Here is a 137,788-nt window from a genome sequence, read left to right as displayed (position 1 = left end):
ATTTTAGAAATATTTTGGTACTCTTCTCCAGATTTGTTCCTCACCACAAACCTGTCTCGAAGCTCGACAGACAATTTCTTCGACCTCGTTGCTTGGTTTTTGCTCTGACATGCACTGTCAACTGTGGGACCTTATATTGACAGGTGTGATCCTTTTCCAGTCATGTCCAATCATTTGAAATTACCACGTGGACTCCAGTCAATTTGTAGAAACATCTCAAGGATTATCAATGGAAACAGGATGCACTTGAGCTCACTTTCGAGTCTCAGGGCAAAGGGTCTGAATACTTACCAAATAAGGTATTAATTTGTTTAAATGTGCTAAAATTTCTAAAAACCTGTTTTCGGTTTATCATTATGAGGTATTGTGTTTATATTGACGAGGGAAAAATGAATTTGATCCATTTTCAAATAAGGCTGTAACATAAAAAAATGTGGGAAAAGTCAAGGGGTCTTGAATAATGCCCTGTATATGATTCAAACTACAGATGTAAGGATCTGAAGTGGTAAACACAATGGCATAATGGAAAATGCATGTCCAATGGTTATCTCTGTATTAGTATTATCCACATTTAAATCACCTGGGTAGAGCAGAGAGGACAGAGCATGTGGCTTTGTAACACATCTTGGTAGAGCAGTGGTTATCTCTATTAGTATTATCTCTATATTAGTATTACCAACATTAAAACACCTAGGTAGAGCAGAGAGGACAGAGCATGTGGCTTTGTAACACACAGGTGTTTCATCTCCACTCTGGGATGATTTTAACAGTGCAACGCCACACAGGCCTCATGCCTCTCAGGTAGGAGGGTACCAGAAGTAAAATAATAATAAACACAAAACTAATGAAGGAGCACACAGTCACCAACAATATATCCCTGTTGTCAATACTTTCAACTGGCTCAGCTCGCTGTTACAGTACAGCACCACCAAATTCCATTTATTAAGTAACCATCTGTCTTATGGAACCATAATGTAACAAATCACACTATTTTGAGAGTCTCGGATTTATGTTTACTCTGTTACATCTAGGCTATGAGACGAGGCTGCTCCTTGACCTACATTACAAACACGCAGATCAAGAAGTGTGTTTTCCCCTCAGCATCTGCATGTGATATAGTCTCACCCACCTCATATCATGAACCTGAATGGTTAACCTTGGCTATGAGTGATGGAAAAAATCTGACTATGGCATTGCTCTGGATAACATGAACACATCCTAACCAGCTCTGCTAAGGCGAGTAAAATGGTCAGAGTTCTCTCATTTGTACTGGAAGTAGCTAGCAAGCTAGCCAATGTTAACCAGTTATCTTGGATGCTTGACTGCTGTTGTGAGGTCAGAAGGCTTGAATCAACCCTCCTCCTCCGCCAGAGCGTCCAGTGTGGCTCTGAACGCTCCGAGAGCGATACGAACTGACAGTCTGACAACGCTCTGAATTTACGAACGACCAAGCGCACTCTGGCACTCCAGATTGAATTTAAGATCACATCCATAATTTAAAAATAAAGTATTTTGTATTTGGTGAGTCCGCCAAATTAGACACAGTAGGGATGCGTGAACTGAACAATTTCTGCTGATCATTCAAAATGTAACGAGAACTTTTGGGTGTCAGGGAAAATGTATGGAGTTGAAAGTACATTATTTTCTTCAGGAATGTAGTGGTGTAGAAGTGGAAGTTGTCAAAAAATATCAAAAGTAAAGTACAGCTACCCCCAAAAACTACTGATGGAGCACTTAATTATATGTACTTAAGTACTTTACACCACTAATTGCAGAGAATACTGACTGAAGATGTTCTTCCCTACGAGGCCCATGAGACTGTAGGGATGTGATTTGAATAGGACTGTGACTGAACGAGTGGGATGTTGTTATTTATCTATTTTTGTATTTTGTTTTGAGGTCGTTGTTCCCCCTCCCCTTTTCCGTAAAGGAAATGTATTTTCTTCTACAGTTTTTACTAACCTTACAGTAGGTGGCGGCAGACGCCTTATATTTGTGTATATGTCAGTATACCAGAGAACAAGATGACGCTGATGCGCCGTCGTAGTTGGGAACAGGAAGTTCCGGGTCGAAACGACAGAACTGTGCTGTTGTGTCGATAGTGGTTGTGTCCATTTCAAATGTATCATTGTAGGTATGTAATAGCATGTTTAAACTTGCTAATGTCGAGAGAATATATAATACGATAGGTATCAAATCAGTCAAGGTATTATCACGTTTGGTAATGGTTTTAATTGTATGTGTTATTTTGGAGTCAATCCGAATGAGTGTTTAACGTGTTTAAAACATATTTTACAAGTCACATAACTAGACTTTGGGTTTATCTGAGTGTATGTAAATCATTTCGTCAAAGTAATTTCATAAAGATTCCACTTATTTGAGGTCGTTTTTACATGTTCTTGGTTTTGTGTAAAATGTTGTTTATGAGCTGTTAAATAGCCTCGTCCGAACCATCCTGTTCTCACGAGTTTACATGCACTGTTTCGTTAATGAAAGCTCGCGAGACCATGATGGTTCGGACGAAGCAAGTTAAATGGCGGGAACGGTTTGGGTCGTTTTTCAAGGAGTTTATTTATGCGATCAATGTGGGGGACAGTTCTGATGATATGGAGCGGGAGGATGAGGGCCTAGTATGTGAGTGGTCTGTAGTGGAAAGACATAGGAAGAACAGAGATCATGATACTGGAAGCAGAGGCGCACGGTAGGGAGCTAGAGTAATAATGTGTTAGAGTGGAAAGTTGGGATGGTGTTTGAGGAGACCACAGGGCCTCATTCACACCCTGATTAACCAAGGCCATAAAAAGAGGTGAAGTTAAACTGGGATGCAGCTGTGTAAATGAGAACTTGTTCTGAACTAGTCTACCTGGTTAAATAAAGGTGAAATAAAACATTGAAAGTGGTAGATTGTTATTATCTTGTGCTGGTCAGGTTCAGCAAGGGAAGATTCTTCAATTGGAAAATCATAATGGGACAAAGCTCAGAAGCCATGACCCTGGAGCTGATGCTACACTGAAGGGAGTAATAATCTCTGAGGTCCCAATATCTATGTCCATGGATGATATTGTTAAAGAACATGTGAAGGGAAACAGAGTGGTTGAAGCCTAAAGGTTGATCAGTAGGAAAGAGGGTTAAAGAAGTGAAAGCTTATCAGTGCTGTTGAGGTGTTAGAAGGTTTTGTCTGGAAAAGTACAGAATAGGATTCCTTAGCTTCAATGTCAGTGATTTTGACCCAACCTCATCAATCAACCAATCAAATGTATTTATAAAGCCCTTCTTACATCAGCTTATGTCACAAATTGCTGTACAGAAACGCAGCCTAAAACCCCAAACAGCAAGCAATGCAGGTGTAGAAGCACAGTGGCTAGGAAAAACTCCCTAGAAAGGCCAGAACCAAGGAAGAAACCTTGAGAGGAACCAGGCTATGAGGGATGGCCAGTCCAGAGAGATGCTCAGAGATATAGAATCCGTCATGATGTATCATATGCAGAGGCTGTAAGGCAGACTGGTGGAACTACAATGCAGACAGAGCTTCCATGGCTGGTCCCGTAATAAGAGGACCTACTGTCAGACTGATGAAGCTTCCATGGCTGGTCCCGTAATAAGTTGACCTACTGTCAGACTGATGGAGCTTCCATCATGTCAGAACTGGTCTTTCTACTAGTCCTGACATGGTTTCGAGGCCTGTTCAGAAATCTTGTGCCCATAAATATGCTGTGACAAAGGATTCTTTAATTGTGAATAAAATGTACTTCATAGCGTTCATTGGTGAGGTTATCAACAACTTGGATTGTGTAAAGCAGAAATACCAGGTTTAAAGTTATCTTGTAAACTGCAGCAGAGTTGTTGGGGGTAACAGATGTTACTGTCGGTATGGTTTTTGATAAGCTGGATAACCTGGGGGTGGATTGTCTCAGCATGATATAAACCCCAATGTTTCCAAACACAGAAAGGGATCTATTGATATAGTTTATTGGGTGGTGTGGGAGGGTTTTTGGGGAAGGGGAGGGTGTGGTAGAAGTTAATAGGGATTTCTTGGTTTATTTTCTTAGTACAGAATTAGACAGACATGGACCTTAAACATTTGTTTGTGGACCTCCATGATACCATAGGAGGTCCTTATCAACGGACTTCAGTGCAGGTAGTGCCTCATCAGAGAGAGAACATTTCAGTTGCTCTACATTTTTGAAGCTGAATGTAATGATTATCAGTTCTTTACATGTGTACTAATATTCAGACACATTCAGTTGTTTCTATATTTATCTATAATTCAGGGTTTTCACACGGGACTTCAAGTAAATAAAAGTATGACCCCTGATAATTCTTAATATGGTGTGAATGGGAAATACATTTGGTTTTTGTGAGTGAAATAATACAGGGAAGACGAGGTTATTCAGGAAAATAGTACATAGTGCTGCCTGAAACATACTGTGATCTTGTACTAAATGGTTTTTGAGTCATTTATGCATTTATGTGAATTTAGGAAATCTACGATAGATTAAGTGCACTTATGTTGTGCAATTTAAAATGTGTACTTTGTGTCTAATGTGAATGAATGTTTTGTCAAGGATTAGCTACCGGATCTACTGAAATTAGATAATTGAACAAGAAAAACGAGAAAATATTTTTACAGAATAAAGTGCCAGAACTAAAAAATAACTTTTGTGTCCGTTTGTCTTTATTACTACAGGCCGACTCAGATTAAGTCTGAGGCCGTTAACGTCAACAGTGAGGACAAACCCGGCCTGCCACTCTCCTTCCACACTGAGTCCAAACCTACAGTCACTGGGTCCTGATTGTGACAGTGGAGCCCAGTTTGCTCTGCAGGATCCAGAGATGGCATCAGTGAAGCTGGAAGACTGCAGTCAAACACTGGAGCTGAATGTCAACCTTAAAGATGAAGAAGATGAGAAGATTAGGACAACTGTTAGTCATGGTAAGAGCTGGTTCTATCTATAAGTTAACTTCATAAATTAGACCTCCATAAGTTATGACCAGTCTATTGCTAGGTTGAATTCTGTAATTCTGACATCACACATCCCTGAACAACTCAAGACTTCACAGCGAAGTAAGAACTATTTAAACTTGTAACGTCTGCCTTTGCCCACACATTGTCTCAAGAACGTTGAAAATGTTTAATACCCTCAATCACCAAGTTAGGCATACCTCATTTCAAAATAGACCATGGCATCATCACTGTCAATATTGAATTATAATTCTTCACGTTTAACCAGTGAAAAGACCAAGCTGCGTCTGCATGCCAATCGTTTGATCTCAATCAATTTCATGGGAATATGCATTTAAATCTTCTTGGATTACTGTTTGGTGAGCAAATTAGAGCAGATGGTGTTAAATTATTTTCTACTTTCTGTATTTTGTTTTAATCAAAGCACATTCTGCCTAATGGCGCGTGCTGTTGAGTTTGGGACGATTCAGCAAACCATCCTAAAATCTCGTAAGAAAACAGGTGTTGTTTTTGTTGTAAAAGTAATGTTATGCTATAATATTTGGTGATGTGGACTGCTAATTAATCATTAGGTGATCGTCCAAGACATTGATCTAACTTTATTAAAAAACACCATTGTGGCGGCTCATCGCTCTTGCAGCACTACACACCTGCAGTCTGCTGCACCGAACTAGCGATTGATGCTCACCTAGCCTACTCTTTTGCCTCGTGCAACATTTGGTGATGCAGAAACGAGAGAACATGTTGTTTTTATGACAATCTGGTAATATTTGGCCAAGGAAACATTTCTGGTTGGTCTCAAGGAATGTCACACAGTGAGACTTTTAAAAAACGGGATTGAGAGAAGTAGGAGCTAATGCTCATGGAGAGCCTGACTATTATTATTAACTTTTATTTAACTAGGCAACGATTGGAGAAGTGTTGAACATAACCAGTAGACTACCACATCCTGATGATTTATATCTGATACATATATATTTAATATTTTTATATATCAAGTTGTCGAAACATCTCGATGATCAATGGAAACAGGATGCACCTGATCTCAATTCAAAAGTTTGGGGTCACTTAATCTACCCATGGTGTCCGATTTAAAAAGTGATTTACAGCGAAAACACAACATATGATTATGTTAGGTCATAGCCAAGTCAAAAAAACACAACCATTTTCCCGTTACAGTCTGTAGAAACAAGTCAAATGATGAATGCAATCAATCTTTAGGATGTTTTTAACATAAATCATCAATAAGTTTCCCACCTGGAGAATTTCATTGTCTGAAGAAAAGCATTGTAACGAGAGCTAACTCTGTCGGGAGCAAGTGTCATGAGACCGAGGCTCTCTGCCAGACCACTTTCTCAAAGAGCTCTCATGAGCCCCTACTTTATAGTAGAATCCTCAAACCAGTTTCTAAAGACGGTGACATCTAGTGGAAGCCCTAGGAAGTGCAACCTCATCCATATCTCACTGTGAATTCAATAGGCACTGTTTTGAAAATCTATTTCTCACTTCCTGTTTGGATTTCTTCTCTGGATTTTACCTGCCATATGAGTTATGTTATACTCACAGACATCATTCAAACAGTTTTAGAAACTTCAGAGTGTTTTCTATCCAATACTAATAATAATATGCATATATTAGCATCTGGGGTGTTGAGTTTGGGACAGTTTTCAACTGTGCTAACATAATTGCAAAAGTGTTTTCTAATGATAAACTTGGATTAGCTAACACAACATGCCATTGGATCACAGGAATAATGGTTGCTGATAATGGGCCTCTGTACACCTATGTAGATATTACATAAAATATCTGCCGTTTCCAGCTACAATAGTCATTTACAACAATAACAATGTCTACACTGTATTTCTGATCAATTTGATGTTATTTTAATAGACAAACAATGTGCTTTTCTTTAAAAACAAGGACATTTCTTTCAAAACAAGGACATTTTTAAGTGACCCCAAACATTTGAACAGTAGTGTATATTTCATATGTTTCATAAATAAAGTTGTAAAAACATCTCAAGGATGATCAATGGAAACGGGAAGCATCTGAACTCAATTTTGAGTCTGTCTTGTTCTTCTGTTTTTTTAAATAAATTTGCAAAATCTCTAAACCTGTTTTAGCTTTGTCATTATGAGGGTGTGTAGATTGCTGAGGATATTTTTTAAATTTAATTATAGAATTAGGCTGTAACATAACAAAATGTGGAAAAAGTCAAGGGGTCTGAATGCTTTCCGAGGGCACTGTCAGACCCCTTCCCATTTTTCCCATTTTGGTACTTTACAGCCTTCTTCTAAAATTGATGACACGTTTTTCCTCGTCAAACCACACACAATACCCCATAATGACATCACAATACCCCATAATGACATCACAATACCCCATAATGACATCACAATACCCCATAATGACATCACAATACCCCATAATGACATCACAATACCCCATAATGACATCACAATACCCCATAATGACATCACAATACCCCATAATGACATCACAATACCCCATAATAACAAAGCCAAAACAGGTTTTTAGAAATTCTTGCAAATGTAAAAAAAAAGAAATGTTTAGCAAATTCTACTATCACCCTTGTGATTTTGAGTGGAGGATGGTTTCGCTCATCATTTTCACCACTTTTGCCTCTTAGTTTTTGACTCCTACCCAGTTTTAGAATAGTTTGATTCCCCTTCCCATACAGCCTACTGAAATGAATACATACACTACCGTTGAAAAGTTTAGGGTCACTTAGAAATGTCCTTGTTTTTGAAAGAAAAGTATGTTTTTTTGGTCCATTAAAATAACATCAAATTGACCATTAATACAGTGGAGACGTTGTTAATGTTGTAAATGACTTGTAGCTGGAAACGGATGATTTTTTAAAAACTGGAATATGTACATAGGTGTACAGAGGCCCATTATCAGCAACCATCACTCCTGTGATCCAATGGCATGTTGTGTTAGCTAATACATGTTTATCATTTTAAAGGGCCAATTGATCATTACAAAACCTTTTGCAATTATGTTATAAAACGGTCCTTTTTTAGACGAGTTGAGTATCTGGGTCATTTGTCGGTTCGATTACAGGCTCAAAATGGCCAGAAACAAAGACCTTTCTTCTGAAAGTCGTCAGTCTATTCTTGTTCTGAGAAATGAAGGCTATCTGGCGCTAACCAGAATAGAAAGAGGGGTGGGAGGCCCCGGTGCACAACTGGGCAAGAGGACAAGTATTTTAGAGTGTCGAGTTTGAGAAACAGACGTCTCACAAGTCCTCAACTGGCAGCTTCATTAAATAGTACCCACAAAACACCAGTCTCAATGTCAACAGTGAAGAGGCGACTCCGGGATGCTTGCCTTCTGGACACTATTCTGTTTAGAGACTGTTTGCGCTGTTCTGTGAAGAGAGTAGTACACAGCATTGTACGAGATCTTCAGCCGTTTCCAGCTACAATAGTCATTTACAATATTAACAATGTCTACACTGTATTTCTGATCACTTTGATTGGACAAAAAATGTGCTATTCTTTCAAAAACATGGACATTTGTAACTTTAGAATTTATTCATTTATTTTACCACTAATGGTAGTGTATTTTAAAATATATATATTTTTTAACCTTTAACTTTCTTAGCATACTGATTATTGTCCGGAATTTCCGATGACTGACGTGCCCAAAGGAAACTGCCCAGAAGCTAGGATATGCATATACTTGATAGCATTGGATACAAAACACTCTGAAGTTTCTAAAACTGTAAAAAATAATGTCTGTGGGTATAACAGAATTGATATGGCAGGCGAAAACCTTGAGGAAAATCCATCCGGAATATTTATTTTTTGAGGTCACCTGTTTTTTCAATGCTTGCCTATGGGATTTACAAATAGATAGGACCCAGATTGCAGTTCCTATGGCTTCCACTAGATGTCAACAGTCTTTAGAAAGGGTTTCATGCTTGTTTTTTGAAAAATTTGTATTTGTAGTTTTTCCAAGATGTCCCCCATTTCGAAAAGTAGTCGTTGCGCGCATCGAGAGTGCGCTCTTCTTATTTATCTTTGCTATTGAACACACTATTCTCCGTCTTAAATATTATTGTTTATTTACATATTAGAATACCTGAAGATTAATTGGAAACGTCGTTTGACTTTTTTGGACGATCTTTACCGGTAACCTTTAGGATTCGTTTGTGTGCATGTTGAACGAGTGACCTACTGAATCAAGCGCGCCATCTGAACTGATATTTTTGGGAAATAATGAAGGACATTATCGAACAAAACGACCATTCATTGTGTAGCTGGGGCCCTTGGGATTGCAATCAGAGGAAGATCTTCAAAGGTAAGTGATTTTTTTTAAATTGCTGTCTGTGATTTTGTCACGCCTGTGCTGGTTGAAAAAGTATTTTGATGTGGGGAGCTGTCCTCAGATAATCGCTTGGTATGCTTTCTCCGTAAAGCCTTTTTCAAATTTGACAACGCAGTTGGATTAATAAGAATCTTAAATTATGTAAGACACTTGTATTTTCATGAATTTTTAATATTCCGATTTTTGTATTTTGAATTTCGCGCTCTGCAATTTCACCCGATGTTATGGTCGATATCCTGCTAGCGTTTGGACATAGGCAAGTCAGTTAAGTTCACTAGGGTAGGGGGCAGCATTTGGAATTTTGGATGAAAAGCGTGCCCAAATTAAACTGCCTGCTACTTGGGCCCATAAGCTAGGATATGCATATAATTACTCGATTTGGATAGAAAACACTGTTAAAATAATGTTAAAATAATGTCTGAGTATAACAGAACTGATATGGCAGGCGAAAGCCAGAGAAATCCAACCAGGAGTACTATTATTTTGAAAGGCTGTTTTTCCATTGAAAGCCTATCCACCATACAAAGACTTAGGACCCAGTGGAAATCTGTCTTCCTCAACATGTGACCAGTCTTTAGGCATTGTTTCAGATCTCTATGGCTTCCTCAACACGTGACCAGTCTTTAGGCATTGTTTGAGGGTTTTACTCTGAAAAATGAGGGAGATACACCGCTTTCAATGAGAGGACAGTGGAAATTTCCATCCATATGAGCCAGACACATGATCGAGAGCGCGCATTTCTTGTTTACCTTTTTCCATTGACGAAGCTTTTGTCCGGTTGAAATATTATTGATTATTTATGACAAAAGCAACCTGAAGATTGATTTTAAACATCGTTTGACATGTTTCTACCATCTTTTATTGTACTTTATGACTTTTCGAGAGTGCGCTTTGTGCCTTTGGATTTCTGAACTGAATGCACCAACAAAACGGAGGTATTTGGACATAAAGATGAACTTTATCGAACAAAACACACATGTATTGTGTAACATGAAGTCCTGTGAGTGCCATCTGATGATCATCAAAGGTTAGTGATTAATTTAATCGCTACTTCTGACTTTTATGAGACCTCTCCTTGGCTGGAAAATGACTGTATGGTTTTCTGTGACTAGGTGCTGACCTAACATAATCGTTTGGTGTGCTTTCGCCGTAAAGCCTATTTGAAATCGAACACTGTGGCTGGATATACAAGAAGTTTATCTTTAAAATGGTGTAAAATAAGTTTAATTATGGGATTTGAACCAGACAGGTTAAGCACTTTGTGACAACTACTGATGTAAAAAGGGCTTCATAAAATATATTTGATTAACATGTATATCACATCAACTGACTGTTTTTTTCTGATGTTCACACAGGATACCATGTTGAGACATTCTCCACATCCAGAGAGCAACAGCAGGAAGATCAGAGAGCTAAGAGGTCTCATCACTGCCCACATTGTGAAGAGATTTTCCCATTTCTATCAAAGCTAAAAATACACCTAAAAATACACACAGGAGAGAAGCCTTACGTCTGCATTGACTGTGGAAAATATTTTAAAACATCAAATAAGCTAAAAGTTCACCAGAGAACACACACAGGAGAGAAGCCTTACGTCTGCTCTGACTGTGGAAAATATTTTAAAACATCAAATAAGCTAAAAGTTCACCAAAGAACACACACAGGAGAGAAGCCTTACGTCTGCTCTGACTGTGGGGCGAGTTTCTCTCAGCTGGGCACCTTAAAAACACACCAACGTATACACACAGGAGCGAAGCCTTATTCCTGCTCTGACTGTGGAAAATGTTTGCGAACATCAAACTTGCTAAAAGTTCACCAGAGAACACACACAGGAGAGAAGCCTTACGTCTGCTCTGACTGTGGGGCGAGTTTCTCTCAGCTGGGCTCCTTAAAAACACACCAACGTATACACACAGGAGCGAAGCCTTATTCCTGCTCTGACTGTGGAAAACGTTTTAAAACATCAAATGAGCTAAAGGTTCATCAGAGATCACACACAGGAGAGAAGCCTTACGTCTGCTCTGACTGTGGTATGTGTTTTAAAACATTCGGTTATATAAAGGTTCACCAGAGAACACACACAGGAGAGAAGCCTTACTCCTGCTCTGACTGTGGGGTGAGTTTCTCTCAGCTGGGCTCCTTAAAAACACACCAACGTATACACACAGGAGCGAAGCCTTATTCCTGCTCTGACTGTGGAAAATGCTTCAAAACATCAACTCAACTAAATGTTCATCAGAGAACACACACAGGAGAGAAGCCTTATTCCTGCTCTGACTGTGGAAAATGCTTCAAAACATCAACTCAACTAAATGTTCATCAGAGATCACAAACAGGAGCAAAGCGTTATTCCTGCTCTGACTGTGGAAAATGTTTTCGAACATTATATAAGCTAAAAGTTCACCAGAGAACACACACAGGAGAGAAGCCTTTCTTCTGCTCTGACTGTTGGGTGAGTTTCTCTCTGCTGGGCACCTTAAAAACACACCAACGTATACACACAGGAGAGAAGCCTTATTCCTGCTCTGACTGTGGGAAGAGTTTCTCTCACCAGAGCAACTTAAAAAGACACCAACGTATACATTAACTTCATGTGGGTACCTGGGACGGTTGCATCCCACCTGGTCAACATCCGGTGAAATTTCAGAGTGACCAATTCAAATTGAATTACTATAAATATTTACATTTCATGAAATCACAAGTGTAATACATCAAAATAAAGCTTAACTTGTTGTTAACTCACAATGTCAGATTTCAAAAAGGCTTTAAGGCGAAAGCAAACCATGCGATTATCTGAGGACGGCGCTCAGCACACAAAACATTACATACAGTTACCAGCCAAGTAGACTTGTCACGAAAGTCAGAAATATGATGATCTTCATATGGTTGCACTCACAAGACTCCCAGTTACACAATAAATGTTCACTTTGTTCGATAAAGTCCCTCTTTATATCTTGAAACCTCCATTTTGTTGGCACATTTTGTTCTGTAATCCAATGACTCAAATGCGGTCACAAGAGGCAGGCGCAAATTCCAAATAGTATCCGTAAAGTTTGTAGAAACATGTAAAACGAAGTTTATAATCAATCCTCAGGTTGTTTTTAGCCTAAATAATCGATAATATTTGAACTGGCAACAGCGTCATCAATATAAAAGAAAAACAAGAAAGGTGCGCTCTGCAGGACCCAGCTCTGGGGACATCCCACTATCCAAATCAAATGTTATTTGTCACATACACATTGGTAGCAGATGTTAATGCGAGTGTAGCGAAATGCTTGTGCTTCTAGTTCCGACAATGCAGTAATAACCAACAAGTAATCTAACTAAAAATTCCAAAACTACTGTCTTATACACAGAGTAAGGGGATAAAGAATATGTACATAAGGATATATGAATGAGTGATGGTACAGAGCAGCATAGGCAAGATACAGTAGATGGTATCGAGTACAGTATATACATATGAGATGAGTATGTAAACAAAGTGGCATAGTTAAAGTGGCTAGTGATACATGTATTACATAAGGATGCATTCGATGATATAGAGTACAGTATATACGTATGCATATGAGATGAATAATGTAGGGTAAGTAACATTATATAAGGTAGCATTGTTTTAAAGTGGCTAGTGATATATTTACATTTCCCATCAATTCCCATTATTAAAGTGGCTGGAGTTGAGTCAGTGTCAGTGTGTTGGCAGCAGCCACTCAATGTTAGTGGTGGCTGTTTAACAGTCTGATGGCCTTGAGATAGAAGCTGTTTTTCAGTCTCTCGGTCCCAGCTTTGATGCACCTGTACTGACCTCTCCCTTCTGGATGATAGCGGGGTGAACAGGCAGTGGCTCGGGTGGTTGATGTCCTTGATGATCTTTATGGCCTTCCTGTAACATCGGGTGGTGTAGGTGTCCTGGAGGGCAGGTAGTTTGCCCCCGGTGATGGGTTGTGCAGACCTCACTACCCTCTGGAGCGCCTTACGGTTGAGGGCGGTGCAGTTGCCATACCAGGCGGTGATACAGCCCGCCAGGATGCTCTCGATTGTGCATCTGTAGAAGTTTGTGAGTGCTTTTGGTGACAAGCCGAATTTCTTCAGCCTCCTGAGGTTGAAGAGGCGCTGCTGCGCCTTCTTCACGATGCTATCTGTGTGAGTGGACCAATTCAGTTTGTCTGTGATGTGTATGCCGAGGAACTTAAAACTTGCTACCCTCTCCACTACTGTTCCATCGATGTGGATAGGGGGGTGTTCCCTCTGCTGTTTCCTGAAGTCCACAATCATCTCCTTAGTTTTGTTGACGTTGAGTGTGAGGTTATTTTCCTGACACCACACTCCGAGGGCCCTCACCTCCTCCCTGTAGGCCGTCTCGTTGTTGTTGGTAATCAAGCCTACCACTGTTGTGTCGTCTGCAAACTTGATGATTGAGTTGGAGGCGTGCGTGGCCACGCATTCGTGGGTGAACAGGGAGTACAGGAGAGGGCTCAGAACGCACCCTTGTGGGGCCCCAGTGTTGAGGATCAGCGGGGTGGAGATGTTGTTGCCTACCCTCACCACCTGGGGGCGGCCCGTCAGGAAGTCCAGTACCCAGTTGCACAGGGCGGGGTCGAGACCCAGGGTCTCGAGCTTGATGACGAGCTTGGAGGGTACTATGGTGTTGAATGCCGAGCTGTAGTCGATGAACAGCATTCTCACATAGGTATTCCTCTTGTCCAGATGGGTTAGGGCAGTGTGGTTGAGATTGCATCGTCTGTGGACCTATTTGGGCGGTAAGCAAATTGGAGTGGGTCTAGGGTGTCAGGTAGGGTGGAGGTGATATGGTCCTTGACTAGTCTCTCAAAGCACTTCATGATGACGGAAGTGAGTGCTACGGGGCGGTAGTCGTTTAGCTCAGTTACCTTAGCTTTCTTGGGAACAGGAACAATGGTGGCCCTCTTGAAGCATGTGGGGACAGCAGACTGGTATAGGGATTGATTGAATATGTCCGTAAACACACCGGCCAGCTGGTCTGCGCATGCTTTGAGGGCGCGGCTGGGGATGCCGTCTGGGCCTGCAGCCTTGCGAGGGTTAACACGTTTAAATGTCTTACTCACCTCGGCTGCAGTGAAGGAGAGACGGCATGTTTCCGTTGCAGGCCGTGTCAGTGGCACTGTATTGTCCTCAAAGCGGGCAAAAAAGTTATTTAGTCTGCCTGGTAGCAAGACATCCTGGTCCGTGACTGGGCTGGATTTCTTCCTGTAGTCCGTGATTGACTGTAGACCCTGCCACATGCCTCTTGTGTCTGAGCCGTTGAATTGAGATTCTACTTTGTCTCTGTACTGACGCTTAGCTTGTTTGATAGCCTTGCGGAGGGAATAGCTGCACTGTTTGTATTCGGTCATGTTACCAGACACCTTGCCCTGATTAAAAGCAGTGGTTCGCGCTTTCAGTTTCACGCGAATGCTGCCATCAATCCACGGTTTCTGGTTAGGGAATGATTTAATCGTTGCTATGGGAACGACATCTTCAACGCACGTTCTAATGAACTCACACACCGAATCAGCGTATTCGTCAATATTGTTATCTGACGCAATACGAAACATATCCCAGTCCACGTGATGGAACCAGTCTTGGAGTGTAGAGTCAGCTTGGTCGGACCAGCGTTGGACAGACCTCAGCGTGGGAGCCTCTTGTTTTAGTTTCTGTCTGTAGGCAGGGATCAACAAAATGGAGTCGTGGTCAGCTTTTCCGAAGGGGGGGCGGGGCAGGGCCTTATATGCGTTGCGGAAGTTAGAGTAACAATGATCCAAGGTTTTTCCACCCCTGGTTGCGCAATCGATATGCTGATAAAATTTAGGGAGTCTTGTTTTCAGATTAGCCTTGTTAAAATCCCCAGCTACAATGAATGCAGCCTCCGGATAAATAGTTTCCAGTTTGCAAAGAGTTAAATAAAGTTCGTTCAGAGCGATCGATGTGTCTGCTTGGGGGGGATATATACGGCTGTGATTATAATCGAAGAGAATTCTCTTGGTAGATAATGCGGTCTACATTTGATTGTGAGGAATTCTAAATCAGGTGAACAGAAGGATTTGAGTTCCTGTATGTTTCTTTCATCACACCATGTCTCGTTAACCATAAGGCATACGCCCCCGCCCCTCTTCTTACCAGAAAGATGTTTGTTTCTGTCTGCGCGATGCGTGGAGAAACCCGTTGGCTGCACAGCCTCGGAAAGCGTCTCTCCAGTGAGCCATGTTTCCGTGAAGCAAAGAACATTAGTCTCTGATGTCCCTCTGGAATGCTACCCTTGCTCGGATTTCATCAACCTTGTTGTCAAGAGACAACAATAACTTCCGGCGCCGACAGAGATGGCCGTCTCAGTTCGCGTTCCTAGGAAACTATGCAGTTTTTTGTTTTTTTTACGTGTTATTTCTTACATTAGTACCCCAGGTCATCTTAGGTTTCATTACATACAGTCGAGAAGAACTACTGAATATAAGATCAGCGTCAACTCACCATCAGTACGACCAAGAATATGTTTTTCGCGACGCGGATCCTGTGTTCTGCCTTGCAAACAGGACAACGGAAGGGATCCCTTGCAGCGACCCAAAAAAACGACTCCGAAAAAGAGGGAAACGAGGCGGTCTTCTGGTCAGACTCTGGAGACGGGCACACCGTGCACCACTCCCTAGCATTCTTCTTGCCAATGTCCAGTCTCTTGACAACAAGGTTGATGTGGTCATTCTCCCTCATTTTTCAGAATACAAGCCTGAAACAATGTCTAAAGACTGTTCACATCTAGTGTTAGCCATAGGGAACGGAATCTGGGTCTTATCCCTTTAAATGGTGGATAGGCTTGCCAGATAACTCAATATTTATATCTCTACCATTAGCCACCTCTAACGTAATTTTAGAGAATTTGGCAGTACATCCAACCGGCCTCACAACTGCAGATGACATGTAACCACGGCAGCCCAGGACCTCTTCACCTGCAGGATTGTCCGAGGTGGTGGGGGGAGGGGCAGAGTAGTATTTCTATCTGTAATCAAGACCTTTTGTGGGGAAAAACTCATTCTGATTGGCCGGGCCTGGCTCCCAAGTGGGCCTATGCCTTCCCAAGTCCCACCCATGGCTGAGTCCCTGCCCAGTCATGTGAAATCCATACTAAATGGAGTGGCACGGATGTTTTTGTAATATATAATAAGTTTTGCTCTGAGACCAGGTTGTCCCTCTGCAGTATTCTGTGGGAAGGAGCAAGTAGACACTTTTTTATTGAACCTTTATTGAACTAGGCAAGTCAGTTAAGAACAAAATCTTACTTACAATGATGGCCTAGGAACAGTGGGTTAACTGCCTTGTTCAGAGGCAGAACAACAGATTTTTACCTTGTCAGCTCAGGGATTCGATCTTGCAACCTTTTGGTTACTGGCCCAACGCTCTAACCACTAGGCTACCTTCCGCCCCTAACATGTATCAGATAGAGATGATCACTTTTCACCATTAGTTTGGGGGGGGGGGTGTTTTACAACTTTATTTAATGATACACAGTTTATGAAATGAATATGTGTGTTTATTAATTGTCTTTAAAACTAGATTTGTTATTTTAGTTACTGATCATGAATGTGTTTGGATAACTGCATTGAAGCAAACTTTATTGATCTGCCAATGAAAAATAAAGTTACATGAATATGTACTGGTCAACCTCTTCTTCTCTTTAGTATTCAGTTCTTCATATTAGATCTGACAGTATGAATGGTTCTTATGGTTGTATTCAGTTCTTCATATTAGATCTGACAGTATGAATGGTTCTTATGGTTGTATTCCGTTCTTCATATTAGATATGACAGTATGACAGTAGGACAGAGAAGTGCTTAGACTGGGCTGTAGAGGGAGCTTGACCTCCTGTAGCAGTGGGACGGCCATGAGACCAGAGGTAGCAGAACTGAGTGCTCGGGTTGGGATACAGGGTTTGAGCGTGAAGGTAGAGATGGGGCAGTTCTTCTTGCTGCACCGTAAGTAAACACCATTGTCTTGTAGTGGATGTGAGCTTCAACTGTAAGCCAGTGGAATGTACGGAGGAGCAGGGTGACATGGGGGATCTTGGGAAGGTTAAACACCCAGACGGACTGCAGTGTTCTAGATAAGTTCAGTGGAGACCCATCATTCAGGGCAGGTGAGCCACCTGTTTTGAGCACCACAGTTTTAGCAATAAAACAGTGAGAAAATAAAGTATCTGTTTGCAAACAATGTAAAAAAACATGTTATTGACTTGTTAATAAAGCCGCATACAAACATGGTCTATTTGGTTTTCTTGAGTAAGGCATCTCCAAAATGCAGGTGTTTCAGCCTAGATCAGTGCTTTCTGTGGAGGTGGGGCAAGCCAGCAGAAAATACTGAGCTTAGCGCTGTGATTGGCTCAGAATTTTGTCATTCATGGGGACAATACATCACTGCCACGTCTAAGGGTATAACTTGAAAATTCAAACCCCTTGGGTGCTGCGAGAGAGTTACATTAGAAGTGCCCATCCAATAAGGCTCAAGGTCATTGTCCACAGATAAAGTAACGTAAAATCATGTTATTTCTACAGTCGCTTAATTGGACTGATCATGTCAACATCGTACTTTCAACATCTGAGCTAGCAGTCATCATCATGAATCAAGTCGACAATCTACTGGCAAATCCTTTTTAATCTTTGTCATATGAAGAGAAATAATGAGAAATTATAGAGAAAAGGTATCGGTACTCATCGGTCATTGGACATAAACATTACAAAACAAATGACAAATTCAACAATGAGTGGTTTGGAAGGAATCAGTGGCTAACTGCAAGCTTTGCAAAGCAATCATTAGCCTGCTATTCATTGGAGTGGCTCTGTGGTCTCAAGTCTAAGATTAAGGGGCTTTTTTCCTAGTTTAAAATTGTAACATTTCAACATTGGCCGTGCTGTCAATGGAGCTTGATTTGTGCCGCGCTCAAATCAACTTAACTCGGTACTGCAAAATCTGACTTGAGTGAGTTCAAGACAACTGGGAACTCAGGGAAAAGCAAGCTTCGACTGGGAAAATATGTTTTGAACTTTCCTCCAACTCGGAATTGTAAATTGGGAACTTGGGCCTCTTTCTACAGCTACAACCTGAAGATCACTGACGTCATCATTTTTTTCCTGAGTTCCCAGTTGTCTCTAAAGCACCATAAATCCAGAGAATGACAGACTTTGATGACAAAATCTTCCCACGACTGAACCTTCTTGTTCAAGTGATCACAGCACAACAAGGTGAGTCAAACAATGTCTTGTATGCTGCTGCATAAATTATGTAATATGCATTGTCTGCATATATGCCCCTTTATTTATCCTACGGTTCTGACTTGGTGTACAGGGAGAACACTAAGAACGGTCCATGTTCTGAATTCTGTCACTTTGCATTTCAAAAGGGCTGCACAAATAGTTATATTGACTCCGTCCTAGCTCGCTCATTAATGTCTTAATCGAAATGACAGATTTTCTCTAATTCGCTTTTCGTCCCCTTATGCCATAGTTTGTACATCTCAATTGTCTGTAGAAACCACATTTGTTTAATAAATCCTGTTAGGGATGTTGGTTCCTGCACAGGAACCAAATCAGCGGAAATTTCAGAGCGCCACCTATAGTACTCGATAAAACTCAAACTTTCATTAAAACACACACGCAAGATACTCAATTAAAGCTACACTAGTTGTGAATCTAGCCAACATGTCAGATTTGTAAAATGCTTTTCGGCGAAAGCATGAGAAGCTATTATCTGATGGCATGCACCCCCAAAATACCTGAACGAGACCTAAACAAAAGATTTTGCGGTAGCCGGCGCTACACAAAACGCAGAAATAAAATATAAAACATTCACTACCTTTGACGAGCTTCTTTGTTGGCACTCCTATATGTCCCATAAACATCACAATTGGGTATTTTTTCCGATTAAATCCGTCATTGTATACCCAAAATGTCATTTTATGAAGGCCGGTCTGATCCAGGAAAATTCACCTTTACAAGACGCAACGTCACTTTTTAAAATTAAAAAAGTTGCCTATAAACTTTTACAAATTACTTCAAACTACTTTTCAAAACCAACTTCAGGTATTAATAAACGTTAATCTATCAAATTGATCACGGGGCGATCTGTATTCGATAGCAGCAAGTCTTGAAATCATCGTCCATGTTTTCACTTTCATAATTTCCACCGGTGCGCCCCAAGACAGGAAGTGCCTATACGTCATCTCACCAAGGATAAACCAGCCATGAAATGCCAGTACTGGCGACATCGTGTGGAAGCTGTAGGCATTGTAATCGGATCCTCATCTATTTTCTATTGCCTTAGACAATACATTGACTGGCGGATGAATATTTTTTTGTGTTTTTGGTGAACAGTTTTCCCAGGGATTTTTACTCCTAAACACGTTCTGTTATAGCCACAGACACATTTTAACCAGTTTTAGAGACTTCAGAGTGTTTTCTATACACACATACCTATCATATGCTTATACTATATTCCTGGCATGAGTAGCAGGACTTTGAAATGTTGCGCAATTTTTAACAAAAAGCTGCGAAAAGCCATGGTTTTTAAAAAGCAGTACATTTTAAAAGCAGGAAATGAGGATGAATGAACTGTTTCGTTGCCAGACAAGGCTCCGCTGATAGCCAGGTGTAGCAGTGGTAAGTTGTTGGGACTATGCTTTTGGGTCAGCTTTATGTAGGCCCTAACAGTTTGTGGGCACCGTTATAGTGCAATTAATGTATTGTTTAGTGTTGTGTAGTGGCTTTGCTGGCATGCATCCCACTTTTTAACTGAATCATTATTTAACTAGGTAAGTCATTTAAGAACATAACTTTATTTACAAAAAATGGAATCATTATTTAACAATTCAAGTCATTTAAGAACATATTCTTATTTACAATGACGGCCGACCCTGGCCAAACCAGAACGATGCTGGGCCAATGTGCGCTTCCCTATGGGACTATCAGAATCAAATCAGATGCAGTAGGGCTGCGCGAATTTAAATGTTTTCCTGTCCTGCTAATCATTCAAAATGTAACGAGTACTTTTGGGTGTCAGGGAAAATGTATGGAGTTGAAAGTACATTATTTTCTTTAGGAATGTAGTGGAGTAGAAGTAGAAGTTGTCAAAAAATATCAAAAGTAAAGTACAGATATCCCCAAAAACTACTGATGTCGCACTTAAATATTTGTACTTAAGTACTTTACACCACCAATTGGAGGGATTACTGACTGAAGATGTTCCTCCCTACGAGGCCCATGAGACTGTGTAGGGATGTGATTTGAATAGGACTGTGACTGAACGAGAAGGAAGTTTATTTATCTATATGTGTATTTTGTTTTGATGTCGTTGTTCCCCCTCCCCTTTTCAGCATTGGACGTTTATATTTTTCTACAGTTTACTCACCGTACAGTAGGTGGCGGCAGACACGTTATATTTGTGTAAATGTCAGTATACCAGAGAAGAAGATGACGCTGCTGCACTGTCCAAGTGGGGAACAGGAAGTTCCGGGTCGAAACGACAGAACGGTGCTGTTGTGTCGATAGTGGTTGTGTCCGTTTCAAATGTATCATTGTAGGTATGTAATAGCATGTTTAAACCTTCTAATGTCGAGAGAATATATAACACGCTAGGTAACAAATCCGTCAATGTATTATCACGTTTGGTAAAGGTTTTAATTGTTATTTTGGGGTCAAACCGAGTGAGTGAACGTGTTAAAAACATTTTTTTACAAGTCACATAACTAGACTTTGGGTTTATCTGAGTGTATGTACATAATTTAGTCAAAGTCATTTCATAAAGATTCCACTTATTTAAGTTCATTTTTACATGTTCTTGGTTTTGTGTAAAATGTTTATGAGCTGGTAAATAGCCTCGTCCGAACCATCCTGTTCTCGCGAGTATACATACACTGTTTCGTTAATGAAAGCTCGCGAGATCAGGATGGTTGGGACGAGGCAAGTGAAATGGCGGGAACGATTTCGGTCGTCTTTCTATGAGTTTATTCGTGGTGAAATGGCGACATGAGGCTGTGTGATAGCTTCTCTCTATTTTGACACTAACTGGAGTTATCCTTCACCATTTGGAGAGAGAAGCCAACTGCATGGAATGGCGTCGATTAATGCGGATGAATCGGTTCACGTGTCAAACTCATTCCATGGAGGACTAAGTGTCTGCGAGTAATAATGTGTTCGAGTGGAAAGTTGGGATGGTGTTTGAGGAGACCACAGGGCCTCATTTACACCCTGATTAACCAAGGCCATAAAAAGAGGTGAAGTTAAACTGGGATGCAGCCTGTAAATGAGAAAGTGTTCTGAACGAGCCTACCTGGTTAAATAAAGGTGTAGTAAAAAATTGAAAGTGGTAGATTGGTAATATCTTGTACTAGTCAGGTTCAGCAAGGGAAGATTCTTCAATTGGAAAATCACAATAGGACAAAGTGCACTTATGTTGTGCAATTTAAAATGTGTACTTTGTGTCTAATGTGAATGAATGTATTGTCAGGGATTATCTACCTGATCTACTGAAATTAGATAATTGAACAAGAAAAACAAGAAAATATTTTTACAGAATAAAGTGCCAGAACTGTCAAGAAAATTACTTTTGTGTCCGTTTGTCTTTATTACTACAGACCGACTCTTAACGTCAACAGTGAGGACAAACCCAGCCTGCCTCTCTCCTTCCACACTGAGTAGAAACCTGAGTAGAAACCTACAGTCACTGGGTCCTGATTGTGACAGTGGATTCAGAGATGGCATCAGTGAAGCTGGAAGACTGCAGTCAAACACTGGAGCTGAATGTCATCATTAAAGATGAAGAAGAGGAGGAGAAGATTAGGACAACTGTTAGTCATGGTAAGAGCTTTTTCTATCTATAAGTTATCTTCATATATTATTCCTCCATAAGTTATGACCAGTCTATTGCTAGGTTGAATTCTGTAATTCTGACATCACACATCCCTGAACAACTCAAGACTTCCCAGCGAAGTAAAAACTATTTAAACTTGTATCGCCTGCCTTTGCCCACACATTGTCTCAAGAACGTTGAAAATGTTTAATACCCTCAATCACCAAGTTAGGCATACCTCATTTCAAAATAGGCCATGGCATCATCACTGTCAATATTGAATTATAATTCTTCACGTTTTACCAGTGAAAAGACCAAGCTGCGTCTGCATGCCAATCGTTTGATCTCAATCAATTTCATGGGAATATGCATTTAAATCTTCTTGAAATACTGTTTGGTGAGCAAATTAGAGCAGATGGTGTTAAATTATTTTCTGCTTTCTGTATTTTGTTTTAGTCAAAGCACATTCTGCCTAATGGCGCGTGCTGTTGAGTTTGGGACGATTCAGCAAACCATCCTAAAATCTCGTAAGAAAACAGGTGTTTTTGTTGTAAAAGTAATGTTATGCTATAATATTTGGTGATGTGGACTGCTAATTAATCATTAGTTGATCGTCCAAGACATTGATCTTACTTTATTAAAAAACACCATTGTGGCTCATCGCTCTTGCAGCACTACACACCTGCAGTCTGCTGCACCGAACTAGCGATTGATGCTCACCTAGCCTACTCTTTTGCCTCGCGCAACATTTGGTGATGCAGAAACGAGAGAACATGTTGTTTTTATGACAATCTGGTAATATTTGGCCAAGGAAACATTTCTGGTTGGTCTCAAGGAATGTCACACAGGGAGACTTTTAAAAACGGGATTGAGTGCAGTAGCAGCTAATGCTCATAAAGAGCCTAACTATTATTATTATTTACCTTTTATTTAACTAGGCAACGATTGGAGAAGTGTTGAACATAACAAGTGGACTGTCACATCCTGATGATTTATATCTGATACATATATATTTAATATTTTTATCTATCAAGTTGTCGAAACATCTCAATGATGATCAATGGAAACAGGATGCACCTGATCTCAATTCAAAAGTTTGGGGTCACTTAATCTACCCATGGTGTCCGATTTAAAAAGTGATTTACAGCGAAAACACAACATATGATTATGTTAGGTCATAGCCAAGTCAAAAAAACACAACCATTTTTCCGTTACAGTCTGTAGAAATAAGTCAAATGATGAATGCAATCAATCTTTAGGATGTTTTTAACATAAATCATCAATAAGTTTCCAACTGGAGAATTTCATTGTCTGAAGAAAAGCATTGTAACGAGAGCTAACTCTGTCGGGAGCAAGTGTCATGAGACCGAGGCTCTCTGCCAGACCACTTTCTCAAAGAGCTCTCATGAGCCCCTCCTTTATAGTAGAATCCTCAAACCAGTTTCTAAAGACGGTGACATCTAGTGGAAGCCCTAGGGAGTGCAACCTCATCCATATCTCACTGTGAATTCAATAGGCACTTTTGAAAATCTATTTCTCACTTCCTGTTTGGATTTCTTCTCAGGTTTTTGCCTGCCATATGAGTTCTGTTATACTCACAGACATCATTCAAACAGTTTTAGAAACTTCAGAGTGTTTTCTATCCAATACTAATAATAATATGCATATATTAGCATCTGGGGTGTTGAGTTTGGGACAGTTTTCAACTGTGCTAACATAATTGCAAAAGTGTTTTCTAATGATAAACTTGGATTAGCTAACACAACATGCCATTGGATCACAGGAATAATGGTTGCTGATAATGGGCCTCTGTACACCTATGTAGATATTCCATAAAATATCTGCCGTTTCCAGCTACAATAGCCATTTACAACAATAACAATGTCTACACTGTATTTCTGATCAATTTGATGTTATTTTAATAGACAAACAATGTGCTTTTCTTTAAAAACAAGGACATTTCTTTCAAAACAAGGACATTTCTAAGTGACCCCAAACTTTTGAACAGTAGTGTATATTTCATATGTTTCATAAATAAAGTTGTAAAAACATCTCAAGGATGATCAATGGAAACGGGAAGCATCTGAACTCAATTTTGAGTCTGTCTTGTTCTTCTGTTTTTTTAAATAAATTTGCAAAATCTCTAAACCTGTTTTAGCTTTGTCATTATGAGGGTGTGTAGATTGCTGAGGATATTTTTTAAATTTAATTATATAATTAGGCTGTAACATAACAAAATGTGGAAAAAGTCAAGGGGTCTGAATGCTTTCCGAGGGCACTGTCAGACCCCTTCCCATTTTTCCCATTTTGGTACTTTACAGCCTTCTTCTAAAATTGATGACACGTTTTTCCTCGCCAATCCACACACAATACCCCATAATAACATCACAATACCCCATAATGACATCACAATATCCCATAATGACATCACAATATCCCATAATGACATCACAATACCCCATAATGACATCACAATACCCCATAATAACAAAGCCAAAACAGGTTTTTAGAAATTCTTGCAAATGTAAAAAAAAAGAAATGTTTAGCAAATTCTACTATCACCCTTGTGATTTTGAGTGGAGGATGGTTTCGCTCATCATTTTCACCACTTTTGCCTCTTAGTTTTTGACTCCTACCCAGTTTTAGAATAGTTTGATTCCCCTTCCCATACAGTCTACTGAAATGAATACATACACTACCGTTGAAAAGTTTAGGGTCACTTAGAAATGTCCTTGTTTTTGAAAGAAAAGTATGTTTTTTTTGGTCCATTAAAATAACATCAAATTGACCATTAATACAGTGGAGACGTTGTTAATGTTGTAAATGACTTGTAGCTGGTAAACGGATGATTTTTTAAAATGGAATATCTACATAGGTGTACAGAGGCCCATTATCAGCAACCATCACTCCTGTGATCCAATGGCATGTTGTTAGCTAATACATGTTTATCATTTTAAAGCCTAATTGATCATTACAAAACCCTTTTGCAATTATGTTAGCACAGCTGAAAACTGGTGCTGATAAAAAAAGCAATAAAATGGTCCTTTTTTAGACTAGTTGAGCATCTGGGTCATTTGTCGGTTCGATTACAGGCTCAAAATGGCCAGAAACAAAGACCTTTCTTCTGAAAGTCATCAGTCTATTCTTGTTCTGAGAAATGAAGGCTATTCCATGTGAGAAATTTCCAAGAAACTGAAGATCTCGTGCAGTTCTGTGTACTACTCCCTTCACAGAACAGTGCAAACTGGCTCTAACCAGAATAGAAAGAGGAGTGGGAGGCCCCTGTGCACAACTGGGCAAGAGGACAAGTATTTTAGAGTGTCTAGTTTGAGAAACAGACGTCTCACAAGTCCGCAACTGGCAGCTTCATTAAATAGTACCCGCAAAACACCAATCTCAATGTCAACAGTGAAGAGGTGACTCCGGGATGCTGGCCTTCTAGACACTATTCTGGTTAGAGACTGTTTGCATTGTTCTGTGAAGAGAGTACTACACAGCGTTGTACGAGATCTACAGACGTTTCCAGCTACAATAGTCATTTACAACATTAACAATGTCTACACTGTATTTCTGATCACTTTGACATTATTTGATTGGACAAATAATGTGCTATTCTTTCAAAAACATGGACATTTGTAACTTTAGAATTTATTCATTTATTTCACCACTAATGGTAATGTATTAAAAAAATATATATATATTTAACCTTTATTTAACTCTCTTAGCATACTGGTCATTGTCCTGAATTTCCGATGATTGACGTGCCCAAAGTAAACTTCCCAGATGCTTGGATATGCGTATACTTGATAGCATTGGATAGAAAACACTTTGAACTTTCTAAAACTGTAAAAAATAATGTCTGTTGGTATAACAGAACTGATATGACAGGCGAAAACCTTGAGTAAAATCCATCCGGAATTTTTATTTCTTGAGGTCACAGATTTTTTCAATGCTTGCCTATGGAATATTCAAATTGATAGGACCCAGATTGCAGTTCCTTTGGCTTCCACTAGATGTCAACAGTCTTTAGAAAGGGTTTCATGCTTGTTTTTTTGAAAAATGAGTATTTGTAGTTTTTCCAAGATGTCCCCCATTAGAAAAGTAGTCATGTTGCACGCATCAACGAGAGTGCGCTCTTCATTATTTATCTTTGCTATTGAACACACTATTCTCTGTCTTAAATATTATTGTTTATTTACATATTAGAATACCTGAGGATTAATTGGAAACTTCGTTTGAATTTTTTGGACGATCTTTACCGGTAATCTTTAGGATTCGTTTGTGTGCATGTTGAACGACTGACCTACTGAATCAAGCGCGCCATCTAAACTGATACTTTTGGGATATAATGAAGGATATTATCGAACAAAACAACCATTCATTGTGTAGCTGGGACCCTTGGGATTGCAATCAGAGGAAGATCTTCAAAGGTAAGTGATTTATTTAATTGCTGTCTGTGATTTTTGTGACGCCTGTGCTGGTTGAAAAAGTATTTTCACGTGGGGAGCTGTCCTCAGATAATCGCATGGTATGCTTTCTCCGTAAAGCCTTTTTCAAATCTGACAACGCAGTTGGATTAACAAGAAGCTTTTAAATGATGTAAGACACTTCTATTTTCATGAATGTTTAATATTCCGATATTTGTATTTTGAATTTCGCGCTCTGCAATTTTACCGGATGTTGTCGTAGGTGTCCTGCTAGCGTTTGGACATAGTCAAGTCAGTTAAGAACAAATTCTTATTTTCAATGATGGCCTAGGAACATTGGGTTTAACTGCCTTGTTCAGGGGCAGAACAACAGATTTTTACCTTGTCAGCTCGGGGATTCGATCTTGCAACCTTTCGGTTGCTCTAACCACTAGGCTACCTGTCACCCGGTATGGCCAGAAAAGGACTGGTTACCACTCTGAGCCTGGTTCCTCTCTCGGTTTCTTCCTAGGTTCCTGCTTTCTAGGGAGTTGTTTTGTGGCCACTGTGCTTCTACATCTGCATTGCTTGCTCTTTGGGGATTTTAGGCTGGGTTTCTGTTAACCTCTCTGGGACCGTTTGGGACGCGAGCGTCCCACCGTTCAACTGCCAGTGAAACTGCAGGGCGCCGAAATTCAAAACAGCAGAAATCCCATAATTAATATTCCTCAAACATACAAGTATTTTACACCATTTTAAAGATAAAATTGTCGTTAATCCAACCACAGTGTCCGATTTCAAACACGGTTTTCGGCGAAAGCAGAACATATCTTTATGTTAGGTCAGAGCCAAGTCACAGAAAGCATTCAGCCATTTTCCAACAAAAGAGTGGAGTCACAAAAAGCAGAAATATCGATCAAATTAATCACCTACCTTTGATGATCTTCATCAGATGACACTCCTAGGACATCATGTTACACAATACATGTATGTTTTGTTCGGTAAAGTTCATATTTATTTCCAAAAATCTGAGTTTACATAGGAGCGTTAAGTAGTTCCACAACATCCGGTGATTTTTGCAGAAAGCCACATCAATTACAGAAATGCTGATAATAAATGTTGATGACAATACAAGAATTATGCACGGAATTATAGATACACTTCTCCTTAATGCAACCGCTGTGTCCGATTTCAAAAAAACTTTTCCAAAAAAGCATAATCTGAGTACGGCGCTCAGACAACAAAATCAAGCCAAACAAATGTCCGCCATGTTGGAGTCGAGAGATGTCAGAATAACATGATAAATATTCACTTACATTTGATGATCTTCATCAGAATGCACTCCCAGGAATCCCAGGTCCACAATAAGTGCAAGTTCTGTTCGATAATGTACATCATTTATTTCAAAGTAGCTCCTTTTGTTGGCGCGTTCAGTACACAATCTAAAGTCACCAAGCGCGTTCACTAGTTTCAGACGAAAAGTTTAAAAAAAGTTCTGTTACAGTCCATAGCAACATGTCAAACGATGTTTAGAATCAATCTTTAGGGCGTTTTTAACATAAATCTTCATTATATTATGTTCATTATCCAAATGTTCTATTTATATGCATATTCTAGCTTTTTCGTCTGAGTAGCAGGCAGCTTAATTTGGGCACGTTTTTCATACAAGCTACCCAATACTGCTCCCTACCCCAAAGAAGTTAACTTCACTAGGGTAGGGGGCAGCATTTGGAATTTTGGATGAACAGCGTGCCCAAGTTAAACTGCCTGCTACGCAGGCCCATAAGCTAGGATATGCATATAATTAGTAGATTTGTATAGAAAGCACTCTGAAGTTTCCAAAACTGTTAAAATAATGTCTGTGAGTATAACAGAACTGAACATAACAGAACTGATATGGCAGAAAACCAGAGGAATATCCAACCAGGAAGTACTATTATTTTGAAAGGCTGTTTTTCCATTGAAAGCCTATCCACCATACAAAGACTTAGGACACAGTGGAAATCTGTCTTCCTCAACATGTGACAAGTCTTTAGGAATTGTTTCAGATCTCTATGGCTTCCTCAACACGTGACCAGTCTTTAGGCATTGTTTGAGGGTTTTACTCTGAAAAATGAGGGCGATACACCGCTTTCAATGAGAGGACAGTGGAAATTTCCATCCATGAGCCAGGCACGTGATCGGGAGCGCGCATTTCTTGTTTACCTTTTTTGTTTTTTTACTTTTCGAGAGTGCTTATTGTGCCGTTGGATTTCTGAACTAAACGCACCAACAAAACTGAGGTTTTTGGACATAAAGATTAACTTTATCGAACAACACACACATTTATTGTGTAACATGAAGTCCTGTGAGTGCCATCTCATGAAGATCAAAGTTTAGTGATTAATTTAATCGCTATTTCTGACTTTTATGAGACCTCTCGTTGGCTGGAAAATGACTGTATGGTTTTCTGTGACTAGGTGCTGACCTAACATAATTGTTTGGTGTGCTTTCGCCGTAAAGCCTATTTGAAATCGAACACTGTGGCTGGATATACAAGAAGTTTATCTTTAAAATGGTGTAAAATAATTTTAATTATGGGATTTGAACCAGACAGGTTAAACACTTTGTGACAACTACTGATGTAAAAAGTGCTTCATAAAATACATTTGATTAACATGTATATCACACCAACTGACTGTTTTTTCTGATGTTCACACAGGATACCATGTTGAGACATTCTCCACATCCAGAGAGCAACAGCAGGAAGATCAGAGAGCTAAGAGGTCTCATCACTGCCCACATTGTGAAGAGATTTTCCCATTTCTATCAAAGCTAAAAATACACCTAAAAATACACACAGGAGAGAAGCCTTACTCCTGCTCTGACTGTGGAAAATGCTTCAAAACATCAACGGTGCTAAAACGTCATCAGAGAACACACACAGGAGAGAAGCCTTTCTTCTGCCCTGACTGTGGAACTCGTTTCTCTCGGCTTTCCCACTTAAAATCACATGAACGTATACATACAGGAGAGAAGCCTTTCTTCTGCTCTGACTGTGGGGTGAGTTTCTCTCATCTGGGCACCTTAAAAACACACCAACTTATACACACTGGTGAGAAGCCTTACTCCTGCTCTGACTGTGGGAAGAGTTTCTCTCACCAGAGCAACTTAAAAAAACACCAACTTATACACACTGGTAAGAAGCCTTACTTCTGCTCTGACTGTGGAAAATGCTTCAAAACATCAACTGAGCTAAAAGTTCATCGGAGAACACACACAGGAGACAAGCCGTATTACTGCTCTGAGTGTGGAACTAGTTTCTCGCAACTTTCCAATTTACAATCACATGAACGTATACATACAGGAGAGAAGCCTTACGTCTGCTCTGACTGTGGAAAATGCTTCACATCATCAACTCATCTAAAAGTTCATCAGAGAACACACACAGGGGAGAAGCCATACTCCTGCTCTGACTGTGGAAAACATTTTAAAACATCAAATGAGCTAAAAGTTCACCAGAGAACACACACAGGAGAGAAGCCTTGGGTCTGCTCTAACTGTGGAACTAGTTTCTCTCAACTTTCCAGTTTACAATCACATGAACGTATACATACAGGAGAGAAGCCTTTCTTCTGCTCTGACTGTGGGGTGAGTTTCTCTCAGCTGGGCGCCTTAAAAAAACACCAACGTATACACACAGGAGCGAAGCCTTATTCCTGCTCTGACTGTGGAAAATGTTTTAAAACATCAAATGAGCTAAAAGTTCACCAGAGAACACACACAGGAGAGAAGCCTTGTGTCTCTGCTAAGCTAAAAGCTAAAAGTTCATCAGAGAACACGTACAGGAGAAAAGCCTTACTCCTGCTCTGACTGTGGGGTGAGTTTCTCTTGACTGGATACCTTAAACACACACCAACATATACATAAAGGAGAGAAGCCATACTCCTGCTCTGTTTGTGTAAAATGCTTCAAAACAGCAACCGAGCTAATAGTTCATCAGAGAACACACTCATGAGAGAAGCCTGCTTACGTCTGCTCTGACTTTTGGGTGAGTTTCTCTCACCATAGCAACTTAACACACCAATGTATTCACACAGGAGAGAAGTCTTACTCCTGCTCTGTGGACGGGTGGGCGTGTAACTCAAACTTCTAGCCAAAGGCTGCTGTGTTTAGAATCTCATCAAGGATGACTGTAGCATTTTAGCTAATCAGCAACTTTGCAACTACTTACTACTTTTTAGCTATTACTTAGCATGTTAGCTTAGCATGCAACTTTGCAACTACTTACTACTTTTTAGCTATTACTTAGTATGTTAGCATATCATACATATTACAAGTTCGTAACATATTGTATGAATAGCAATGCATAAATAACGTAAGAATTGTAATTCGTAACATACTATACATCCTTGAAGTCGTATTATACTGAACAATTTAAACACATACATTTCAAGGATTTATAGTTTGTATAAGGAAATCAGTCATTTTAAATAAGAGGCCATAATCTATGGATATCACATGACTGGGCAGGGGCTCCGCCATGGGTGGGACTTGGGAGGGCATAGGCCCACTTGGGAGCCAGGCCCATTCAATCGGCATGAGTTTTTCCCCACAAAAGGTCTTGATTACAGACAGAAATACTACTGAATTGAGCTGAATTTTGAGTCTCAGAGGAAAGGGTCTGTGTCACGAATATTACCGAAGGTGGCTCCTCTTCTTGTTCGGGTGGCGCTCGGCGGTCGTCGTCGCTGGTCTACTAGCTGCCACCGATCCTTTGTCCCGTGTTCGTTTGGTTTTGTCTAATTGGTTTCACCTGTTCATTGTTTGGTTGTTAGGGTGGGGTTATTTAAGTTTGTTTAGCTCGCTTCTGTTTGTGCGGGCTTGTTCTTCTGTATTTGTGAGAGGTGTTAGTGTTTTGTTGGGTTTTCTCGCTGTCCTGGTATTTTACCTAAGGGTACTATTTTGTTTTTATAGTTACTCCTGTGTTGGGTATAACTATTTTGTTCCTTTGATTTTGGACATTAAAGCGTGTTTTTCCCTGCATCCCGCTCTCTGCGCCTGACTCCACACCCATTCACTCATTGAGCGTTACAGTCTGAATATTTATGCAAATAAGGTATTCATTTTTATAAATTGACAAATTTCTAAAAAACGTTTTTTGCTTTGTCATTATGTGTATATTGATGAGGGGTAAAAAATGCATTTAATAAATTTTTGTATAAGCCTGTAACAATATGTGGAAAAAGTCAAGGGGTCTTGTATAATGCCCTGTATATGCTTTAAACTACAATTTAAGGATCTGAAGTGATAAACACAATGGTAGAATGGAAAATGCGTGTCCAATGGTTATCTCTGTATGAGTCACATTAAAACACTAGGTAGGGCAGTGGTTATCTGTATTAGTATTACCAACATAAAAACAACAAGGTAGAGCAGTGGTTATCTCTGTATTAGTATTATCTCATTTTCACCCACATTAAAACACCTAGGTAGAGCAGTGGTTCTCTCGGTATTAGTATTATCTCTGTGTTTCCCACATTAAAACACCTAGGTAGAGCAGTGGTTCTCTCGGTATTAGCATTATCTCTGTATTACCCACATTAAAACACCTAGGTAGAGCAGAGAGGCCAGAGCATGTATCTTTGCAACACACAGGTGTTTCATCTCCACACGGAAAAAACACAAAACGAATGAAGGAGCACACAGGGCCACAGCACTTCAGGAGCACACAGTCACCAACAATATGTCCCTGTTGTCAATACTTTCAACTGGCTCAGCTCGCTGATACAGTACAGCACCAATTAAATTGTTGCCTGTAGCACAGTTAAAGTCACCAATGCTCTGGATAACATGAACACAGCCTAACCAGCTCTACTAAGGCGAGTAAAATGGTCAGATTTCTCTCATTTGTACTGAAAGAAGCGAGCAAGCTAGCCAATGCTAACCAGTTATCTTGGATGCTTGACTGCCGTTGTGAGGTCAGAACGCTTGAATCAACCCTCCTCCTCCGCCAGAGCGTCCAGTGTGGCTCTGAACGCTCCGAGAGCGATACGAACTGACAGTCTGACAACGCTCTGAATTTACGAACGACCAAGCGCACTCTGGCACTCCAGATTGAATTTAAGACCACATCCATAATTTACTAACAAAGTATTTGTGTTTAGTGAGTCCGACAGATCAGATGCAGTAGGGCTGCGCAAATTGAACAATTTTCCTGTCCTGCTAATCATTCAAAATCTAACGAGTACTTTTGGGTGTCAGGGAAATGTATGGAGTAGAAAGTACATTATTTTCTTTAGGAATCTAGTGGAGAAAAAGTAGAAGTTGTCAAAAAATATCAAAAGTAAAGTACAGATACTCCAAAACTGCATACATTTTCCCTGACACCCAAAAGTACTTAAAATATTTGTACTTAAGTACTTTACACCACTAATTGGAGGGAATACTGACTGAAGATGTTCCTCCCTACGAGGCCCATGAGACTGTGTAGGGATGTGATTTGAATAGGACTGTGACTGAAGGATTGGGAAGTTTTTATTTATCTATATGTGTATTTTGTTTTGATGTCGTTGTTCCCCCTCCCCTTTTCAACATTGGACGTGTATCTTCTTCTACAGTTTACTAACCTTACAGTAGGTGGCGGTAGACACGTTATAGTTGTGCAAATGTCAGTACACCAGAGAACAAGATGACGCTGATGCACATTTCGTAGTTGGGAACAGGAAGTTCCGGGTAGAAACGACAGAACTGTGTTGTTATGTCGATAGTGGTTGTGTCCGTTTCAAATGTATCATTGTAGGTATGTAATAGCATGTTTAACTTTCTAATGTCGAAAGAATATATAACATGCTAGGTAACAAATCCGTTTCACGCCTGGTAATGGTTTTAATTGTATGTGTTATTTTGGAGTCGAACCGAGTGAGTGAAGAACGTGATTAATAAAAACGATTTTACAAGTCACATAGACAATAGACTTTGGGTTTGTCTGAGTGTGTGTACATAATTTCGTCAAAGTAATTTCATAAAGATTCCATTTATTTAAGTTCGTTTTTACATGTTCTTGGTTTTGTGTAAAATGTTTATGAGCTGGTAAATAGCCTTGTCCGAACCGTCCTGTTCTCGCGAGTTTATATACACTGTTTCGTTAATGTAAGCTCGCGAGATTAGGATGATTGGACGAGGCAAGTCAAATGGCGGCTTCAACGGTTTCGGTCGTCTTTCTAGGAGTTTGCTCGTGTTGAAATGGCGACATGAGGCTGTGTGATGAAGTGTCAAAATAGAGGGAAGCAAACTGAAGTTATCCTTCACCATTTGGAGAGAGAGGCCAACTGCATGGAATGGCGTCGATTAATGCGGATGAATCGGAGCACGTATCAAACCCATTCCATGGAGGACCAAGTGTCTGCGTGTTTTCGCTCCACACCTGTACTTGATTAATGAATTAAGGTCACTATTTAGAAAGGAACTCCCCTCATCTGATTGTCTAGGTTTTAATTGAAAGGAACACCTGATGAGAATTGTCCCTCAATATAATGAGTTTGACACCCCTGAAACAATGGAAATTGAGAGTTTGAGAAGCAACAGCTGTGCTGGAATGCGATCAATGTGGGGGACAGTTCTGATGATATTGAGTGGGAGGATGAGGGCCTAGTATGTGAATGTTCTGTAGTGGGAAGACATAGGAAGAACAGAGATATTGATACTGGAAGCCGGGGTGCATGTAGTATAGTAACGAGAGGCCCAAGGTAGGGAGCTAGAGTAATAATGTGTTAGAGTGGAAAGTTGGGATGGTGTTTGAGGAGACCACAGGGCCTCATTCACACCCTGATTAACCAAGGCCATAAAAAGAGGTGAAGTTAAACTGGGATGCAGCCGTGTAAATGAGAACTTGTTCTGAACTAGCCTACCTGGTTAAATAAAGGTTTAGTAAAACATTGAAAGTGGTAGATTGTTAATATCTTGTGCTGGTCAGGTTCAGCAAGGGAAGATTCTTCGATTGGAAAATCATAATGGGACGAAGCTTAGAAGCCATGACCCTGGAGCTGATGCTACATTGAAGGGAGTAATAATCTCTGAGGTCCCAATATCTATGTCCATGGATGATATTGTTAAAGAACATTTGATGGGAGACAGAGTGGTTGAAGCCTAAAGGTTGATCAGTAGGAAAGAGGGTTAAAGAAGTCACAAAGTGCTGTACAGAAACCCAGCCTAAAACCCCAAACAGCAAGCAATGCAGGTGTAGAAGCACAGTGGCTTGGAAAAACTCCCTAGAAAGGCCAGAACCAAGGAAGAAACTTAGAGAGGAACCAGGCTTTGAGGGGTGGCCAGTCCTCTTCTGGCTGTGCTGGGTGGAGATGTTCATAGATGACCAGCAGGGTCAAATAATAATGGTGGTTGTCGAGGGTGCAACAGGTCAGCACCTCAGGAGTAAATGTCAGTTTGCTTTTCATAGCCGATCATTGATAGTTTCTCTTCTGCTCCTGCTGTCTCTAGAGAGTTGGAAACAGCAGTACTGAATTAGACAGACATGCACCTTAAATGTTTGTTTGTGGACCTCCATGATACCATAGGAGGTCTGCATCAACGGACTTCAGTGCAGGTAGTGCCTCATCAGAGAGAGAACATTTCAGTTGCTCTACAGTTTTGAAGCTGAATGTAATGATTATCAGAACATGAAAAAAGATAAAATATTTTTACAGAATAAAGTGCCAGAACTGTCAAGAAAATAACTTTTGTGTCCGTTTGTCTTTATTACCACAGACCGACTCAGATTAAGTCTGAGGCCGTTAACGTCAACAGTGAGGACAACAGTGAGGACAAACCCAGCCTGCCACTCTCCTCCGTCCAAACCTACAGTTACTGGGTCCTGATTGTGACAGTGGAGCCCAGTTTGCTCTGCAGGATCCAGAGATGGCATCAGTGAAGCTGGAAGACTGCAGTCAAACACTGGAGCTGAATGTCAGCATTAAAAATGAAGAAGAGGAGGAGGAGAAGATTAGGACAACTGTTAGTCATGGTAAGAGCTGGTTCTATCTATAAATTATCTTCATATATTAGACCTCCATAAGTTATGACCAGTCTATTGCTAGGTTGAATTCTGTAATTCTGACATCACACATCCCTGAACAACTCAAGACTTCACAGCGAAGCAAAACATTTCAAATCAAACAAATCAAATTTATTTATATAGCCCTTCATACATCAGCTGATATCTCAAAGTGCTGTACAGAAACCCAGCCTAAAACCCCAAACAGCAAGCAATGCAGGTGTAGAAGCACGGTGGCTAGGAAAAACTCCCTAGAAAGGCCAATACCTAGGAAGAAACCTAGAGAGGAACCAGGCTATGTGGGGTGGCCAGTCCTCTTCTGGCTGTGCCGGGTGGAGATTATAACAGAACATGGCCAAGATGTTCAAATGTTCATAAATGACCAGCATGGTCGAATAATAATAAGGCAGAACAGTTGAAACTGGAGCAGCAGCACAGTCAGGTGGAAGTTGAAACTGGAGCAGCAGCATGGCCAGGTGGACTGGGGACAGCAAGGAGTCATCATGTCAGGTAGTCCTGGGGCATGGTCCTAGGGCTCAGGTCAGTTGAAACTGGAACAGCACCATGGCCAGGTGGACTGGGGACAGCAAGGAGTCATCATGTCAGGTAGTCCTGGGGCATGGTCCTAGGGCTCAGGTCCTCCGAGAGAGAGAAAGAAAGAGAGAAGGAGAGAATTAGAGAACGCACACTTAGATTCACACAGGACACCGAATAGGACAGGAGAAGTACTCCAGATATAACAAACTGACCCCAGCCCCCCGACACATAAACTACTGCAGCATAAATACTGGAGGCTGAGACAGTTTTAAAAACTTGTAACGCCTGCCTTTGCCCACACATTGTCTCAAGAACGTTGAAAATGTTTAATACCCTCAATCACCAAGTTAGGCATACCTCATTTCAAAATAGGCCATGACATCATCACTGTCAATATTGAATTATAATTTGTTTGCTGCACAGAATATCAGATCTCAACAACGATTGGAGAAGTGTTGAACATAACCAGTAGACTACCACATCCTGATGATTTATATCTGATACATATATATTTAATATTTAATATTCCATCTCAAGGATGAGATGGAAACAGGATGCACCTGAGTTCAATTCAAAAGTTTGGGGTCACTTAACACCAGTCTCAACGTCAACAGTGAAGAAGCGACTCCGGGATGCTGGCCTTCTAGGCAGAGTTGTAAAGGCCAGTTTTTTTGCTTCTTTAGTCTGAACCACAGTTTTCAGCATCATAAATTCCAAAGTTTTATTTTTACCCCTTTTTCGTGGATTCCAATTGTTAAGTAGCTTCTATCTTGTCCCTACAACTCCTGGGCTCAGGAGAGACGAAGGTTGAACGTCATGCGTCCTCCGATACACAACCCAAACAAGCCACACTGCTTCTTAACACAGCGTGCATATAACCCGGAAGCCAGCCGCACCAATGTGTCGGAGGAAACACTGTGCAACCTTGGTTTGCGTGCACTGCACCCGGTCCGCCACAGGAGTCGCTGGTGCGCAATGAGGATATCCGCTAGGCCAATTGTGCGCAGCCCTTAACCACTGCGCCACCCGGGAGGCCCTCAAAAGGGTTTTCTAATGATGAATTAGCCTTTTAAAATGATCAACTTGGATAAGCTAACACAACATGCCATTGGATCACAGTAGTGATGGTTGCTGATAATGGGCCTCTGTTCGCCTATGTAGATATTCCATAAAATATCTGCCGTTTCCAGCTACAATAGTCATTTACAACAATAACAATGTCTTCACTGTATTTCTGATCAATTTGATGTTATTTTAATGGACAATCAATGTGCTTTTCTTTCAAAACAAGGACATTTCTAAGTGACCCCAAACGTTTGAACAGTAGTGGATATTTAATATGTTGTATATATCAAGTTGTAGAAACATCTCAAGGATGATCATTGGAAACAGGAAGCATCTGAACTCAATTTTGAGTCTCTTGTTTTTATTTTTTTATTTTTTTACACATTTGCAAAAATGTCTAAACCTGTTTTCACTTTGTCATTATGGGGTATTGTGTGTAGATTGCTGAGGATATTTTGGTATTTAATTATAGAATTAGGCTGTAACATATCAATGTGGAAAAAGTCAAGTGGTCTGAATGCTTTCCGAGGGCACTGTCAGACCCCTTCCCATTTCTCCCATTTTGGTACGTTACAGCCTTCTTCTAAAATTGATTTACATGTTTTTCCTCGTCAATCTACACACACTATCCCATAATGACATCACAATATCCCATAATGACATCACAATATCCCATAATGACATCGCAATATCCCATAATGACATCACAATATCCCATAATGACATCACAATATCCCATAATGACATCACAATATCCCATAATGACATCACAATATCCCATAATGACATCACAATATCCCATAATAACATCACAATATCCCATAATGACATCACAATATCCCATAATGACATCACAATATCCCATAATGACATCACAATACCCCATAATGACATCACAATATCCCATAATGACATCACAATATCCCATAATAACATCACAATATCCCATAATGACAAAGCCAAAACAGGTTTTTAGAAATTCTTGCAAATGTTATTTTTTTTTTAAATGCTTTTTTACATAAGTTTTCAGACCCTTTGCTATGAGATGATCCTTGAGATGTTTCTACAACTTGGAGTCCACCTGTGGTAAATTAAATTGATTGGACATGATTTGGACAGGCACACACCTGTCTATGTCAGGTCCCACATTTGACACTGCATGTCAGAGTTAAAACCAAGTCATGAGGTGGAAGGATTTGTCTGTAGAGCTCCGTGACAGGATTGTGTCGGCACAGATCTGGAGACCGGTACCAAACCATTTCTGCAGCATTAAATGTCGCAAGAACACAGAGGCCTCCATTATTCTTCAATGGAAGAAGTTTGGAACCACCAAGACTCGTCCTAGAGCTGGCCACCCGGACAAACCGAGCAATCGGGGGATAAGGGCCTTGGTCAGGGAGGTGGCCAAGAACCCGATGGTTCTTCTCTGACAGAGCCCCAGAGTTCCTCTATGGAGATGAGAGAATCTTCCAGAAGGACAACCATCTCTGCAGGACTCCACTAATCATGCCTTTATGGTAGAGTGCCCAGACGGAAGCCACTCCTCCGTAAAATGCACATGACAGTCCGCTTGGAATTTGCCAAAAGGCACCTAAAGCACTCTGACCATGAGAAACAAGATTCTCTGGTCTGATGAAACCAAGATTGAACTCTTTGGCCTGAATGCCAAGCGTCATGTCTGGAGAAAACCTGGCACCATCCCTACAGTGAAGCATGGTGGTGGCAGCAGCATGCTGTGGGGATGTTTTTCAGCGGCAGGGAGTGGGTGACTAGTCAGGACCAAGGGACAGATGAACGTAGCAAAGTATAGAGAGATCATTTATGAAAACCAACTTGAGAGCACTCGGGACCTCAGACTGGGGTGAAGGTTCACCTTCCAACAGGACAACGACCCGAAGCACACAGCCAAGACAACGTGGGAGTGGCTTCGGTACAAGTCTCTGAATGTCATTGAGTGGCCCAGCCAGAGCCCGGACTTGAACCCGATCAAACATCTCTGGAGAGACCTGAAAATAGCTTTGCAGAGACGATCCCCATCCAACCTGACAGAGCTTGAGAGCTTCTGCAGAGAAGAATGGGAGAAACTCCCCAAATACAAGTATGCCAAGCTTGTAGCTTCATACCCAACGAGACTCAAGACTGTAATTGCTGCCAGAGGTGCTTCAACTAACTATTGTATAAACGGTCTGAATACTTACGTAAATGTAATATTTCAGTTATTTCTAAAAACCTGTTTTTGCCCTTGTCATTATGGGGTATTGTGATGTCATTATGGGGTATTGCGATGTCATTATGGGGTATTGCGATGTCATTATGGGGTATTGCGATGCCATTATGGGGTATTGTGATGTCATTATGGGGTATTGCGATGTCATTATGGGGTATTGCGATGTCATTTTGGGGTATTGTGATGTCATTATGGGGTATTGCGATGTCATAATGGGGTATTGTGATGCCATTATGGGGTATTGTGATGCCATTATGGGGTATTGCGATGTCATTATGGGGTATTGCGATGTCATTATGGGGTATTTAATGCCATTATGGGGTATTGTTTGTAGATTGATGTGAAGGGGAAAAAAACGATTTAATCAATTTTAGAATAAGGCTGTAATGTAACAAGACGTGGAAAAAAATCAAGGGGTCTATTTACTTTTTGAATGCAGTGTAGATGTTATTTCATGCTACTGAGACTTGTATGGATGACACCAGTATTGCCAGCATTTGTTTTATTCACTGGGCTATCTGGGGATCTCCCACCTGTAGCACACGCTCCAGCAGGTATATCTCTCTAGTCACCCCCAAAACCAATTCTTTCTTTGGCCGCCTCTCCTTCCAGTTCTCTGCTGCCAATGACTGGAACGAACTACAAAAATCTCTGAAACTGGAAACACTTATCTCCCTCACTAGCTTTAAGCACCAACTGTCAGAGCAGCTCACAGATTACTGCACCTGTACATAGCCCACCTATAATTTAGCCCAAACAACTACCTCTTTCCCAACTGTATTTAATTTTAATTAATTTATTTATTTTGCTCCTTTGCACCCCATTATTTTTTATTTCTACTTTGCACATTCTTCCATTGCAAAACTACCATTCCAGTATTTTACTTGCTATATTGTATTTACTTTGCCATCATGGCCTTTTTTGCCTTTACCTCCCTTCTCACCTCACATTGTATATAGACTTGTTTATACTGCATTATTGACTGTATGTTTGTTTTTACTCCATGTGTAACTCTGTGTCGTTTTATCTGTCGAACTGCTTTGCTTTATCTTGGCCAGGTCGCAATTGTAAATGAGAACTTGTTCTCAACTTGCCTACCTGGTTAAATAAAGGTAAAATAAAATAAAATAAAAAATCTGGAGTGATCAGAGAGGAGACTAAAGAAGTGAAGTAGACAAACTGCCGGTGTTTTAAAGTTCTATGAAATGAGTCTGTGTCGTTACTAACCCTTGTGATTTTGAGTGGAGGATGATATGAAATGAGTCTATGTAGTTACTAACCCTTGTGATGTTGCGTGTAAGATGGTATAGCTCATCATTTTCACCACTTTTGCCTCCTACCCAGTTTTAGAATAGTTTGATTCCCCTTCCCATACAGCCTACTGAAATGAATACATACACTACCGTTGAAAAGTTTAGGGTCACTTAGAAATGTCCTTGTTTTTGAAAGAAAAGTATGTTTTTTTTGTCCATTAAAATAACATCAAATTGACCATTAATAAGGTGGAGACGTTGTTAATGTTGTAAATGACTTGTAGCTGGAAACGGATGATTTAAAAAAAAAATGGAATATCTACATAGGTGTACAGAGGCCCATTATCAGGAACCATCACTCCTGTGATCCAATGGCATGTTGTGTTAGCTAATTAATCCAAGTTTATCATTTTTAAGGGCTGATTGATCATTACAAAACCCTGAAAACTGTGGTGCTGATTAAAGAAGCAATAAAACCGCCCTTTTTTAGACAAGTTGAGTATCTGGGTCATTTGTTTCTTTCAAAAACAAGGACATTTGTCACTTTAGAATTTATTAATATATTTCACCACTAATGGTAGTGTATTAATTAATAAATTAATAAAAATGTAACCTTTATTTTACTTCCTTAGCATACTGATTATTGTCCGGAATTTCGGATGACTGACGTGCCCAAAGTAAAGTGCCTAGAAGCTAGGATATGCATATACTTGATAGCATTGGATAGAAAACACTGAAGTTTCTAAAACTGTTAAAATAATGTCTGTGACTATAACAGAACTGATATGACAGGCGAAAACCTAGAGGAAAATCCATCCGGAATATTCATTATTTGAGGTCACAGGTTTTTTCAATGCTTGCCTATGGGATATACAAATAGATAGGACCCAGGTTGCAGTTCCTTTGGCTTCCACTAGTTGTCAACAGTCTTTAGAAAGGGTTTCAGGCTTGTTTTTTGAAAAATGAACAAGTATTTGTAGTTTTTCCAAAGTGTCCCCCATTACAAAAGTAGCCATGTTGCGCGCATCAACGAGAATGCGCTCTTCGTTATTCGTCTTCGCTATTGAACACACTATTCTCCGTATTAAATATGATTGTTTATTTAGATATTAGAATACCTGAGGATTAATTAGAAACATCGTTTGACTTGTTTGGACCAACTTTACCGGTAACTTTTTGGATTCGTTTGTGTGCATGTTGAACGAGTGAATTACTGAATCAAGCGCGCCAACTAACCTGACAGTTTTGGGATATAATGAAAGACTTTATCGAACAAAACAACCATTCATTGTGTAGCTGGGACCCTTGGGATTGCAATCAGAGGAAGATCTTCAAAGGTAAGTGATTTATTTAATTGCTGTCTGTGATTTTGTGACGCCTGTGCTAGTTGAAAAAGTATTTTGACGTGGGGCGCTGTCCTCAGATAATAGCATGGTATGCTTTCTCCGTAAAGCCTTTTTCAAATCTGACAACGCAGTTGGATTAACAAGAAGCTTTTAAATGATGTCAGACACTTGTATTTTCATGAATGTTTAATATTACGATTTCTGTATTTTGAATTTTGCGCTCTGCAATTTCACCAGATGTTGTCGTAGGTGTCCCACTAGCGTTTGGACATGCACCCAAACAGGTTAACTAGGCAAGTCAGTTAAGATCAAATTCTTATTTTTAATGACAGCCTAGGAACAGTGGGTTAACTGCCTTGTTCAGGGGCAGAACGACAGATTTTTACCTTGTCAGCTCAGGGATTCGATCTTGCAACCTTTCGGTTGCTCTAACCACTAGGCTACCTGTCACCCGGTATGGCCAGAAAAGGACTGGTCACCACTCTGAGCCTGGTTCCTCTCTAGGTTTCTTCCTAGGTTACTGCTTTCTAGGGAGTTTTTTTTGTGGCCACTGTGCTTCTACATCTGCATTTCTTGCTCTTTGGGGATTTTAGGCTGGATTTCTGTTAACTTCACTAGGTAGGGGGCAGCATTTAGAAATTTGGAATGAACAGCGTGCCCAAATTAAACTGCCTGCTACGCAGGCCCATAAGCTAGGATATGCATATAATTAGTAGATTTGTATAGAAAGCACTCTGAAGTTTCCAAAACTGTTAAAATAATGTCTGAGTATAACAGAACTGATATGGCAGGCGAAAACCAGAGGAAAATCCAACCAGGAAGTACTATTATTTTGAAAGGCTGTTTTTCCATTGAAAGCCTATCCACCATACGAAGACTTAGGACCCAGTTGAAATCAGTCTTCTTCAACATGTGACCAGTTTTTAGGCATTGTTTCAGAACTCGATGGCTTCCTCAACATGTGACCAGTCGTTAGGCATTGTTTTAGGCTTTTACTCTGAAAAATGAGGGAGATACACCACTTTCAATAACAGGACAGTGGAAATTTCCATCCATGAGCCAGGCACGTGATCGGGAGCGTGCATTTCTTGTTTACCTTTTTCAATTGACAAAGCTTTCGTCCAGTTGAAATATTATTGATTATTATTAAAAGCAACCTGAGGATTGATTTTAAACATCATTTGACATGTTTCTATTATTGTTAATTGTACTTTTTTCAAACTTTTCGTCTTGGTGTTGAGAGTGCGGATTGTGCCTTTTGGATTTCTGAAATAAACGCACCAACAAAACGGAGGTATTTGGACATAAAGATGAACTTTATCGAACTAAACAATCATTTGTTGTCTAACATGGAGACCTGGGAGTGCCACCAGATGAAGATCATCAAAGGTTAGTGATTAATTTAATCGCTATTTCTGACTGTTATGAGACCTCTCCTTGGCTGGAAAATGGCTGTATGGTTTTCTGTGCCTCGGTGCTGACCTAACATAATCGTTTGGTGTGCTTTCGCCGTAAAGCCTATTTGAAATTGAACACTGTGGATGGATTTACAAGATGTTTATCTTTAAAATGGTGTTAAATACTTGAATGTTTGAGGAATTTTAATTATGGGATTTCTGTTGTTTTGAATTTGGCGCCCTGCAATTTCACCGGCTGTTGTCGAGGTGGGACGCTAGCAGACAGGTTAAGCACTTTGTGACAACTACTGATGTAAAAAGGGATTCATAAAATACATTTGGTGAACATTTATATGACACCAACTGACTGCTTTTTCTGATGTTCACACAGGAGACCATGTTGATACATTCTCAACATTCAGAGAGCAACAGCAGGAAGATCAGAGAGCTAAGAGGTCTCTTCACTGCCCACATTGTGAAGAGATTTTCCCATTTCTATCAAAGCTAAAAACACACCAACGTATACACACAGGAGAGAAGCCTTACTCCTGCTCTGACTGTGGAAAATGCTTCAAAACATCAACTCAGCTAAAAGTTCACCAGAGAACACACACAGGAGAGAAGCCTTTCTTCTGCCCTGACTGTGGAACTAGTTTCTCTCAACTTTCCCACTTAAAATCACATGAACGTATACATACAGGGGAGAAGCCATACTCCTGCTCTGACTGTGGAAAATGTTTTAAAACGTCAAATGAGCTAAACGTTCACCAGAGAACACACACAGGAGAGAAGCCTTTCTTCTGCTCTGATTGTGGGGCGAGTTTCTCTCATTTGGGCACCTTAAAAACACACCAACTTATACACACCGGAGAGAAGCCTTACTCCTGCTCTGACTGTGGAAAACAGTTTAAAACATCAACTCAGCTAAAAGTTCATCAGAAGACTCACACAGGAGAGAAGCCTTACGTCTGCTCTGACTGTGGGAAATGCTTCAAAACATCAACTGAGCTAAAAGTTCATCAGAGAACACACACAGGAGAGAAGCCATATTACTGCTCTGACTGTGGAACTAGTTTCTCTAAATTTTCACACTTAAAAACACATAAACGTATACATACAGGAGAGAAGCCTTTCTTCTGCTCTGACTGTGGGGTGAGTTTCTCTCGTTTGGGCACCTTAAAAATACACCACCGTATACACACAGGAGCGAAGCCTTATTCCTGCTCTGACTGTGGAAAATGTTTTAAAAAATCAAATGAGCTAAAAGTTCATCAGAGAACACACACAGGAGAGAAGCCTTTCTTCTGCCCTGACTGTGGAACTAGTTTCTCTCAACTTTCCCACTTAAAATCACATGAACGTATACATACAGGGGAGAAGCCATACTCCTGTTCTGACTGTGGAAAATGCTTCACAACATCAACTCATCTAAAAGTTCATCAGAGAACACACACAGGAGAGAAGCCTTATTACTGCTCTGACTGTGGAAAATGTTTTAAAACATCAAATGAGCTAAAAGTTCACCAGAGAACACACACAGGAGAGAAGCCTTTCTTCTGCTCTGATTGTGGGGCGAGTTTCTCTCATCTGGGCACCTTAAAAACACACCAACTTATACACACCGGAGAGAAGCCTTACTCCTGCTCTGACTGTGGAAAACGTTTTAAAACATCAACTCAGCTAAAAGTTCACCAGAAGACTCACACAGGAGAGAAGCCTTACGTCTGCTCTGATTGTGGAAAATGCTTCAAAACATCAACTGAGCTAAAAGTTCATCAGAGAACACACACAGGAGAGAAGCCGTATTACTGCTCTGACTGTGGAACTAGTTTCTCTAAATTTTCCCACTTAAAAACACATGAACTTATACATACAGGAGAGAAGCCTTTCTTCTGCTCTGACTGTGGGGTGAGTTTCTCTCGACTGGGCACCTTAAAAACACACCAACGTATACACACAGGAGAGAAGCCTTTCTTCTGCTCTAACTGTGGAAAACGTTTTAAAACATCAACTCAGCTAAAAGTTCATCAGAGAACACACACAGGAGAGAAGCCTTTCTTCTGCCCTGACTGTGGAACTAGTTTCTCTCAACCTTCCCACTTAAAATCCCATGAACATATACATACAGGGGAGAAGCCTAACTCCTGCTCTGACTTTGGAAAATGTTTTAAAACATAAAATGAGCTAAAAGTTCAACAGAGAACACTGATAGGAGAAAAGCCTTACTCCTGTTCTGACTGTGGGGTGAGTTTCTCTCGACTGGATCCCTTAAAAACACCAACATATACGTGCTCTGCTCTGCCTGTGTAAAATGCTTCAAAACAGCAACTGAGCTAAAAGTTGATCAGAGAACATGCGCATGAGAGAAGCCTGCTTACGTCTTCTCTGACTTTTGGGTTAGTTTCTCTCACCATAGCAACTTAAAACACCAATGTATACACACAGGAGAGAAGTCTTACTCCTGCTCTGTGGAAGGGTGGGCGTGTAAGTCAAACGTCTAGCCAAAGGCTGCGTATTTGAATCTCATCAAGAAGGACTAGCATTTTAGCTAAGTAGCAACTTCTTACTACTTTTTACCTATGTCAGCATGTTAACTTAGCATGCAACTACTAAGCATGTTAGCTAACCTTTCCCCTTAACCCATTTAACTCTACCTAAAACCCCTCACCCCTAACCAAGCTAACGTTAGCAAAAACAAATTGGAATTCGTAACATATCATACATATTACAAGTTCGTAACATGTTGTATAAATAGCAATGCGTAAAATAACATACGAATTGTAATTCTTAACATACGATACGTCCTGCAAGTCGTATTATACTGAACAACAATCTAAACGTAACAAGTTCAAAGATTTACAGTTTGTGTAAGGAAATCAGTCAATTGAAATAAATGAGTCCCTAATCTATGGATGTCACATGACTGGGCAGGGGCTCAGGCATGGGTGGGACTTGGGAGGACATAGCCCCACTTGGGAGCCAGGCCCAGCCAATCAGCATGAGTTTTTCCCCACAAAAGGTCTTGATTACAGACAGAAATACTACTCAGCCCCCTCCCAGACAATCCTGCAGGTGAAGAGGTCCTGGGCTGCCGTGGTTACATGTGATCTGCAGTTGTGAGGCCGGATGGATGTACTGCCAAATTCTCTAAAAGGACATTAGAGGTGGCTTATGGTAGAGATAGAAATATTGAGTTCTCTGGCAACGTCTATGGTGGACATTCTTGCAGTCATCACGAGAATTGCACATTCCCTAAACTTGAAACATCTGTGACATTGTGTTGTTTGGCCTTTTATTGTCCCCAGCACAAGGTAAACCTGTGTAATGATAATGCTGTTTTATCAGCATCTTGATATGCCACACCTGTCAGGTGGATGGAACATTACTGGATTTTTTTATTTCAGCTCATGAAACCAACACTTTACATGTTTAGTTTATATTTTAGTTCAGTTTATATTGGTAGTCCAATGTAATCGAACATACTAAATGGAGTGGCACGGATGTTTATTTTGTATAATATAATACGTTTTGCTCTGACACCAGGTTGTCCCTCTGCAGTATTCTGTGGGAAGGAGCTAGTATACACTTTTTTTATTGAACGAGGCAAGTCAGTTAAGAACAAATTCTTACATGTATCAGATAGAGATGATCACTTTTTCTATTTTTTGGGGCGGGGGGTGTTTTAAAGCTTTATTTAATGTTACACAGTTTATAAAATGAATACATGTGTTTATTAATTGTCTTTAAAACTAGATGAGTTATTTTAGTTACTGATCATGAATGTGTTTGGATAACTGCATTGAAGCAAACTTTATTGATCTGCCAATGAAAAATAAAGTTACATGAATATGTACTGGTCAACCTCTTCTTCTCTTTAGTATTCAGTTCTTCATATTAGATCTGACAGTATGAATGGTTCTTATGGGCTGAGTGCCTGGAGTGTTTTTGTATGACTACAGTCAGGAGTTCTCTCTGACCCTGTGACTTCACCAGCACATTAAGTACATTCGTCTTAAGATAGCCAGGTGAGACAACCACATGTCACAGTAAACACATTTCTCCTCAATTAGTCAGTTTCACATTATTATTATTATTATTATTATTTGTATTATTTGTGGGGGTTTTTTAGGGGGGGGGGGTACTCTTTAAAGACGTAGGTGTTTCAGACCATTTCGGGCAGTTGGGCAGAGACTCTGCTTCACTGACATCAGAGGGATAAAGTGTGAAAAAAATGATCTGTTTGCAAACAATGTAAAAAAAAACATTTATAATTGAGTTATTAATAAAGCCACATTCAAAAATGGTCTCTATCTTGTTTTCTTGAGTAAGGCAGCTCCAAAATGCAGGTCTTTCAGCCTAGCTCATTGTCTTCTGTGGAGGTGGGTTAAGCCAGCAGAAAATAGAGCGTTTGTGCCGTGATTGGCTCAGTGTTCTGTCATTCATGTGGACAATACGTCACTACCAAGTCTAATCGTAGAACTTCAAAATTCAAGCCCCTTGGGTGCTGCCATAGAGTTACATTATAAGTGCCCATCCAAGAAGGCTCAAGGTCATTGTCCACAGATAGAATAACTTCAAATCATGTGATATCTACAGTCGCTTTGATTGGACTGATCATGTCAACAACATACTTTCAACATCTGAGCAAGCAGTCATCATCAAGTCGACAGTCTACTGGCAAATCCTTTTTAATCTTTGTCTTATGAAGAGAAATAATGAGAAATTTTAGATAAAATGTGCCCACAAATTACTGCCGCACCACCTTCCTGTTCAAGTGAGCACAGCACAGCAAGGTGAGTCCAAAAATGTCTTGTATGCTGCTGCATAAATTATGTAATATGCCAGGGAGATTTGTATACTGTAGCTAAGAAAGTAATACTAAGTGTATGTTGTGTAGTAAGATGTTAGTAGCCCATGTGCCTCACCCTAATAATTTTATTTAATTTCACATCTTAATTTTGCCTACTGTTCTGACTTGGTGGTTCACATGTAGCCTATATCCTGTTTTTGAGAAATGTAATCATTGTCTGCATGTATGCCCCTTTATTTATCCTACGGTTCTGACTTGGCGTACAAGGAGAACACTGTAAGAACGGCCCATGTTCTGAATTATGTTGCTGTACATTTCCAAAGTGCTGAACAAATAGTTACATTGACTACGTCCATCCTAGCTCGCTCATTAATGGCTTAATCGAAATTACGGATTGCCTCTTATCGTCCCCTTATGCCATAGTTTGTACATCTCAATTGTCAGTAGAAACCACAATTGTAAGTCTGCCATGTTATTTTAAAAGGCAGTAAATGAGGCTGAATGAAATGTTTCGTTGCCAGACAAGGCTCCGCTGATAGCCAGGTGAAGCAGTGGTAAGTTGTTGAGTTTGAAGGCACAAGGGGGGAGCCCAGCCAACAGAGAATTGAGAAATGTTTTGGTACTCTTCTCCAGATCTGTGCCTCACCACAAATCTGTCTCGGAGCTCGACGGAAAATTTCTTCGACCTCATTGCTTGGTTTTTGCTCTGACTTGCACTGTCAACTGTGGGACCTTAAAAAGACAGGTGTGATCCTTTTCCAATCATGTCCATACATTTGAATTTGCCACAGGTGGACTCCAATCAAGTTGTAGAAACATCTCAAGGGTGATCAATGGAAACAGGATGCACTTGAGCTGAACTTTGAGTCTCAGAGGAAAGGGTCTGTGTCACGAATATTACTGAAGGTGGCTCCCCTTCTTGTTCGGGTGGCGGTCGTCGCTGGTCTACTAGCTGCCACCGATCCTTTGTCCCGTGTTCGTTTGGTTTTGTCTAATTGGTTTCACCTGTTCATTGTTTGGTTGTTAGGGTGGGGTTATTTAAGTTCGTGTAGCCCGCTTCTGTTTTTGCGGGCTTGTTCTTCTGTACTTGTGAGAGGTGTTAGTGTTTTGTTGGGTTTTCTCGCTGTCCTGGTATTTTACCTAAGGGTACTATTTTATTTTTATAGTTACTCCTGTGTTGGGTATACTATTTTGTTCCTTTGATTTTGGACATTAAAGCGTGTTTTTTCCCACATCCTTTGCTCTCTGCGCCTGACTCCACACCCATTCACTCATTGAGCGTTACAGAAGCCCGCACCCACCTTATGGAGTCAGTAGGAGCAGCGACCACTCCTCTCCCCACGATGGAGGAGAGAGTCCTTCATCACACGTCCATCCTCCATCGCATCGGATCAGCGATGGATCAAATGATGGAGAGGATGGACCGTTGGGAGAGGAGTGGTCTCCCTACTACCCCACCTACCCTCCCACCAGCAACTCTACCATCTCCTCCAGCGGGATCCGGTGCCAGTGCTCTGCGCATTACGCCTCTGAGGGAGTACGATGGAGCGGCGGCGGGGTGCCAGGGATTTCTGCTACAACTAGATCTCTACCTAGCCACCGTTCGGCCGGCTCCCTCGGGCAAGGAGAGAGTGAGTGTCCTCGTCTCTTGCCTGACGGGTAGAGCACTGGAGTGGGCCAATGTTGTCTGGAACGGGCCCTACTCAGCGAGGGGCGACTACCCGGAGTTCACCCGCCGTTTCCGGGCCGTGTTTGATCACCCTCCGGAGGGCCGAGCGGCGGGTGAGAGGTTGTTCCATCTCCGCCAGGGGACGAGGAGCGCGCAGGACTTTGCGCTGGATTTCCGGACTTTGGCCGCTGGAGCAGGGTGGAACAACAGGGCCCTGATAGACCATTACAGGTGTAGCCTGAGAGAGGACGTCCGCAGGGAGCTGGCTTGTCGGGACACTATGCTCAGCCTGGATGAACTGATAGACCTGTCGATCCGGTTAGACCATCTGCAAGCTGCTCGCGGACGTTCTGAAAGGGTCCTGTTAGTTCCACCTCCTGACCCTCCCGCTCCTATCCCGATGGAGCTAGGAGGGGCCGCATCTAGGGAGATCGGAGGAGGAGGCTCCTCCTGTACCAGTTGTGGCCGGAGAGGGCACACTTCAGGTCGGTGCTGGAGGAGTTCATCTGGGAGTCGAGAGGGCAGGCAGAACACTCCTCGGTTACCCCAGGTGAGTCGGCACCACACTCTCCCAGAGTTTCCTGTTGGTCACATGTTTTTATTAATTTGTTTCCTTAAATTTGTTCCCTCTCTCCAGCATAAGGCGCTAGTCGATTCAGGCGCAGCTGGGAACTTTATAGATCGCGGACTCGCTCAGAGGTTGAGGATTCCGTTAGTTAAGGTAGAACCCCATTTTCCCGTGCACTCTTTAGATAGTCGACCGTTAGGGTCAGGGCTGGTCAGGGAGGCCACAATTCCTTTGGAGATGATTACGCAGGGGAATCATAAGGAACGGATTAGTCTGTTCCTTATCGATTCACCTGCGTTTCCGGTGGTGCTGGGGATTCCCTGGCTGGCTATTCACAATCCAACGATTTCGTGGAAACCGGGAACTCTCCAGGGGTGGTCTGATGAGTGTTCAGGCAGGTGTGTAGGAGTTTCCTTCAGTGCGACAACGGTGGAGAGTCCAGACCAGGTTTCCACCGTGCGATTTCCCGCTGAGTATGCCGATTTGGCTATCGCTTTCAGTAAAAAGAAAGCGACCCATTTACCACCCCATCGACAGGGGGATTGCGTGATAAACCTCCAGGTAAACGCTGCACTCCCCAGGAGTCATGTGTATCCTTTATCCCAGGAGGAGACGTTGGCTATGGAGACATATGTCACGGAAGCTCTGGGACAGGGGTACATTCGGCCCTCCATGTCACCCGTCTCCTCGAGTTTCTTTTTTTGTGAAGAAAAAGGATGGTGGTTTGCGTCCGTGTATTGATTATCGAGGTCTCAATTCCATCACGGTGGGTTTTAGTCACCCACTACCTCTCATCGCTATGGCAGTGGAATCATTTCACGGAGCGCAGTTCTTCACGAAACTGGATCTCAGGAGCGCGTATAATCTGGTGCGTATTCGGGAGGGAGATGAGTGGAAAACCGCGTTTAGTACCACATCTGGCCATTATGAGTACCTCGTCATGCCGTACGGGTTAAAGAATGCTCCAGCTATCTTTCAATCCTTCGTTGATGAGATTCTCAGAGACCTGCACGGACAGGGTGTGGTGGTGTCTATTGACGATATTTTGATCTACTCCGCTACACGCACCACGCATGTGTCTCTGGTGCGCAAGGTTCTTGGGCGACTGCTGGAGCATGACCTGTACGTGAAGGCGGAGAAATGTGAGTTGTCCAAACGAGCCGTTTCCTTCCTGGGTTATTGCATTTCCAGCTCGGGGGTGTAAATGGAGGGTGACCGCGTCAAGGCCGTGCGTAATTGGCCGACTCCGACCACGGTAAAGGAGGTGCAGCGGTTCTTAGGGTTTGCCAATTACTACCGGAGGTTTATCCGGTGTTTTGGTCAGGTAGCAGCTCCTATTACCTCACTGCTGAAGGGGGGGCCGGTGCGTTTGCAGTGGTCAGCAGAGGCAGACGGAGCTTTCCGTAGGATGAAGGCGCTGTTCACTGAGGCGCCGGTGTTGGCGCATCCGGACCCTTCTTTGGCGTTCATAGTAGAGGTGGACGCATCCGAGGCTGGGGTTGGAGCGGTGCTCTCACAGCGCTCGGGTACGCCACCGAAGCTCCGCCCCTGTGCTTTTTTTTTCGAAAGGAGCTCGGGCCAGCGGAGCGGAATTATGATGTGGGGGACAGGGAATTGTTGGCTATGGTTAAGGCCCTGAAGGTGTGGAGACACTGGCTTGAGGGGGCTAAGCACCCTTTCCTCATCTGGACTGACCACCGTAACCTGGAGTATATCCGATCAGCTAGGAGACTGAATCCTCGTCAGGCAAGTTGGGCCATGTATTTCACCAGATTTCGTTTCACGATCTCGTATCTACCAGGTTCCCTCAACACTAAGGCCGACGCGCTGTCCCGCCTCTATGACACTGAGGACCGGTCCATCGATCCTACTCCAATCATTCCGGCGGCTAAGCTGGTGGCACTAGTAGTATGGGAGGTGGAAGCGGACATCGAGCGGGCGCTAAGGGAGGAACCTGCACCTCCACAGTGTCCGGAGGGTCGTAGGTTGCTGTTTGTGATTAATTGATTCGATGGGCTCATAGTCTACCCTCGTCGGGTCACCCGGGTATTTCAAGCACAGTGCGAGGTCTTAGGGGGAAGTACTGGTGGCCCACCTTGGTGAGGGATGTGCGATTCTATGTCTCCTCCTGTTCGGTGTACGCCCAGAGTAATGCTCCTAGGCACCTGCCACGAGGGAAGTTACAATCCCTCCCCGTTCCACAACAGCCGTGGACCCATCTATCGGTGGATTTTCTTACTGACCTTTCCCCCTCACAGCAATCCTGGTCGTTGTGGATCGGTTCTCTAAGTCCTGCCGTCTTATCCCGTTGCCCGGTCTCCCTACGGCCCTGCAGACTGCGGAGGCTCTTTTCACCCATGTCTTCCGGCACTACGGGGTGCCCGAGGATATTGTTTCTGATCGGGGTCCCCAGGTTCCCTCCCGAGTGTGGAGGGCATTTATGGAACGTCTGGGGGTCTCGGTCAGCCTGACCTCAGGGTATCACCCGGAGATTAATGGGCAAGTGGAGAGAGTGAACCAGGAGGTGGGTAGGTTTCTGCGGTCGTATTGCCAGGACCGGCCAGGGGAGTGGGCGAGATACATCCCCTGGGCTGAAATGGCCCAGAATTCACTAAGCCACTCCTCTACCAACATGTCACCGTTTCAGTGCGTGTTGGGGTACCAGCCGGTCCTGGCACCATGGCATCAGAGCCAGACTGAGGCTCCTGCGGTGGAGGAGTGGGTGCAGCGCTCTAAGGAGACCTGGAGAGCCATCCAGGAGTCATTACGTCAGGCGAGCGGACGGCATTTGAAGAGCGCTGACCATCACCGCAGTGAGGCCCCCGTGTTTGCACCGGGGGACAGGGTCTGGCTCTCGACCCGAAACCTGCCCCTCCGCTTGCCCTGCCGGAAGCTGGGTCCGCAGTGTGTAGGGCCATTTAAAGTCCTGAGGAGAATAAACAAGGTTTGTTATCGATTATTACTTCCTTCGTATTATCGCATTAACCCCTCGTTTCATGTGTCTCGCCTCAGGCCGGTGGTAGCTGGTCCCATGTAGGAAGGTGAGGTTCCGGAGGTCCCTCCGCCCCCTCTGGACATCGAGGGGTCCCCGGCGTACACGATACGAGCTATTCTGGACTCAAGACGCCGGGTGAGGGGCCTGCAGTACCTCGTTGACTGGGAGGGGTACGGTCCGGAGGAGAGGTGCTGGGTCCCGGTGGGGGATATTCTGCGCTGCGCGTCAGGGGGCGGGGGGTGGGTACTGTCACGAATATTATCGAAGGTGGCTCCCCTTCTTGTTCGGGTGGCGCTCGGCGGTCGTCGTCGCCGGTCTACTAGCTGCCACCGATCCTTTGTTCCGTGTTCGTTTGGTTTTGTCTAATTGGTTTCACCTGTTCATTGTTTGGTTGTTAGGGTGGGGTTATTTAAGTTTGTTTAGCCCGCTTCTGTTTGTGCGGGCTTGTTCTTCTGTATTTGTGAGAGGTGTTAGTGTTTTGTTGGGTTTTCTCGCTGTCCTGGTATTTTACCTAAGGGTACTATTTTGTTTTTATAGTTACGCCTGTGTTGGGTATACTATTTTGTTCCTTTGATTTTGGACATTAAAGCGTGTTTTTTCCCACATCCTTTGCTCTCTGCGCCTGACTCCACTCCTCTGAGTGCCAGAGGGAAGAATAATTGATGAAAAACGAACGCTCAACGTCCCTTGAATACGGCCGGTGTCAGTAAACGTCGGCAAAAAAAGCGTAATTAAATTGTTGCCTGTAGCACAGTTAAAGTCACCAATGCTCTGGATAACATGAACACAGCCTAACCAGCTCTGCTAAGGCGAGTAAAATGGTCAGAGTTCTCTAATGTGTACTGGAAGTAGCTAGCAAGCTAGCCAATGTTAACCAGTTATCTTGGATGCTTGACTGCCGTTGTGAGGTCAGAACGCTTGAATCAACCCTCCTCCTCCGCCAGAGCGTCCAGTGTGGCTCTGAACGCTCCGAGAGCGATACGAACTGACAGTCTGACAACGCTCTGAATTTACGAACGACCAAGCGCACTCTGGCACTCCAGATTGAATTTAAGACCACATCCATAATTTACTAACAAAGTATTTGTGTTTAGTGAGTCCGACAGATCAGATGCAGTAGGGATGCGCGAATTGAACAATTTTCCTGTTCTGCTAATCATTCAAAATCTAACGAGTACTTTTGGGTGTCAGGGAAAATGTATGGAGTTAAAAGTACATTATTTTCTTTAGGAATGTAGTGGAGAAAAAGTGGAAGTTGTCAAAACATATCAAAAGTAAAGTACAGATACCCCAAAACTGCATACATTTTCCCTGACACCCAAAAGTACTTAAAATATTTGTACTAATGTACTTTACATCACTGATTGCAGGGAATACTGACTGAAGATGTTCCTCCCTACGAGGCCCATGAGACTGTGTAGGGATGTGATTTGAATAGGACTGTGACTGAACGAGTGGGATGTTGTTATTTATCTATTTATGTATTTTGTTTTGATGTCGTTGTTCCCCCTCCCCTTTTCGGCAAAGGAAACGTATTTTCTTCTACAGTTTACTAACCTTACAGTAGGTGGCGGCAGACACGTTATATTTGTGTAAATGTCAGTACACCAGAGAACAAGATGACGCTGATGCGCTGTCGAAGTGGGGAACAGGAAGTTCCGGGTCGAAACGACAGAACTGTGCTGTTGTGTCGATAGTGGTTGTGTCCGTTTCAAATGTATCATTGTAGGTATGTAATAGCATGTTTAAACTTTCTAATGTCGAAAGAATATATAACATGCTAGGTAACAAATCCGTTTCACGCCTGGTAATGGTTTTAATTGTATGTGTTATTTTGGAATCTAACCGAGTGAGTGAAGAACGTGATTAAAAACGATTTTACAAGTCACATAGATAGACTTTGGGTTTGTCTGAGTGTATGCACATAATTTCGTCAAAATCATTTCATAAAGATTCCATTTATTTAAGTTCGTTTTTACATGTTCTTGGTTTTGTGTAAAATGTTTATGAGCTGGTAAATAGCCTTGTCCGAACCATCCTCTTCTCGCGAGTTTACATACACTGTTTCGTTAATGTAAACTCGCGAGATCAGGATGATTCGGACGAGGCAAGTCAAATGGCGGCTTCAAGGGTTTCGGTCGTCTTTCTAGTAGTTTGCTCGTGGTGAAATGGCGACATGAGGCTGTGTGATAGTGTCAAAATAGAGGGAAGCTAACTGAAGTTATCCTTCACCATTTGGAGAGAGAGGCCAACTGCATGGAATGGCGTCGATTAATGCGGATGAATCGGAGCACGTATCAAACCCATTCCATGGAGGACCAAGTGTCTGCGTGTTTTCGCTCCACACCTGTACTTGATTAATGAATTAAGGTCACTATTTAGAAAGGAACTCCCCTCATCTGATTGTCTAGGTTTTAATTGAAAGGAAAACCTGATGAGAATTGTCCCTCAATAGAATGAGTTTGACGCCCCTGAAACAATGGAAATTGAGAGTTTGAGGACCAACAGCTGTGCTGGAATGCGATCAATGTGGGGGACAGTTCTGATCTTATTGAGCGGGAGGATGAGGGCCTAGTATGTGAATGTTCTGTAGTGGAAAGACATAGGAAGAACAGAGATATTGATACTGGAAGCAGGGGCGCATGTAGTATAGTAACTAGAGGCCCAAGGTAGGGAGCTAGAGTAATAATGTGTTAGAGTGGAAAGTTGGGATGGTGTTTGAGACCACAAGGTCTCATTCACACCCTGATTAACCAAGGCCATAAAAAGAGGTGAGGTTAAACTGGGATGCAGCTGTGTAAATGAGAACTTGTTCTGAACTAGCCTACCTGGTTAAATAAAGGTGAAATAAAACATTGAAAGTGGTAGATTGTTAATATCTTGTGCTGGTCAGGTTCAGCAAGGGAAGATTCTTCAATTGGAAAATCATAATGGGACGAAGCTCAGAAGCCATGACCCTGGAGCTGATGCTACATTGAAGGGAGTAATAATCTCTGAGGTCCCAATATCTATGTCCATGGATGATATTGTTAAAGAACATGTGAAGGGAGACAGTGGTTGAAGCCTAAAGGTTGATCAGTAGGAAAGAGGGTGAAAGAAGTGAAAGCTTATCAGTGTTGTTGAGGTGTTAGAAGGTTTTGTCTGGAAAAGTACAGAATAGGATTCCTTAACTTCAATGTCAGTGATTTTGACCCAGCCTCATTAATCAACCAATCAAATGTATTTATAAAGCCCTTCTTACATCAGCTGATGTCACAAATTGCTGTACAAAAAACCCAGCCTAAAAGCCCAAACAGCAAGCAATGCAGGTGTAGAAGCACAGTGGCTAGGAAAAACTCCCTAGAAAGGCCAGAACCAAGGAAGAAACCTAGAGAGGAACCAGGCTATGAGGGGTGGCCAGTCCTCTTCTGCCTGTGCTGGGTGGAGATTATAACAGAACATTGCCAATATGTTCAAATGTTTATAGATGACCAGCATTGTCAAATAATAATAATCACAGTGGTTGTCGAGGGTGCAACATGTCAGCCCCTCAGGAGTAAATTGGGGAACATGATTACAGTGAATGTTGGAGCAATGTGACGGTTAAGTGTTGCAATTGTGCGAAGGACACACAGCAACATTTGGTGGATGCCAGGTGCGGAGAGATGCTCAGATATAGAATCTGTCATGTATCATATGCAGAGGCTGTAAGGCAGACTGGTGGAACTACAGTGCAGACTGATGGAGCTTAATACAGTGAAGACAAGGTTATTCATGAAATAGTACATAGTGCTGCCTGAAACACTGCGATCTTGTACTAAATGGTTGTTGAGTCATTTATGCATTTATGTGAATTTAGGAAATCTACTATAGATTAAGTGCTCTTATGTTGTGCAATTTAAAATGTGTACTTTGTGTCTAATGTGAATGAATGTTTTGTCAAGGATTATCTACCTGATCTACTGAAATGAGATAATCGAACATGAAAAAGATAAAATATTTTTACAGAATAAAGTGCCAGAACTGTCAAGAAAATAACTTTTTTGTTTCTGTTTGTCTTTATTACTACAGACCTTAATCTGAGGCCAGTAATCTGAGGCCAGTAACATCAACAGTGAGGACAAACGCAGCCTGTCTTTCTCCTTCCACACTGAGTAGGAACTTACAGTTACTGGGTCCTGATTGTGACAGTGGAGTCCAGTTTGCACTGCAGGATCCAGAGATGGCATCAGTGAAGCTGGAAGACTACAGTCAAACACTGGAGCTGAATGTCAACATTAAAGATGAAGAAGAGGAGGAGAAGATTAGGACAACTGTTAGTCATGGTAAGAGCTGGTTCTATCTATAAGTTATCTTCATATATTAGACCTCCATGAGTTATGACCAGTCTATTGATAGGTTGAATTCTGTATTTCTGACATCACACATCCCTGAACAACTCAAGACTTCACAGCGAAGCAAAAACTATTTAAACTTGTAACGCCTGCCTTTCCCCACACATTGTCTCAAGAAAGTTGAAAATGTTTAATACCCTCAATCACCAAGTTAGGCATACTGTCACGCCTTGGTCATAGTATTTTGAGTTTTCGTTATATATTTGGTCAGGCCCTCAGTCCCGGGCTTCCCCTCAGTCCCGGGCTTCCCCTCAGTCCCGGGCTTCCCCTCAGTCCCGAGCTTCCCCTCAGTCCCGAGCTTCCCCTCAGTCCCGAGCTGCGCCTCAGTTCCGAGCTGCCCCTCAGTCCCGAGCTGCCCCTCAGTCACGAGCTGCCCCTCAGTCCAGTGGGGTTCTGGGTGAGGACTATTAGGCCATGGTCGGCGGCGAGGGTGGATTATCCCAGGACGCGAAGGGGAGGAACTATGACATTTATGGAGTGGGGTCCACGTCCCGAGCCGGAGCCGCCACCATGGACAGACGCCCACCCGGACCCTCCCTATGGTTTTGAGGTGCGTCCGGGAGTCCGCACCTTAGGGGGGGGGGGGTTCTGTCACGCCTTGGTCATAGTATTTTGTGTTTTCGTTATATATTTGGTCAGGCCAGGGTGTGACATGGGTTTATTTTGTTGTGTTTCGTATTGGGGTTTTGTAGGCATTGGGATTGCGGCTGAGTAGGGGTGTAGCATAGGTTTGGCTGCCTGAGGCGGTTCTCAATCAGAGTCAGGTGATTCTCGTTGTCTCTGATTGGGAACCATATTTAGGTAGCCGGGGTTTCACTGTGTATTTTGTGGGTGATTGTTCCTGTCTCTGTGTAGTGTTCACCAGATAGGCTGTAATAGGTTTTCGCGTTCCGTTTGTTGTTTTTGTTTATATATAGTTATTTCATGTATCGCTATTCTTCATTAAAGAACATGAGTAACCACCACGCAGCATTTTGGTCCGACTCTCCTTCAACAGAAGAACGCCGTTACACATACCTCATTTCAACATAGGCCATGGCATCATCACTGTCAATATTGAATTATAATTTGTTTGCTGCACAGAATATCAGATCTCAACAACGATTGGAGAAGTGTTGAACATAACCAGTAGACTACCCCATCCTGATGATTTATATCTGATACATATATATTTTATAGATCAATTTGTAGGAACATCTCAAGGATGATCAATGGGAACAGGATGCACCTGAGTTAATTTTAAAATTTTGGGGTCACTTAACACCAGTCTCAACGTCAACAGCGAAGAGGCGACTCCGGGATGCTGGCCTTCTAGGCAGAGTTGCAAAGGCCAGTTTTATTGCTTCTTTAGTCAGAACCATAGTTTTTAGCTGTGCCTTTATGGTAGAGTGCCCAGACAGAAGCCACTCATCAGTAAAAGGCACATGACAGTCCGCTTGGAGTTTGTCAAAAGGCATCTAAAGGATTCTGACCATGAGAAACAAGATTCTCTGGTCTGATGAAACCAAGATTGAACTATTTGGCCTGAATGCCAAGTGTCATGTCTGGAGCAAACCTGGCACCATCCCTACAGTGAAGCATAGTGGTGGCAGCAGCATGCTGTGGGGATATTTTTCAGCGGCAGGGACTGGGTGACTAGTCAGGATCAAGGGATAGATGAACGTAGCAAAGTATAGAGAGATCATTGATGAAAACCTACTTGAGAGCGCTTGGGACCTCAGACTGGGGTGAAGGTTCACCTTCCAACAGGACAACGACACGAAGCATACAGCCAAGACAACGTGGGAGTGGCTTCGGTACAAGTCTCTGAATGTCATTGAGTGGCCAAGCCAGAGCCTGGACTTGAACCCGATCAAACATCTCTGGAGAGACCTGAAAATAGTTTTGCAGAGACGATCCCCATCCAACCTGACAGAGCTTGAGAGGATCTGCAGAGAAGAATGGGAGAAACTCCCCAAATACAAGTGTGCCAAGCTTGTAGCTTCATACCCAACAAGACTCAAGGCTGTAATTACTGCCAAAGGTGCTTCAACTAACTATTGTATAAAGGGTCTGAATACTTACGTAAATGTAATGTTTCAGTTATTTCTAAAAACTTGTTTTTGCTTTGTTATAATGGGGTATTGTGATGTCATAATGGGTATTGTGTGTAGAGTGATGAGAGAAAAAAAACACAATTTAATCCATTTTAGAATAAAGCTGTAATGTAACAAAATGTGGAAAAAGCCAAGGGGTCTGAATACTTTTTGAATGCATTGTAGACGTTATTTCATGCTGCTAAGACTTGTATGGATGACAACAGTATTGTCAGCATTTGTTTTATTCACTGGGCTATATGGAGTGATCAGAGTGTAGACTAAAGAAGTGGAGTAGACAAACTGCCAGTGTTTTGAAGTTCTATGAAATGAGTCTGTGTAGTTACTAACCCCCTTTGTCACGAGAATTTCTACCCCAATGTTCTAACTGAACTATTTTATAACTCCATCTGTATCCTAGAGTTTGTAAGGCTCTAAGTTTTAATAAACAGAGTCCCAGCATACAAATGATCAGTTCTTTATTCAGAGAGCTCTGCCCTCTCAAGTTCAGAGCCCATCTTTTATACACACATCAGTCGAGAACCCCACCCCGCTTTAGGATGGCTGTATTGTTCCACTGTACACTTACATTGTTTATCATATTCTGCAACATGTTTCATGATTTTCTGCAAGCCTAACAGTTTCTCCACTCCAGGTGGGGACAGAATGTCCTGTAAGGAACACAATGTTCTAATGATATCCTGCCAACGCTGCACATATTACCAACTTATAGTCTTATGTGTCTAATGGATTTCACACACAGTGATACAGTTTCAGGGTGAAATATCTTAGTCATTACTTTAAACATTCAAATTCTTCTATCACCCTTGTGATGTTGAGTGGAGGATGGTATAGCTCATCATTTTCACCACTTTTGCCTCTTATTAGTTTTTCACTCCACCCCAGTTTTAGAATAGTTTTATTCCCCTTCCCATACAGCCTACTGAAATGAATACATACACTACCGTTGAAAAGTTTAGGGTCACTTAGAAATGTCCTTGTTTTTGAAAGAAAGGTACGTTTTTTTGGTCCATTTAATCAAATCAAATGTATTTATATAGCCCTTCGTACATCAGCTGATATCTCAGAAACCCAGCCTAAAACCCCAAACAGCAAGCAATGCAGGTGTAGAAGCACGGTGGCTTTATTGAACAAAACAACCATTCATTGTGTAGCTGAGACCCTTGGGATTGCAATCAGAGGAAGATCTTCAAAGTAAGTGATTTATTTAATTGCTGTCTGTGATTTTGTGACGCCTGTGCTGCTTGAAAAAGTATTTTGACGTGGGGCGCTGTCCTCAGATAATAGCATGGTATGCTTTCTCCGTAAAGCCTTTTTCAAATCTGACAACGCAGTTGGATTAACAAGAAGCTTTTAAATTATGTCAGACACTTGTATTTTCATGAATGTTTAATATTACGATTTTTGTATTTTGAATTTCACGCTCTGCAATTTCACCAGATGTTGTCGTAGGTGTCCTGCTAGCGTTTGGACATGCGTCCAAACAGGTTAACTAGGCAAGTCAGTTAGGAACAAATGTTTATTTTCAATGACGGCCTAGGAACAGTGGGTTAACTGCCTTATTCAGGGGAAGAACAACAGATTTTTACCTCGTCAGCTCAGGGATTCGATCTTGCAACCTTTCGGTTGCTCTAACCACTAGGCTACCTGTCACCCGGTATGGCCAGAAGAGGACTGGTCACCACTCTGAGCCTGGTTCCTCTCTATGTTTCTTCCTAGGTTCCTGCTTTCTAGGGAGTTTTTTTGTGGCCACTGTGCTTCTACATCTGCATTGCTTGCTCAATGCGTTTTTTAGGCTGGGTTTCTGTTCAGCACTTTGTGACAACTACTGATGTAAAAAGGGCTTCATAAAATACATTTGATTGACATGTATATCACACCAACTGACTGGTTCTTCTTATGTTGTTCACACAGGAGACCATGTTGAGACATTCTCTACATCCAGAGAGCAACAGCAGGAAGATCATAGAGCTAAGAGGTCTCATCTCTGCCCACATTGTGAAGAGATTTTCCCATTTATATCAAAGCAAAAAATACACCTAAAAATACACACAGGAGAGAAGCCTTACTCCTGCTCTGGCTGTGGAAAATGTTTTAAAACATCAAATGAGCTAAAGGTTCATCAAAGAACACACACAGGTGAGAAGCCATACTCCTGCTCTGACTGTGGAACTAGTTTCTCTCAACTTTCCCACTTAAAATCACATGAACGTATACATACAGGGGAGAAGCCTTACTCCTGCTCTGACTGTGGAAAATGTTTCAAAACATCAACTGAGCTAAACATTCACCAGAGAAATCACACAGGAGAGAAGCCATACTCCTGCTCTGGCTGTGGAAAACGTTTTAAAACATCAACTCAGCTAAAAGTTCATCAGAAGACTCACATAGGAGAGAAGCCTTTCTTCTGCCCTGACTGTGGAACTAGTTTCTCTCAACTTTCCCACTTAAAGACACATGAACGTATACATACAGGGGAGAAGCCATACTCCTGCTCTGACTGTGGAAAATGTTTTATAACATCAAATCAGCTAAAGGTTCATCAAAGAACACACACAGGTGAGAAGCCATACTCCTGCTCTGACTGTGGAAAATGTTTTAAAACATCAAATGAGCTAAAAGTTCATCAAAGAACACACACAGGTGAGAAGCCATACTCCTGCTCTGACTGTGGAAAATGCTTTACAACATCAACTGATCTAAAAGTTCATCAAAGAACACACACAGGAGAGAAGCCTTTCTTCTGCCCTGACTGTGGAACTAGTTTCTCTCAACTTTCCCACTTAAAATCACATAAACGTATACATACAGGGGAGAAGCCTTATTCCTGCTCTGACTGTGTAAAATATTTCAAAACATCAACTGAGCTAAAAATTCATAAGAGAAATCACACAGGAGAGAAGCCATACTCCTGCTCTGACTGTGGAAAATGTTTTAAAACATCAACTGAGCTAAAAGTTCATCAGAGAACACACACAGGAGAGAAGCCTTATTCCTGCCCTGACTGTGGAACTACTTTCTCTAAACTTTACCACTTAAAATTACATGAACGTATACATACAGGTGAGAAGCCATACTCCTGCTCTGACTGTGGAAAATGTTTTAAAACATTAAATGAGCTAAAAGTTCACCAGAGAACACACACAGGAGAGAAGCCTTACTTCTGCTCTGACTGTGGGACTAGTTTCTGTCAACTCTCCCACTTAAAATCCCATGAACGTATACATACAGGGGAGAAGCCATACTCCTGCTCTGACTGTGGAAAATGTTTTAAAACAATAAATGAGCTAAAAATTCACCAGAGAACACACACAGGTGAGAAGCCTTACTTCTGCTCTGACTGTGGGACTAGTTTCTCTCAACTTTCCCACTTAAAATCCCATGAACGTATACATACAGGGGAGAAGCCATTCTCCTGCTCTGACTGTGGAAAATGTTTAAAAACATCAAATGAGCTAAAAGTTCATCAGAGAATACACACAGGAGAAAAGCCTTACTCCTGTTCTGACTGTGGTTTAAGTTTCTCTCGACTGTATACCTTAAAAAAACATCAACATACACATGGAGAGAAACCATACTCCTGCTCTGCCTGTGTAAAATGCTTCAAAACAGCAACTGAGCTAAAGGTTCATCAGAGAACACACTCATGAGAGAAGCCTGCTTACGTCTGCTCTGACTTTTGGGTGAGTTTCTGTAAGTCAAACGTCTAGCTAAAGGCTGCTTGTTTGAATCTCATTCAGGAGGACTTGAGCATTTCAGCTAATTAGCAACTTTGCAACTACTTACTACTTTTTAACTATGTTAGCATGTTAGCTTAGCATGCAACTACTTAGCATGTTAGCTAACCTTTCCCCTAAACCCATTTAACTCTACCTTAAACCCATCACCCCTAACCTAGCTAACGTTAGCAACAACAAATTGGAATTCGTAACATATCAAACATATTACAAGTTCGTAACATATTGTATAAATAGCAATGCGTAAAATAACATAAGAATTGTAATTCTTAACATACGATACATCCTGCAAGTCGTATTATACTGAACAACAATCTAAATCTAACAAGTTCGAACATTTATGGTTTGTATAAGGAAATCAGTCATTTTAAATCAATTAGGCCCTAATCTATGGATTTCACATGACTGGGCAGGGGCTCATGAATGGGTGGGACTTGGGAGGGCATAGGCCCACTTGGGAGCCAGGCCCAGCCAGTCAGAATGAGTTTTTCCACACAAAAGGTTTTTATTACAGACAGAAATACTACTCAGCCCCCCCAGACAATCCTGCAGGTGAAGAGGTCCTGGGCTGCCATGGTTACATGTGATCTGCAGTTGTGAGGCCGGTTGGATGTACTGCCAAATTCTCTAAAAGGACGAAGGACGTTAGAGGTGGCAGCTCTGGTGGACGTTCCTGCAGTCATCATGAGAATTGCACATTCCCTAAACTTGAGACATCTGTGATGTAGTGTGGCTTTTATTTAGGCTTAAATGCTCACTAACAGGGATATTAACTCATTTGTGCACAACATTTGAGAGAAATAAGATTTGTGCCTATGGAACATCTCTGGAATGTTTTATTTCAGCTCATGAAACCAATACTTTACATGTTTTGTAAAGTTTATATTGGTAGGCCAATGTAATGTAACCTAACATGCTAAATGGAGTGGAATGGATGTTTTTGTAACATATAATACGTTTTGCTCTGAGACCAGGTTGTCCCTCTGCAGTATTCTGTGGGAAGGAGCTAGTAGACACTTCTTACATTTTTTATTGAACCTTTATTTAACTAGGCAAGTCAGTTAAGAACAAATTCTTAATTACAATGATGGCCTAGGAACAGTGGGTTAACTGCCTTGTTCAGAGGCAGAACAACAGATTTTTACCTTGTCAGCTCAGGGACCTTTTGGTTACTGGCCCAACGCTCTAACCACAAGTCTACCTTCCACGCCTAACATGAATCAGATAGAGATGGTGTGATGATCACTTTTCACCATTAGTTTGGGGGGATTATTTTACAACTTTATTTAATGATACACAGTTTATGAAATGAATACGTGTGTTTATTAATTGTCTTTAAAACTAGATTCGTTATTTTAGTTACTGATCATGAATGTGTTTGGAAAACTGCATTGAAGCAAACTTTATTGATCTGCCAATGAAAAATAAAGTTACATGAATATGTACTGGTCAACCTCTTCTTCTCTTTAGTATTCAGTTCTTCATATGAGATCTGACAGTATGAATGGTTCTTATGGTTGTATTCAGTTCTTCATATTAGATCTGACAGTATGAATGGTTCTTATGGGCTGAGTGCTGGGAGTGTTTTTTTATGACTACAGTCAGGAGTTTTCTCTGACCCTGTGATGTCACCAGCACATTAAGTACATTCATCTTAAGATTGCCAGGTGAGACAACCACAAGTGCCTTGACTGGGCTGAGACGGAGCTTGACCTCCTATAGCAGTGGGACGGCCATGAGACCAGAGGTGGCAGAACTGAGTGCTCGGGTTGGGATACAGGGTTTGAGCCTGAAAGTAGAGATGGGGCAGTTCCTCTTGCTGCACCGTAATAAACACCATTGTCTTGTAGTGGATGTGAGCTTCGACTGGAAGCCAGTGGAATTTACAGAGGAGCAGGGTGACATTGGGGAACTTGGGAAGGTTAAACACCCAGACGGACTGCAGTGTTCTAGATAAGTTCAGTGGAGACCCATCATTCAGGGCAGGTGAGCCACCTGTTTTTAGCCCCACAGTTATAGCGATAAAACAGTGTGAAATAAATTATATGTTTCGATCATGTCAACATCTGAGCTAGCAGTCATCATCATGAATCAAGTCGACAATCTACTGGCAAATCCTTTTTAATCTTTGTCATATGAAGAGAAATAAAGAGAAATTATAGATAAAATGTATCGGTGCTCATCGGCCATTGGACACAAACATCACACAACAAATTGCAAATTCAACAATGAGTGGTTTGGAAGGAATCAGTGGCAAACTGCAAACATTGCAAAGCAATCATTAGCCTGCTATTCATTGGAGTGGCTGTGTGGTCCCAAGTCTAAGATTAAGGGGCTCTTTTCCTAGTTTAAAACTGTAAACATTCAACATTGGCCGTGCTGTCAATAAAGCTTGATTTGTGCCACGCACAAATCAACTTAACTCGGTACTGCAAAATCTGACTTGTGTGAGTTCAAAACAACTGGGAACAAGCTATGACTGAGAAAATACGTTTTGAACTTTCATCCAACTCGGAATTGTAAATTGGGAACTCGTGCCTCTTTCTACAGCTACGACCTGAAGATCACTGACGTCATCATGATTCCATTTTTTTAAATTCAAGTTCCCAGTTGTCTTGAAAGCACCATAAATCCAGAGAATGACAGACTTTGATGAAGTTTGATGACAAAATATGCCCACGAAGGACTGCCGCGTCACCTTCCTGTTCAAGTGAGCACAACACAACAAGGTGAGTCCAAAAATGTCTTGTATGCTGCTGCATAAATTATGTAATATGCCAGGGAGATGTGTATTCAGTAGCTAAGAAAGTAATACTAAGTGTATGTTGTGTAGTAAGATGTTAGTAGCCCATGTGCCTCACCCTAATTCATTTGACTCGTTTCACATCTTCATTTTGCCTACTGTTCTGACTTGGTGGTTCACATGTAGCATATAACCTGTTTTTGAGAAATGTAATCATTGAATATTGTAAGAATTTTCATTGTCTGCATATATGCCCCTTTATTTATCTTACGGTTCTGACTTGGCGTACAGGGAGAATACTGTAAGAACAAAAACAAGACCAAATTATTAGGGTGAGGCACATGGGCTACTGACATCTTACTACACAACATACACTTGGTATTACTTTCTTAGCTACAGTATACACTTGGTATTACTTTCTTAGCTACAGTATACACTTGGTATTACTTTCTTAGCTACAGTATACACTTAGTATTACTTTCTTAGCTACAGAATACACATCTCCCTGGCATATTACATAATTTATGCAGCAGCATACAATACATTTTTGGACTCACCTTGTTGTGTTGTGCTCACTTGAACAGGAAGGTGGTGCGGCAGTCCTTCGTGGGAATATTTTGTCATCAAACTTCATCAAAGTCTGTCATTCTCTGGATTTATGGTGCTTTAGAGACAACTGGGAACTCGAAGGGGAAAAATGGAATCATGATGACGTCAGTGATCTTCAGGTCGTAGCTGTAGAAAGAGGCCCGAGTTCCCAATTTACAATTCCGAGTTGGATGAAAGTTCAAAACGTATTTTCTCAGTCATAGCTTGTGTTTCCCCAAGTTCCCAGTTGTCTTGAACTCACACAAGTCAGATTTTGCAGTACCGAGTTAAGTTGATTTGAGTGCGGCACAAATCAAGCTTTATTGACAGCATGGCCAATGTTGAATGTTTACAGTTTTAAACTAGGAAAAGAGCCCTTTAATCTTAGACTTGGGACCACACAGCCACTCCACTGAATATCAGGCTAATGATTGCTTTGCAATGCTTGCAGTTAGCCACTGATTCCTTGACAAACCACTCATTGTTGAATTTGAAATTTCCAACTTGTTGTGTAATCTTTATGTCCAACGGCCGATGAGCACTGATACGTTTTATCTATAATTTCTCATTATTTCTCTTCATATGACAAAGATTAAAAAGGATTTGCCAGTAGATTGTCAACTTGATTCATGATGATGACTGCTATCTCAGATGTTGAAAGTATGATGTTGACATGATCAGTCCAATCAAAGCAACTGTATATATCTGTTGGAGGAAATTATAGTTGAAATGACTAATTATGTATACATTCCAATCAGAACTGACTAGTCCAAATGCTATAGTGTACTGTCCCATTCCCAATTGTATATAATATAGTCAGGAGTTTAGTCAAAATGACGGTCTGTTCTTTTGTACAAATGAATGAACTATCTCCAGATGGCAGGGACGGACTATCTCCAGACTGTCTAGAATGCTATCTACACTGACTGACCTTGGCTTTAGGAGAGGAGGGAAGGCTCGAGAACTAATAGGGCCTCTCTACCGGTGTCAGGAAAGAGATAGAACATTTAATAAACGCTGACGTCATTTTCAGTTTATAACTTGTGGTAAAATGTGTATGTAACCAGTACTCTCTTGAATTAAACGCTGTTACCTGACTTTTAAGACCGGGGCTCTGTCCATTTCTTATAAAAAATATTGGGTCTTACAATCCCTTTAGAATGCATTGACAGAGTAATAATTCTGATGGGGAAATAATACAGAGGAATTTAGAATTCCTCTAACAATTGGTCCTTCGATCCAGGATCTAAATACCCCTCCCTGTTATCTGGAGGTAGTACGCTGAAAATCGTGCACGGACGAGTTTTTGACTCGTTTTACTAAAGACCTGACCTCTGAATTGAGGTTAAAATTCAGGCCTGCGTATTATCACGGAGTACAGGGAAGGTGACAGATTCAAGCGAACAGTGCTTTTCCCAGTCGGCAGCAGGTATGTAGCCTTAATTCTCGATTCTGGGGGGATTTGAGTTCTTTGATTGATGTTCTAAAAAATGTAGAATTCGTCAATAAGGGGAGCTTTGCTATTCCCACAGGGTTTTGTATAACCAATATACACTGGGTTTTGTATAACCGATATACACTGAAGCAGGTTCGAAAATAACCTGTGGTAATGTGCACTACCGTAAATAAACTAAACTTAATCATGAGAGGCACACCCGCCCGAGATTAAGACGGGATATTAAATAGGTACTGGGGGATAGGACGGTGATCTTGTACAAATACTGGGCGTGGGGAGACAGCAATGGAATGCGCAAGATAACTGGAGTGGTCATTTGAATAGTGGCAGTATTGATCATCGTTCCGATTCAACTAATACTACTGAAATATCCAAATAAGGAGGAGAGGGAACCGAAATCTAAAGAAATGAGATAAAAGCCATATCTATAGACAGGAAAGTTCCATGCGAGAGGGGAGTCTAACAATTAGTGGCGTGAGATAACGATTATTAGCGTTCTTTAAAGGCCCTCTGACACAACCGGAAAATAAGATATTAACTAGGGATTTACAAACCCTGGGCTTATAGTTGTAAGGTAAGACCTAATATCTGATTCAAAAATCAAAGCTATTGATAAGATTTCCATTTAAAGAGACACACACATAGTCATAGAATTAAAAATTAAATATAGAAAGGCATAGATAAGTGATTAAATACCATAGCTAAGTAACGGTAAGGATTGTTTAGAAATTCCTCAAAAGAAGTGTCGGAAACTAGCGGGAGATTACCGTAATAGGAGAACAAAGAGAATGGAAGGGAGGCGTCCAAAATCTGACTCAGACAAAGAACCTGAATGGAAGCTGATATTACGAATATAGCAAGGAAGGGTTTTAAATTAGGACGATTTTCTGGGAATTCCCGGTGTCGAAGTTTTGCGACTACGGACAATTATAAAAATAATGTATTGAGATGGGAGTCATATTTAAATAAATGTATCATAGAAGAAAAAGTCACCTAAAGTTAAATGTAAGGAATAACGGAGAGATACGATACAATTTCATGCTATCCGGACGTTATAGCTATTTATGAATCGACTGACATATGATAAATTTAGCACAAAACATGGTACGTTTAAAATGTTAGGGTATGGTAAGTTGAGAAGTTGGGTTGGTTTGACTTTGATGATTAGAATTTAAAACGGAACGCAATCTGAATAGGGAATATATATTTTACAGAGGCAGGCAGATGTGTGATGACGTTTCACGTTGAACAACATCGTTCCTCAAATTTAAACAGAGAAAAGGGGTTGTGGCATTTAGAGGGAAAATGCGTGAATTATAGCTTAGAGTTACTTTTCAAAAGCGGCCAGAAGTTCCAAATACATTTCTTTTAAAAAGGAGAAGTATCGTAAAGATAGTCTGGAAAGATGCTACAGTTTGCAACGGAAGTGCTAGGCACTCAATGGCTATATGGTGCAACGCTTTGGACTATAAAATAGGTAAGAATAGTTTCATCGTGAAAAGTTGTGATTGTTTTCCTAGGTATTGATTTTTGGTTAGGTAACGCCAGGGAATTCGAACAAAAAGTAACGTATTCTAAACATGATCTGGTTTCCGTTTTTTTTCGTTGCGGGGAAAAAATTAAATGTCTTGTCTTAAAGGGACAGTGCACGTCAATCACAGTGGTTTGAGTGTATGGCAGTGTATAAAATATTTTGGGACGACAATTTGAAGATAGACTGAATGAGTTACATGAAACATCAAGAGATTTAAAACAAACGATGTGAAGGGATTATCAGAATTATTGGGTGTCGTTGTAGTAGTAAAAGTTTGGGTTAAGGGGATTTCCCTGTTCCCAGTGACAAGGTATTTTAAAGGTGTACACTTACATATGCCAGTATGAGTTTTAATTAGACAAGTGAATAACGTATTGGGAATAGAGTCGTAATTAAAATACTAAGTCAAAGGCGAGACAGTTACTTAGAGCAAAATGGATTCTAAATGATAACAAAGAGACAATTACGATTTATGCCCATCGAAATGTTTTTATAAAATTAGCGAATTTAGAGATATTGGTTGGGGTGGTAAATTATAATTCAGGATTTGAACAGATGTGATAAATTTAGGTTTGGTTATTTCGAACAACAATTATTTACAATTCATTGAAAGTCGCTCCGAATTGGGCTGAGGTTGAGCGCTTGATGATGACGTCACCAGCGAGGCACTTTTGTCGCCAGGGACTGGGGGTAACGGAGAAAATTGTTTGTTTGTTAGTGTGTGTATTAGTGTTTCGAGTAACTTTTCAGAAGTGGGGAAAAAAAGAAAAAAAGATATTACAAAATACATTTTTAAAAGTAATTTGAGAGTCGCCAGGATAGTCAGGAAAGATGCTAAAAACTATCAGCTGATACCTAGGTAGGCATCATAAGATTTGTGGCGTTTGTTTGGATTGAACTAGGCTATGGGAGAGAGAGAGACTGGATGTATGAATCGTAAAACATTGTGGTAATGGATTCTGATGGTTATTGATTCCTGGTTTGATTGTTTATGTAACACCAGTGAATTTGAGCACTGTTTCCATAGTGTGGAACCATGTTAGGATATTTAAAGTTTGAAAAGCAACCTCTATAGAAAAACATAACTGTATATGTGTCGGGAAGTAAGCTGGGTTGAATTTGGTTATTCGAGCTTTTCCCCTGATACGTAGACATGCGTAACAGGGGCAAGTTGGGATTTGTTTTCTTGAGGAACTAACAGATGTGGACGTGAGTCTCTGAGTAATTTTGCCATCTGAAGCATTATAAGCAGTGAGTTTTCGTATAGTTTGTTTTTAGCTGATAAAGTGGGTTGTTTATTTGTTTGCTAGTTATGGTCAATTTTGGTGTTTGATTTAATTCAGGTAAACATTGTATACTGGCGTGCTTAAGTAGGATTCTTCATTCCGGGACGGATGGAAGTTATCTAAAATAAGTCAATTAAAGGAGCCATGGGAGAATGCGAATGCATATTTATTAAATAACGGGGATTAAATTACGGATTTCTTACACTGAGAAATGTACGACATTTGCGGCAGAGGGGAAAAAGTAATACAATAATGTTATCGGGTTAATTGTATCTAAGGGTAACATGTTCATTTAAGTAAACATATACATTGACGTTGTTTAAAACTTATGATTAATGATTTGAGTTAAAGGGGAATCATCATTAGGTTTAGTTTATAGTTCACTTTTGAGTTTCTGAATCGGAATTAGCATAGGGAATGCTAGTTAGGAGTGTTGTGTTCTTCTGGGAAAATTTATGTTATGTTTATGTTTATGTTATGTTTTTTATGTTTATGTTTAGGTGTCTCAATTTGAGATGTTTCCTGGGATTATAATCTTGGGGAGAATGAGGCCATAAACGACCAAATTAAAACAGGTCTGCAAGTATATACAAATAAAACCATTGTTAGGACTATTTGTTTTAGTGCAAAGGTATTTTAAAGAGGCACGCTCACATATGGAACTTTATGAGTTTTTAGTTTATGAGTTTTAATTATACAAGTGAATTTCTTTTATTTTATGACCTATTGATCTTATCGTGACTGTCTTCTGAGGTCTGATCAGCCTCAGGGGAGAGTCATTTGTATAATGAATGTGGTCATATTGAGTTACTAGTTTTAAGGTAAATTCCTTATAATGGTGTTTTGGTTGGGGGGTTAGAATTATTGTTTGAACCGCAAATGAGAAAGTGGTTCAGGATTCTGTTTTACAACATTAGCTGTGAAGTTTTTGAATGGGCTATTAATGATTTGGTATTGTAACAGAGAAAAAGTCATATTTATCATTGAGAATAAATAGGGGAAGATAAGATAGATTAAGCCAATAGGGCAGGGAATTACATAGAAAAATAAGTTACAGTTTTTAGGGGTGATAAATTACTGTAGATAAGGTATTCCACACTTTGCAACACATATTAAATTCATGTTATTGTCAGATAGAATACTGAGGGTCCCTGAAGGAGAGGGCTTGTTAGTGTAGGAAGGATTTTAATATGGTTAGCATTTATTAGACTTTGTTTGATTATTATAAGTGTTTACATAGTACTACATTTAACAGGAATATAGGACATCTGTGATGATTTAGGATTATTGTTAGGATTAAGATAGATTGATTAAGGAAATGTAAGGACTTTAGAGATTGCCGCTCATAGACATGTTTTTTTCTAAAATCAATGATTGTAGATAAAGTCAAACAGTTAGAAGCTTAGTGGAATTTGAGAGATATGAGAGAAAAGGGTTATCGGAATATATATATTTAAGAAAATATATAAGTAGCACAGATAGTTCTTAAAGTAGATAAGAAACTTGACAGAGTATTGTTACAGGATTGACATGAAAGGACGCCCAAGGGAGAATTGGACATGTGGAACATTTAAAAGGGGCTCCTACATGATGATGTTAGACATTAGGATAATTTACTAAATCTTACCTAAGTCATTGTTTAAGAGTAGGCAAGGTTGTTACCTGGGCAGAGCCAGGTAACAAAGGGGGGATGGGTAAATTGGGTTCTAGGATAGGATGTGACCTACGGGATAATTAACTAATATATATATTTTTTTTAGCTAATAAACCGAACAAATGAGAAACTGTTTGTTAACCAAACCTGTATGTCCAAGATTTTATGCACTACAGGTGAACTACAGGTGAAGTCACTCAATCCAGTCCCAGAGGCTTGTTGGGGGGACCATACCAAGAACTCCTGGTGACAGCTAGCTGAAAGAGCTGCCCGGATTCATATCGCACTGCGGGAGGGTAGGACACCCTGACACTGTCGAACAATAACAGAGTTCGAGAGGAGAACTGGAATTAACAGAATTCTGGGGGCCATCTCTCGAATGAAAAATACCTTACCTGTCCTTTCCTCACTGTTGTTGTTCATAGAAGTGAAGATGTGTCTGGCTCTTGCTAAGTGATGTGTTCTCGGGGAGAGGGTGGGGCTTCACATGGAAGCTGTTCGTCTGAGCTGTCTTATCGTGGGTGACATATTCCTGATACAGCACGTCCTACTCGAGAATGCGGAGAGTGGTAATTTGACCCATGGTTTAGACGATGAGGATTTTGTTCCAAAATAAGCATAAGAGATCCCTAGATCTGGGTAGACAGGAAGTTAGAGTAGAGGTTGGGAAGGATCTCTCAATGGAGTTTTATGTAGACCAAAATGAAGACTCTAACTACAGGACAGTCTAGGACTCTGAGCCATTATGGCATATATCGGTGCAGGTTCCCATATTGATCGTGGACACAGGTCATAGCTCATTTGGAGAGAGAGGGCTATATGAATCCACTCGCCCAGTATGGAAGAAGGTAGAGTAGAGTGAAGATGAGAGTTTTTGATTGTAATCAGGAGAGAGGGATGTATTGCATAAAGATACGCTTAACCCTTTAAACAGAAATGAAGGAGGATCTAGGGTTGTAGTATGGAGATGACCAGGTCTTGGTCGACACCCTAGTACGGTTCTGGGTAGAGGAGTTTGGGCCGGTATGGTAAAGCTGTTCACGAAAGCAGGAATGCCAGATAATGACAGTTGTATTGATTTGCACTATTTAAATCCCCAGGTTCCTCCCTTTACAGTATCCAGAGGAGATCATTACTGTTTGGCCCGGTACAGTACTCATGGAAAATATGTGGGAGAAGTTAGTACTTGTAATAGAACAGAGAATGTTACCACTAATAAGACCATGTCGGATTTGAGAGGTTGGTTAAACTCTGAAGATTTCAGTAAAGTAAGGTGGGCCAGGGCTGACATCTGGTGGTTGTCTGGGGGAACAATTCTATGGCCAGTATTACCCACAGATTGGGTGGGGTCATGTGCGTTAGTGCATTTGGGGATGCCTTTTACACTCATTCGACACCAGGACATGAAGTTATCTAAACGGGAAAAGAGAAGCACTCCATCTGGGTCATTTGATGACAAGGTACACATTGATAACATTGGGGTTCCAAGGGAGGTGCCAGATGAGTCAAAGCAAGAAATCAGATCCTAGCAGGATTAGAGTTAAGCATTTCCGGGGCTCTACTTTCAATAAGAACGTGGACTGGATTAATTATATTTATGATAATCAACAGTGCTTTAACAAGTATACTAGAGATGCTATTAAAGGTTTTGCAGAACAGACTGAAGCAACCAGCTGGATGGCTCGGCAGAATAGAATTGCATTAGATATGTTAATGTCTGAAAAGGGAGAAGTATGCGTGATTATCGGGACCATGTTTGTGCTTACATCCCAAATAACACAGCTTTGGACGAATCAGTGCCCGAAGCCTCAGCTGGTTTGACCACCCTGGCTCACGAGTTGGCAGAAAACTCTGGGGTGGATACTTCTCTGACTAATTGGTTTGATAGTACGTTCGGAAAATGGTAAAATGTTATGATCACTGTGTTATGGGCTACATTCACCTGTGTGACTGTTTTAGTTTTATGTGGCTGTTGTCTAATTCCCTGTGTGCGAGGCCTTGTTTCCAGGACTCTGGAGAAATCAATGACACAACAGATGGTGCGGTATGGGCCGATTCCAGGTTCTGACCCGTGGAGGACTGAATGCATGTCTACAGAACAAGTGGACGAATCAGGGTGTTCTTAATGTGCTGGTGACATCACAGGGTCAGAGAGAACTCCTGACTGTAGTCATACAAAAACACTCCAGGCACTCAGCCCATAAGAACCATTCATACTGTCAGATCTAATATGAAGAGCTGAATACAACCATTTAGAACCATTCATACTGTCAGATCTAATAGGAAGTACTGAATACAACCATAAGAACCATTCATACTGTCAGATCTAATATGAAGAACTGAATACTAAAGAGAAGAAGAGGTTGACCAGTACATATTCATGTAACTTTATTTTTCATTGGCAGATCAATAAAGTTTGCTTCAATGCAGTTTCCCAAACACATTCATGATCAGTAACTAAAATAACTCATATAGTTTTAAAGACAATTAATAAACAAAGTTGTAAAACACCCCCCCCCCAAACTAGTGGTGAAAAGTGATAATCTCTATCTGATACATGTTAGGGGCGGAAGGTAGCCTAGTGGTTAGAGCGTTGGGTCAGTAACCAAAAGGTTGCTTGATTGAATCCCTGAGCTGACAAGGTAAAAATCTGTTGTTCTACCTCTGAACAAGGCAGTTAATCCACTGTTCCTAGGCCATCATTGTAAATAAGAATTTGTTCTTAACTGACTTGCCTAGTTCAATAAAGGTTCAAACATTTTTTTAAAGCGTCTACTAACTCCTTCCGAGGGACAACCTGGTCTCAGAGCAAAATGTATTTTATGTTACAAAAACATCCGTGCCACTCCATTTAGTATGTTACGTTCCACAAAATTGTTTATGTCCCTGTTAGTGAGCATTTTAGCCTTTGTCAAGATATGCCACACCTGTCAGGTATAGATTATCAAGAAGCTGATAAAACAGCATGATCATTACACAGGTGTACCTTGTGTTGGGGACAATAAAATGCCACACAACACAATGTCACAGATGTCTCAAGTTCAGGGAATGTGCATTTCTCATGATGACTGCAGGAATGTCCACCAGAGCTGTTGCCAGAGAACTCAATATTTACATCTCTACCATAAGACACCTCTAATGTCCTTTTAGAGAATTTGGCAGTACATCCAACTGGCCTCACAACTGCAGATCACATGTAACCACGGCAGCCCAGGACCTATTCACCTGCAGGATTGTCTGAGGGGGGCTGAGTAGTATTTCTGTCTGTAATAAAGACCTTTTGTGGGGAAAAACTCATTCTGATTGGCTGGACCTGGCTCCCAAGTGGGGCTATGCCCTCCCAAGTCCCACCCATGGCTGAGCCTCTGCCCAGTCATATAATATCCATAGATTAGGGACTCATTTATTTTTATTGACTGATTTCCTTACACAAACTGTAAATCTTTGAAATTGTTACGTTTAGATTGTTGTTCAGTACAATACGACTTGTAGGACGTATCGTATGTTAAGAATTACAATTCATATGTTATTTTACGCATTGCTATTCATACAATATGTTACGAACTTGTAATATGTAAGATATGTTACGAATTCCAATTTGTTGTTGCCAACGTTAGCTAGGTTAGGGGTGAGGGGTTAAATGGTTTTAGGGGAAAGGTTAGCTAACATGCTGACATAGCTAAAAATTAGTAAGTAGTTGCAAAGTTGCTAATTAGCTAAAATTCTCTGTGATGAGATTCAAAAACTCAACCTTTGGCATGACGTTTGAGTTACACGCCCATCCTTCCACAGAGCAGGAGTAAGGCTTCTCTCCTACGTGTAAACGTTGGTGTGTTTTTAAGCTGCCCAGTTGAAACTCTCCCCACAGACAGAGACAGAGCAGACTGAGAGGGAAGCAGTACCACCCAGTCAATTGGCAGACTGTTTTATTTCAAAATGAGAAGAATAACAGAGGGTATTCAACACCAAGTGCAAATCTTTACAGTAGAAGCTAACAAAACAAAACACACTAAAACTGACAAGGTGCACACTGATTGGTAAAGTAAAGAGAGGCTAACATTCTATAACGCTCCCTTTCCTCTGCACAGTTCTCTCACAGTGAGAACCAATAGGATTACAGTGTTCTCCGCTTTCTTCATTTGATCCAATTCAACGTTACAACTTATTTTATGAGATGAGAATTAAGTGATGGAGTGACTTTATTCTTAGCTGGTCAGAGAACTGATGAGGCTCTTCTCCTTAACCTCACTAGGGTAGGGGTCACTATTTTCACCTCCAGATTAAAAGCGTTCCCAAAGTAAACTGCCTGCTACTCAGGACCAGAAGCTAGGAAATGCATACAATTAGTAGAATTGGAAAGACAACACTCCAAAGTTTCTAAAACTTAAAAATATTGTCTGTGAGTATAACAGAACTGAAAAGGCAGGCAAAAACATGAGGAAAATCCATCCAGGAAGTGCCATTATTTTGATGTATTACACTTGTGATAAATATTTATAGTAATTAAATTTGAATCGGTCACTCTGCAATTTCACCGATGTTGACCAGGTGGGACGCAACCGTCCCAGGTACCCACATGAAGTTAATGTATACGTTGGTGTGTTTTTAAGTTGCTCTGGTGAGAGAAACTCTTCCCACAGTTAGAGCAGACGTAAGGCTTCTCTCCTGTGTGTGTTCTCTGGTGAACTTTTAGCTCATTTGATGTTTTAAAACATTTTCCACAGACTGAGCAGTAATAAGGCTTCTCTCCTGTGTGTGTTTTCTGATGAACTTTGAGCTCAGTTGATGTTTTGAAGCATTTTACACAGTCAGAGCAGGAGTAAGGGTTTTCTCCTGTATGTATACGTTCATGTGTTTTTAAGGTATCCAATCTGGAGAAACTCTTTCCACAGTCAGAGCAGAAGTAAGGCTTCTCTCCTGTATGTGTTCTCTGATGAAGTTTTAGCTCAGTTGATGTTTTAAAACATTTTGCACAGTCAGAGCAGTAGTAACGCCTCTCTCCTGTGTGTGTTCTCTGATGTACTTTTAGCTCAGTTGATGTTTTAAAGCATTTTACACAGTCAGGGCAGGAGTAAGGTTTCTCTCCTGTATGTACACGTTCATGTGATTTTAAGTTATCCAATCGGGAGAAACTTTTTCCACAGTCAGAGCAGGAGTAAGGCTTCTCTCCTGTATGTATACGTTCATGTGATTTCAAGGTATCCGATCGGGAGAAACACTTCCCACAATCAGAGCAGGAGTAAGGCTTCTCTCCAGTATGTACTTGTTTGTGTGCTTTTAAGCTGCTCATTTGAGAGAATCTCTCCCCACAGTCAGAGCAGGAATAAGGCTTCTCTCCTGTATGTATACGTTGGTGTGTTTTTAAGGTATCCAGTCGAGAGAATCTCACCCCACAGTCAGAGCAGGAGTAAGGCTTCTCTCCTGTGTGTATTTTTAGGTGTACTTTTAGCTTTGATAGAAATGGAAAAATCTCCACACAATGTGGGCAGTGGTGAGACCTCTTAGCTCTGTGATCTTCCTGCTGTTGTTGTCTGGATGCAGGGAATGTCTCAACGTGGTCTCCTGTGTGAACAACATCAGAAGAACCAGTCAGTTGGTGTGATATACATGTCAATCAAATGTATATTAGGTAGCCCTTCTTACATCAGCAGTTTGTCCAAGTGTTCTACAGAAACCCAGCCTAAAACACCAAAGAGCAACCTATGCAGATCGAGAAGCACAGTGGCCACAAAAAACTTGCTAGAATGGTAGGAACCTCGGAACAAACCTAAAGAGGAACCAGGCTCTGAGGGGTGGCCAGTCCTCTCCTGGCTGTACCGGGTGACATATGAATTCATGTAAGTCGGCTGTACAATTACAGAACGGGAATAAAACTATTCTAAAACTGGGTAAGAGTCAAAAACTAAAAAGGGGCGAAAATTCAAAAACTATGAGCCATATCATCCTCCACTCACTATCACAAGGGTTAGTAACTACACAGCTATATCATCCTCCACTCACTATCACAAGAGTTAGTAACTACACAGCCATATCATCCTCCACTCAATATCACAAGAGTTAGTAACTACACAGCCATATCATCCTCCACTCACTATCACAAGAGTTAGTAACTACACAGCTATATCATCCTCCACTCACTATCACAAGAGTTAGTAACTACACAGCTTTATCATCCTCCACTCACTATCACAAGAGTTAGTAACTACACAGCTATATCATCCTCCACTCACTATCACAAGAGTTAGTAACTACACAGCCATATCATCCTCCACTCACTATCACAAGAGTTAGTCACTACACAGCCATATCATCCTCCACTCACTATCACAAGAGTTAGTAACTACACAGCCATATCATCCTCCACTCACTATCACAAGAGTTAGTAACTACACAGCCATATCATCCTCCACTCACTATCACAAGAGTTAGTAACTACACAGCCATATCATCCTCCACTCACTATCACAAGAGTTAGTAACTACACAGCTATATCATCCTCCACTCACTATCACAAGAGTTAGTAACTACACAGCTTTATCATCCTCCACTCACTATCACAAGAGTTAGTAACTACACAGCCATATCATCCTCCACTCACTATCACAAGAGTTAGTAACTACACAGCCATATCATCCTCCACTCACTATCACAAGAGTTAGTAACTACACAGCTTTATCATCCTCCACTCACTATCACAAGAGTTAGTCACTACACAGCCATATCATCCTCCACTCACTATCACAAGAGTTAGTAACTACACAGCCATATCATCCTCCACTCACTATCACAAGAGTTAGTAACGACACAGCTTTATCATCCTCCACTCACTATCACAAGAGTTAGTAACTACACAGCCATATCATCCTCCACTCACTATCACAAGAGTTAATAACTACACAGCTTTATCATCCTCCACTGACTATCACAAGAGTTAGTACCTACACAGCCATATCATCCTCCACTCACTATCCCAAGAGTTAGTAACTACACAGCCATATCATCCTCCACTCACTATCACAAGAGTTAGTAACTACACAGCCATATCATCCTCCACTCACTATCCCAAGAGTTAGTAACTACACAGCCATATCATCCTCCACTCACTATCACAAGAGTTAGTAACTACACAGCCATATCATCCTCCACTCACTATCACAAGAGTTAGTAACTACACAGCCATATCATCCTCCACTCACTATCACAAGAGTTAGTCACTACACAGCCATATCATCCTCCACTCACTATCACAAGGGTTAGTAACTACACAGCTTTATCATCCTCCACTCACTATCCCAAGAGTTAGTAACTACACAGCTTTATCATCCTCCACTCAATATCACAAGAGTTAGTAACTACACAGCTTTATCATCCTCCACTCAATATCACAAGAGTTAGTCACTACACAGCCATATCATCCTCCACTCACTATCACAAGAGTTAGTCACTACACAGCCATATCATCCTCCACTCACTATCACAAGAGTTAGTAACTACACAGCCATATCATCCTCCACTCACTATCACAAGAGTTAGTAACTACACAGCCATATCATCCTCCACTCACTATCACAAGAGTTAGTCACTACACAGCCATATCATCCTCCACTCACTATCACAAGAGTTAGTAACTACACAGCCATATCATCCTCCACTCACTATCACAAGAGTTAGTAACTACACAGCCATATCATCCTCCACTCACTATCACAAGAGTTAGTAACTACACAGCCATATCATCCTCCACTCACTATCACAAGAGTTAGTAACTACACAGCCATATCATCCTCCACTCACTATCACAAGAGTTAGTCACTACACAGCCATATCATCCTGCACTCACTATCACAAGAGTTAGTAACTACACAGCTTTATCATCCTCCACTCAATATCACAAGAGTTAGTCACTACACAGCCATATCATCCTCCACTCAATATCACAAGAGTTAGTAACTACACAGCTTTATCATCCTCCACTCACTATCACAAGAGTTAGTCACTACACAGCCATATCATCCTCCACTCACTATCACAAGAGTTAGTAACTACACAGCTTTATCATCCTCCACTCAATATCACAAGAGTTAGTAACTACACAGCTTTATCATCCTCCACTCAATATCACAAGAGTTAGTCACTACACAGCCATATCATCCTCCACTCACTATCACAAGAGTTAGTCACTACACAGCCATATCATCCTCCACTCACTATCACAAGAGTTAGTCACTACACAGCCATATCATCCTCCACTCACTATCACAAGAGTTAGTCACTACACAGCCATATCATCCTCCACTCAATATCACAAGAGTTAGTCACTACACAGCCATATCATCCTCCACTCACTATCACAAGAGTTAGTCACTACACAGCCATATCATCCTCCACTCAATATCACAAGAGTTAGTCACTACACAGCCATATCATCCTCCACTCACTATCACAAGAGTTAGTCACTACACAGCCATATCATCCTCCACTCACTATCACAAGAGTTAGTAACTACACAGCTTTATCATCCTCCACTCAATATCACAAGAGTTAGTAACTACACAGCTTTATCATCCTCCACTCAATATCACAAGAGTTAGTCACTACACAGCCATATCATCCTCCACTCACTATCACAAGAGTTAGTAACTACACAGCCATATCATCCTCCACTCACTATCACAAGAGTTAGTAACTACACAGCCATATCATCCTCCACTCACTATCACAAGAGTTAGTAACTACACAGCCATATCATCCTCCACTCACTATCACAAGAGTTAGTAACTACACAGCCATATCATCCTCCACTCACTATCACAAGAGTTAGTCACTACACAGCCATATCATCCTGCACTCACTATCACAAGAGTTAGTAACTACACAGCTTTATCATCCTCCACTCAATATCACAAGAGTTAGTCACTACACAGCCATATCATCCTCCACTCAATATCACAAGAGTTAGTAACTACACAGCTTTATCATCCTCCACTCACTATCACAAGAGTTAGTCACTACACAGCCATATCATCCTCCACTCACTATCACAAGAGTTAGTAACTACACAGCTTTATCATCCTCCACTCAATATCACAAGAGTTAGTAACTACACAGCTTTATCATCCTCCACTCAATATCACAAGAGTTAGTCACTACACAGCCATATCATCCTCCACTCAATATCACAAGAGTTAGTCACTACACAGCCATATCATCCTCCACTCACTATCACAAGAGTTAGTCACTACACAGCCATATCATCCTCCACTCACTATCACAAGAGTTAGTCACTACACAGCCATATCATCCTCCACTCACTATCACAAGAGTTAGTCACTACACAGCCATATCATCCTCCACTCAATATCACAAGAGTTAGTCACTACACAGCCATATCATCCTCCACTCACTATCACAAGAGTTAGTCACTACACAGCCATATCATCCTCCACTCAATATCACAAGAGTTAGTCACTACACAGCCATATCATCCTCCACTCACTATCACAAGAGTTAGTCACTACACAGCCATATCATCCTCCACTCACTATCACAAGAGTTAGTAACTACACAGCTTTATCATCCTCCACTCAATATCACAAGAGTTAGTAACTACACAGCTTTATCATCCTCCACTCAATATCACAAGAGTTAGTCACTACACAGCCATATCATCCTCCACTCACTATCACAAGAGTTAGTAACTACACAGCCATATCATCCTCCACTCACTATCACAAGAGTTAGTCACTACACAGCCATATCATCCTCCACTCACTATCACAAGAGTTAGTAACTACACAGCCATATCATCCTCCACTCACTATCACAAGAGTTAGTCACTACACAGCCATATCATCCTCCACTCAATATCACAAGAGTTAGTCACTACACAGCCATATCATCCTCCACTCACTATCACAAGAGTTAGTCACTACACAGCCATATCATCCTCCACTCAATATCACAAGAGTTAGTCACTACACAGCCATATCATCCTCCACTCACTATCACAAGAGTTAGTCACTACACAGCCATATCATCCTCCACTCACTATCACAAGAGTTAGTAACTACACAGCTTTATCATCCTCCACTCAATATCACAAGAGTTAGTAACTACACAGCTTTATCATCCTCCACTCAATATCACAAGAGTTAGTCACTACACAGCCATATCATCCTCCACTCACTATCACAAGAGTTAGTAACTACACAGCCATATCATCCTCCACTCACTATCACAAGAGTTAGTAACTACACAGCCATATCATCCTCCACTCACTATCACAAGAGTTAGTCACTACACAGCCATATCATCCTCCACTCACTATCACAAGAGTTAGTAACTACACAGCTTTATCATCCTCCACTCAATATCACAAGAGTTAGTCACTACACAGCCATATCATCCTCCACTCAATATCACAAGAGTTAGTAACTACACAGCTTTATCATCCTCCACTGACTATCACAAGAGTTAGTCACTACACAGCCATATCATCCTCCACTCACTATCACAAGAGTTAGTCACTACACAGCCATATCATCCTCCACTCAATATCACAAGAGTTAGTCACTACACAGCCATATCATCCTCCACTCACTATCACAAGAGTTAGTAACTACACAGCCATATCATCCTCCACTCACTATCACAAGAGTTAGTCACTACACAGCCATATCATCCTCCACTCAATATCACAAGAGTTAGTCACTACACAGCCATATCATCCTCCACTCACTATCACAAGGGTTAGTAACTACATAGCTTTATCATCCTCCACTCACTATCACAAGAGTTAGTAACTACACAGCTTTATCATCCTCCACTCAATATCACAAGAGTTAGTAACTACACAGCCATATCATCCTCCACTCACTCTCACAAGAGTTAGTCACTACACAGCCATATCATCCTCCACTCACTATCACAAGAGTTAGTAACTACACAGCTTTATCATCCTCCACTCAATATCACAAGAGTTAGTCACTACACAGCCATATCATCCTCCACTCAATATCACAAGAGTTAGTCACTACACAGCCATATCATCCTCCACTCAATATCACAAGAGTTAGTAACTACACAGCTTTATCATCCTCCACTGACTATCACAAGAGTTAGTCACTACACAGCCATATCATCCTCCACTCACTATCACAAGAGTTAGTCACTACACAGCCATATCATCCTCCACTCACTATCACAAGAGTTAGTAACTACACAGCCATATCATCCTCCACTCAATATCACAAGAGTTAGTCACTACACAGCCATATCATCCTCCACTCAATATCACAAGAGTTAGTAACTACACAGCTTTATCATCCTCCACTGACTATCACAAGAGTTAGTCACTACACAGCCATATCATCCTCCACTCACTATCACAAGAGTTAGTCACTACACAGCCATATCATCCTCCACTCAATATCACAAGAGTTAGTCACTACACAGCCATATCATCCTCCACTCACTATCACAAGAGTTAGTAACTACACAGCCATATCATCCTCCACTCACTATCACAAGAGTTAGTCACTACACAGCCATATCATCCTCCACTCAATATCACAAGAGTTAGTCACTACACAGCCATATCATCCTCCACTCAATATCACAAGAGTTAGTCACTACACGGCCATATCATCCTCCACTCACTATCACAAGGGTTAGTAACTACACAGCTTTATCATCCTCCACTCACTATCACAAGAGTTAGTAACTACACAGCTTTATCATCCTCCACTCAATATCACAAGAGTTAGTAACTACACAGCCATATCATCCTCCACTCACTATCACAAGAGTTAGTCACTACACAGCCATATCATCCTCCACTCAATATCACAAGAGTTAGTAACTACACAGCCATATCATAGAACTTTACTACTTCACTTCTTTAGTCTCTGAACACTCCAGACAGCCCAGTGAATAAAACACATGAAATAACATCTACCTTCTCATTGAAACAGTTCTACTGCAACTTTTCATACACAGTGGAAAGTTGGAACCAACAACAAACTTAGTTAGATAGAACCTGCTCTTACCATGAGAAACAGATGTTCCAATCTTCTCCTCCTCTTCTTCATCTTTAATGTTGACATTCAGTTCCAGTGTTTGACTGCAGTCTTCCAGCTTCACTGATGCCATCTCTGGATCCTGCAGTGCAAACTGGGCTCCTCTGTTACAATCAGGACCCAGTGACTGTAGGTTTGGACACAGTGTGGAAGGAGAGTGGCAGGCTGGGTTTGTCCTCACTGTTGATGTTACCGGCCTCAGACTTAATTCAAGTCGTCCTGTAGATATAATGAGAAACGGACACAAAAAGTTATTATAACTTCTTTATTATAACAAAATATATTATAATGTTTTCTTGTTAATTTCTGTCATTTCCATTTATCAGGTAACTAATCACTGACAACAAAACATTAATTCACACTAGACAAAGTGCACACTTTAAAATTGCACAACATAAGTGCACTTAATCTATAGTAGATTCCCTACATTAAAATAAATGACTCAAAAACCATTTAGTTCAAGGTTACAGTATGTTTTAGGCAGCACTATGTACTATTTTCCTGATTAATATTCACTGTATTATATAGTGTTATTTTGGCCTTTGGCCGTCCCCAGCTACCGTCCAACGGAGAGGGATGGAGGACAGAGATAGTGTCGTAGCAGAATCAGAATTAGTTACGTAACATTGATAAATAAGATGTTTTATTTGCATAATAATGCTTATGTGAGATATTTGTCATTAGAATGTCTTCTTTTGGATAATACTGTTGGCAGTTGCATTTTCCTCTCTCTTCTCCAGGGGAAAGTCACTTGGGGCCCAGAGAGGGGAGAGGTCAGGCTTGTCTTCATATGTGAGGGTATCTGTTAAACCATGTGAAGGGCTCCACAATATCTGTACACCAGTCACTCCCTACTTTTCCCATATTGAGAGGAGTAGTATGGCAGTGTCTGGAACCATTGTATGTCCCCTCTTATGTCGAAACTTATCTTGACCTAGTATATGACCCAGAGGCTCACTACTCTCTGTGAGCTTGTCCAGAAGAGGTCGTATTTGAGATGGGAGTATCTAGAATTGACAACTGATATATGCCATTGGATGAGGTAATGGTTTGGTAATATGAAGTACCAAGAATGAGAAGTAGAACCTCGTCTAAGAGAGCAAACTGAACAATAAGTTATAGCTAATGCCTTCTGGCTATTTACTCTCTCCAGTAAAAGTCTTCCTTTGTAATGTTCCTAATATCTGTTATTCGTCATGCGAGTTGAGAAGGGTGTGTCTTGGCTATAAATGATACTAAGAATTGTTTTGTAAGCACTCTCAGAGAGTTCATTTATAGACACTGAATTGATCTGAGAGTCATTGGGCTATGGTGAAGCTCATATAATTAAAGATGGACTTTATAATATAACTCTGACTTGTGTGTGGTTTGCTCTCTCAATGTTTAGTAATAAAGGAAATTACCACGACAATAGGGAGAGAAGACAGAGATAGGGATGGAGGACAGAGATCTCTGTCTGTACATTGATCCTGTATTACCACCCTGTATATTGATCCTGTATTACCACCCTGCACATAGATCCTGTATTACCACCCTGTACATAGATCCTGTATTACCACCCTGCACATTGACTCTGTACTGGTACTCCTTGTGCTACTATTACTTTCTTTATTTAGAAAATATTTCCCTTTATTTATTAACTATGTGTTATTGGAAGGAAGCGTTTCACTGTAGAGTCTGCCAGTTGTTATATTTATTAACTATGTATTATTGGAAGGAAGCGTTTCAAAGTTTACACATTGTATTTGGCGCGTGTGACCAATAAAATGTGATTTAGCTCGCAAAAAAACCTACTGTATTTATCATTCACACCATAGTAACAAATATAGATAACATAGAAACAACTGAATGTGTCTGAATATTAGTACACATGTAGAAAACTGATAATCATTACATTCAGCTTCAAAACAGTAGAGCAACTGTGAAAATGTCTCTCTGAAGCTCCCTCACTGCCTGACTGAAGTCCATTGACTCAGACAGAGTTGCCGCCGCCATTTTATCAGCTCGTAAGAAACACATTACACAACAAAACAATAACTAACATGTAAAACGAACTCCGAAAACTCAAATACATGGATTCTTTATGAATGTATCTTGACGAAGTAATGTATATTCATTCACTCAGACAAACCCAGTCTCTAACGATGTGACTTATCACTCACTCGGTTTGACACAACAATAACGTCATAAAACCTTCAGCAAACGTGACAATACATTGACGGATTTGCTACCTAACATGTTATGACATGTTCTTTCGATATTATAAAGTGTAAACGTGCTATTACATACCTGTAGTAATGCATTTGAAACGGATACAAAAGCTATCGTCTTCACAGCTCAGTTCTAGTATTTCTTCTTCTGTGAGGTTTAACGGCGGTTGGCATCCAATGCATGTTGCATTACCGCCACCTACTAGACTGGAGTACAACTCGTTAATTAATACTTCGCTTGGAAAAATAAACAAATACGCTACTATCTACACTCACAAATTTAAATAAATTAAAATACACCACCCTATTCCACTATTTCAATCTATTTAGTCTTCCCTCAGGCTAACATCCTGAATGGATGGGACACCACCATTTAACACACCCTGTGACTCTTTTGATGTCAAGTCTCACACACACAAATACCTCTCTGCAGCTGCCACCATCACCTCAGTTTTCTGCGACCTACATTCCATCCCTTCAGTACAGTTGATAACCATTGCTATAAATGCCAAAAATCCAATCTTACTGAAAAATATATCACTCACACCACTCCTCTCATAATCCCTCCCCCTTGACCATCTTCCTCTACTTTCTTCACTGCCTCAGCATATGACAACTTCTGCACTACATTAACCCTGGAAAACTCAACCTGCGTCTCTCGCAGGGGTCATTTCTGATCCCCAGCCCCATGGGAACCCCTACAATTAACACATTCCACTACTTTCCCCAATGTTACACATTCCTTTGTCTCATGCCCTTCTGCACACTTCTCACACCCAGGAACCTCCCTCCTACACACTGCTGCCACATGCCCATAACCTTGACACCTGTAATAACGTTATGTTTTCAGCACAAAAGCTCGTACAGGATAACTTATATATCCTAACAGCACTTTTAGTGCTGGTTCTTCTTCTCCTTCAATGTTTTATGGCAGACTTCACCGGTAGTGAATAAAACATGTAAATATCAGGCCTCCCGAGTGGCGCAGTGGTCTAAGGCTGTGCCAATAGAGATCCTGGTTTGTGTCCAGGCTCTGTCACAGCCAGCCACGACCGGGAGACCCATGGGGCGGCGCACAATTGGCCCAGTGTCGTCCGGGTCAGGGGAGGGTTTGGCCGGCAGGGATGTTCTTGTTCCATTGGTGTTTCATCTGACACATTGGTGCGGCTGGACTCCGGGTTAAGCGGGCATTGCATCAAGAAGCAGTGCGGCTTGGTTGGGTTGTGTTTTGGAGGATGCAAGGCTTTTGACCTTTCAGGAGTTGCAGCGATGGGAAAAGACTAACTACTAATTGGATACCACGAAAAAGGGGTACAAATACAATTTTCTAAATATCCATTGTGTGAAAGGGGAGGAATGCAACAAATAAAAAATTAAAAAATCCCTACCTCCCTCCTTCAGTAATAATCCAAATCACATCCCAACATAGGCTGCCTGTGTGAATGGAACATTCATCGACAAGATTCCTTGTAATGCCTCCGTTGTAAAATTCAGTACATTACCTAAAGTATGTGGACACTTGCTCATCATCATCTCATTCCAAAATCATGGGCATTAATATGGAGTTGGTCCTTCCTTTGCTGCTAAAACAGCCTCCACTCTTCTGGGAAAGCTTTCCACTAGATATAGGAACATTGCTATTGGGACTTCCTTCCATTCAGCCACAAGAGCATTAGTGAGGTCGGGCACGGATGTTGGGCGATTAGGCCTGACTCACAGTTGCCATTCCAATTCATCCCAAAGGTGTTCGATGGGATTGAGGTCAGGGCTCTGTGCAGGCCAGTCAAGTTCTTCCACACCGATCTCGACAAAACATTTCTGTTTGGACCTCCCTTTGTGCACGGTGGCATTGTCATGCTGAAACAGGAAAGGGCCTTCCCCAAACTGTTGCCACAGTATCGTCTAGAATGTCATTGTATGTTGTAGAAATTAGATTTCCCTTCACTGGAACTAAGGGGCCCAAACCATGAAAAAAAGCTCCAGACCATTATGCCTCCTCCACCAAACTTTACAGTTGGCACTATGCATTCGGACAGTTAACGATCCGCCAAACCCAGATTCATCCATTAGACTGTCAGATGATGAAGCCTGATTGCTCACTCCAGAGAACGCCAATGGCGGTGGGCTTTACACCATTCCAGCCGACACTTGGCATTGCACATGGTGATCTTAAGCTTGTGTGCGGCTGCTTGGCTATGGAAACTCATTTCATGAAGCCCCTGATGAACAGTTCTGGCATTGCTTCCAGAGGCAGTTTTGAACTCGGTAGTTGCAACCGAGGACAGACGATTTTTACAAGCTACGCGCTTTAGCACTTGGCAATCCCATTCTGTGAGCTTGTGTGGCCTACCACTTCGCAGCTGAGCCGTTGTTGATGCCCTGCTCAAGGGTATGTTGACCGATCTACCACCAGGCCAAAAAACGTGAACCCAAACCCGCCAAGACCCCCCCCCCACAGTTCTCCAATAGCTGTCCCTCAACCATTCGAGACCCCTCCCCCAGTCCCCCCCAGGAATAAATAAAAAATACAATTAATTCCATTCCCTACCTCCAAGAACAGCCCAATGCACCAACAACCAAGAGAATGAACTAAAGAAACAAAAGGAAAAGACAGAAGAAAACAGCAAACAACAATGCAGAAGAAAATAAATAAAAATACATTTAAAACCTTTAAGGTTTTCTAATCATGTTGTTATTGGATCTGATTTTAATAGCTAGCATTTCGATGGACATAACGAATAGATATGGTGACAGCGGACACCCTTGTTTAACTCCTCCTGACAATTCAAAAATCTCTGAGGAGTAGCTATTATTTACTATTTTACACCTGATGTTGCTCTACATTATTTTTTTACCCATTTTATAAGAGAATTACCAAATTCGAGACATTTAAAAATAAAATGAATAATAGAATAAAATGTTCTATTATTTCTAGTAGTTGTCGTATATTATCTACAATGTATCGTCCAGGGTGTGATCTGAGTGGGCATTCTATGTTGGATGTCTAGTTTGTCTGTTTCTGTGTTTGGCCTGATATGGTTCTCAATCAGAGGCAGGTGTTAGTCATTGTCTCTGATTGGGAACCATATTTAGGTAGCCTGTTTTGTCATTGTGGGTTGTGGGTGATTGTCTATTGTTACGGTTTTCTTCTATATCCTCCTCTGACGAAGAGGTAGAACAAGGATCGGACCAAAACGCAGCGTGTCGATTGCGATCCATGTTTAATACAACAAAGAAAACACGAACTTACAAAAAACAATAAACAAAACCGAAACAGCCTATCTGGTGCAAACTAACAAAGAGTACACATAGGACACTAAGGACAATCACCCACGACAAACTCAAAGAATATGGCTGCCTAAATATGGTTCCCAATCAGAGAAAACGATAAGCACCTGCCTCTGATTGAGAATCACTCCAGACAGCCATAGACCTTGCTAGAAAACCCCGCTAGCTACAATCCCAAATATATACACACCAAAACCCCAAGACAAAACACACCACAATACAAAAACTCCATGCCACACCCTGGCCTGACCCAATACATGAAGAAAAACACAAAATACTTAGACCAGGGCGTGACATCTATGTTAGTTGCTTGTGTCAGCACAGTTCTCATTATAGCTTCACGGTCGTTATTCGTTAATTGTATTGTATAGTTTGTATTCAGTGTCCAGTGCTTTCTTTAATTAAAAAATCATAATGAACACATACCACGCTGCGCTTTGGTCTGCTTCATACGACAATCGTGACACATTTAAAGGTATACCAAACAATAAGGGGATTTCCTGAACCTATATTATACTAGAAAAAAATCAGTTATAAATTATTTTGTCTTAGTTAAAAATAAGTTGTCCTCCAGTAAACTGTGATTAAATTGCCAATATCCACGTCCACGTGGAAAATCTATAAGAGTTATGTGAAGGCCAATTAGATGATGATCCGATCGCATTCTGTCTCCTATTAAAACTTTTTTAACCTTTGATGCAAGAGAGAAAGAGACAAGAAAGTAGTCAAGACGACTAGCTTGATTAAGTCTCCTCCATGTATATCTCACTAGGTCGGGGTTTTTTAGTCTCCAAATATCCACTATTTCTAATGTGTCCATAATATTTCTGATTTCCTTAAGGGCACGGTGATGAGCGTTTGTAGAGTGATTAGCTTTATGGTCCATTGAGGTACTTAAGAACTTAACACTGTTATAGTCTCCTACCATAATGATTAGATCATTTGTTGCCTATAAGTTCAATAAATTGGTATAAATGTTTTCAAAGAAGTGTTGATCATCCTAATGGGGACCATATAAATTAATGAGCCAAATCTCTTCTTCGTCCACTTTCATATTCAAAATTCCCTTTTCCTGACTATTTGCACATTCAGATGGAAATGATTGTTAAATAATATCATCACACCCTTTCCCCATTCCCTTTTCCACGCAGCTTCATCTAAGGATGCAGAGTGACTTTCCTGTAAACAGTATATGTTATATTCCTTTTCTTTTAGCCATGTAAAGACTCATCTCTTTTAATAATCTGCTAAACCATTACAATTATAACTGGCTATACTGATTTCACCCCTTACCATAACTAGATACTATTCTCAGTCATAATTGACCATAATTAGTGCTTGTAAAGTTTCTGCCATCAGAGGTATTATGAAGGTCAAAACTAGAGCTTTCAAATGTCTGACATTTAGAATTCAAGAAATAGGTTCTATCAATATGTGTTTTATTCCCTTGCCTGTGAGCCAATGCCACAGATGTTAGAAAATTGAGACAAGATATTATGTGTGTGGCAAATCTGAGTAGGTTGATGTGTATGATATTGGATGGGATATAGTGAGAGTGTGTACGATGTCTGTATAAGAGTAAGACTATAATCTGTAATGTCCAAATTAATAATAACTCTGCCAATTTGCATAGTTGGGTGTCTATGTGTGTAACATGAAGTGCGTATTTCCTTGATATTCATGATGATAATTGTAATCCATATCGTATCACCATCATAGTAGCATCATAACGACCTTTAACATAATTGAAAAACATATCCCAGCATTTCCATAGCAATTGACGTTTCACATGATCATGAAAGAGACCTTGCATTACTCTAGAGACGACTCCACTACAGTACAAATGTATTCCATACAATATGTTATTATTCCCCAATGTCCCTATTCTGATATCTTCCCCTTGCTTGTTGTAAACATATAAACTTGTAGACAAATACATAAAAGATAGACAAACAATAAGCACATTAAATTATAAAACAGTTAACAATAGAGAGAAAGGGAGAGAAGAGATGAGAAAAGAGAGAGAGGAGAGCGAGATCGGCTGTGTGTGTGTGTGTGTTTGTATAAGTCCGTATGTGCAAGCAAGCATGTAATTGAGTACGTGTGTGTTCATATCCACTTCATAATGTTCAGATAATTTCACAGTTCCCATACCTTTATTTTTTTCTCGTAACCTGAAGTCCCTTTAGAGCTTAGTACTGCCATGGTATTATGGAGCTGTCTGGGAATAGCTGTCCATCTATAAAGAGTTTGTCCACATTGATAAAGCCACGCCTACCATCCTTCCTTTGTTGTCTTTGTACCGGATACAGTCTCTTACGACGTTTGTTGATCTCCCTTAGAAGTTGGTCATTGAGACCGAATTTGGTCCCTTTAAACTCCCTTCCTCTGCTTTTGATCAGTTCCTTGTTTGTTCTTAAACTGACTTGACCAGTCAAATAAAGATGAACTAAAAAAGTGGGATGTAAATCCACTACACAACACATTACTAAACAATACATGAAATGCACAAAAACGGTGAGAAAAGGTGCCCACAAACTCTTACATAAAGCTGACTGAACAGCATAGTCCCAACAACTTACCACTATTACACCTGGCTATCAGCGGAGCCTTGTCTGGCAACGAAAAAGTTCATTCAGCCTCATTTACTGTTTTTTAAAGTAACATGGCTGACTTGCTTAAACAAATGTGGTTTCTACTGACAATTGAGATGTACAAACTATGGCATAAGGGGACGACGGATAAGAGGCAAACCGTAATTTCGATTAATACATTAATGAGCGAGCTAGGACGGACGTAGTCAATGTAACTATTTGTTCAGCACTTTGGAAATGTACAGCAACATAATTCAGAACATGGGCCGTTCTTAGTGTTCTCCCTGTACGCCAAGTCAGAACCGTAGGATAAATTAAGGGGCATGTAAGCAGACAATGAAAACATTATTCAATTATTACATTTCTCTAAAACAGGTTATAGGCAACATGTGTGCAAAATGAAGAGGTGAAAATAGACCAAATTATTAGGGTGAGGCACATGGGCTACTAACATCTTACTACACAACATACACTTAGTATTACTTTCTTAGCTACAGTATACACATCTCCCTGGCATATTACATAATTTATGCAGCAGCATACAATACATTTTTGGACTCACCTTGTTGTGCTGTGCTCACTTGAACAGGAAGGTGGCGCGGCAGTAATTTGTGGGCATATTTTTTCATCAAACTTCGTCAACAAATTATGGCATTCTCTGGATTTGTGGTGCTTTCAAGACAACTGGGAACTCAGGGGACAAAATGATGACGTCAGTGATCTTCAGGTCATAGCTAAGAAAGAGTTCCCAATTTACAATTCCAAGTTGGATGAGTTCAAAACGTTTTCCCAGTCGTAGCTTGTTTTCCCCGAGTTCCCAGTTGAATTGAACTCACTCCAGTCAGATTTTGAAGTACCGAGTTAAGTTGTTTTGAACACGGCACAAATCAAGCTCCATTGACAGCACGGCCAATGTTGAAATGTTACAATTTTAAACTAGGAAAAAAGCCCCTTAATCTTAGACTTGAGACCACAGAGCCACTCCACTGAATAGCAGGCTAATGATTGCTTTGCGATGCTTGCAGTTAGCCACTGATTCCTTCCAAACCACTCATTGTTGAATTTGCAATTTGTTGTGTAATGTTTATGTCCAATGGCCGATGAGCACCGACACATTTTATCTATAATTTCTCATTATTTCTCTTCATATGACAAAGATTAAAAAGGATTTGCCAGTAGACTGTCGACTTGATTCATGATGATGTTGCAAGTATGATGTTGACATGATAAGTCCAATCAAAGCGACTGTAGATATCACATGATTTGAAGTTATTTTATCTATGGACAATGACCTAGAGCCTTCTTGGATGGGCACTTATGATGTAACTCTATGGCAGCACCCAAGGGGCTTGAATTTTGAAGTTCTACGATTAGACTTGGTAGTGACGTATTGTCCACATGAATGACAGAACACTGAGCCAATCACGGCACAAACGCTCTATTTTCTGCTGGCTTAACCCACCTCCACAGAAGACAATGAGCTAGGCTGAAAGACCTGCATTTTGGAGCTGCCTTACTCAAGAAAACAAGATAGAGACCATTTTTGAATGTGGCTTTATTAATAACTCAATTATAAATGTTTTTTTTTACATTGTTTGCAAACAGATCATTTTTTTCACACTTTATCCCCCTGATGTCAGTGAAGCAGAGTCTCTGCCCAACTGCCCGAAATGGTCTGAAACACCTACGTCTTTAAAGAGTACCCCCCCCCCCCCCCCAAATACAAATAATAATAATAATAATAATAATAATAATAATGTGAAACTGACTAATTGAGGAGAAATGTGTTTACTGTGATATGTGGTTGTCTCACCTGGCTATCTTAAGATGAATGTACTTAATGTGCTGGTGACGTCACAGGGTCAGAGAGAACTCCTGACTGTAGTCATACAAAAACACTCCAGGCACACAGCCCATAAGAACCATTCATACTGTCAGATCTAATATGAAGAACTGAATACAACCATAAGAACCATTCATACATACATGATCAGTAACTAAAATAACTCATCTAGTTTTAAAGACAATTAATAAACACATGTATTCATTTTATGAACTGTGTAACATTAAATAAAGCTTTAAAACACCCCCCACACCCCCCCCCCCCAAACTAGTGGTGAAAAGTGATCATCTCTATCTGATACATGTTAGGGGCGGAAGGTAGCCTAGTGGTTAGAGCATTGGGCTAGTAACCAAAAGGTTGCTAGATCGAATCCCTGAGCTGACAAGGTAAAAATCTGTTGTTCTGACTCTGAACAAGGTAGTTAACTCACTGTTCCTATGCCATCATTATAAATAACAATTTGTTCTTAACTGACTTGCCTCGTTCAATAAAAAAAGTGTATACTAGCTCCTTCCCACAGAATACCGCAGAGGGACAACCTGGCGTCAGAGCAAAACGTATTATATTATACAAAAACACATCCGTGCCACTCCATTTAGTATGTTCGATTACATTGGACTACCAATATAAACTGAACTAAAATATAAACTAAACATGTAAAGTTTTGGTTTCATGAGCTGAAATAAAAAAATCCAGTAATGTTCCATCCACCTAACAGGTGTGGCATATCAAGACGCTGATAAAACAGCATTATCATTACACAGGTTTACCTTGTGCTGGGGACAATAAAAGGCCCCACAACACAATGTCACAGATGTCTCAAGTTTAGGGAACGTGCAATTCTCATGATGACTGCAGGAATGTCCACCATAGACGTTGCCAGAGAACTCAATATTTATATCTCTACCATAAGCCACCTCTAACGTCCTTTTAGAGAATTTGGCAGTACATCCATCCGGCCTCACAACTGCAGATCACATGTAACCACGGCAGCCCAGTACCTCTTCACCTGCAGGATTGTCTGGGGGTGGGGGGGTGGGGATGGTGCTGAATAAAATGTATTTCTGTAATAAAGACTTTGTGGGGAAAAACTATTTCTTATTGGCTGGGCATGGCTCCCAAGTGGGCCCATGCCCTCCCAAGTCCCACCCATGGCTTAGCCCCTTCCCAGTCATGTGAAATCCATAGATTTGGGTCTCATTGACTTAAATTGACTGATTTCCTTATAGAACCTGTAAATATTTGAAATTGTTGCGTTGAGATTGTTGTTCAGTATAATACGACTTGTAGGATGTATCGTATGTTAAGAATTACAATTCATATGTTATTTTACGCATTGCTATTCAAATCATATGTTACGAACTTGTAATATGTATGATATGTTTCGAATTCCAATTTGTTGTTGCTAACGTTAGCTAGGAGAGGGGTTTAAGGTAGAGTTAAATGGGTTTAGGGGAAAGGTTAGCAAACATGCTAAGTAGCTGCATGCTAAGCTAACATGCTATGTAATAGCTACAAAGTAGTAAGTAGTTGCAAAGTTACTAATTAGCTCAAATGCTAAAGTCCTCCTTGATGAGATTCAAATACTCAAACTTTGGCTAGAAGTTTGAGTTACACGCCCACCATTCCACAGAGCAGAGGTAAGGCATCTCTCCTGTGTGTTTACACTGGTGTGTTAAGTTGCTATGGTGAGAGAAACTCACCCAAAAGTCAGAGCAGACGTAAGCAGGCTTCTCTCATGCATGTGGTCGCTGATGAACTATTAGCTCATTTGCTGTTTTGAAGCATTTTACACAGGCAGAGCAGGAGTATGGCTTCTCTCCTTAATGTATATGTTGGTGTGTTTTTAAAGTATCAAGTCGAGAGAAACTCACACCACAGTCAGGACAGGAGTAAGGCTTTTCTCCTGTGTGTGTTCTCTGATGAGCTTTTAGCTTAGCTGATGTTGTGAAGCATTTTACACAGTCAGAGCAGTAATAAGGCTTCTCTCCTGTGTGTGTTCTCTGATGAACTGTTAGCACAGTTGATGTTTTGAAGCATTTTCCGCAGTTAGAGCAGGAGTATGGCTTCTCCCCTGTATGTATACGTTCATGTGATTTTAAGTGGGAAAGTTGAGAGAAACTCTTTCCACAGTCTAAGCAAACGTAAGGCTTCTCTCCTGAGTGTGTTCTCTGATGAACTTTTATATCAGTTGATGTTGTGAAGCACTTTCCACAGTCAGAGCAGACGTAAGGCTTCTCTCCTGTGTGTGTTCTCTGGTGAACTTTTAGCTCATATAATGTTTTAAAACATTTTCCACAGTCAGAGCAGGAATATGGCTTCTCCCCTGTATGTATACGTCCATGTGATTTTAAGTGGGAAGGTTGAGAGAAACTAGTTCCACAGTCAGGGCAGAAGAAGGGCTTCTCTCCTGTGTGTGTTCTCTGGTGAACTTTTAGCTCATTTAATGTTTTGAAATATTTTCCACAGTCAGAGCAGGAATAAGGCTTCTCTCCTGTGTGTGTTCTCTGATGAACTTTTAGCTCAGTTGACGTTTTGAAATATTTTACACAGCCAGAGCAGGAGTAAGGCTTCTCCCCTGAATGTATACGTTCATGTGTTTTTAAGGTATACAATTGGGAGAAACTCTTCCCACAGTTAGAGCAGACATAAGGCTTCTCTCCTGTGTGTGTTCTCTGATGAACTTTTAGTTCATTTGAGGTTTTAAAACATTTTCCACAGTCAGAGCAGTAATACGGCTTCTCTCCTGTGTGTGTTCTCTGATGAACTTTTAGATCAGTTGATGTTGTGAAGCATTTTCTACAATCAGAGCAGACATAAGGCTTCTCTCCTATATGTACAAGTTTATGTGTTTTTAAGTGGGAAAATTGAGAGAAACTAGTTCCACAGTCAGAGCAGACGTAAGGCTTCTCTCCTGTGTGTATACGTTGGTGTGCTTTTAAGGTGCCCAGATGAGAGAAACTCGCCCCACAGTCAGGGCAGAAGAAAGGCTTCTCTCCTGTGTGTGTTCTCTGATGAACTTTTAGCTGAGTTGATGTTTTAAAACCTTTTCCACAGTCAGAGCAGTAATAAGGCTTCTCTCCTGTGTGTGTTCTCTGATGAAGTTTTAGCTGAGTTGTTGTTTTGAAACATTTTCCACAGTTGGAGCAGGAGTAAGGCTTCTCTCCTGTGTGTATTTTTAGGTGTATTTTTAGCTTTGATAGAAATGGGAAAATCTCTTCACAATGTGGGCAGTGATGAGACATCTTAGCTCTCTGATCTTCCTGCTGTTGATCTCTGGATGTAGAGAATGTCTCAACATGGCATCCTGTGTGAACATCAGAAGATCCAGTCAGTTGGTGTGAAGCCCTTTTTACATCAGTAGTTGTTACTAAGTGCTTAACAGAAACCCAGCCTAAAATCCCCAATGAGCAAGCAATGCAGATGTAGAAGCACAGTGGCCACAAAAAACTCCCTAGAAAGCAGGAACCTAGAAAAAAATAAAAATACAAAAATTGTAATATTAAACATTCATGAAAATACAAGTGTCTGACATCATTTAAAAGCTTCTTGTTAATCCAACTGCGTTGTCAGATTTCAAAAAGGCTTTACGGAGAAAGCATACCAAGCGATTATCTGAGGACAGCTCCCCACATCAAAATACTTTTTCAACCAGCACAGGCGTGACAAAATCACAGACAGCAATTAAATAAATCACTTACCTTTGAAGATCTTCCTCTGATTGAAATCCCAAGGGTCCCAGCTACACAATGAATTGTTGTTTTGTTCGATAAAGTCTTTCATTATATCCCAAAACTGTCAGTTTAGTTGGCGCGCTTGATTCAGTAATTCACTCGTTCAACATGCACACAAACGAATCCAAAAAGTTACCGGAAAAGTTTGTCCAAACAAGTCAAACGATGTTTCTAATTAATCCTCAGGTATTCTAATATCCAAATAAACAATAATATTTCAGACGGAGAATAGTGTGTTTAATAGAGAAGATAAATAACGAAGAGCGCACTCTCGTTGATGCGCGCAACATGACTACTTTTGTAATGGGGGACACCTTGGAAAAACTACAAATACTTGTTCATTTTTCAAAAAACAAGCCTGAAACCCTTTCTAAAGACTGTTGACATCTAGTGGAAGCCATAGGAACTGCTATCTGGGTCCCATCTATGTGTATATCCCATAGGCAAGCATTGAAAAAACCTGTGACCTCAAAAAATATATATATTCCTCAAGGTTTTCGCCTGCCATATCAGGTCTGTTATACCCACAGACATTATTTTAACAGTTTTAGGAACTTCAGTGTGTTTTCTATCCAATGCGATCAAGTATATGTGTCAATCTGCAAAATTGTAATTATTCGCCTACCTCCTCATGCCTTTTGCACATAATGTATATAGACTCTCTTTTTTTCTACTGTGTTATTGACTTGTTAATTGTTTACTCCATGTGTAACTCTGTGTTGTCTGTTCACACTGCTATGCTTTATCTTGGCCAGGTCGCAGTTGCAAATGAGAACTTGTTCTCAACTAGCCTACCTGCTTAAATAATGGTGAAATAAAAATAAATAAATAAAAATAAATATGCATCTCCTAGCTTCTGGGCAGTTTACTTTGGGCACGTCAGTCATCTGAAATTCCGGACAATAACCAGTATATAAAGGAAGTTAAAGGTAATAAATAAATAAATACACTACCATTAGTGGTGAAATAAATGAATAAATTCACTTACAAATGTCCTTGTTTTTGAAAGAAAAGCACATTTTTTATCCATTCAAATCATGTCAAAGTCATCAGAAATACAGTGTAGACATTGTTAATGTTGTAAATGACTATTGTAGCTGGAAACGGCTGAAGATCTTGTACAACGCTTTGTACTACTCTCTACACAGAACAACGCAAACAGTCTCTAACCAGAATAGTGTCTAGAAGGCCAGCATCCTGGAGTCGCCTCTTCACTGTTGTCATTGAGACTGGTGTTTTGCAGGTACTATTTAATGAAGCTGCCAGTTGAGGACTTGTGAGACGTCTGTTTCTCAAACTAGACACTCTAAAATACTTGTCCTCTTGCCCAGTTGTGCACCGGGGCCTCCCACTCCTCTTTCTATTCTGGTTAGAGCTAGTTTGCGCTGTTCTGTGAAGGGAGTAGTACACAGCGTTGTACAAGATCTTCAGTTTCTTGGGATCTCCAGTTTCTTTCTCACATGGAAGGCTCTTCCATGTGAGAAATTTCAGAAGTTTATGAAGAAAGGTCTTTGTTTCTGGCCATTTTGAGCCTGTAATCAAAACGACAAATGACCCAGATACTCAGCTAGTCTAAAGAAGGACCATTTTATTGCTTCACTAATCAGCACCACAGTTTTCAGCTGTGCTAACATAATTGCAAAAGGGTTTGTAATGATTAATTAGCCTTTTAAAATTATAAACTTGGATTAGCTAACACAACATGCCATTGAAACACAGGAGTGATGGTTGCTGATAATGGGCCTCTGTACACCTATGTAGATATTCCATCAACCAATCATATTTCTCAAATCCTTTTCAGGGTAAATGGAGAGGACAGTAATGCATAACTACACTGAAAAAATATATACATGTAAAGTGTTGGTCCCATGTTTCATGAGCTGAAAAAAAAAAATCAGAAATGTTCCAACACACACTAAAAGCTTATTTCTCTCAAATTGTGTGCAGAAATATGTTTACATCCCTGTTAGTGAGCATTTTCCCTTTACCAAGATAATCCATCCACCTGACAGGTGTGGCATATCAAGAAACTGATTAAACGGCATAGTCATTACACAGTTGCACCTTGTGCTGGTGTAACAGTATAACTTTAGTCCGTCCCCTCGCCCAAACCCGGGCTCGAACCAGGGACCCTCTGCACACAGACAACAGTCACACACGAAGACATCGTTACCCATCGCTCCACAAAAGCCCTTGCAGAGCAAGGGGAACCACTACTTCAAGGTCTCAAAGCGAGTGACATCGCCGATTGAAACGCTATTAGCACGCACCACCACTAACTAGCTAGCCATTTCACATCGGTTACACTGGGGACAATAAAAGGCCACACAACACAATGTCACAGATGTCTCAAGTTTTGAGGGAGCGTGCAATTGTCATGCTGACTGCAGGAATGTCCACCAGAGCTGTTGCCAAAGAATTGAATGTTCATTTCTCTACCATAAGCTGCCTCCAACGTCCTATTAGAGTATTTGGCAGTACATCCAACCGGCCTCACAAATGAAGACCACGTGTAACAACGTCAGACCAGGACCTTAGGTGGGTCTGCCTGCCAAGTGGGTGGGCCTATGCCTTCCAAGGCCCACCCATGGCTGCACCTATGACACCATTTTAAGGCACTTCCGGTGGGCACAGGAAGCTGAACGTGAACACATATCCTCTTTGGGGTAGGCTCTTACAGAATCCTAGGTTTAAAGTCTTTATGTTAAGAATTGATTGATCTACACAGGGTTGAACGCAATCAACTTCACATTTGCAGGTGATGTACATCAAAACACCCTTTTGGTGAATTTAACCACTTTCGGTAGTTCCAGGAATCTTAGAATCGACACAGGTAGACCTCATAGTGCGATGCGCCGCCACAATGGTGTTTGTTTAGTAAAGTTAGATCAATGTCTTGGACGATCACCTAATGATTAATTAGCAGCCCACATAACCAAATATTATTGTTAGCATAACATTACTGTTACAACAAAAACCTAATTTCTTAGGAGATTTTAGGATGGTTTGCTGAATAGTCCCAAACTCAACAGCGCGCCATTAGGCAAAATGTGTTTTGATTCAAACAAAATACAGGAAGTCTATTTAATTTAACACCATCTGCTCTAATTTTCTAACTAAACAGTAATCCAAGAAGATTTAAATGCATATTCCCATGAAATTGATTGAGATCAAACGATTGGCATGCAGACGCAGCTTGGCCATTTCACTGGTAAAACGTGAAGAATTATAATTCAATATTGACAGTGATGATGCCATGGCCTATTTTGAAATGAGCTATGCCTAACTTAGTGATTGAGGGTATTAAATATTTTCAACGTTCTTGAGACAATGTGTGGGCAAAGGCTGGCGATACAAGTTTAAATTGTTTTTGCTTCGCTGTGAAGTCTTGAGTTGTTCAGGGATGTGTGATGTCAGAATTACAGAATTCAACCTAGCAATAGACTGGTCATAACTTATGGAGGTGTAATTTATGAAGTTAACTTGTAGATAGAACCTGCTAGATAGAACCTGCTCTTACCATGACTAACAGATGTCCTAATCTTCTCCTCCTCTTCTTCCTCTTTAAGATTGACATTCAGCTCCAGTGTTTGACTGCAGTCTTCCAGCTTCACTGATGCCATCTCTGGATCCTGCAGTGCAAACTGGGCTCCACTGTCACAATCAGGACCCAGTGACTGTTGGTTTGGACTCAGTGTGGAAGGAGAGAAGCAGGCTGGGTTTGTCCTCACTGTTGATGTTAACGGCCTCAGACTTAATCTGAGTCGGTCTGTAGTATTAAAGACAAACGGACACAAAAGTTATTTTCTTGACAGTTCTGGCACTTTATTCTGTGTTTGTAAAAATATTTTCTCTTTTTTCTTGTTCAATTATCTCATTTCAGTAGATCAGGTAGCTAATCTCTGACAAAACATTCATTCACATTAGACACAAAGTACACATTTTAAATTGCACAACATAAGTGCACTTAATCTATTGCAGATTTCCTAAGTTCACATAAATGCATGAATGACTCAAAAACCATTTAGTACAAGATCGCAGTATGTTTCAGGCAGCACTATGTACTATTTTCCTGAATCACCTTGTCTTCACTGTATTATTTTACTCACAAAAACCAATTCTATTTCCCGTTCACACCATATTAAGAATTATATGGGGTCACACAGTGGCAAGTCAAATTCAAGGACTTTCAGGCACTAATATTTATTTACTTGAAGCCCCGTGTGAAAACCCTGAATTATAGATAAATATAGAAACAACTGAATGTGTCTGAATATTAGTACACATGTAAAGAACTGATAATCATTACATTCAGCTTCAGAACTGTAGAGCAACTGAAATGTTCACTCTCTGATGAGGCACTACCTGCACGGAAGTCTGTTGATGCAGACCTCCTATGGTACCATGGAGGTCCACAAACAAACATTTAAGGTGCAGGTCTGTCTAATTCTGTACTAAGAAAATAAACCAAGAAAAACCTATTAACTTCTACCACACCCTCCCCTTCCCCAAAAACCCTCCCACACCCCCCAATAAACTATATCAATAGATCCCTTTCTGTGTTTGCAAACATTGGGGTCTTTATCATGCTGAGACAATCCACCCCCAGGTTATCCAGATTATCAAAAACCATCCCGACAGTAACATCTGTTACCCCCAACAACTCTGCTGCAGTTTACAAGATAACTTTAAACCTGGTATTTCTGCTTTACACAATCCAAGTTGTTGATAAGCTTACATATGAATGCTATGAAGTACATTTTATTCACTATTAAAGGTCACAGCATATTTATGGGCGCAAGATTTCTGAACAGACCTCGAAACCATGTCAGGACTAGTAGAAAGACCAGTTCTAACAGTAGGTCCTCTTACTACGGGACCAGCCATGGAAGCTCCATCTGTCTGACAGTTGGTCCTCTTACTACGGGACCAGCCATGGAAGCTCCATCAGTCTGACAGTAGGTCCTCTTACTACAGGACCAACCATGGAAACTCCATCAGTCTGACAGTAGGTCCTCTTACTACAGGACCAACCATGGAAGCTCCATCAGTCAACAGCTACATGTCCCATTCTTTGGCATTTAAAAACACTGATGATTCACTGTTGCTGCTCCAGTTTCAACTGTTCTGCCTGCTGTCATGGATCCTGACCTGTTCACCGGATGTGCTACCTGTCCCAGACCTGCTGTTTTCAACTCTCTAGAGACAGCAGGAGCGGTAGAGAACCTCTCAATGATCGGCAATGAAAAGCCAACTGACATTTACTCCTGAGGTGCTGACCTGTTGCACCCTCGACAACCACCATTATTATTTGACCCTGCTGGTCATCTATGAACATCTCCACCCAGCACAGCCAGAAGAGAACTGGCCACCCCTCATAGCCTGGTTCCTCTCAAGATTTCTTTCTAGGTTCTGGCCTTTCTTGGGATGTTTCTTGGCATGGTTCTGTTATAATCGCCACCCAGCACAGGCAGAAGAGGACTGGCCACCCCTCATAGCCTGGTTCCTCTCAAGGTTTCTTTCTAGGTTCTGGCCTTTCTTGGGAGTTTTTCCTAGCCACTGTGCTTCTTCACCTGCATTGCTTGCTGTTTTGGGTTTTAGGCTGCGTTTCTGTACAGCACTTTGTGACATCAGCTGATGTACGAAGGGCTTTATAACTACATTTGATTGGTTGATTGATGAGGCTGGGTCAAAATCACTGACATTGAAGCTAAGGAATCCTATTCTGTACTTTTCCAGACAAAACCTTCTAACACCTCAACAGCACTGATAAGCTTTCACTTCTTTAACCCTCTTTCCTACTGATCAACCTTTAGGCTTCAACCACTCTGTCTCCCTTCACATGTTCTTTAACAATATTGTCCATGGACATAGATATTGGGACCTCAGAGATTATTACTCCCTTCAATGTAGCATCAGCTCCAGGGTCATGGCTTCTGAGCTTTGTCCCATTATGATTTTCCAATTGAAGAATCTTCCCTTGCTGAACCTGACCAGCACAAGATATTAACAATCTACCACTTTCAATGTTTTATTTCACCTTTATTTAACCAGGTAGGTTAGTTCAGAACAAGTTCTCATTTACACGGCTGCGTCCCAGTTTAACGTCACCTCTTTTTATGGCCTTGGTTAATCAGGGTGTGAATGAGACCCTGTGGTCTCCTCAAACACCATCCCAACTTTCCACTCTAACACATTATTACTCTAGCTCCCTACTTTGGGCCTCTAGTTACTATACTCCATGCACCCCTGCTTCCAGTATCAATATCTCTGTTCTTCCTATGTCTTCCCACTACAGAACATTCACATACTAGGCCCTGATCCTCCCGCTCAATAACATCAGAACTGTCCCCCACATTGATCGCATTCCAGCACAGCTGTTGGTCCTCAAACTCTCAATTTCCATTGTTTCAGGGGCGTCAAACTCATTCTATTGAGGGACAATTCTCATCAGGTTTTCCTTTCAATTAAAACCTAGACAATCAGATGAGGGGAGTTCCTTTCTAAATAGTGACCTTAATTCATTAATCAAGTACAGGTGTGGAGCGAAAACACGCAGACACTTGGTCCTCCATGGAATGGGTTTGATACGTGCTCCGATTCATCCGCATTAATCGACGCCATTCCATGCAGTTGGCCTCTCTCTCCAAATGGTGAAGGATAACTTCAGTTAGCTTCCCTCTATTTTGACACTATCACACAGCCTCATGTCGCCATTTCACCACAAGCAAACTACTAGAAAGACGACCGAAACAGTTGAAGCCGCCATTTGACTTGCCTCGTCTGAATCATCCTGATCTCGCGAGTTTACATTAACGAAACAGTGTATGTAAACTCGCGAGAAGAGGATGGTTCGGACAAGGCTATTTACCAGCTCATAAACATTTTACACAAAACCAAGAACATGTAAAAACGAACTTAAATAAATTGAATCTTTATGAAATGACTTTGACGAAATTATGTGCATACACTCAGACAAACCCAAAGTCTATCTATGTGACTTGTAAAATCGTTTTTAATCACGTTCTTCACTCACTCGGTTAGATTCCAAAATAACACATACAATTCAAACCATTACCAGTCGTGAAACGGATTTGTTACCTAGCATGTTATATATTCTTTCGACATTAGAAAGTTTAAACATGCTATTACATACCTACAATGATACATTTGAAACGGACACAACCACTATCGACACAACAGCACCGTTCTGTCGTTTCGACCCGGAACTTCCTGTTCCCCACTTGGACAGTGCAGCAGCGTCATCTTCTTCTCTGGTATACTGACATTTACACAAATATAACGTGTCTGCCGCCACCTAATGTACGGTGAGTAAACTGTAGAAAAATATACACGTCCAATGTTGAAAAGGGGAGGGGGAACAACGACATCAAAACAAAATACAAAAATAGATAAATAACAACATCCCACTCGTTCAGTCACAGTCCTATTCAAATCACATCCCTACACAGTCTCATGGGCCTCGTAGGGAGGAACATCTTCAGTCAGTATTCCCTCCAATTAGTGGTGTAAAGTACTTAAGTACAAATATTTTAAGTACTTTTGGGTGTCAGGGAAAATGTATGCAGTTTTGGGGTATCTGCAGTTTTGGGGTAACTTCTACTTCTACTCCACTACATTCCTAAAGAAAATAATGTACTTTCAACTCCATACATTTTCCCTGACACCCAAAAGTACTCGTTAGATTTTGAATGATTAGCAGGACAGGAAAATTGTTCAATTCGCGCATCCCTACTGCATCTGATCTGTCGGACTCACTAAACACAAATACTTTATTTTTAAATTATGGATGTGGTCTTAAATTCAATCTGGAGTGCCAGAGTGCGCTTGGTCGTTCGTAAATTCAGAGCGTTGTCAGACTGTCAGTTCGTATCGCTCTCGGAGCGTTCAGAGCCACACTGGACGCTCTGGCGGAGGAGGAGGGTTGATTCAAGCGTTCTGACCTCACAACGGCAGTCAAGCATCCAAGATAACTGGTTAGCATTGGCTAGCTTGCTCGCTTCTTTCAGTACACATTAGAGAACTCTGACCATTTTACTCGCCTTAGCAGAGCTGGTTAGGCTGTGTTCATGTTATCCAGAGCATTGGTGACTTTAACTGTGCTTCAGGCAACAATTTAATAACGCGTATTTTTGCCGACGTTTACTGACACCGGCCGTATTCAAGGGACGTTGCGCGTTCGTTTTTCATCAATTATTCTTCCCTCTGGCACTCAGAGAGAATGGTCTGAAATCGGAGTATATAGCCAGAGCGAATTTAGGAACGCAGGCTATGTCTGAGTGTTGGAGTGTGCCCCTTACAGGTTAGGATAATTAAAGTGACAATTTAGGTGAATTACCGTGGCAGGTTAGGAGACTGAGGTTAAGGTTTGGAAAAGGGTTAGGGTTAGCTACAATGTAAAAGATGTCAACAACTGTTGTCCCAACGCAAAAGAAACGGCCACGGACCAATGGGGAGCATCAATTGGTGTAAAGTAGATATCATGAAACACCCGATGTCAGAGAACGCCCCTAATTGCGGTCTGCAATTACACCTCTTTCGGATCAAGGGGCCAGGCTTCCAGTCTGTAAGCATGCTTTCCACTGTGCTCAGAGGGCATTTTCCGTACTGCAGTTCAGCTGAAGCACGGCCCAATTCCCACTGATGGCCCCATTGCGAAGTCACGTTTTTTTTTAAACAAGACAATTTACTCATCAAGTCTGTAATCAAAACATCCATTGAATTATTCAAGTAATTGCCGTAGTCACATTTTTTCCCCATCACTCACAGCCAAGGTTAACCATTTTAGATTCATGATGTGAGGTGGGTGAGTTTATGCCACATGTAGATGCTGAAGGGAAAACACACCTCTTGACCTGCTGTGTATAATGTAGGTTAAGGTGCAGCCTCGTCTCATAGACTAGATGTGACGTAGTAAATATAAATCCGGGACTCTCAAAATAGTGTGATATGTTACGTTATGGTTACATAAGACAGATGGTTACTTAATAAATGGAATTTGGTGGCGCTGTACTGTAACAGCGAGCTGAGTCAGTTGAAAGTATTGACAACAGGGACATATTGTTGGTGACTGTGTGCTCCTTCATTAGTTTTGTGTTTTTTGTTCATTTATTTCCGGTACCCTCCTACCTGAGAGGCATGAGGCCTGAGAGGCGTTGCACTGTTAAAATCATCCCAGTGTGGAGATGAAACACCTGTGTGTTACAAAGATACATGCTCTGTCCTCTCTGCTCTACCTAGGTGTTTTAATGTTGGTAATACTAATATAGAGATAATACTAATAGAGATAACCACTGCTCTACCAAGGTGTGTTACAAAGCCACATGCTCTGTCCTCTCTGCTCTACCTAGTTGTTTTAAATGTGGATAATACTAATACAGAGAACCATTGGACATGCATTTTCCATTATGCCATTGGGTGTACCACTTCAGAACCTTACATCTGTAGTTTGAATCATATACAGGGCATTATTCCTTGACTTTTTCCACATTTTGTTACGTTACAGCCTTATTTGAAAATGTATTACATACAATTGTGTTTATATTGACGAGGGAAAAATGTAACGGCGTTCTTCGTTTGTCGAAAGAGAGTCGGACCGAAATGCAGCGTGGTGGTTATTCATGATCTTTAATGAAGAAATGACGATACATGAAACAACTATACAAAAATACAAAACAACAAACGGAACGTGAAACCTAATTACAGCCTATCTGGTGAAACTACACAGAGACAGGAACAATCACCCACGAAATACAAAGTGAAACTCAGGCTACCTAAATACGGTTCCCAATCCGAGACAACGAGAATCACCTGACTCTGATTGAGAACCGCCTCAGGCAGCCAAGCCTATACTAGACACACCCCTAATCAACCACAATCCCAATGCCTACAAAAACCCCAATAAGACAATACAATAACCCCATGTCACACCCTGGCCTGAACAAATAATTAAAGAAAACACAAAATACTAAGACCAAGGTGTGACAGACCCCCCCCCCCCCCCCAAGGTGCGGACTCCCGGACGCACCTCAAAACCATAGGGAGGGTCCGGGTGGGCGTCTGTCCATGGTGGCGGCTCCGGCTCGGGACGTGGACCCCACTCCATAAATGTCATAGTTCCTCCCCTTCGCGTCCTGGGATAATCCACCCTCGCCGCCGACCATGGCCTAATAGTCCTCACCCAGAACCCCACAGAACTGAGGAGCAGCTCGTGACTGAGGGGCATCTCGGGACTGAGGGACAGCTCGGGACTGAGGGGCAGCTCGGGACTGAGGGGCAGCCCGGAACTGAGGGGCAGCCCAGTACTGAGATGAAGCTCAGGTAGGTAGTAGGCTCCGGTAGATCCTGGCTGGCTGGCGGATCTGGAAGATTCTGGCTGACTAGCAGATCTGGAAGATTCTGGTTGACTAGCAGATCTGGAAGATTCTGGTTGACTAGCAGATCTGGAAGATTCTGGTTGACTAGCAGATCTGGAAGATTCTGGTTGACTAGTAGATCTGGAAGATTCTGGTTGACTAGCAGATCTGGAAGATTCTGGTTGACTAGCAGATCTGGAAGATTCTGGTTGACTAGCAGATCTGGAAGATTCTGGTTGACTAGCAGATCTGGAAGATTCTGGTTGACTAGCAGATCTGGAAGATTCTGGTTGACAGGCTGATCTGGAAGAATCTGGTTGACTGGCAGATCTAGAAGATCATGGCTGACTGGCGGATCTAGCTGCTCTATGCAGACTGACAGCTCTGACTGCTCCATGCAGGCTGACAGCTCCTTGCAGACTGGCAGCTCTTTGCAGACTGGCAGCTCCTTGCAGACTGACAGCTCAGACTGCTCCATGCAGGCTGACAGCTCCTTGCAGACTGACAGCTCTGGCTGCTTCATGCAGACTGACAGCTCTGACTGCTCCATGCAGGCTGACAGCACCCTGCAGACTGGCAGCTCCTTGCAGACTGACAGCTCCTTGCAGACTGACAGCTCTGGCTGCTTCATGCATACTGACAGCTCCCTGCAGACTGGCAACTCAGGCTGCTTCATGCAGACTGACAGTTCTGACTGCTCAATGCAGGCTGACAGCTCTGATTGCTCCATGCAGGCTGGCAGCACCTTGCAGACTGGCAGCTCCTTGCAGACTAGCAGCTCCTTGCAGACTGGCAGCTCCTTGCAGACTGACAGCACAGGCTGCTCCGAACAGGCAGGAGGCTCCGGCAGCGCTGTAGAGGAGGAAGGCTCTGATAGCGCTGAACAGGCGGGAGACTCCGACAGCGCAGGAGGGAAGGAAGGCTCTGATAGCGCTGAACAGACAGGAGACTCCGGTAGCGCAGGAGAGGAGAAAGGCTCCGACAGCGCTGGAGAGGCGGGAGACTCCGACAGCGCAGGAGAGGCGCACTGTAGGCCTGATGCGTGGTGCTGGCACTGGTGATACTGGAGCGAGGACACGCACAGGAAGCCTGGTGCGGGGAGCTGCTACCGGAGGACTGGTGTGTGGAGGTGGCTCTGGATAGAGCGGACCGTGCAGGCGCACTGGAGCTCTTGAGCACCGAGCCTGCCCAAGCTTACCTGGCTCGATGCCCACTCTAGCCCGGCCAATACGAAGGGCTGGTATGAACCGCTCCGGGCTATGCACCCGCACTGGAAACACCGTGCGCTCCATAGCATAACACGGTGTCTGCCCGGTATCTCTAGCCCACCGGTACGCACAGGGAGTTTGCGCAGGTCTCCTACCTGGCATAGCCATACTCCCTTTAAGCCCCCCCCCAATAATTTTTTTGGGCTGCTTTTCGGGCTTCCATCCGCGTCGCCGTGCTGCCTCCTCATACCAGCGCCTCTCCGCTTTAGCCGCCTCCAGTTCTTCCTTGGGACGGCGATATTCTCCAGGCTGAGCCCAGGGTCCTTTTCCGTCCAGTTCCTCCCCAATAAGACAATACAATAACCCCATGTCACACCCTGGCCTGAACAAATAATTAAAGAAAACACAAAATACTAAGACCAAGGCGTGACAACAATACCCCATAATGTTAAACCGAAAACAGGTTTTTAGAAATTTTAGCAAATTTATACCTCATTTTTTTATTTCACCTTTATTTTTTTAGTGAATTTTACCCCCTTTTCTCCCCAATTTCGTGGTAGCCAATTGTTTTTAGTAGCTACTATCTTGTCTCATCGCTACAACTCCCGTATGGGCTCGGGAGAGACGAAGGTTGAAAGTCATGCGTCCTCCGATACACAACCCAACCAAGCCGCACTGCTTCTTAACACAGCGCCATCCAACCTGGAAGGAAACACCGTGGAGGAGGAAGGAAACACTGTGCACCTGGCAACCTTGGCTAGCGCGCATTGCGCCCGGCCCGCCACAGGAGTCGCTGGTGCGCGATGAGACAAGGATATCCCTACCGGCCAAACCCTCCCTCTCTGGTGGCGCAGCTGGCGCTGCGGTACAGCGGTGCAGCGCCCTTAACCACTGCGCCACCCGGGTAGCCTAACTGCGCCACCCAACTAGCCGAACCAGGTAGGCTAGTTGAGAACAAGTTCTCATTTACAACTGCGACCTGGCCAAGATAAAGCATAGCAGTGTGAACAGACAACAACACAGAGTTACACATGGAGTAAACAATAAACAAGTCAATAACACAGTATAATTTTTTTGAAATAAAGAGTCTATATACATTGTGTGCAAAAGGCAGGCGAATAATTACAATTTTGCAGATTAACACTGGAGTGATAAATGATCAGATGGTCATGTGCAGGTAGAGATACTGGTGTGCAAAAGAGCAGAAAAGTAAATAAATAAAAAACAGTATGGGGATGAGGTAGGTAAATTGGGTGGGCTATTTACCGATGGAGTATGTACAGCTGCAGCGATCGGTTAGCTGCTCAGATAGCAGATGTTTAAAGTTGGCGAGGGAGATGAAAGTCTCCAACTTCAGCGATTTTTGCAAAGTGAGCTCAAGTGCATCCTGTTTCCATTGATCATCCTTTAGATGTTTCTACAACTTGACTGGAGTCCACGTGGTAAATTCAAATGATTGGAAAAGCACACACCTGTCGATATAAGGTTCCACAGTTGACAGTGCATGTCAGTGCATGTCAGAGCAAAAGCCAGGCCAAATCACATCTGACCGTGATTGGGAGTGCCATAGGGAAGCACACATTTGGCCCAGCATCGTCTGGGTTTTGCCGGGGTAGGCCGTCATTGTAAATAATAATTTGTTCTTAACTGACTTGACTAGTTAAATAAAGATTAAATACAAACTTTTAAAAAGGGGGATGCATGCCAGCAAATCCACTACACAACACATTACTAAACAATACATTAATTGTAACACAAACTGTTACATAAAGCTGACCAAACAGCATAGTCCCATCAATTTACCACTGCTACACCTGTCTATCAGCGGAACCATGTCTGGCAACGAAACAGTTCATTCAGCCTCATTTACTGTCTTTTAAAGTAACATGGCTGACTTACTTAAACAAATGTGGTTTCTACTGACATTTGAGATGTACAAACTATGGCATAAGGGGACGATAAGAGGCAATCCGTAATTTCAATTAAGACATTAATGAGCGAGCTAGGACGGACGTAGTCAATGTAACTATTTGTTCAGCACTTTGGAAATGTCCAGCAACATAATTCAGAACATTGGCCGTTCTTACAGTGTTCTCCTTGTTCGCCAAGTCAGAACCGTAGGATAAATTAAGGGGCATATAAGCAGACAATGAAAGCTCTTACAATATTCAATGATTACATTTCTCAAAAACATGTTATAGGCTTCATGTCAACCACCAAGTCAGAACAGTAGGCAAAATTAAAAGGTGAAACAAGACCAAAATATTAGGGTGAGGCACATGGGCTACTAACATCTTCCTACACAACATACACTTGGTATTACTTTCTTAGCTACAGTACACACATCTCCCTGGCATGTTACATCATTTATGCAGAAGCATACAATACATTTTTGGACTCACCTTGTTGTGCTGTGCTCACTTGAACAGGAAGGTGGCGCGGCAGTTCTTCATGGGCATATTTTGTCATCAAACTGGCATTCTCTGGATTTGTGGTGCTTCAAGACGACTTGACTCAGCAAAAAATGATGACGTCAGTGATCTTCAGGTCGTAGCTGTAAAAAGAGGCCCGAGTTCCCAATGTACAATTCCGAGTTGGATGAAAGTTCAAAATGTATTTTCCCAGTCGTAGTTTGCTTTTCCCTGAGTTCCCAGTTGTCTTGAACTCACTCAAGTCAGATTTTTCAGTACAGAGGTAAGTTGTTTTGTGCGCATCACAAATCAAGCTTCATTGACAGCACGGCCAATGTTGAATGTTTACAATTTTAAACTAGGAAAAGAGCCCCTTAATCTTAGACTTGGGACCACACAGCAACTCCCCTGAATAGCAGACTAATGATTGCTTTGCAATGCTTGCAGTTAGCCACTGATTCCTTCCAAACCACTCATAGAACTGCCAAAGGGGGCGGTGTTGCAATCTACTGCAAAGATAGCCTGCAGAGTTCTGTCCTACTATCCAGGTCTGTACCCAAACAATTTGAACTTCTACTTTTAAAAATCCACCTCTCTAAAAACAAGTCTCTCACCGTTGCCGCCTGCTATAGACCACCCTCTGCCCCCAGCTGTGCTCTGGACACCATATGTGAACTGATTGCCCCCCATCTATCTTCAGAGTTCGTGCTGATAGGCGACCTAAACTGGAACATGCTTAACACCCCAGCCATCCTACAATCTAAACTTGATGCCCTCAATCTCACACAAATAATCAATGAACCTACCAGGTACCTCCCCAAAACCTTAAACACGGGCACCCTCATAGATATCATCCTAACCAACATCCCCTCTAAATACACCTCTGCTGTCTTCAACCAAGATCTCAGCGATCACTGCCTCATTGCCTGCATCCGTAATGGGTCAGCGGTCAAACGACCTCCACTCATCACTGTAAAACGCTCCCTGAAACACTTCTGCGAGCAGGCCTTTCTAATCGACCTGGCCGGGGTATCCTGGAAGGATATTGATCTCATCCCGTCAGTAGAGGATGCCTGGATATTTTTTTTAAATGCCTTCCTAACCATCTTAAATAAACATGCCCCATTTAAGAAATTTAGAACCAGGAACAGATATAGCCCTTGGTTCTCCCCAGACCTGACTGCCCTTAACCAACACAAAAACATCCTATGGCGTTCTGCATTAGCATCGAACAGCCCCCGTGATATGCAGCTGTTCAGGGAAGCTAGAAATCATTATACACAGGCAGTTAGAAAAGCCAAGGCTAGCTTTTTCAAGCAGAAATTTGCTTCCTGCAACACTAACTCAAAAAAGTTCTGGGACACTGTAAAGTCCATGGAGAATAAGAACACCTCCTCCCAGCTGCCCACTGCACTGAAGATAGGAAACACTGTCACCACTGATAAATCCACCATAATTGAGAATTTCAATAAGCATTTTTCTACGGCTGGCCATGCTTTCCACCTGGCTACTCCTACCCCGGACAACAGCACTGCACCCCCAACAGCAACTCGCCCAAGCCTTCCCCATTTCTCCTTCTCCCAAATCCATTCAGCTGATGTTCTGAAAGAGCTGCAAAATCTGGACCCCTACAAATCAGCCGGGCTAGACAATCTGGACCCTTTCTTTCTAAAATTATCTGCCGAAATTGTTGCCACCCCTATTACTAGCCTGTTCAACCTCTCTTTCGTGTCGTCTGAGATTCCCAAAGATTGGAAAGCAGCTGCGGTCATCCCCCTCTTCAAAGGGGGGGACACTCTTGACCCAAACTGCTACAGACCTATATCTATCCTACCGTGCCTTTCTAAGGTCTTCGAAAGCCAAGTCAACAAACAGATTACCGACCATTTCGAATCTCACCATACCTTCTCTGCTATGCAATCCGGTTTCAGAGCTGGTCATGGGTGCACCTCAGCCACGCTCAAGGTCCTAAACGATATCTTAACTGCCATCGATAAGAAACATTACTGTGCAGCCGTATTCATTGATCTGGCCAAGGCTTTCGACTCTGTCAATCACCATATCCTCATCGGCAGACTCGACAGCCTTGGTTTCTCAAATGATTGCCTCGCCTGGTTCACCAACTACTTCTCTGATAGAGTTCAGTGTGTCAAATCGGAGGGTCTGCTGTCCGGACCTCTGGCAGTCTCTATGGGGGTGCCACAGGGTTCAATTCTTGGACCGACTCTCTTCTCTGTATACATCAATGAGGTCGCTCTTGCTGCTGGTGAGTCCCTGATCCACCTCTACGCAGACGACACCATTCTGTATACTTCCGGCCCTTCTTTGGACACTGTGTTAACAACCCTCCAGGCAAGCTTCAATGCCATACAACTCTCCTTCCGTGGCCTCCAATTGCTCTTAAATACAAGTAAAACTAAATGCATGCTCTTCAACCGATCGCTACCTGCACCTACCCGCCTGTCCAACATCACTACTCTGGACGGCTCTGACTTAGAATACGTGGACAACTACAAATACTTAGGTGTCTGGTTAGACTGTAAACTCTCCTTCCAGACCCATATCAAACATCTCCAATCCAAAGTTAAATCTAGAATTGGCTTCCTATTTCGCAACAAAGCATCCTTCACTCATGCTGCCAAACATACCCTTGTAAAACTGACCATCCTACCAATCCTCGACTTTGGCGATGTCATTTACAAAATAGCCTCCAATACCTTACTCAACAAATTGGATGCAGTCTATCACAGTGCAATCCGTTTTATCACCAAAGCCCCATATACTACCCACCATTGCGACCTGTACGCTCTCGTTGGCTGGCCCTCGCTTCATACTCGTCGCCAAACCCACTGGCTCCATGTCATCTACAAGACCCTGCTAGGTAAAGTCCCCCCTTATCTCAGCTCGCTGGTCACCATAGCATCTCCCACCTGTAGCACACGCTCCAGCAGGTATATCTCTCTAGTCACCCCCAAAACCAATTCTTTCTTTGGCCGCCTCTCCTTCCAGTTCTCTTCTGCCAATGACTGGAACGAACTACAAAAATCTCTGAAACTGGAAACACTTATCTCCCTCACTAGCTTTAAGCACCAACTGTCAGAGCAGCTCACAGATTACTGCACCTGTACATAGCCCACCTATAATTTAGCCCAAACAACTACCTCTTTCCCAACTGTATTTAATTGTAATTAATTTATTTATTTTGCTCCTTTGCACCCCATTATTTTTTTATTTCTACTTTGCACATTCTTCCATTGCAAAACTACCATTCCAGTATTTTACTTGCTATATTGTATTTACTTTGCCATCATGGCCTTTTTTGCCTTTACCTCCCTTCTCACCTCATTTGCTCACATTGTATATAGACTTGTTTATACTGCATTATTGACTGTATGTTTGTTTTTACTCCATGTGTAACTCTGTGTCGTTTTATCTGTCGAACTGCTTTGCTTTATCTTGGCCAGGTCGCAATTGTAAATGAGAACTTGTTCTCAACTTGCCTACCTGGTTAAATAAAGGTAAATAATAATAATAATAATAATTGTTGAATTTTCAATTTGATGTTTATATCCAATGGCCGATGAGCAACGTTTTATCTATAATTTCTCATTATTTCTCTTCATAAGACAAAGATTAAAAAGGATTTGCCAGTAGACTGTCGACTTGATTCATGATGATGACTGCTAGCTCAGATGTTGAAAGTATGATGCTGACATGATCAGTCCAATCAAAGCGACTGTAGATATCACATGATTTGATGTTATTTTATCTGTGGACAATGACCTTGAGCCTTCTTGTATGGGCACTTCTAATGTAACACTCTCGCAGCACCCAAGGGGCTTGAATTTTCAAGTACTACCCTTAGACTTGGCAGTGACGGATTGTCCCCATGAATGACAGAACACTGAGCCAATCATGGCGCAAAGCTCCGTATTTTCTGCGGGCTTGCCCCACCTCCACTGAAGGCTGAAGACCTGCATTTTGGAGCTGCCGTACTCATGAATACAAAAAAAGACCATGTTTGTATGCAGCTTTATTAATAACTCAATTATATGTTTTTATACATTGTTTGTAAACAAATCATTAATTTCACACTGTTTTATCGCTAAAGCTGTGGGGCTCAAAACAGGTGGCTCACCTGCCCTGAATGATGGGTCTCCACTGAACTTATCTAGAACACTGCAGTCCGTCTGGGTGTTTAACCTTCCCAAGTTCCCCCATGTCACCATGCTCCTCTGTAAATTCCACTCGCTTCCAGTCGAAGCTCACATCAACTACAAGACAATGGTGTTTACTTACGGTGCAGCAAGAAGAACTGCCCCATCTCTACTTTCACGCTCAAACCCTGTATCCCAACCCGAGCACTCAGTTCTGCCACCTCTGGTCTCATGGCCGTCCCACTGCTACAGGAGGTCAAGCTCCATCTCAGCCCAGTCAAAGCACTTCTCTGTCCTGGCACCCCAATGGTGGCAACAGCTTCCCTCTGATGCCAGTGAAGCAGAGTCTCTGCCCATCTGCCCGAAATGGTCTGAAACACCTACGTCTTTAAAGAGTACCCCCCCCCCCCCCCCCTAAAAAAACCCACAAATAATACAAATAATAATAATAATAATAATGATAATAATAATGTGACACTGACTAATTGAGGAGAAATGTGTTTACTGTGATATGTGGTTGTCTCACCTGGCTATCTTAAGATGAATGTACTTAATGTGCTGGTGACGTCACAGGGTCAGAGAGAACTCCTGACTGTAGTCATACAAAAACACTCCAGGCACTCAGCCCATAAGAACCATTCATACTGTCAGATCTAATATGAAGAACTGAATACAACCATAAGAACCATTCATACTGTCAGATCTAATATGAAGAACTGAATACAACCATAAGAACCATTCATACTGTCAGATCTAATATGAAGAACTGAATACAACCATAAGAACCATTCATACTGTCAGATCTAATATGAAGAACTGAATACTAAAGAGAAGAAGAGGTTGACCAGGCCATCATTGTAAATAAGATTTTGTTCTTAACTGACTTGCCTAGTTAAATAAAGGTTCAATAAAAAAAGTGTCTACTAGCTCCTTCCTACAGAATACTGCAGAGGGACAACCTGGTCTCAGAGCAAAACGTATTATATATTACAAAAACATCCATGCCACTCCATTTAGTACGGATTTCACATGACAGGGCAGGGGCTCAGCCATGGGTGGGACTTGGGAAGGCATAGGCCCACTTGGGAGCCAGGCCCGGCCAATCAGAATGAGTTTTTCCCCACAAAAGGTCTTGATTACAGATAGAAATACTACTCTGCCCCTCCCCCCACCACCTCAGACAATCCTGCAGGTGAAGAGGTCCTGGGCTGCCATGGTTACATGTGATCTGCAGTTGTGAGGCCGTTTGGATGTACTGCCAAATTCTCTAAAAGGACGTTAGAGGTGGCTAATGGTAGAGATATAAATATTGAGTTCTCTGGCAACAGCTCTGGTGGACATTCCTGCAGTCATCATGAGAATTGCACATTCCCTGAACTTGAGACATCTGTGATATTGTGTTGTGTGGCCTTTTATTGTCCCCCAGCACAAGGTGCACCTGTGTAATGACCATGCTGTTTTATCAGCATCTTGATATGCCACACCTGTCAGGTGGATGGATTATCTTGACAAAGGCTGAAATGCTCACTAACAGTATATATAAACAAAGTTGTGCACAACATTTGAGAGACATTAGCTTTTTGTGCTGGATCTTTTTATTTCAGCTCATGAAACCAACACTTTACATGTTTAGTTTATATTGGAGGTCCAATGTAATGTAACCTAACATAGATTAGGGCCTCATTTATTTCAATTGACTGATTTCCTTATACAAACTGTAAATCTTTGAAATTGTTACGTTTAGATTGTTGTTCAGTACAATACGACTTGTAGGACGTATCGTATGTTAAGAATTACAATTCATATGTTATTTTACGCATTGCTATTCATACAATATGTTACGAACTTGTAATATGTATGATATGTTACGAATTCCAATTTGTTGTTGCTGACGTTAGCTTGGTTAGGGGTGAGGGGTTTAAGATAGAGTTAAATGGGTTTAGGAGAAAGGGTAGCTAACATGCTAAGTAATAGCTAAGAAGTAGTAAGTAGTTGCCAAGTTGGTAATTAGCTAAAATGCTGAAGGTGTACACTGATTGGTAAAGTAAAGAGAGGCTAAAATCTATAACGCTCCCTCTCCTCTACACAATTCTCTCACAGTGAGAACCAATCAGATTACAGTGTTCTACGCTTTCTTCATTTGATCCAATTACAACTTATTTTATGAGATGAGAATTAAGTGATGGAGTGACTTTATTCTTAGCTGGTCAGAGAACCGATGAGGCTTTTCTCCTTAACCTCACAAGGGTAGGGGTCACTTCCCAAAGTGCCTGCTACTCAGGACCAGAAGCTAGGAAATACATACAATTAGTAGAATTGGGAAGACAACACTCCAAAGTTTCTAAAACTTTAAACATATTGTCTGAGTATAACAGAACTGAAAAGGCAGGCAAAAACATGAGGAAAATCCATCCAGGAAGTGCCATTATTTTGAAATGGCTGTTTTTCCAATGAAAGCCTATCCACCATTTAAAGGGATAAGACCCAGATTCCGTTCCCTATGGCTAACACTAGATGTGAACAGTCTTTAGACATTGTTTCAGGCTTGTATTCTGAAAAATGAGGGAGAATGACCACATTGAGTCAGTGGATAGTGGGATGTCCCCAGAGCTGGGTCCTGCAGAGCGCACCTTTCTTGTTTTTCTTCTATATTGACGACGCTGTTGCCAGTTGAAATATTATCGATTATTTAGGCTAAAAACAACCTGGGAATTGATTATAAACATCGTTTTACATGTTTCTACAAACTTTACGGATACTATTTGGAATTTTCGTCTGCCTCTTGTGACCGCATTTGAGCCATTGGATTACAGAACAAAATGTGCCAACAAAATGGAGGTTTCAAGATATAAAGAGGGACTTTATCGAACAAAATGAACATTTGTGTAGTAACTGGGAGTGTTGTGAGTGCAACCATATGAAGATCATATTTCTGACTTTCGTGACTAGTCTACTTGGCTGGTAACTGTATGTAATGTTTTGTGTGCTGAGCGCCGTCCTCAGATAATCGCATGGTTTGCTTTCACCTTAAAGCCTTTTTGAAATCTGACATGGAGGCTAGATTAACAACAAGTTAAGCTTTATTTTGATGTATTACACTTGTGATTTCATGAAATGTAAATATTTATAGTAATTAAATTTGAATTGGTCACTCTGCAATTTCACCGGATGTTGACCAGGTGGAATGCAACAGTCCCAGGTACCCACATGAAGTTAATGTATACATTGGTGTGTTTTTAAGTTGCTCTGGTGAGAGAAACTCCTCCCACAGTCAGAGCAGAAGTAAGGCTTCTCTCCTGTATGTATACGTTCATGTGATTTCAAGGTACCCGATCGGGAGAAACGTTTTCCACAGAAAGAGCAGTAGTAAGGCTTCTCTCCTGTGTGTGTTCTCTGATGAACTTTTAGATCATATAATGTTTTAAAACATTTTCCACAGTCAGAGCAGGAATAAGGCTTCTCTCTTGTGTGTATACGTTGGTGTGTTTTTAAGGTGCCCAGCAGAGAGAAACTCGCCCCACAGTCAGAGCAGACGTAAGGCTTCTCTCCTGTGTGTGTTCTCTGGTGAACTTTTAGATCATATCATGTTTTAAAACATTGTCCACAGTCAGAGCAGGAATAAGGCTTCGCTCCTGTGTGTATACATACGTTGGTGTGTTTTTAAGTTGCCCAGCTGAGAGAAACTCGCCCAACAGTCAGAGCAGACGTAAGGCTTCTCTCCTGTGTGTGTTCTCTGGTGAACTTTTAGCTCAGTTGATGTTTTAAAACATTTTCCACAGTCAGAGCAGGAATAAGGCTTCTCTCCTGTGTGTGTTCTCTGGTGAACTTTTAGCTCAGTTGATGTTTTAAAACATTTTCCACAGTCAGAGCAGACGTAAGGCTTCTCTCCTGTGTGTGTTCTCTGGTGAACTTTTAGCTCAGTTGATGTTTTAAAAAAAATTCCACAGTCAGAGCAGGAATAAGGCTTCGCTCCTGTGTGTATACGTTGGTGTGTTTTTAAGTTGCCCAGCTGAGAGAAACTCGTCCCACAGTCAGAGCAGACGTAAGGCTTCTCTCCTGTGTGTGTTCTCTGGTGAACCTTTATATAACCTAATGTTTTAAAACATTTTCCACAGTCAGAGCAGGAGTAAGGCTTCTCTCCTGTGTGTGTTCTCTGATGAACTTTTAGATCATATAATGTTTTAAAACATTTTCCACAGTCAGAGCAGGAATAAGGCTTCTCTCCTGTGTGTGTTCTCTGGTGAACCTTTATATAACCTAATGTTTTAAAACATTTTCCACAGTCAGAGCAGGAGTAAGGCTTCTCTCCTGTGTGTATTTTTAGGTGTATTTTTAGCTTTGATAGAAATGGGAAAATCTCTTCACAATGTGGGCAGTGATGAGACCTCTTAGCTCTCTGATCTTCCTGCTGTTGCTCTCTGGATGTGGAGAATGTCTCAACATGGTATCCTGTGTGAACATCAGAAAAAAGTCAGTTGGTGTGATATACATGTTAATCAAATGTATTTTATGAAGCCCTTTTTACATCAGTAGTTGTCACAAAGTGCTTAACCTGTCTGGTTCAAATCCCATAATTAAAATTATTTTACACCATTTTAAAGATAAACTTCTTGTAAATCCAGCCACAGTGTTCGATTTCAAATAGGCTTTACGGCGAAAGCACACCAAACGATTATGTTAGGTCAGCACCTAGTCACAGAAAACCATACAGTCATTTTCCAGCCAAGGAGAGCTTCACAAAAGTCAGAAATAGCATTAAAATTAATCACTTACCTTTGATGATCTTCATATGCTGGCACTCCCAGGTCTCCATGTTAGACAACAAAATGTTTGTTTCTTCGATAAAGTTCATCTTTAAACGTGTTAACCCTCGCAAGGCTGCAGGCCCAGACGGCATCCCCAGCCGCGCCCTCAGAGCATGCGCAGACCAGCTGGCCGGTGTGTTTACGGACATATTCAATCAATCCCTATACCAGTCTGCTGTTCCCACATGCTTCAAGAGGGCCACCATTGTTCCTGTTCCCAAGAAAGCTAAGGTAACTGAGCTAAACGACTACCGCCCCGTAGCACTCACTTCCGTCATCATGAAGTGCTTTGAGAGACTAGTCAAGGACCATATCACCTCCACCCTACCTGACACCCAAGACCCACTCCAATTTGCTTACCGCCCAAATAGGTCCACAGACGATGCAATCTCAACCACACTGCACACTGCCCTAACCCATCTCTACAAGAGGAATACCTATGTGAGAATGCTGTTCATCGACTACAGCTCGGCATTCAACACCATAGTACCCTCCAAGCTCGTCATCAAGCTCGAGACCCTGGGTCTCGACCCCGCCCTGTGCAACTAGGTACTGGACTTCATGACGGGCCGCCCCAGGTGGTGAGGGTAGGCAACAACATCTCCACCCCGCTGATCCTCAACACTGGGGCCCCACAAGGGTGCGTTCTGAGCCCTCTCCTGTACTCCCTGTTCACCCACGACTGCGTGGCCACGCACGCCTCCAAGTCAATCAAGTTTGCGGACGACAACAGTGGTAGGCTTGATTACCAACAACGACGAGACGGCCTACAGGGAGGAGGTGAGGGCCCTCGCTCGGAGTATGGTGTCAGGAAAATAACCTCACACTCAACGTCAACAAAACTAAGGAGATGATTGTGGACTTCAGGAAACAGCAGAGGGAACACCCCCCTATCCACATCGATGGAACAGTAGTGGAGAGGGTAGCAAACTACCTGCGCATCACTGGGGGCAAACTACCTGCCCTCCAGGACACCTACACCACCCGATGTTACAGGAAGGCCATAAAGATCATCAAGGACAACAACCACCCGAGCCACTGCCTGTTCACCCCGCTATCATCCAGAAGGCGAGGTCAGTACAGGTGCATCAAAGCTGGGACCGAGAGACTGAAAAACAGCTTCTATCTCAAGGCCATCAGACTGTTAAACAGCCACCACTAACATTGAGTGGGTGCTGCCAACACACTGACACTGACTCAACTCCAGCCACTTTAATAATGGGAATTGATGGGAAATGATATAAAATATATCACTAGCCACTTTAAACAATGCTACCTAATATAATGTTACATACCCTACATTATTCATCTCATATGCATACGTATATACTGTACTCTATATCATCTACTGCATCCTTATGTAATACATGTATCACTAGCCACTTTAACTATGCCACTTTGTTTACATACTCATCTCATATGTATATACTGTACTCGATACCATCTACTGTATCTTGCCTATGCTGCTCTGTACCATCACTCATTCATATATCCTTATGTACATATTCTTTATCCCCTTACTCTGTGTATAAGACAGTAGTTTTGGAATTGTTAGTTAGATTACTTGTTGGTTATTACTGCATTGTCGGAACTAGAAGCACAAGCATTTCGCTACACTCGCATTAACATCTGCTAACCATGTGTATGTGACAAATAAAATTTGATTTGATTTTATGTCCAAATACCTCAGTTTTGTTGGTGCGTTTAGTTCAGAAATCCAAAGGCACAAAGCGCACTCTCAAAGTCATAAAGTACAATAAAAGATGGTAGAAACATGTCAAACGATGTTTAAAATCAATCTTCAGGTTGCTTTTGTCATAAATAATCAATAATATTTCAACCGGACAAAAGCTTCGTCAAGAAATGCGCTCTCGATCATGTGTCTGGCTCATATGGATGGAAATGTCCACTGTCCTCTCATTGAAAGCGGTGTATCTCCCTCATTTTTCAGAGTAAAAGCCTGAAACAATGCCTAAAGACTGGTCACATGTTGAGGAAGACATATTTCCACTGGGTCTTTGTATGGTGGATAGGCTTTCAATGGAAAAACAGCCTTTCAAAATAATAGTACTTCCTGGTTGGATTTTCCTCTGGTTTTCGCCTGCCCTATCAGTTCTGTTATACTCAGACATTATTTTAAGTGTTTTCTATCCAAATCGAGTAATTATATACATATCCTAGCTTATGGGCCCGAGTAGCAGGCAGTTTAATTTGGGCACGCTTTTCATCCAAAATTCCAAATGCTGCCCCCTACCCTAGTGAAGTTAACTTCTTTGGGGTAGGGGGCAGTATTGGGTAGCTTGGATGAAAAAAGTGCCCAAATTAAGCTGCCTGCTACTCAGCCGAAAAAGCTAGAATATGCATATAAATAGAACATTTGGATAGAAAACAATCTGACGTTTCTAAAACTGTTTGAATGATGTCTAACAGAACTCATATGGCAGGAAAAAAATCCTGAGAAAAATCCTACCAGGAAGTGGGAAATCTGAGGTTTGTAGTTAATCAACTCAGCTCCTATTGAAGATACCGTGTGATGTTAGTTATTTTTAACTTCCCAAGGCTTCCACAAGATCATCAAAGGTAAGTGAATATTTATCATGTTATTCTGACATCTCGACTCCAACATGGCGGACATTTGTTTGGCTTGATTTTGTTGTCTGAGCGCCGTACTCAGATTATGCTTTTTTGGTAAAGTTTTTTTTAAATCGAACACAGCGGTTGCATTAAGGACAAGTGTATCTATAATTCCGTGCATAATTCTTGTATTTTCATCAACATTTATTATGAGCATTTCTGTAATTGATGTGGCTTTCTGCAAAAATCACTGGATGTTGTGGAACTACTGAACGTAACGCTCCTATGTAAACTCAGATTTTTGGATATAAATATGAACTTTACCAAACAAAAACATACATGTATTGTGTAACATGATGTCCCAGGAGTGTCATCTGATGAAGATCATCAAAGGTAGGTGATACATTTTATCGATATTTCTGCTTTTTGTGACTCCTCTTTGGTTGGAAAATGGCTGAATGCTTTCTGTGACTTGGCTCTGACCTAACATAACGATATGTTCTGCTTTTGCCGAAAAGCGTTTTTGAAATCGGACACTGTGGTTGGATTAACGACAATTGTATCTTTAAAATGGTATAAAATACTTGTATGTTTGAGGAATATTAATTGTGGGATTTCTGTTGTTTTGAATTTGGCGCCCTGCAGTTTCACTGGCAGTTGAAAGGTGGGACGCTCGCGTACCAAACGGTCCCAGAGAGGTTAACAGAAACCCAGCCTAAAATCCCCAAAGAGCAAGCAATGCAGACGTAGTGGCACAGTGGCCACAAAAAAACTCCCTAGAAAGCAGGAACCTAGGAAGAAACCGAGAGAGGAACCAGGCTCAGAGTGGTGACCAGTCCTCTTTTGGCCATACCGGGTGACAGGTAGCCTAGTGGTTAGAGCAAACGAAAGGTTGCAAGATCGAATCCCCGAGCGGACAAGGTAAAAATCTGTCGTTCTGCCCCTGAACAAGGCAGTTAACCCAATGTTCCTAGGCCATCATTGAAAATAAAGATTTGTTCTTAACTGACTTGCCTATGTCCAAACGCTAGCAGGACACCTACGACAAAATCCGGTGAAATTGCAGAGCGCGAAATTCAAAATACAAAAATTGGAATATTAAACATTCATGAAAATAGAAGTGTCTTACATAATTTAAAAGCTTCTTGTTAATCCAACTGCGTTGTCAGATTTGAAAAAGGCTTTACAGAGAAAGTATACCATGCAATTATCTGAGGACAGCGCCCCACGTCAAAATACTTTTTCAACCAGCACAGGCGTCACAATATCACAGACAGCAATTAAATAAATCACTTACCTTTGAAGATCTTCCTCTGATTGCAATTCCAAGGGTCCCAGCTACACAATGAATGGTTGTTTTGTTCAATAATATCCTTCATTATATCCCAAAAGTATCAGTTTAGATGGCGCGCTTGATTCAGTAGGTCACTCGTTCAACATGCACACAAACGAATCCTAAAGGTTACCGGTAAAGATCGTCCAAAAAATTCAAACAAAGTTTCCAATTAATCCTCAGGTATTCTAATATGTAAATAAACAATAATATTTAAGACGGAGAATAGTGTGTTCAATAGCAAAGATAAATAACGAAGAGCGCATTCTCGTTGATGCGTGCAACATGACTACTTTTCTAATGGGGGACATCTTGGAAAAACTACAATTACTAATTTTTCAAAAAACAAGCATGAAACCCTTTCTAAAGACTGTTGACATCTAGTGGAAGCCAAAGGAACTGCAATCTGGGTCCTATCAATTTGAATATCCCATTGGCAAGCATTGAAATATTCTGGATCGATTTTACTCAAGGTTTTCGCCTGTCATATTAGTTCTGTTATACCCACAGATATTATTTTTACAGTTTTAGAAACTTCAGAGTGTTTTCTATCAAATGCTACCAAGTATATGCATATCCTAGCTTCTGGGCAGTTTACTTTGGGCACGTCAGTCATCGGACAATAACCAGTATGCCAGTATGCTAAGAAAGTTAAATAAAGGTTAAAAAATATACATTTTTTAAATACACTACCATTAGTGGTGAAATAAATGAATAAATTCTAAAGTTACAAATGTCCATGTTTTTGAAAGAATAGCACATTTGTTGTCCAATCAAATAATGTCAAAGTGATCAGAAATACAGTGTAAACATTGTTAATGTTGTAAATGACTATTGTAGCTGGAAACGGCTGAAGATCTCGTACAACGCTGTGTACTACTCTCTTCACAGAACAATGCAAACAGTCTCTAACCAGAATAGTGTCTAGAAGGCCAGCATCCCGGAGTCGCCTCTTCACTGTTGACATTGAGATTGGTGTTTTGAGGGTACTATTTAATGAAGCTGCCAGTTGAGGACTTGTGAGAAGTCTGTTTCTCTAGACACTCTAAAATACTTGTCCTCTTGCCCAGTTGTGCACAGGGGCCTCCCACTCTTTATATTCTGGTTAGAGCCAGTTTGCAATGTTCTGTGAAGGGAGTAGTACACAGAACTGCACGAGATCTTCAGTTTCTTGGAAATTTCTCACATGGAATAGCCTTCATTTCTCAGAACAAGAATAGACTGACGACTTTCAGAAGAAAGGTCTTTGTTTCTGGCCATTTTTAGCCTGTAATCGAACCGACAAATGACCCAGATACTCAACTAGTCTAAAAAAAGAGCCGTTTTATTGCTTCTTTAATCAGCACCAGTTTTCAGCTGTGCTAACATAATTGCAAAAGGGTTTTGTAATGATCAATTAGCCTTTAAAATGATAAACATGTATTAGCTAACAACATGCCATTGGATCACAGGAGTGATGGTTGCTGATAATGGGCCTCTGGAATATCTACATAGGTGTACATTTTTAAAAAATCATCCGTTTCCAGCTACAAGTCATTTACAACATTAACAACGTCTCCACTGTATTAATGGTCAATTTGATGTTATTCCAATGGACAAATAAACATACTTTTCTTTCAAAAACAAGGACATTTCTAAGTGACCCTAAACTTTTCAACGGTAGTGTATGTATTCATTTCAGTAGGCTGTATGGGAAGGGGAATAAAACTATTCTAAAACTGGGTAGGAGTCAAAAACTAAGAGGAAAAGTGGTGAAAATGATGAGCGAAACCATCCTCCACTCAACATCACAAGGGTGATAGTAGAATGTGTTTAAAATAATGACTAAGATATTTCACCCTGAAACTGTATCACTGTGTGTAGAAATGGCCCATGGAGTTGGTGGAATAATCCTTTAATTCATTGCCATTTACTCAGCTGGGCCAGGGGCGCTTTAATTAGGTCAGGTGGAAATGTCCGACAGATCAACTCCATAAAAGGAGGAAATTGCCATCGCCTGATCTCGCTGCTTTCGCTTCCTTAAGTCCATCTGATCCAGAAGTTCTGTGCGTCCATGAATCCACACTACTCAGTAAATATACCACTTTATGGTTAAAGGAATTCCTGCCTCAGTCTCATCCATTCCTCTGTCACCTGACACGTGACCACCTGTTCACCTTCACTGTCAGTCATCCTACCTGTTCAGCTACCCACAGATTCCACTAATCTTTCACTGTGTGTGAAATCCATTTGACACATAAGACTATAAGTTGGTAATATGTGCAGCGTTGGCAGGATATAATTAGAACACTGTGTTCCTTACAGGACATTCTGTCCCCACCCGGAGTGGAGAAACTGTTAGGCTTGTCTATCATGAAACATGTTGCAGAATATGATAAACAATGTGTACAGTGTACAGTGGAACAATACAGCCATCCTAAAGCGGGGTGGGGTTCTCGACTGATGTGTGTATAAAAGATGGGCTCTGAACTTGAGAGGGCAGAGCTCTCTGAATAAAGAACTGATCATTTGTATGCTGGGACTCTGTTTATTAAAACTTCGAGCCTTACAACCTCTAGGATACAGATGGAGTTATAAAATAGTTCAGTGACAAAGGGTTAGTAACTACACAGACTCATTTCATAGAACTTCAAAACACTGGCAGTTTGTCTACTCCACTTCTTTAGTCTACACTCTGATCACTCCAGATAGCCCAGTGAATAAAACAAATGCTGACAAGACTGTTGTCATCCATACAAGTCTTAGCAGCATGAAATAACATCTCCAATGCATTCAAAAAGTATTCAGACCCCTTGGCTTTTTGGTTTTGTTACATTACAGTCTTATTCTAATTCTCATCAGTCGACACACAATACCCATAATGAAGCTTGGCACAATTGTATTTGGGGAGTTTCTCCCATTCTTCTCTGCAGATCCTCTCAAGCTCATGGTCAGAGTCCTTTAGGTGCCTTTTGGCAAATTCCAAGCGGACTATCATGTGCCTTTTACTGAGGAGTGGCTTCCGTCTGGGCACTCGACCATAAAGGCCTGATTAGTGGAGTGATTAGTGGAGTCCTGCCGAGATGATTGTCCTTCTGGAAGATTCTCTTATCTCCAACGAGGAACTCTGTAGCTCTGTCAGAGAAGAACCATCGGGTTCTTGGCCACCTCCCTGACCAAGGCCCTTATCCCCCGATTGCTCGGTTTGTCCGGGTGGCCAGCTCTAGGAAGAGTCTTGGTGGTTCCAAACTTCTTCCATTGAAGAATAATGGAGGCCTCTGTGTTCTTGGGACCTTTAATGCTGCAGAAATGTTTTGGTACTGGTCTCCAGATCTGTGCCGACACAATCCTGTCATGGAGCTCGACGGACAAATCCTTCCACCTCATGACTTGGTTTTTACTCTGACATGCACTGTCAACTGTGGGACCTGACATAGACAGGTGTGTGCCTGTCTAAATCATGTCCAATCAATTGAATTTACCACAGGTGGACTCCAATCAAGTTGTAGAAACATCTCAAAGGGTCTGAAAACTTAAAAAACATAAATAAGCAAACATTTTTTTTTTTACATTTGCAAGAATTTCTAAAAACCTGTTTTGGCTTTATTATTATGGGATATTGTGATGTTATTATGGGGTATTGTATGTGGATTGACGAGGAAAAACATGTCATCAATTTTAGAAGAAGGCTGTAACGTACCAAAATGAGAAAAATGGGAAGGGGTCTGACAGTGCCCTCGGAAAGCATTCAGACCCCTTGACTTTTTCCACATTTTGTTATGCTACAGCCTTATTCTAAAATTAAATAAAAAAATATCCTCAGCAATCTACACACCCTCATAATGACAAAGTGAAAACAGGTTTAGACATTTTTGCAAATGTATTAAAAAAAACAGAAGAACAAGACAGACTCAAAATTGAGTTCAGATGCTTCCCGTTTCCATTGATCATCCTTGATGTTTTTACAACTTTATTTATGAAACATATGAAATATCCACTACTGTTCAAAAGTTTGGGGTCACTTAGAAATGTCCTTGTTCTTAAAGAAAAGCACATTGTTTGTCCATTAAAATAACATCAAATTGATCAGAAATACAGTGAAGACATTGTTATTGCTGTAACTGACTATTGTAGCTGGAAATGGCAGATATTTTATGGAGTATCTACATAGGTGTACAGAGGCCCATTATCAGCAACCATCACTCCTGTGATCCAATGGCATGTTGTGTTAGCTAATCCAAGTTTATCATTAGAAAACACTTTTGCAATTATGTTAGCACAGTTGAAAACTGTCCCAAACTCAACACCCCAGATGCTAATATATGCATATTATTATTAGTATTGGATAGAAAACACTCTGAAGTTTCTAAAACTGTTTGAATGATGTCTGTGAGTATAACAGAACTCATATGGCAGGTAGAATCCAGAGAAGAAATCCAAACAGGAAGTGAGAAATAGATTTTCAAAACAGTGCCTATTGAATTCACAGTGAGATATGGATGAGGTTGCACTTCCTAGGGCTTCCACTAGATGTCACCGTCTTTAGAAACTGGTTTGAGGATTCTACTATAAAGTAGGGGCTCATGAGAGCTCTTTGAGAAAGTGGTCTGGCAGAGAGCCTCGGTCTCATGACACTTGCTCCCGACAGAGTTAGCTCTCATTACAATGCTTTTCTTCAGACAATGAAATTCTCCGGTTGGAAACTTGTTGATGATTTATGTTAAAAACATCCTAAAGATTGATTGCATTCATCATTTGACTTGTTTCTACAGACTGTAACGGAAAAATGGTTGTGTTTTTTTGACTTGGCTATGACCTAACATAATCATATGTTGTGTTTTCGCTGTAAATCACTTTTTAAATCGGACACCATGGGTAGATTAAGTGACCCCAAACTTTTGAATTGAGAACAGGTGCATCCTGTTTCCATTGATCATCGAGATGTTTCGACAACTTGATATATAAAAATATTAAATATATATGTATCAGATATAAATCATCAGGATGTGGTAGTCTACTGGTTATGTTCAACACTTCTCCAATCGTTGCCTAGTTAAATAAAGGTTAATAATAGTCAGGCTCTCCATGAGCATTAGCTGCTACTTCTCTCAATCCCGTTTTAAAAAGTCTCCCTGTGTGACATTCCTTGAGACCAACCAGAAATGTTTCCTTGGCCAAATATTACCAGATTGTCATAAAAACAACATGTTCTCTCGTTTCTGCATCACCAAATGTTGCGCGAGGCAAAAGAGTAGGCTAGGTGAGCATCAATCGCTAGTTCGGTGCAGCAGACTGCAGGTGTGTAGTGCTTGCAAGAGCGATGAGCCGCCACAATGGTGTTTTTTAATAAAGTTAGATCAATGTCTTGGACGATCACCTAATGATTAATTAGCAGTCCACATCACCAAATATTATAGCATAACATTACTTTTACAACAAAAACAACACCTGTTTTCTTACGAGATTTTAGGATGGTTTACTGAATCGTCCCAAACTCAACAGCGCGCGCCATTAGGCAGAATGTGCTTTGATTAAAACAAAATACAGGAAGTCTATAGAATTTAACACCATCTGCTCACCAAACAGTAATCCAAGAAGATTTAAATGCATATTCCCATGAAATTGATTGAGATCAAACGATTGGCATGCAGACGCAGCTTGGTCATTTCACTGGTAAAACATGAAGAATTATCATTCAATATTGACAGTGATGATGCTATGGCCTATTTTGAAATGAGGTATGCCTAACTTGGTGATTGAGGGTATTAAACATTTTCAACGTTCTTGAGACAATGTGTGGGCAAAGGCAGGCGATACAAGTTTAAATCGTTTTTACTTCGCTGGGAAGTCTTGAGTTGTTCAGGGATGTGTGATGTCAGAATTACAGAATTCAACCTAGCAATAGACTGGTCATAACTTATGGAGGTCTAATATATGAAGATAACTTATAGATAGAAACAGCTCTTACCATGACTAACAGTTGTCCTAATCTTCTCCTCCTCTTCTTCATCTTTAATGTTTACATTCAGCTCCAGTGTTTGACTGCAGTCTTCCAGCTTCACTGATGCCATCTCTGAATCCACTGTCACAATCAGGACCCAGTAACTGTAGGTTTCTACTCAGTGTGGAAGGAGAGAGGCAGGCTGGGTTTGTCCTCACTGTTGACGTTAAGAGTCGGTCTGTAGTAATAAAGACAAACGGACACAAAAGTTATTTTCTTGACAGTTCTGGAACTTTATTTTGTTAAAATATTTTCTTGTTTTTCTTGTTCAATTATCTAATTTCAGTAGATCAGGTAGATAATCCCTGACAATACATTCATTCACATTAGACACAAAGTACACATTTTAAATTGCACAACATAAGTGCACTTTGTCCTATTATGATTTTCCAATTGAAGAATCTTCCCTTGCTGAACCTGACTAGTACAAGATATTAACAATCTACCACTTTCAATTTTTTACTAAACCTTTATTCAACCAGGTAGGCTCATTCAGAACACGTTCTCATTTACACAGCTGCATCCCAGTTTAACTTCACCTCTTTTTATGGCCTTGGTTAATCAGGGTGTAAATGAGGCCCTGTGGTCTCCTCAAACACCATCCCAACTTTCCACTCTAACACATTATTACTCGCTGACACTTGGTCCTCCATGGAATGAGTTTGATACGTGCTCCGATTCATCTGCATTAATCGAAGCCATTCCATGCAGTTGGCTTCTCTCTCCAAATGGTAAAGGATAACTCCAGTTAGCTTCCCTCTATTTTGACACTATCACACAGCCTCATGTCGCCATTTCACCACGAATAAACTCATAGAAAGACGACCGAAATCGTTCCCGCCATTTCACTTGCCTCGTCCCAACCATCCTGATCTCGCGAGCTTTCATTAACGAAACAGTGTATGTAAACTCGCGAGAACAGGATGGTTCGGACGAGGCTAGCTCATAAACATTTTACACAAAACCAAGAACATGTAAAAATGAACTTAAATAAGTGGAATCTTTATTAAATGACTTTGACTAAATTATGTACATACACTCAGATAAACCCAAAGTCTAGGTATGTGACTTGTAAAAAAATGTTTTAACACGTTCTTCACTCACTCGGTTTGACCCCAAAATAACAATTAAAACCTTTACCAAACGTGATAATACATTGACGGATTTGTTACCTAGCGTGTTATATATTCTCTCGACATTAGAAGGTTTAAACATGCTATTACATACCTGCAATGATACATTTGAAACGGACACAACCACTATCGACACAACAGCACCGTTCTGTCGTTTCGACCCGGAACTTCCTGTTCCCCACTTGGACAGTGCAGCAGCGTACTCTTCTTCTCTGGTATACTGACATTTACACAAATATAACCTGTCTGCCGCCACCTAATGTACGGTGAGTAAACTGTAGAAAAATATACACGTCCAATGTTGAAAAGGGGAGGGGGAACAACGACATCAAAACAAAATACAAATATAGAGAAATAAACTTCCCACTCGTTCAGTCACAGTCCTATTCAAATCACATCCCTACACAGTCTCATGGGCCTCGTAGGGAGGAACATCTTCAGTCAGTAATCCCTGCAATTGGTGGTGTAAAGTACTTAAGTACAAATATTTAAGTGCGACATCAGTAGTTTTTGGGGATATCTGTACTTTACTTTTGATATTTTTGACAACTTCTACTTTTACTCCACTACATTCCTAAAGAAAATAATGTACTTTCAACATTTTCCCTGACACCCAAAAGTACTCGTTAGATTTTGAATGATTGGCAGGACAGGAAAACATTCGCCCACCCCTACTGCATCTGATTTGGCGGACTCACCAAACACAAATACTTTATTTTTAAATTATGGATGTGGTCTTAAATTCAATCTGGAGTGCCAGAGTGCTCTTGGTCGTTCGTAAATTCAGAGCGTTGTCAGACTGTCAGTTCGTATCGCTCTCGGAGCGTTCAGAGCCACACTGGACGCTCTGGCGGAGGAGGAGGGTTGATTCAAGCGTTCTGACCTCACAACGGCAGTCAAGCATCCAAGATAACTGGTTAACATTGACTAGCTTGCTAGCTACTTTCAGTACAAATGAGAGAACTCTGACATTTCACTCGCCTTAGCAGAGCTGGTTAGGCTGTGTTCATGTTATCCAGAGCATTGGTTACTTTAACTGTGCTTCAGGCAACAATTTAATAAAGCATTTTTTGCCGACGCTTACTGACACCGGCGGTATTCAAGGGGTGTTGAGCGTTTGTTTTTCATAAATTATTCTGCCCTCTGGCACTCAGACGAGAGTGGTCTGAAATCGGAGTATATAGCCAGAGCGAATTTAGGAACAGGCAGCAGGCTATGTCTGAGTGTGCCCCTTACAGGTTAGGATAATTAAAGTGGCAATTTAGGTGAATTACCGTGGCAGGTTAGGAGACTGAGGTTAAGGTTAGGAAAAGGGTTAGGGTTAGCTACAATGTAAGAGATGTCAACAACAGTTGTCCCAATGCAAAAGAAACGGCCACGGACCAATGGGGAGCATCAATTGGTTTAAAGTAGATATCATGAAACACCCGATATCAGAGAACGCCCCTAATTGCGGTCTGCAATTACACCTCTTTCGGATCAAGGGGACAGGCTTCCAGTCTGTAAGCATGCTTTCCACTGTGCTCAGAGGGCATTTTCCGTACTGCAGTTCAGCTGAAGCACGGCCCAATTCCCATTGATGGCCCCATTGCGAAGTCACGTTTTTTTTTAAACAAGACAATTTACTCATCAAGTCTGTAATCAAAACATCCATTGAATTATTCAAGTAATTGCCGTAGTCAGATTTTTTCCCATCACTCACAGCCAAGGTTAACCATTTTAGATTCATGCTGTGAGGCGGGTGAGTTTATGTCACATGCAGATGCTGAAGGGAAAACACACCTCTTGACCTGCTGTTTATAATGTAGGTTAAGGTGCAGCCTCGTCTCATAGACTAGGTGTAACATAGTAAATATAAATCACGGACTCTCAAAATAGTGTGATATGTTACATTATGGTTCCATAAGACAGAAGGTTACTTAATAAATGGAATTTGGTGGTGCTGTACTGTAACAGCGAGCTGAGCCAGTTGAAAGTATTGACAACAGGGATATATTGTTGGTGACTGTGTGCTCCTTCATTAGTTTTGTGTTTATTATTATTTTACTTCTGGTACCCTCCTACCTGAGAGGCATGAGGCCTGAGAGGCGTTGCACTGTTAAAATCAACCCAGTGTGTAATACCGAGAGAACCACTGCTCTACCTAGGTGTTTTAATGTGGGTAATACAGAGATAATACTAATACCGAGAGAACCACTGCTCTACCTAGGTGTTTTAATGTGGGTAATACAGAGATAATACTAATACCGAGAGAACCACTGCTCTACCTAGGTGTTTTTATGTTGGTAATACTAATACAGATAACCACTGCCCTACCTAGTGTTTTAATGTGACTCATACAGAGATAACCGTTGGACATGCATTTTCCATTATGCCATTGTGTTTACCACTTCAGATCCTTAAATTGTAGTTTGAAGCATATACAGGGCATTATACAAGACCCCTCGACTTTTTCCACATATTGTTACATTACAGGCTTATACAAAAATTCATTAAATGCATGTTTTACCCCTCATCAATATACACATACATTTATACAAATGAATACCTTATTTGCATAAATTTTCAGACTAACGCTCAATGAGTGAATGGGTGTGGAGTCAGGCGCAGAGAGCGGGATGCAGGGAAAAACACGCTTTAATGTCCAAAATCAAAGGAACAAAATAGTTATACCCAACACAGGAGTAACTATAAAAACAAAATAGTACCCTTTGGTAAAATACCAGGGGCCTGTTGCACAAAAGTAGAATTAAGACATCCGGGATAAATGACTCAGCTGAGCTCAATGAAGCCAAAACATGTGCGTCCAGGCTTAATTGGTTGCACAAAGACCAAGCCAGGATGAGCAGACACGGATTCATTAAGCCAGGTGAAACCAATCCTGGATAGGTGCGCGCTCACGGCTCACTCAAATAGACCCCGCCACAGATCACAGATTAACTGATTTACCATGGCAACTAGAGCCGCGTACTTTTCCCCGTCGGAAGCACAAATCCTCATGGAGGCATACGAGGAGGTAAAAGATATAATTAAGAAGAAAGGCAACACCGCCACAGTGATAAAGCAAAGAGAAAAAGCGTGGCAAAGTATTGCAGACCGCCTGAATGCGTAAGTAGTGCACAATTACACACTCACCGCTCCGCTGAAACATCACAATTACAATTCAAATATTTAATTCACATCTCCAAAAATGCAGTTGTACTGTAATTATGAAACGGTTAAATTTTTTTATTGAAATGCACTGCAGATATGAGTGAAATTGTGTAAAGTAACTCCATCACACTGTATAAAGCTATGATACATTTATTTTTATTTTTACTGAAAACAAGACAAAAATACCAAGTAATTTTTTGCAGTGTGACTCCATTAAATGTGTGTGTGTGGTGTGTGTGTGTGTGTGTGTGTGTGTGTGTAGATTAAACATGAACGGGCCAAAACGGACATGGCAGCAGGTCAAAATCAAATACAAGAACATTCTGCAGAATGGTATGGTCCCTGACTAATATTTAACAAAGCACAAGCATATATTGTACCCAGAAGGTGCCTGCTCACACATTGTCTGTACTGTTTTAGCAGTGAAAAAGAATACCCACAGACAAGGCACGGGTGGTGGGTCACCAAAGGCTGACCTTACCCCAGCAGAGGACATGGCCTTGGAGCTAAATAAAGGCAGGCCCGTCTTAGAGGGGATCCCTGGGGGGAAAGAGACGAGCATAGGTTCCTCCCAAGATGCCACCCGCTTCATTCAAGGTATGTCCTTCCATCTCTACATGGGATACAACCACATTCATATTGAATCAATTTGGACTGTCTGACTTTGGTTTACCTATTGCCTTGCAGTGTCTGGCAGCACTGTGTTCCTGTTAGAGCCACCAGCACAAGCACCAGACGATGCTGATCCAGTGAGTACTCCATCAAAGGCATACTGTAGGCCTGGCATGTCTTGTCTACTAGCTTCAATATGAATCCGATTTAAATGTGATAGGGTGAAGGCCCCAGTGCAGCAGCAACAGCACATGATGGAGACGATGATGAGGAGGAGACCATCTCTCTGGATTCCAGAAGGCATGAGGTATCATGTTAAGACTGTGAAAGTACTATTTACTCTACAATGGTGAGGAGTCCTCATCAAAATCAAAAAATCTAATTTCTTTTACAGGACCCAGATGCTATACAGTGGGAAAACCAGCCTGGCAACATAGTGCGTATTAATAAAAGGACACCACATCCTGCCAAATTCCAGCTGCGCTAATTGTATTGTGTTCACAGAGCTCACAAGCTATCAGAAAGTTGTATGGCAACCACCTCCGGCGCCAAATAGAACTGGCAGACATAGACATTCAGTACAAGAAGAAAAAGATGGAAAATCTTGCACTGGAGTTCGAAATAAAAAAGAGGACAATTAGGAAACTGGACCTTGAAATAAAAAAACTTGAGAGGGAGGTGAGATATGCCTTCAATGTACACTGTATGCTAACTGTAACACAAATGTATTAATCATTATTTTTCTTTCCTCCCCCAGCTCCAAGAAGATGACACAGCTCAAAATAAAAATTAGGTATATTCTCGTAAAGTCAAGTGAGCCATGACATATGAGCTCTTATTGTGAGCACACAGGACGGTGGCATCTTTCTAAGTTTTTATTTTTATTTTCCCAGCAATCAGTACAACCAAGTCATCGTTATAAGGCATCGCCCTCTTTTGCCCACCCCCCCAGCACCAGGTGTGGCCACTAGCCTATATGAAGGCCCAAAATTGTGTGTTCCTTTCTGCTCTGACAATGGCATGCCCATTCGTGCGAGATGTGGTGGATGAAGAAGCACTTGTGCTGAGGAGAGCCTTCAGGCGAGAAAGGGTCTTCAGGGACCGGTTGGACCCACTGGCCTTCCCTGATGACCATCTATATGAAAGATACAGGTTTTCTGCAGATGGCATCAGGTATCTATGCAGACTACTGGGTCCCAGGATTAAGCACCGCACTGCACGGAGCCATGCACTGAGTGTGGAGCAAATGGTTTGTGTGGCCTTGCGCTTTTTTGCTAGTGGAGCCTTCCTGTACTCAGTGGGGGATGCAGAACAGCTGAACAAGGCCACAATTTGCCGCACAATAAGGAGTGTGTGTCTGGCTATCAAAGCAT

General features: G+C 41.3%; 5 protein-coding genes across 7 annotated transcripts; 2 read left to right on the top strand and 3 right to left on the bottom strand.

The window, feature by feature from the left end:
- Positions 1-35,044: 35,044 nt before the first annotated feature.
- Positions 35,045-47,721, top strand: LOC109876994 (gastrula zinc finger protein XlCGF26.1-like). Its single transcript, XM_031813541.1, has 3 exons — positions 35,045-35,146; positions 35,308-35,563; positions 43,810-47,721. The coding sequence occupies exons 2-3, from the start codon at positions 35,458-35,460 to the stop codon at positions 45,594-45,596; spliced, it is 1,893 nt and encodes a 630-aa protein (XP_031669401.1). The 5' UTR covers positions 35,045-35,146; positions 35,308-35,457; the 3' UTR covers positions 45,597-47,721.
- Positions 47,722-55,089: 7,368 nt separating this feature from the next.
- Positions 55,090-65,111, top strand: LOC116359803 (zinc finger protein 585A-like). Of its 2 annotated transcripts, XR_004206770.1 has the most exons (3): positions 55,090-55,189; positions 57,511-57,764; positions 61,844-65,111. XR_004206770.1 is itself a non-coding variant. In XM_031813547.1 (2 exons), the coding sequence occupies exons 1-2, from the start codon at positions 57,662-57,664 to the stop codon at positions 63,577-63,579; spliced, it is 1,839 nt and encodes a 612-aa protein (XP_031669407.1). In that variant the 5' UTR covers positions 57,647-57,661; the 3' UTR covers positions 63,580-64,108. The 2 variants fall into 2 exon arrangements, 1 of the variants encoding a protein (XP_031669407.1); XM_031813547.1 differs by lacking the exon at positions 55,090-55,189 and having other exon boundaries at positions 57,647-57,764; positions 61,844-64,108.
- Positions 65,112-75,298: 10,187 nt separating this feature from the next.
- Positions 75,299-86,999, bottom strand: LOC116359779 (gastrula zinc finger protein XlCGF17.1-like). The gene is made up of 4 exons (XM_031813334.1): positions 86,963-86,999; positions 84,975-85,019; positions 78,019-78,489; positions 75,299-77,850 (listed from the first exon to the last, which is right to left on the bottom strand). Exons 1-4 carry the CDS (start codon positions 86,997-86,999, stop codon positions 77,510-77,512), a joined length of 894 nt encoding a protein of 297 aa, XP_031669194.1. The 3' UTR covers positions 75,299-77,509.
- A 7,634-nt stretch (positions 87,000-94,633) lies between these two features.
- Positions 94,634-133,117, bottom strand: LOC109885285 (zinc finger protein 585A-like). Of its 2 annotated transcripts, XM_031813548.1 has the most exons (4): positions 132,745-133,117; positions 131,485-131,695; positions 102,194-102,442; positions 94,634-98,246 (listed from the first exon to the last, which is right to left on the bottom strand). In XM_031813548.1, exons 2-4 carry the CDS (start codon positions 131,585-131,587, stop codon positions 96,763-96,765), a joined length of 1,836 nt encoding a protein of 611 aa, XP_031669408.1. In that variant the 5' UTR covers positions 131,588-131,695; positions 132,745-133,117; the 3' UTR covers positions 94,634-96,762. The 2 variants fall into 2 exon arrangements, with proteins under 2 accessions (XP_031669408.1, XP_020332719.2); XM_020477130.2 differs by lacking the exons at positions 131,485-131,695; positions 132,745-133,117 and adding an exon at positions 105,830-106,152.
- Positions 120,300-126,153, bottom strand: LOC116359817 (gastrula zinc finger protein XlCGF17.1-like). Its single transcript, XM_031813582.1, has 2 exons — positions 126,136-126,153; positions 120,300-121,161 (listed from the first exon to the last, which is right to left on the bottom strand). The coding sequence occupies exons 1-2, from the start codon at positions 126,151-126,153 to the stop codon at positions 120,433-120,435; spliced, it is 747 nt and encodes a 248-aa protein (XP_031669442.1). The 3' UTR covers positions 120,300-120,432.
- Positions 133,118-137,788: the final 4,671 nt, after the last annotated feature.

Source organism: Oncorhynchus kisutch, unplaced genomic scaffold (assembly GCF_002021735.2).
Source record: "Oncorhynchus kisutch isolate 150728-3 unplaced genomic scaffold, Okis_V2 Okis05a-Okis16b_hom, whole genome shotgun sequence".
Classification (NCBI taxonomy): Eukaryota; Metazoa; Chordata; class Actinopteri; order Salmoniformes; family Salmonidae; genus Oncorhynchus; species Oncorhynchus kisutch.
This window is presented reverse-complemented; position numbering and strand designations above follow the sequence as displayed.

What these genes read in the sequence shown, in the direction of transcription:
- LOC109876994 (XM_031813541.1), top strand. Translation starts at nt 35,458, where the DNA reads ATGGCATCAGTGAAGCTGGAAGACTGCAGTCAAACACTGGAGCTGAAT. An exon ending in TAGGACAACTGTTAGTCATG is followed by an intron (nt 35,564 to 43,809) that starts GTAAGAGCTGGT and finishes ATGTTCACACAG; the next exon opens with GAGACCATGTTGATACATTC.
- LOC116359803 (XM_031813547.1), top strand. Translation starts at nt 57,662, where the DNA reads ATGGCATCAGTGAAGCTGGAAGACTACAGTCAAACACTGGAGCTGAAT. An exon ending in TAGGACAACTGTTAGTCATG is followed by an intron (nt 57,765 to 61,843) that starts GTAAGAGCTGGT and finishes TTGTTCACACAG; the next exon opens with GAGACCATGTTGAGACATTC.
- LOC116359779 (XM_031813334.1), bottom strand. Translation starts at nt 86,999, where the DNA reads ATGGCGGCGGCAACTCTGTCTGAGTCAATGGACTTCA. An exon ending in GTCTGAGTCAATGGACTTCA is followed by an intron (nt 85,020 to 86,962) that starts GTCAGGCAGTGA and finishes ATGTCAACATTA; the next exon opens with AAGATGAAGAAGAGGAGGAG. An exon ending in AAAATCACATGAACGTGTAC is followed by an intron (nt 77,851 to 78,018) that starts ATACAGGAGAGA and finishes ATCAGAGAACAC; the next exon opens with ATACAGGAGAGAAGCCTTAC.
- LOC109885285 (XM_031813548.1), bottom strand. Translation starts at nt 131,587, where the DNA reads ATGGCATCAGTGAAGCTGGAAGACTGCAGTCAAACACTGGAGCTGAAT. An exon ending in TAGGACAACTGTTAGTCATG is followed by an intron (nt 102,443 to 131,484) that starts GTAAGAGCTGTT and finishes TTAATACTACAG; the next exon opens with ACCGACTCAGATTAAGTCTG. An exon ending in TAGGACATCTGTTAGTCATG is followed by an intron (nt 98,247 to 102,193) that starts GTAAGAGCAGGT and finishes ATGTTCACACAG; the next exon opens with GATGCCATGTTGAGACATTC.